The sequence below is a fragment of the Cricetulus griseus genome, chromosome 4, assembly GCF_003668045.3.
Source record: "Cricetulus griseus strain 17A/GY chromosome 4, alternate assembly CriGri-PICRH-1.0, whole genome shotgun sequence".
Taxonomy (NCBI): domain Eukaryota; kingdom Metazoa; phylum Chordata; class Mammalia; order Rodentia; family Cricetidae; genus Cricetulus; species Cricetulus griseus.
Window position 1 is genome coordinate 202,539,588 of NC_048597.1, and position 144,179 is coordinate 202,683,766.

The following is a 144,179-nucleotide window of genomic DNA, read 5'->3' on the forward strand; positions in this document are numbered from 1 at the left end:
CCAACCCCCTTGTGTTTAGGCTCAGGGAGTATCCCTCCATGTGGGATGGGATCCCAAAGTTTATTCCTATGCTAGGGATAAGTACTGATCACTACAAGAGGTCCTGTAGATTTCCAAGCTCTCCTCACTGACACCCACATTCAGGCAGTCTGGGTCAGTCCCATGCTGGTTTCCCAGCTATCAGTCGGAGGACCAAGAGCTCTCCCTTGTTCAGATCAGCTGTTTCTTTGGGTTTCACCAGCCTGGTGTGGACCCCTTTGCTCATCAGTTCTTCTCTGCAACTGGATTCCAGTTCAGTTCAAAGTTTTGCTGTGGTTGTCTGCTTTTACTTCCACCAGCTATTGGATGAAGGTTCTATGATGTCATATGAATTAGTCATCAATCTCATTATCAGGAGAGGGCATTCAAGGTAGCCACTCCTCTGTTGCTTAGATTGTTAGTTGGTGTCATCTTTGTAGCTATACAGATATTTCTCTTTAAACCTATAATGTCTCCCTCTATTATATTATCTCTTATCTTGCTCTCTTCTATTCTTCCCTCAACTCAACCTCTCTGCCCCATCATGTCTTCCTCACCCCTCCTCTTCACTCCTTCTCATTCTCCTAGTTCTCTCACCCTCTCTCCTCCCCCACCCCGGTTCTCCCAATTTTCTCAGGAGATCTTTCCCCTTTCCCCTTCTCCAGGGGACCATGTATGTCTCTCTTAGGGTCCTCCTTGTTTACTAGCTTCTCTGGAAGTGTGGATTGTCTTGATTTCATTGAATTCTAGGAAGTCTTTAATTTCTTTCTTTATTTCTTCCTTGACCCAGGAATGGTGCAATTGCGTGTTGTTCAATTTCCATGAGTTGGTAAGTTTTCTGCAATTTGTGTTGTTTTTGAATACTAACTTTAAGGCATGGTGGTCTGATGAGACACAGGGCCTTATTCCAATTTTTTGTACCTGTTGATGTTTCCTATGTTGCTGAGTATGTGATCGATTTTAGAGAAGATTCCAGGTGATGCTGAAAAGAAATTATATTATTTTGTGTTTGAATGGAAAGTTCTATAGATGTCTGTTAATTCCAATCAGGTCATAACTTCTGTTAGTTCCTTTGTCTCTTTGTTAAGTTTCTGTCTAGTGGTCCTGTCAAGTGGTGAGAGTGGGGTGTTGAAGTCTCCCATTATAACTTTGTGAGGTCTTATTTGTAATTTGAGTTTTAGTAATGTTTCTTTTACAAATGTTGGTACCTTTGTATTTGGGTATATATGTTTAGAATTGAGACTTCTTCCTGATGGATTTTTTCCTGTGATGAATATGAAATGACCTTCTTCATCTCTTTTGATTGATTTTAGTTTGAAGTCTAATTTATTAGATACTAGGATAGCTACCCCAGCTCGTTTCTTGGGTCCATTTGATTGGAATATCTTATCCCAACCCTTTACTCTAAGGTAATATCTGTCTTTGAATTTGAGGTGTGTTTCTTGTATGCAGCTGAAGGATAGTTTCTGTCTTGGTATCCACTGTGTTAGCCTGTGTCTTTTTATAGGCGAGTTAAGATCATTACTATTGAGGGAAATTCAGGACCATTGAGTGCTTATTCTTGTTTGATTTTGATTTGTTGTTGGTAGTGGTATTGCATGTGGATTTACCCTGTTTTTTCTTTTGGGTTTTCGTAAAGTGGGCTTATCTATTGCCTGTGTTTTTGTGAGTGTAGTTAATTTCCTTAGGTTGCAGTTTTCCTTCCAGTACTTTCTGTAGGGCTGGATTAGTGGTTACATATTGTTTACATCTGGTTTTGTTGTGGAATATCTTTTTTTCTCCATGTATAGTGATTTAAAGCTTTACTGGGTATAGTAGTCTGGGCTGGCATCCATGTTCTCTTAGATTTGGTAGAATATCTATCCAGGTCCTTCTGGCTTTCAGAGTTTCCATGGAGAAGTCCAGTGTGATTCTGACAGGTTTGCCTTTATATTTTAATTGGCCTTTTTGCCTTGCTGCTCTTAATATTCTTTCTTTATTCTGTACGTTTGGTGTTTTAATTATTATGTGACAAGGGGATTTTCTTTTGTGGTCTACTCTATTTGGTGTTCTCTAGGCTTCCTGTACTTTCATTGGCATCACTATCTTTATGTTGGGAAGTTTTCTTCTATTATTTTGTTGAATATGTTTTCTTCACCTTTGAGTTGGGTTTCTTCACCTTCTTCTATACCTATTATCCTTAGGTTTGGTGTTTCCACGGTACCCCATATTTCCTGGATATTTTGTGTTAAGAATTTTTTGGACTTATGATTTTCTTTGCTTGAAGAATATATTTCCTCTAGTTTATCTTTAGAATCTGAGATTCTGTCTTCCATCTCTTGTATTCTGTTGGTTATGCTTGCATCTATGGTTCCTGATTGTTTACTCAGCTTTTCTACTTCCAGAACTCCCTCAGTTTGTGTTTTCTTTATTGTCTCTAATTCAGTTTTCAGGTCCTAAACTGTTTCCTTCAGTTGTTTAATTTCATTTTCTTGGCTTTCCTTGATTTCTTGCATCTTTTGTTTTGTCTTTTCCTCCATTTCTCTGAAGGATTTTTCTGATTTCCTATCTTAGGGTCTCTATCATATGCATGAAGTTGTTTTTAAGGTTGCTCTCTTCTGCTTCATCTGTGTTGGTATGTTCAGGTCTTGCTGGTGTACAGTCACTAGACTCTGGTGGTGTCATATTGGTTTTCCTGTTGTTGGATGTGTTCTTATATTGTTGTCTTCCCATCTCTTTTTCCAGTGGGTGCAGGTGGTGTCTCTTATTTCCTGGTGTGTATGGGTCCAAGGTTCTCTTCTGGTGTATGCAATTGGCTCCAATACACTGATGGGTCTCAAGGTGGGTGCAGGCAGATCTGAGGCACTGGGTCTCCAGGTGGGTCAGAGCAGGACTAGAGCAGAGATGTCAGCAGACTCTGTGTTGTTTAGTCCTCAGGGACGGTGTTGACCTGCCTGCAGACCTCAGGGCAGTAGTTCCCAGAGCCGGCAGGCGGAAGTTGGAGCACTCTGCACTCTGCACTCTACACTCTGCACTGCGTGGGGGTGGGAATATCCCAGCGATCTTAGCAGAGTCTTGGTAGCTTGGTCCTCAGGGGCCCATCCAACCTGACTGCAGACCCCAGGGCAGGAGTTCCCAGAGTGGGCAGGCAGAAACTGGGCCCAAGTCAGGGGCCAAAACCTAGAGTATTATTTTAACTAGACGTGTTACATTTGTTTATGGTGCAGAACATTACTTTAACTAAGCAAACATGTGTTACTTTTGTTTATGCTGCATTTGTTTAATGATGTAAGGATGTGTGTTTAACTATGTAGAAATGTGATGTATCTGTTTCACTTTGCCTGCCCAAGGCTCTTGATTGGTCTAATGAAGAGCTGAATGTCCAGTACCTAGGCAGAGCAAGGATAGGCAGGGATGGCAGGTCGAGAGAATAAATAGGAGGAGAAATCTAGGCTCAAGAGATAAAAGAAGAACAAGAGAGGAAGGAGAGAAGAAGGGTCACACCAGGGGCAAGAAGCTGGGCAGATGCTAGCCAGCCAGACTTAGAGAATCCATCAAAATAAGATATATAGAAGTAAGAAAGGTAAAAAGCCCAGAGGCAAAAGGTAGACAAACAGGTTAACTTAAGTAAACTAGCTAGCCAGAAACTTTCCTAAGTAGGCTGAACATTCAAAAATACTAATAAGTTTCTGTGCCATGATTTGGGAGCTGGTTGGTAGCCAAGAAGAAAAAGTCTGGTTCAAGGGAGAAATAATATTTTTTTCAGGGATGAACTCACTAAATGATTATTCAATACAGAGGACAGACCCAAAACATATACATAGTAGCAATAGTAAGTGGACTCAGTGGGTTACTTTGTATATTTATTTGCATATACGTAAGTGTAACAATTACATGGATTTGTGATATGGTTATTTCTATTATCACTTATTACTGTATTTTAATATTGAAATCTTTAAAACAATGTGTCATTAATTTTCCTTTTATAACAACGTTCCAATTCAGTCTCTTCCCATGAGGTAACCATACACAATTTTCTCTATATACCCTATCAGAAAGTTTTAATGTGCCCATGACTACTCATGTCTCCTGTTTAGATTGTAAAGTCCATATCTTTAGTCCTCTAAGAAGGGTCTCGAAAGCCAGGCTCACATATTGAGTATGTTATACTCAATAATTTGCTCCCACATGTATTTAGAGGTGAACCTGTTATTATAGAACATTTCAACTTAAGGAATTGGCTTCCCCCAGTCTCTGAGTGAGATTTGCCATCTTATTAGAAAATTTGAAAGTTACTTCCATTTTGTCATTGTTCAAGCTTCTTCCCTTTGATGAATAATGATCACTCTATACTGTCCTGTTTTTAAAGTATGCTTTTTGTTTAATTACCAGGACCTGTATCTCAACTGATTAATTGGTCCCTAAGCTTTTTCTCATGTAGCACCTTTGTACCTTTATCAAGCTTAACAGTATCCTGCCCTTCTTAACTCTTGCCCTGTATGTAGTAGATGTAGTTCAGACATTAGACCGTCCAATGTGCCACACATTTTGTCAATATGAGGTCAATTTCCACACACTAAACTCTGTTGTACATACTGGAATTGTGATTTTATTACTCAGAATCCAGGAGAAAAAATATAATCAAAGACAAAATTCAATGATATAATCATGTTCCATTATGTGAGTCATATATTATGCTCCAATTCTAATTCTGTTCAGTTCAACAGATATGATAATTCTATGATATGATAATTCTAGATAATTCTAGATAGAACATGAAGTTTTTGAAGATGTTCAGAAAAAGTATGTGGAAGAAAAGGGTCATGAAATAGAAAATATATGAAACAGAGAGAAGAACGAATATTTCTCCATTGTATAATGGTGACATTGATTGTGTACTCTGATAAACTCTAAAGGACAAGGCAATGTGATATTTCATTTCAATTTAACCTCATGAATGTGGTACAAATCAAGGTATTCTTACATTTAAATGGCTTCTTTTAAAGAAAGTTGAAGATTTCAAGCAAGACTTTGCACATATATTTATTTATGCATGTAAATGCTTCTATAAAAACAGCCATATGGGTTCTCTATTATTATTATTAAAACACTATCACAGGGTAAGTTCCAAAAAACATGTTATTTAAGAAAATGGACCTGAACAAAACAGCAGATGGCCAAACTCCGAATAACACACTATAATAAAGTGATGGCATTGTGAAGCTCTTCACCATTGTCATGCCTTGCCTCGGGTTCTACTTGTGAGTCAGAGAAGACATGGTCACTGATGCCAAGTCCCACTCACAAGAAAGAATGAGGTTAAGTAGACAGCTGTGAGGTGAAAGCATATTGTATCTGGTCCTGTTTAACTAAAGAACCTTCCTAGACAGGATTATATGAGCAAATATACTCTGCAGAAAACTTGTTTAAGTCAGTATTGAAGCAGTTAGTAAGTACTGTGAAGACAGAAAAGTCATAAGAATGTCCCAGGCTAAGTAGAGCAAATGTAAGGGGCCTGAAACTAATTAAAAATAAAAGTGCTGTTGGTTTGCCCTCATGAAAACATTAGGGAGTGAAGATCTCTTTTGGCTCAAGGTTTCAGGAGTTCCAGGGAGGAATTTGGGGGGAGCAGAATATCTTTTTTCTTCAGATCAGGAAGCAGGGGTAAAGCTCACACCACTTGGCTTCCTCTTCCTTTCCTATTTAGTTCCATCCAGCCCCAACTTGCTAGATGGTACATCTTATATTGCTATCATGTTCTCTGTCTCAGTGTAGACATAACATTATTATCTCCCCAACCAACGCACCTAGAAGTAAGCATTCTGTTCTGTGGAGATATGTTAGCACAGTCCAATTTGTTATTAAAATAGAAACTTGAGGACAAGAGAGCAGCCAGGCAAGCAATGGTGGCATAGCAGGTGAGTGAAAGCTAGGAGAATATGCACTGATTACAAGGAGTACAGGCTTTTCCCTAGCAAGGAGAAAGTAGTAAGGTAACTGCAATAAGTCTGGCGAAGTATGCAATGCTGTCTGAAATGTGTTTTAAGAATAGGACATCAGTTACAACCTGAAGAACATGCAAGAAAAGATCTTGGGTAGACACCAAGAGACATGACCACAAGCTGTTGCCTTAATTAGGATTGGAAAAAAATAGTAACTCAATATCAGGGCATAATTAAAAAAAGAAGCAGTTAAATGTGTTTAGGAAATTCACTGAAGTTATAGATTTTTATAACTTGATGATGTAATAAGATGAGAAAGAGGAACATATATAGGCTGTGGACTTGGGTCCCCAGACTAAATGTGATAAAATCACCTCATCACTGGAAATGATAACATGTGAGTAACATTTGATTAGTGTCACGTTGTTGTTTTTGACGTATTTTATTTCATTTTATTTTTAAAGATCTTATTTAAACAAACACACACATATATTTGGAATAATATTTTCCAGGATATAATGCCAGCTTAGACAAGCCAACAAATTAATCAATCTTATTTATCCCAATTGAATATTCAGCATTATGGAAATAGATTCATGTGTTGGATTTTGAAAAAAACAATCTTGGTCAAAAATTTCCAGTAACTTTTCTTCTAAACTTACGGAACATAATTGATGAAAAATACTTGACATATTATTATTTACTAGTGTGGCTACAGGTAACAATAATGTACTGTATGATTGAAAATACAAAGAAAAAATTCCTAAAGTTTTCACTGTACGTAAATGATTTGAAGAGATGAAAAATATTTAACATGATTTAACTATTGCCTTCTATACACACATACAAAAACCATAAAATTTTATGCTAGTAATATACGTTTTATGTAAACTTTATATATCTATTTACTTAATATTTCAAATGAGACTTCAAGACTTTTCAGTATTAATTCAGCTGGCCTCCTGGGTTGAACTACAGCACATTAAAAATGCTCTGCCTTTTGTTTCATCTTTCTTTGACTTTGTTACCACTGAAGGAAGTTGACAATAAATGGGCAGATGCTGGAGACAGGACCTGACTCTTGAGATGTACTTGAATAGATGCTACTCCAAGGAACTTAGCAGAAAATACCCACACAGGTAACACTTACAGCTGTAGTTTAATCCTTTTACTTTTGTCTCTTCCAGATACACTGTTAACAGTTTGAGAGGTTTAGTCCATTTTCGTCATAGTGGGGCATGGCAGAGTGCAGGCAGACTTAGTGTTAGAGCTGAGAGTCCTACATCTTGATCATCAGGCAATAGGAAATGAACTGCCACATTGTTGCTTTTCAGAGTAACAAGTAATACTCCAAGTACTACTACTACTACTACTACTACTACTACTACTACTACTACAACTACTACTCACACAGGTTATCTCTGCATCAGTTTTGGATACAAAGTCATTCACTAAAATATTCCACATACCACCCTTTTGTGCAAATAATAGAGTTGAATTTTAAATTAGGAAAAAGTCAACACAATAAAGAAAATGACACATGTTCTTACACTGGGCAATTAATAACAATAAGCTTTATTTACTGGTATTTCCCTTGCCTTCTTCATTTATCTTACATATTTTTCTCCACTTATTAGACACCATATAGAAAGTTGTTAAATCAGTCCTTGAAGGAGAATAAGGTTTAGTGAAATGATCTCTTTGAACTAGGGAATCACCAGGTTCTTGAAGAATGTCAGTGTTTGCTGAAAAATACTTGAAAGCAATTCAGAAATCCCCTTATTAGAAGAATCAGGAGCTACACCAGTGGGAGCAGGCCCTATTTATTTAAAAGGACAAAAAAAAGAAACAAACAAAAAATGCCACTTGGTAAAAAGAAACAAAATGCTTGTTTGAATAATAGACGCCCTTCATTTCTTGCAGTCTCTTAGGCACCTCCCATCTGCCCATGTTTGGTAGCTGACCAGATTCCCACTGTTGTGAGCATTAGTGCAGACTACTGTTGGATCAACTATTGTCTCAGTATCACAGTAAGTTGATAACCAATACTCAGTGGAAATATTCACAAACTATGTGTAATTTTTAAACTCTAGAACAAATCTATGTTTACAGAATTTAAAGTTTGCTGAGTCAGCAAACTTCCAATTATATGCTGCAAAAATATTTTTATATAGAATTCCATATGATATAGCAAAAAAAAAACCTTGTGCATAGACAGTGTTGTTACCTGATGGGGTATTTTATATGTGTTTTAATACAGAATAATACCATTTATACAGAAATATCTGATATGATCACCTTTCCTAATTTAAGTTCCATAAAATTAGTATAAAGTGGCTTTTAGTATCTCTAGTTTGCTAATCAAGAATTTATGGCTTGGAGATGATAATGATTTGCTACTTTAACTCAGCTTAAAAAAAGAAAGTCAATGATGTAGCTTGTGAATAGTGAATATAAATTTATATCATTTGCATATGAAATATATGACTAAAATATATTCTTGCTCAATTTGTTCATCATAGGTATTTTTGGGTATTTCTGTGGATAATTGAAATGGCAAAAAATTTCCTACTCATCTTCTGTAGTTTCACATATAATGAAAAGATATTCATGTGTTTATTATCTTATAGTATTACATATATGTTATGAAAAAGGGCAACTTTAATAGCACGATACACTGAAATCAGTTCTTCCATAGTTTCTCATTCAAGTGGTACAGTTTCCCCCAATCATATTTAGAATCTGTATAGGTAGGTGTGTGTGTGTGTGTATAGAATGTATGATTAGCATTTAATAAGGAAGTGCATTTGTGATTACTACTAATTTGTTACTGATGATAATATATGCCACAAATATTCATTGTACACATCTTTATTACAAAAGGTCTCATGAAGCTGCTATTTCATTTCAACATAAAGTCAGTGTTTAATTAATATACTGGATCACAGGTCAGGATCAGAAAGATAAAAATAAATGTATGCCACTGAATGGGTTTTTCAAGACTAAAATATTAACATGATTTTACAATGTAGAAGAAGTTATTTTAAGAACAGAAGTAATAAGACTATGTTTTTTATAAAATGTATGAGGTTCATTTAACAGTTGAGATAAATCCATGTGACATTTTATTTAAAGCCATGAATCAACTCCCAATCAACATTCCAGCAGATTCTGTCAGTGAACACTGCTGAGTGTCACCTCTTCCTCACACAGATCAGCTCATTGCTCCCTGCGAAAAAGGAAGGCAAGTGTGAGGCCATAATGGATTTAGTTGAACTTCATGTAGTTCTTTCAGAGCCATGTTACAAATGTATCTATTTATACCTTGCCCAGTTTTATTCACCCCTAATTCTCTCACTTCCTTCATTACCACAAGTTTCCTAAAGGGCCAATGGAATTGCATGAATTCAAAGTGTGTCATAAATTTGCCGGGTGTTGGTGGTGCAAGCCTTTAATCCCAGCACTCGGGAGGCAGAAGCAGGCAGATCTCTGTGAGTTCGAGGCCAACCTGGTCTCCAGAGCGAGTGCCAGCACAGCCTCCAAATCCACAGAGAAACCCTGACTGGAAAAACCAAGAAAAAAAAAAGTGTGTCATAAGTTAAACAACAGCTAGAACATAAAATCTGAAGACCAAACCCCAAAAAAGCAGGTCCTAATGTAGACACTTCCCTGTGACCTTCAGCTCCAGTGTAAATTATTTTTACCTAACTTGTACTTGTCTTACACTACTGTGGCTGGTATTAATCACTACTGCAAGACAGTAAACACAAAACTTGTATCTGGATGTTTTTCACAGAGACAGGCTCTCACTATGTTGTTCTGGTTAGCCTATAATTCATTACAGAGACCAGGCTCTCTTCAACTCATACACACATTTACCTCTGCCTATAAAGTGCTTGAATTAAAATCTTGGTCCACTACACCTGGCCCATTAGTTTTTATTTTAATATAAAGTGTCAATTAGTGAATGGTGTTTTCTTATTTAAGAAAAGTTTTACTAATATGTTAATATTTCAGCAAAGTTATTGGAACAAGTTTAAAAGGCAGATAGACTAGTATAGGCTTTAAAGGAAAAAATGAGGTTTATACAATTAAATTATTACACAGATCTATGGGGGTTTACTGAATAACTACAAGGCACAGAAAACAAATTAAATATGAGAGATTAAATCCAGTATCTAGCACCTAGAATATCTCTAAAAGTTAAACTTTTAACTACTTTGTGCATTTATTAGATTTCTTATCTTTCTTCCAAATACAGTGCTTTCAAACTCCTAAAAGAAAGGACATAAGAAATTGCAATACTAAGAGTATAGAGATAAAGAGTTGGAAAAATTGACTTGAAATTGCAAGTTTAATGTGGAAGCCAGAACTTACTTGAGTCAATCAAAAGATTTCTGTGCCCTGAATACTGTATGTGAGGTGGCTATGAATCAGTTTATGAGTAGGTTACAAAATAGCAACATAGAGTATAATTGCTATCAACTTTTTCTCCTAAGTTATATTTGTAACAAAACTAGAGATAAATGTCACTTGCTTCTTAGGACATTTGCTGATTACACACTTGGGGCAGAGCAGGGACAAGCATATCTGAAGACTGAACATCTACTTATTGTGCTTACTTATTTGTGTAATGAACAAGCAACTCACACAGCATCTTCCCCACATTTCGAGGTAATGCACATTAACATGAATGCATTCAAAGAAATAACCTGAATTGCATTAAATACTGCTTTAATAATAACTGCAATACTAAAACAAATGACATATGTTATTCTCTCAGGGAGCTTCGGTTTCTGAAATTGAACAGCAGAAATCAATCTTGACATTAGAATCATGTCAAGTTTCCATGCATAAGAAGATGGTATATGCTGTTAGACAAGCCAAGTAGCCTTCAAGATATGACTCGCCACAAGCTTCTCTGCTTCTGCGTAAAGATTTAGAGTTTGAACTTTCTTCAAACGGCTGTCTATCAATCCTGTTCTCCAGCTCTGCCGGGAACTTGGTCTGGAACTGGCAGCGTGTGCCACTGCTGTAATCTCGCAGAATGAGCACCTCCCCCGACACTGGCGCCAGCCACATGGCAAGGACAGGACCCCTGCTCTGCAAGTTCGGGCAAGACATGGGTCAGATTCCCAGCCTGGAGCTGGTTCTAGGCCCTGCCAGTCCTTCAGAGCCACTCACTGCCCAAAGATGCCCACGGCTTACCCCTCTCTGTTTTCCTTTGCTCATGGCTGTAGCTGAGGACCTCCAGCTACCCAAGCCCAGGACTCGTACCCCCACCAATCCGGCTAGGCCCTGAAAACACCGGGAGATGTTCTTCTTTTTTTTTTTTTAAATCTAGACTTAATTTAGTTTCAAACAAACTAAGATACTCTTAACTAATCAGACTAGAATATGAATGTCTGTGGTGGTTTGCAGATTATTCTAAAGACGACACCATCTTTGAGGGTAAAAGAAAATACAGTTTTTAAAAAGTACTGGGAAAATGTCTCTGCAAATGGCTCTAGGTCAGTAAATATTAAAATTAAGTATAAATAGGTCATGCATAAGATGAATATTTGAAAAGGATTTCACCATAGATTCTGTGGTGACTCCACTCTATCTCCTTGTATGCTCAAATCCTGTGAAAGGTCCTCTCATTTCAATGGGTCAGGCCTGTGATATGTCACTTCAGTGATCCTGCTGTATAAGGTTTTAATGATTAGCTTGCCTTGCTTCCTTGTTCTAGTCTTACTTTCTCTAATGTGGGTAACCACTGAGGGGGAGGTGGTGACAGGATGTTGAGGGCTGCTCAGTGACCAGTGTTGTAATTTTAAAAAGTGTCTAGTGAAAAGATGCCATGTGAGCTTGTGTGAAGGGACTTTGTATTGGAGAAAAGTGAATGAGAAAAGGATGGAGGGGAGAGAGGAGACTAGACTCTGGGGACAGGAGAAGCAGAAGAAAAGGAAGAGAGAGAGAGAGAGAGAGAGAGAGAGAGAGAGAGAGAGAGAGAGAGAGAAAGAGAGAGAGAGACAGACAGACAGACAGACAGACAGACAGACAGACAGACAGACAGACAGACAGAGAAATGGGAGTTGAGCAGGCCCTTTTAAAAGATAACAGGTCGTGCTCTTAGTGGCTGCAGCTGAGGGCACATCCTGTCTGAACCCCAAGGGTAGGCCAGTTACAGATGACTGGATACTAACAACCAGCCCAAAGCTGAGATAGCCTCTGATTGACAGCCAGCAAGAACTGGGACATATCACTCCACAGAAACTGCATTGGGTAACCACCTCACAAGCTTGGAAAGGATTTCCTCCCAGGCTGAGCTTAGGAGCGACTGCAGCCATGACAGTCTTGAATGCTGCTTTCAGATGAGATCTGGAATTATAAGGACTTCATCTTTTAAATTTTGTTACAAATTTTTATATAATTAAATTAAAGTGTTTATCAAATAACTTGGATGGTCACATCAGCCTTTTTCCTAAGAAATTCTGGATATTTAGGATAAATGTTAGTGTATTACATTATGATTACATTTGCTATTATAGAAAATACATAGATCACTGAACTCAAGTAAGACATACTTTTTTTTCACAAAAACAAATCCTGACACTGAAAATTCAGGATGATTCTTTAGACTCTTTTGTTGATAGTCTCAGCTAAAATATCTTTCAGTGTTAGATGTGACTGTGCAAGTAGAAATGAATAGCAGAAAAAAAAGGTGAGAATGCAAAGCAAGACACTTATTCTTTGTAAGACAAAGCATAATTGCCATGAAGCATACTCACCCAAGTCTCTTTTAGAGACTCATTCATTTGAGTAATACTATAATTTCATTATTTGGGGAGAAATGGCATCTGAGATTCAGGAAGTCAGCATCTTCGCCACAAAACTTAGTTTCTAAAATTATTGAAATGGAATTAAATAAGGCATTACCAATTAAATATCAAAATAGGTTAAAAACACAATTACTTTTCTGCATTATTTGTAGGAATCTGAACTTAGAATAAGTGGATGAAACAAGATTAAGTAGTGAAATTTAATTTATGATAATTTTATTATAATAATTCATACCTGCACTCTAACGTCTCTTTTTAAATTGTCATATGGGCAAAAGCACCACACAATGTCAAATGAAATCAATATTAACAGCTGAAGATTTATGCATGGGCTTCAAATAGCTCAGTATGTGGAAAGGTATCAAATTACCAGTACAGACCTACTGTGTCACATTTCAGTAAATCACTAGTAACCATGTCTAGATGTTCACTTTACTTCCTGCTTTTGAGCTGATTGACCTTGGATAATCTCTGTACATTTAACTAAAGTAGAATATCAACAAAAACAGGGAGAATTTAAGGAATAATATCTGATAAAAATATAGTTAGACAGGACAGTTTTTCCAGGAAACCAAGTAAATTCATGTTATTGAATAAATGTCACAGGTTGAATATTATATTGATCCATGTGAGGCATTCTATCATGTTTATTGCCAGTTTAGCTATCAATGATTTCAGAGGCATGATTTTTTTTATGCAGCTGCTCTATTTCTAAAAATTTATTCTGGATATTAAAAGGTATGGTGTTTCCATTGTGGCAGAAGACATGGAGTATAAAAACATCAAGGAACTTGTTTGAATACAATTAAGTGATATGGTTAATAATACTATACGCACCTTTAAAGGTAAGGTAAAGGGGATGGAGAGACGGCTATGTTTAAGAGTTGTTACTGACCTTTCAAAAGGCCAGAGTTCAGTATCCAGCACCCACATGGCAATTCACAATCATTTTGTGAATGGCATTTCCATAGTATCCAATGCCTCTTCTTACTTCCATGGGCTCATGGACACATGTGGTTTTTATTAATATATTCAGTCCCATGCACACGTACACATTAAATTGAATAAATATGTATTTTAAAAGGTTATGTCAACCAATTTTTTATAATTTGTCATTAGTTTAACAAACAACTAGAAAGTACTCCTATTATAAAATGTATTTACGAAAATCCCCAATTACTGAATTTTAGATATGTGGTATCTAAATGTAAAGCTGGTGACTGGAAAAATACTTCTGTTTATTTTCTGGCACGTGTTGGTGTTGCTCTGATGTACATTCAAAATACTCTTTGAGGGATCAGTAATACTAATACAGAGGCCTCATTCCTGAAGCCTATTTTTCATAGTACCAGAGAACACTGTGAAAGTCATTAAGGAATGGAAGCAGTCAATAATTCAGTCCACCTATGATGCCTATGAACTATAACACTAACCCATGTGGCAAAATATCCCTAAAGATGCTGTAATGGCCTCCATGATTGGCAGTTACCAACAGTTGTCTAATTAGACTTAAAGCCCACTCAATAGAAAAAAATTATGCCTGATCCTGGAAAGTTATAAACTATCCATGCCTGGTAAGGTCATTTTCTTCAGTGGGATAGCCATTGCTCAGTTGCTCAGGCTCCAGTAAATAAACATGACTGGTGTTCCTAGAAGCAAGCCTAACCAAACACAGTTAGTCACTGAAACACACACACATACATACACAAACACACACACACACACACACACACACACACACACATAGAGAGAGAGAGAGAGAGAGAGAGAGAGAGAGAGAGAGAGAGAGAGAGAAAAGATCTGGAACTGGGAGCAGGAGAATAACAGGATAAATATTAGCATACTATATGGTAACTCAACATGGGATTTTTAAAGACCACAAAACATTGGGACTGATCCCAGCTCTGTGGTTCAAATGAGTAAAGGTATGCCAGCACAGAACCTTTTAAATATATATGTTATTTGCTTTTATTGTTGTAAATCTGTCCTTCCATTTACATGTAGAGGCTTGGAAGCCTATATTTTTAATACATTTGTGATGGCTTTTGTGAAGTTTTATGTAAAGTTTAGGGGAATAAGAGAAAGAAAGAAAGAAAGAAAGAAAGAAAGAAAGAAAGAAAGAGGAAAGAAAGAAAGAAAGAAAGAAAGAAAGAAAGAAAGAAAGAAAGAAAGAAAGAGGGAGAGAGAGAGAAAGAAAGAAAGGAAGAAAGAGAAGCTCTGAGTCTTGTGCTTCCTTCTAGGAATCTTGGTTTGAAAAGCCCTGAAGAGAACAATACAGCCTCATGAGATGATGAGGACACTATTAGGCCCCTGCAGCCGCTGTCATCTAATCACCATTGGGCTTCCTTGCTTTGCTGGCCTTGCTGAAGCTGCCGTGCAACTTTGGTTCATATTCCTCAACTCAGATATCTAGGGTTGTATTTAAAGTCCCCCTTTTTACTAACCTCTGGGTTAAGTCACCACAAAACATTGTTCTTTTTGGGCAAAATAAGGATGATAAATATTTTCAACCTACATCACAAATGTCTTTGTAGTCAATCTAGATCTTAAAATATGTTCATCTACAGTCTCTGAAAGAATGTCTAGTACTCCAGTTACTAAACTTTCTTAAATTCTATTAATAATATAAATCGCCAACACTAGTACTATACTTACTAATTAGAGACATCTGTGAAGCAATATTTATATAGAAAAGAAAATTCGAATTATATGATTTGAACAATTGACTTCATCACAATATTTAAATATACTCCATTCCAGACTTTTGATAGATAGTGAGAATGAATGATTTGTAAGGAAAGCGATATAAATAAAAAACAAGAAGAATAGCACTATAGGATAATTCTCAGTTGTAAATGCTTGTTACTCCTAGGGAGTAGTAAAATAATAATAATAATTACTTGTTGAGTAATGAGTAAAAAAATAATGGAAAGAAAAAATAGCATTTCTGTGGAGGGAAAATAGACAATATAGTTTCAGAAACATTTCTCAGACCTTAGACTCAGAAATTTACTTTATAATATTTTTTAATTTAGCAAAGAGAGGGAGGAGAAATTGAAATTTATCATAAAGAAACACATGAATGACTTATCAGTGAAATCCTTCTTTCCACACTGCTCAAATCATCAAGCACAGCATTACAAATGTCTCTGAAGCTTTTTAATCGACTTTTCCATCACAGTCCAGTCTCTGCTTTCAGACTAATGAACTGTTATGACAGCTCTGATGTCCAAAGTCACCTTGGATTTGCAGAATTTGCAGGGGATGCGTCCAAATTTCAAGTTTAGTTTTTCCTAACATTAAATTCTGTATTTTTATATTACATCTTCTTTATGTTCAGCAATTTGTTTGGCATGTCATGTTGTGTAACAGAATATGTGTAATATATTCTGCAAGTATATGGTATCTGCAAATAGGAGTCTTCAAATTGTTTGTTAACTGCATGGGGCTCACGCCAATGAATATTACTGAACATCTTCAGATTCTGCACTGTTTAGATTCAGTGGACAAAATGATAAAGGAAAATAAGGCAGGTAACTTTCCCCTCATCTTACATTATTTTACCTGGGTAAGAATAAACGATAACAGGAAAAGTAAATTTTCAAGTAGTTTCTCAAGTAAGTGAACATGATTGGGAAATAATAATAGTAAGTGGTAGGATGGGAAGACATTTTTTCATTTTCCCTGAGATAGAATAAGATCAGATGGCCAGCTAGCTGAGCAATGTGCAAGAGTAGCAACTGTAGGAGGCAACTGAGGAATAAATTCCAGCTGACCTTGCAAAGATAAAAACATAGAGGTGTCTCTGTGTTTAATTGTGCTATCATATAGCCACTCTGATACAATATTCATCTGTAGAAGATCATTCTTACTGTTGGGTATAGAAAAGTTACAGCAGAATGACAGTGGGGAGGAAGAATACTAATAATCTAGACATGGCATTATGTGGTTGGATTCAGAAGAATCTGGACTACAAGCTCAACTTTGAATGTACAGACATGAATTTATCTGATGGATTGTTAGGAATTAAAAATGCTTTGGAGGTTTTGGACAAGTGCAATTTTGCTAACTCTCAGAGCAACACCATCCATGAGAATCTTTGCAGCAGGTAACAGCTTTGATTTTTAAATTATTTGCTTTTTCCCAATTACATAACTCACAGAAGTTTTCTTACTTACCATCACTCTTACTCATACTGATGTTGGTTTGCTTAATTCACTTTGATTTTATAAGCAGTATAGATACTGCCCATCCTTCCATGTGTATGTTGCTTTAAGAGTGAGTTAGTGAGTATGCATCTATGTGCATGAGAAAAACAGAAAGGGAGAAAGACACAGAGAAAGAAGAGATACAAGAAGACCGTGTTTTGTAAAATAGTCTAGTTAGTCTAGAGACATCAAAGTGACTTCAGAGGTTGGGTTTTTTTGGGGCTAATTTTGAAATAGCCTTATTAGACATAGTTAGTTGTGTCTTTAATATTAGTATGGTTTGCAATTATTCGAAGGCATAATTTAGTTTAGGTCAGATTCCATTTTTAAGAATAATGGTGGGGGTTTAGAATCTAAACTGTAGGTTGATGAGATTTTCTATTTATAGAAAAATTGTAAAAACACACTAGAGGCAGAATTTTGAGATTATTTGAAAGTTTCTCAAGGTGTTGCCATTTCAAAAAGCAAAGCGAGGAACATGCTTAAGGACATCAACTCTGGGGGTAATCAAATTCCAAAGAATTATTAAAAAGGAAGTAAATGTAGAGGAAACCTGTAAGATTACTGATCAAGATTAGTTTGAGTAATATTCAGGACTCGTACAAATAGGAAGATTTGCCAGAGAGGAATTGAAAGAAATGCTTCTCAGGATAATACCTAGTAAACAGTTCAACTTGGTGTTGACACACACAAAGCCTAAGGCCAGTCTTGAACTCTTTACAAATGAGTAGATGAACTAACATGTTTTTCTCAAAGCAAGATGTTGAATTCATTTTCCTGTAAGAGAGCTGTAGCCTGGCAGGTTCTTACATTACTTGGCTCCCTCTTCACTTTCCTAACACATCAAAATTTTCGTTGTACTTCATGACCTAACATAGAAGCCTAGTTTCAGAATTCACATGAATTTCCCAAAAGCCCACCTACAAACGATCAAACAGACAAACAACAAAGCCATACAAAACCAGAAAACATAGGCTATTACAAAAAATAAAGTTCAGCATGAATTATGTTCAATTCCTTTTACCAGCTACTTCACTCTGGTTTCATTCTTTATGGAAACCAGCTAAAATAAAGAATTGCCCCCATTAGTTTTCTCTCCCCTAGTGCCTACAACAATCTCTTCCTTATGATACTGAAGGTAATGCCCATGTCTTTTCCTAAATCATATGTTCGCCCTGATGCTTTAGAAGGGTAGCTGTACCATGAGACGGGTTTCTGCATTAATGGGATTTGTGTTCTTCTCCGTCAGCCTTTAAATCAGAACTGAAGTGGGCTGAGGAAAAATCTGGGTGGGGCCACTCAGGTGAAAGTCAAATACAGCTATATACACAGCATGCTGTTATCTCCTCTGTATTTGTCAAACGATGTAAACCAAATGAAATGTTGGTTACCTGTTCATGATGCTACGGCACATAACAGAAGAGTATTTCATCCTCCAGGTGGCAGGAGACAATGACCACAGGGCCAGACTTCAGAAAGCAAAAGCAAAAACTATACATAGTTTGAAGAACCATTTCTTGATGCAAATGTAAAAGGTTAATTGCCTAAATATGGAACAGATGTTGTAGTTTAACATATAAATGTAGGGTATTTAAGTGGGATCCTGTAACGATAACTCTTTCCACCAGCTGCCTGAGTTCTGCCTCCATGTTAGGGCCCCCAAATAACACAGAGAGATTAATATTAGTTACAATGCTGCTGGCCAATGATTGGGATTTCTTACTTGATAGCTCTGTCTTAAGTATCAACCATTTCCATTAGTCTATATATTTTATAAAGACTTATCTTATCGAGGACACTGCCATCGGCATGTATCCTCTCTTCCCTGGGATCACCTGGCGACTCCCCTTTTCACTACATTTCCAAGAATCCTCCTTGACTCCTAGCCCCACCTATCTTGCCTCCCTATTGGCCAACAGTGCTTTATTTATCAACCAATAAGACAAACATATACACAGAAGTCTTCCCCCATCAGGATCCCACTTAAAATGCATGTGTGTGTGTGTATTCAGCAGAATGTTTCATGGAGTGATGGTGGCCCTCCTTAAATTATGAATTAATTAGTCTAGAGAGGTTCTGTTATAACACTGCCTTTTTGATTAATGCCTGCAAAAAGTGGTAACCTAAAGGAGACAATTTGGTGCTCAGTGACTTTGAAAGTGGGTCTCATCATTTAACTGAGACAACTAATCCTGGTTTAGTGAAAATATGGATGAGGCTTGTTAGACTTCTCAAAATATTTTGATTTCTTTTATTTATCTATAAGATGAGAACATGGGCATGCATCACATGTTGGAACACTACCTAATTATGAGACAGATATTTTAAATAATGAAACATTTTTAAAACACAATGGGCTATTTCGCATTAAATGGGTTGCCTAAATGGCAATTCTGAAGATGACCATCACAGACAGAAGGGGCAGTACAGGTGGGGGTCAGCAAATGGTCTTTACCCTGAAACTCCTCTCTGTTCATAAAGATTTCTCATTCATGAGAAATATCCCCTATCATTTCTCTTTTAGTCAGAGTATGTCAGTTTTATGGAGCCCCCCAAAAGCCCAGTTGTTTTATGATTTTTATTTTATACGACAGTGTTTCATTGAGGTGTAAACATGTGTGGGTAAAGTGGAGAGATATTTTGGATCTGCCTGTTTGTGCTTAAGATCGTTTACTATTGTGATGCTACAAAACATCTGCAGTAGTTGGCACAGTAATCAAAAAGGCTACATGTAGAATGCTAATCACCTCTGTGTGCTTTCCTTTTTCCACTACACTGTCCAGCATTAAAAAGTCAAGCTGGGACTTCATAGTTCTCTATCAAAAAAATATGCTAACTCACATACTAAGCAATCAGTGCTGGAAAATCTAGTATCTGCCAGGCACAGTCAAAATTAGAAAGAGCAGCAAGTTCTGTGTTGTGTTACTTCAGCTTTTAGAGCAAGAGCACCCTTTAAAATCTTGCTGCTCTTACCTTTCAGCTTTAGACATGTGCTTCCTTTGAGTGCGGAATGTCACCAGTGTTGATAAGGCCAGCTGCTGCTTCCAAAATAACTTCTTCTTCTGCACAAGAGAGCAACAGTGAATGTGGTTATCTCATCTAAACTATTCTATGAACACCGAGGTCATAAAAGTCATGGAACTTTTAATAGATTTTAAATATTCATATTGTGTAGGGATTTTTAAAATGTCTCTGTATAGGGAAAACTTAGTGCAGTGACATTTTATAAGTATCTAGAGGCTGAATTTACAATTTAAGAAAACTTCATTTTTGCTTCCTTCATTAATATTAAAGCACCCACAGTATGTCAAAATGCACTTAAACACTTAATGTTAGACTATGGAAATTAGTTGGCTCTTTGTGCTTCATTTTTTTCTAAAATACAAATCAATTAAAACACAAATGCACATATAGAACTATGATGTTATAATTTGGTCTCTTTTATATAAATTGAAATGATGTTTTTGGACCAATTTCTGAGTCTTAAGCCTGTTAAGCATGGGTATTGTGGGGTTATGCTGAAGTGAAAACAATCAGAGGACATGCAGATGTTGTTATGGCAGAGTCATTGCCACCACATGTGTTTGGCAGAGACTCCAGGCAGGTCAAGTACTTTGTGATGGACAGGGAGAATGTTGCTAGATGTTATGAACTGGGAAGAAGCTCAAATTTAATGTGGAATCAAGCCATCTATTTCATTAATTTGTAGAGCATAATCACCTTTCTATGTCTGGACCTGAGTTCAAATCTCACAAGTAAAATAAGAAAACTAGTTCTCACTGGCCATATGTGGACTGTGAAACCAATTTGTGGTGGAAATATTCAGGTTGTCGGGCCTGGTTGCCACTGTATTTGTATAACAAAGAGAATACATAGTCAGGAAATTGCTCAAACCTATAACCTATAATTATTGTGATTAAGAGACATATTTGTGCCAAGCATTGATGGCGCACGCCTTTAATCCCAGCACTTGGGAGGCCAGCTTGGTATCCAGAGCGAGTGCCAGGATAGGCTCCAAAGCTACACAGAGAAACCCTGTCTCAAAAAAAGGGAGAGAGAGACATATTTGCCTAATATGAACCATAAAAACAAATCTGCATAAAACACTAATTTAAAAAAAATTTATATTCATTCATTGAAAGTTTCATATAGCATACAATTTCACCTTGTCCCAAACTCTCCCTCCTAACTACTTGCATGAGCCCCTGTAACATATTCCTCTCAATTTCATGTCCTCTTTCATATTTATTTGTTTGTTTATCTTAACTCACTACATCCAGTCAGTGCTGTGAATGGGTTCATGCATGTTGACTTTTCACCCGTTGTGCACAACCTACCAGTGGCTACACACCTAAAGAAACTTGACTCTCCCTCTCCTAGTAGTAATCAACATCTCATATCTCCTCAGTTAGGGGTGGGGTCTTGGGAACTGGCCTTGAATAGATAACCAGAGGTGCTATGAGTTCATATATACAGCATGTTCAGAGACTGCACTTCATAGCAAACCCCATCCCATATTCTGAGTTCCATATCAAACAGGAATACCTTACATACCCTCTTAGGACAGAGGAGGCAAGAAGGCAGAAAGGACTTCATGTCTTTACTATAAGGAATAAAGGCCTTTTCTTTGACCTGGGAGTACCATGACTTCTGCCAACATCTTTGATTGTGGGCATGCAATTTGCTAGCATAAAAGTGGTTAAAAATCCTCAGATTCTTCAGCTTTCCACAATTAGTATTAAAATCTAAGAAATCAAATATATTTGATTTCATTTGATTTGATTCAAAAAAGTGCTTTCTTCCCCCAGATTTAGGAAAATAGCAGATTAGAAGAACAACACATAAAAGAGTTAAAGTCACCTTAGAAAATCATAAAGTAGTGCAGATTTCTTTTAATAAATGCAAAGAAATGGAGTGCTTAAAGACAGGCAGGACTAATAAAGCAAGGCTTCTGGGTACGTTTATCATGGTATAGTTACAAGCCACTTTCCCAGGTGTCAGATCTAAATGGTGCTAATCATCGAACCTGGGAAGAAAAAGGAATCACAGAAAATCCTCAGATTTAATTTATGTTTAATACCTATACTCCATATTTTTCCAAATCTCGGGAAAAAAAGTAATTGGAACACAGGTTGCAAACAACTGGATGATGACTGTCAGCACACCTGGCAGAACTAAATGATTTGCTAGCAAGCTGCCAATGTTTTTATCTCAATGAAAATCGAATAACTAGAAAAAATATTGTATGCTCTATAGGCATATATGAATAACTTCATGAATTGGGAAATGGGTTCTCATTTTCAAAATGCACTTAATGATATACAGTATCTTTTAAATCCACAGTATAACTCAGACACAATGGAACAGAGACCCATCACATTGCTCTTGGTCCTTCTGGAACATGCCTTAGCATATTTGTGAGAGGGTGCTTATATGTCTAGAGTTTTATTCTCTAAGAAATTTAAAACTAACTCCTGTCCTTTCATTTGTCCAATGATGACATGAAACACGGAAGAGCTTACTTTTGACAATCTGCCTCAGGTTTCAGGTGAGATGACACCACCTGAGTTTCTAATGTGCCAAGACACGGCAGAGTCCCAGAAAGTTCCAGAACTGCCACAGTACTACATTTCCCTGTTGAGAGGTGAGGCCATTACACCTTAAACCTCAAGACATGTTTCTTTTCAAATGAAAAACTATTGGGATAAGGAATGAACACATTACCTTAAAAGAAGCTACTGTTTGCCACTTTGCCTACTTTAGAGAGAGAAATAGTGATTTTAACACTTCTCCTGAGGAATTGGTGACAACTCCAGGCACTTATATCTTACTGCAAGAATAAGCAGCAATTACATTTCCTATGGGAAGGTTTTCAATTGGATTTGGATCTAGTGCAGACTTGTGGATCTATGCAGCAGATATGGATGGCACACTCAAATCCTATTCATATCCATAAGCAAATTCATGGTTTACAAATGGGGTAGCTATGTCATTTCTGGAGTAGTTTAAATGGACTCTAGAATGAAAAACTAAAAGATAAAGAAGTAAATTGAACCCTGATATGCTCAGAGGAAAATTATAGTGCCTGATCCCAAAATAACAAATTTCGTTATCCCTGAGCAACCACTCTCACTATGAATCAAGGCATCACCCTGAACCATAATGAGATGAAACTCTTTCAATAGACTCAGAATTCCATGTTTCCTCCTTATCATGGTACTCTTGGTGTGTATTTTGGTCTTTTGAGTGGCAGAAATGGAGCCCTCTATAACAGAATGGCCTACATTGAACCAGGTGAACTAAAATTGATGTCACAGAATCTGAAAACCTCTTCAATACTGCACATGTTTTCTCATCCCCAATGAGTGGGCAGCTTGGCGACCCACACAATTACTGCTGGGCAAATCGCTGGCTTCTCTTCCAGATCACACAGACTGGGTTCCCAGCACTCACAGACTGGGTTCCCAGCACTCACAGACTGGGTTCCCAGGACTCACATAACAAGCGTTTGTACCTCCAGTTCTGGAAGTCATTCTGATACCATTATCTGGGTTCTGTAGCTGTTTTGTTCACCTGGAGAACAGACAAAGGCAGACAAAGCCTTCATACAGAAATCTATCTTTAAAAAAAAAAAAAAAAAGTTGAAAAATAAACCTAACCAAAGCTGTGGGCTCTGAGCCATACTTAGCAGAAGATTGCTAGGAGTACACCCCAATAGAGATTTGTAAACCTACTTAAAACATTAGAGGAGGTCCTTATGAGAGCTTTGTTTTGTTTAGTAACCTGGTTGTGAGGTTATTAAAAGGGAAACTTGTAGATAACAGCGTTTTCTTGCAAAGGTAAAGGTTTCCTTGTCTTAGAACACAAAGTTAGCAGTATTTACCTCCACTCAAAATTGTGCTTTAATTATATATCAGTAAATAAGACAGGGGACTTTAAAAAAGCAATTTATCACAGCATAGATAAAAATTTTGCTGGTTCATTGTCCTCTCACGTCAATGCCAAGATTCCCCTGTACTATTTTCTGAATTTACTTCTAGGGTGTCTTAGAAAGGGGTCTCTCAGAGGCACCTCTCCTCAGATTCAGAATGCACCCTAGGAACCCGGGATTTTACTAAAGATTTTCATGAGTCACTTCAGAGAAACTTGGCACCGGCTACATTTGTTGCCCCAGCCACTCTTTGGTGGGGTTATTCCTGGTGTTCAGGTCCTTTTCTTTAGACTGAGGACTGCATCTTCTCTGTGGTAGAGCTCAAGCACTCAAATCAGCACTTGGAGGCAGAAACCCACTGAGTTTACACAAACAGGATACTGCACTGTTCTCCACTGTTAAAATTTTACAGGTCTGGAAGTGGGAGCTGCTGCATTCCCCCATGTAGAAGTTTTAGGTTGCTGGTGCTCTTGTTGGTGTTTCCTGATTGGTTGTTGCTTTTCTTTTGCCCTATCTGCAGTTTCCCCAACAACCCAGGACTTGATACGATGAGTTGAAAATAAGTTCAGTTCATAAACTCTGTCCTGTTGTGTTTAGATTTCTCAGGAAAATAATAATGAGTTCCAAAGCCTCCATGTTGTAAACTTCAAACCACAGAATGCACTAGACTAGACAATCCCCTATACTTGCTGGTCGGGCTTTTGAGTCCCTTAACTGACAGAAGCAGATGGCCTACTTCCGGACCACAGTGACCTTAAATTAATATAGTGCATTGAACTTGCTAAGCTACTAGCTAGGGGGACCAGAAGGGTGGTTTATAAATATACACACAGACTTCCTCAAGCCAAGCTACACACCACACATGAAAAAATTCAAACAGATTTGTTCCAGACCCACAGACTACTGTGCTCAGCATAAAAGAATCTAATAAGATTACTCACATGATATGCAGAAAGGAGGCAATAGAGGTCACTGGTGGCATCTTTTGGTTTTTTGAGTTATGTATTTTATTATTATGTGTTTCTACTCACTTTAGAATTATATTCTACATGAAGGAAAATATTGGCATTTTGGATAATAGTAGGCTTTACATAAACCCACTGATAGCCTTAGAGGAATAAAGTGAAATTTTAAGTTCACAGAAGCAAAAGATCCCCACCCGGGGTCTGAGTCCAAACTCAGCATGAAGGTAAAAGTGAACATATTTTAAGGCCATGAGGAAATGGAGCAGTAAAATACAACATGCATATTTGAAATCATGTGAAAATTGTATGCCAGTTGATCATTGGAAGTCAGTAATAAGAGAAGACTTAAATCACAATTTAAACATCACATTCCTACATTACATTCATTACTTAGTTTTGGCTCTTAGAAATGAAACAATTTTCCTTTGAATGTCTCCTGGAGAAAGAAAATCAAACTTAATCTTTGGAGTAATACTGCTAGGAAGGTAAGAGGAGAAAATAATTTAGTAACCTAAAATGCCACTTGTTTTGGGCTATATAGCTCTTCTAATAATGTACATGGCATCTGGACACCTCATCTATGAACTCGGCACACACTTCTCCAAACAATGGACCCAAGACTGTAAACACCCTAGCTGTCTCATCTGAGTAAAGGTGAACATACACTAATCTCTGAACAACGCTGTAAATTCTCCTCTCTTTAACAATCATCCATGCAGATAGATGGTACACAATCATTCTTCTGTTATATCTAGGTAGTAGGTGTTGTTTGGTTTGGGGGTGTACACACAATATGGCAATCTATTGGGAAAATCTGGTATTTACCATCTTATATATACATCCAAGTACTAGGATGTTGTTCTGGCTAGTTTTATATCAATTGGACATATGATAAGGTCATCTGAGAGTACAGAACCTCAACTGAGAAAATTCCGCATGGATCTGGACTATAGACAAGCCTGTGGGGGCATTTTCATAGCTAGAAATTCAAGTAGGATGGTATCATTCCTGTGTTTGTGGCCTTGGGAGCAAACTAAGAAAGCCATGAAGAGCAAGTCAGTAAGCAGCACTCATTCAGAGCCACTGTTTCTATTCCTGTATCTAGGTTCCTGCTGTTTGATTTTCTTCTATGACTTCCTGCCATGATAATCTGTGATGTGGAAGTATAAATTGAATTAACCCCTTCCTTCCCAAGTTACTTTTGGTTATTGTGTTTAATCACAGCAATAACAACCCTAACAAAGACATATGCAGAGTTAAAAACAGATTCGTACAGAAAGGAAGATGTTTTATAGATTACAAAAAGGTCTATATAATGTATTCTGTCAACAAGAAAAGAGAACAACTCTCATTGTGGTCCCTGGCAACCAAATTTCTCTCGAATGTACAAAAAGTCCCAAATACTAACATGGCCTTTGAATACCTTACAGCTGTGATGACTCATTTCAGCATATTTTTTCTACTGACCTATTGCTTCACTTCAACTGTTTTCTTACCACTTTGAAGATTCATATAGGTCTTTACTTCAAATCCTTGAATAAGAGGCCAAAGATGTGGAAACACTGGCTCAGATTCCCACCAATAGTAAGAATTAGCACAAAAATAATCTACTACAAATAATTCAAGAACAAGTTACAGCAGGTTTGAGACAAATATCTTATGATTTCAAAATATAAAATAACTATAAAATGTTAGCATAATTTTGCATCTCAATGTATTTTTTTATTTCTCAGCTTTGAAATCTAGTGTGCAAAGTAATGAGTTTCATTTTGGGATTTTCATACTTCCACAGCTCTTGCCCCACTCTCATCATCCGCCTTATGACAGTTCAACCCCCCAACATACCCTGGCCCATTCTGCTTGTCTCTTCTCCTCTCATAAGACACATCTAGTGTTATGTCTCAAGTGTTCTGTTGCTCTCTCCCTACTCTCCCTCCTCCTGCCTCTTGTCTCCTCTTTCTTCTTCCTCCAACTTCTCAACCTTTGTCCTCTCCCACAGTTCCCTGCTGGTTTCATGACATACATGCATACATACATAAGCACGTGTGTGTGTGTGTGTGTGTGTGTGTGTGTGTGTGTGTGTGTGTGTGTAAAATCTAAGTTTCAGATACAACAGAAAACCCACAGGGTTTAATCTTATGAATGAGTCTGGCCACCTCATTTAAGATACTTTCCTGGTATATCACTTTGTATGTAACTGTCACAATTCCACTTTGCTTCTTATCCCAAAAAATACTTGGCTATATGTCACTCTTTTTCATTACTAATTCATCTATTGATTTAAATTTATACTGATTCTATTTCTTTGCTATTATGAGTGGGACAGTAATGGAATGGACAGTCTCTTTGTGGTAGGATTTAAAGTCTTTTGGATATATGCCCAACAGTGGAATAGGCTGAGCCATATTGTAGTTCTAAGTTTTGTGAGGATTCATCATGCATATTTCCACAGTGGTTTCATCAATTTCCACGCTCATCAGCAAAATATAGAGGTTGCTCTTTTCCCACATTTATGTAATATTTATTGTTCTTCCTTTTCTTTAAATTAAGCATGTTGACTGGTATGAGAAAAAAAATCACAGGTTTGAATATTTGTTTACCATATGGCTAAGGGTGTGAAACATATTTAAGTGATTATTGGTCATTATCATTTCTTCTTTTGAAAATATTCAGTTCCCCAGCCCATTTATTTTTAGTGACTGGGACTGGGATAAAATCTTTGTTAGCTATATCTTTGAGGCTAATATTTAGAATGCATAAAGAACTGGGCTGAGCAGATAGCTCAGTGGGTATCTTGGAGGCAGATTTTTCTTTTGGATGCCAGCTCACAAATAATGACATGAATACTTATTATTAGTTATGAAAACAAGGCCTTAAGTAGACTTGTTCCTATCTACTTCATAGAACTTAAATTAACCCATATCTTTTAATCTATGTTCTTTTACATGGCTCAGTTACCTTTACTCTGTACTACCCATCCTTCTTCTTTTGTGTCTAGCTGGTGACTCCACCTTTCTTCTTCCCAGAGTCTTCTCTGCCTTTAGAAGTCCCAAGTAACCTCTTCCTGCCTAGTTATTAGTTATTTAGCTCTTTATTAAACAAATCAGATGGCTGATGGGGATGTTTTTCTATTTATATGTTTCTCTTATTGTTTGATGAATAAAATACTGTTTGGACAGGCAGGAATATAGGCAGGACAAAGAGATGAGGAAAATTCTGGGAAAAGTAGGCAGAGGAAGAACATGAGACAGTCACCATGTAGACCACAAAGGAATAACAGGATAAGGGCATTCTCTGGTAAGCCAAGACCACGTGGAAATACATAGATTTGTAGAAATGGGTTAATAATTAAGCAGAGCTAGCCAATAAGCCCTAGTCATCGGCCAACAATTTAATAACTAATATAAGTCATTGTGTTCTCATTTGGGGCTGAGAAGGGTGGCAGGACCTGGCAGAACAAGAGAAAATTCCGCAATGGACAGCACCTTAGCAAAGACACATATTTACATTGTAAACAAATATTCTGCAACATTTTCCCCCTTTTAATTAATAAAAAGGAAAGGGTTTAACTCTAACACAGTAACACTATATATAATAAGAATAATTACCAGTTAAGAATTACATTTTTTTATTGTCTCATTTAGGTTTGTATTGCTGTGAAGAGACACCATGATCGTTGCAATTCTTACAAATAAAACATCCAATTGAAGTGGTGCTGGCTTACAGTTTCAGAGGTTCAGTCCATTATCATCATGACTGGGAACATGGTGGTAATCAGGCAGACATAGTGCTGGCCACAATTTGACCAGAAGGCAGCAGGAAGTGCACTGAGTGTTACACTAAGTGAAGATTGAGAAAAGAGATTTCAAAGCTTGCCTCAACAATGACACACTTCCTCCAAAACGTCCACACCTACTCCAACAAGGCCACACCTCCTAATAGTGCCACTCCCTTTGGGGGCTATTTTCTTTCAAACAACATTCCATTCCCTGTCCCCCAAAATCTTATAACCACATCATAATTCAAAAAAATGCATTCAGTCCAACTTCAAAAGTCACCATAGTCTGTAACAGTCTCAAACTTGTTTCAAAGTCCAAAGTCTTTTCTGAGACACATGGCAATTTCTTAACTGCAATACCCCCCCTGTAAAAATCAAAATCAGAAAGCAGATTACATATTTCCAACATATAGTGACATAGGATATACATTACCATTCCACAACACAGGGAAGGGAGCATAGCAAGGAAACACTGAACAAAATCAAGACTGAAAATCAACTGGCCAAACTCCAAATGGTATCTTCATGACTGATGTCAAAACACTCTTCAGATCTCCAATTCTGTTCAGCTTTGTTGATTGCAAGACACTTCTTTCTCTTGGGACTTGTTGAGTCAAAAGTTTTGTACCTAATATACTGTCTTTCCTAACTTGTATTACCAACCCCAAACTATCACTTTAGAACTCAAAACATTTTCTTAAATAAATGTATGGTTTCATGTCTCTCAACCTTATGTACTTTACATCTATTTTGTGAGTTTCTTTTTTTTTTTAATTTGCTAACAAGGAAAACTGTAAAACCATAACTATCTCATGTTCAACCTCATCAAAAACCCGAGGAACTGGAGAAGAAACAACTTCTAAAACTGTAGAAATGACAGAGACACTTAGTTGCCTGAACAGTCACCCATGGGGGCATTTATCTTTGGCCTGCAGACCTAGAATATCTGACAGGCTTTCTGTGAATCGGGAAATCTGGAAGGACTGTCCTACAATGTGCAGAGGATGATGTTGAAACACTAAGACTTACATAATATGCCTTCAGTAAACCTTTCCCCTTTAAGGCTCATAGAACTCTATGGAAGAGGAGGCAGAATGATTATAAGAGCCAGTAGGGATGAGAAGCACAAAGAAAACAGTGCCCTCCAGACAAAAAAGTACTGATGCACATACAAACTCAGAGACTGTGGCAGCATATGTAGAGCCTGTACAGGTCCAAGTATGATGGGATCACAATGATAGGAAGGGAAGCAGAAACAAGTCCCTTAAACCCAGAAGCTCTCATCAATTGACAAGCATTTGCATTTCTATAATTAGGTACACAAACCATACTCAGGGAAGGCCCAATGCACAACTTATATCACTTCGTTTAGGCATTTCTACTTGTCTTATCCTTATCCATTATAAGTCCCAATTATGTGTTTTTATGGGTTTTATGTTTGTACATCTGTGTGTGTCTCTGCACTTGTATATGTTCCTCATGCTTTAACTTTTCTTTCTTTTTTTCTTTTCTCTGCTTATTTGTTTGATTTGTTTTATTCTGTTTTTTTTTAATGGGATGTTTGTTTTCTAAGAAAAGAGAGAAAAAAAGGCCTAGAGCTTGTTGGGAATTGGGAGGGTGTCATAGTTTGAAGGCAATTGGCCACCATAATCTCATAGGGAGTGGCACTTTTAGGAGGTGTGGCTTTGTTCGAGTAGGTACGGCCTTGTTGGAACGAGTGTGTTATTGTGAGACAGGCTTTGAAGTTTCCTATGTTTACGATACTGTCCAGTGTATCAGTCAGCTTCCTGTTGCCTGCAAGACGTAGAACTCTCAGCTACTCAAACACCAAATCTGTCTGCACAAAAGCCATGCTCACCACCTTGCTGATAATGGAGTAAACCTATAAAACTGTAAGAAAGTCCCCTCAATTAAGTATTTTCCATTACAAGAGTTGCCATGGTCATACTGTCACTTCACAGCAATAACCCTAAGACAGTAGGGAAGTGTGGACCACCTGGGAGAAGATGAGGAAGAAAAACCAAGATATGAATATACCATATCTAAAAATATTTCAACAAAAAATGTTCAGTGGCAAATTTCATATTGTAAGTTTTTCTCAATTGTCATATTAAAAATCCTCCCTTATATTCCCAACAATAACCTACAAAATTTAAATATACATGAAAATAAATATTTTGATCTGTAAATGGGCCAATGAGCCCAGTGTTGCTGCTTTTGAAAGCATACATTAATAGCTTTTCATTGTTATTGAAAGATCTGTCATTTTCATAGTTTTACAGTTGAAGATATGTCCTCCTAGTTTCAGAATGTACTTTTGTATAACCAGATCATAATGGTACACCAAGAGGTTACAATTAAAGAAGAGGTTCAGATAGTTCCCAAAGTTTATGTAAATTACACACCAAGTAAATACTGATCCTAGACAGAATTTACCTCGGATTTCTTTACTATAGCTAAAATCTGTTTTCTTTCTACAACAATGCACTGCTTCTCCTAAACATAACTTTCTGCTAAGGAATTCATTTATTGTGCATCAGTGAGAAGGGCAGAAATAACCTTGACACTTGGCTTGTCAGAAATTCTAACCTTCTTGTGAAATGAATCACTTGAAATGTTTCCTGAGGGACAAAACATCTGAAATTGCCCGGCGCATGTTACTAGCACATTATCCATTTGTGACTGTGAACTGTGAGTTATGGAAATAGAAAGTAGAGCATGAAAATATAAACATGATTTTTATCATTTATCATGAAAATGGTTTTTTGATTGATGAAAAGTTGCTTAGAATATTAAACTTCATACATAAAATAGTTTGATCTTGCACTACTGATTACGATAATTCCTTCTGATGGGCTGAGAGGAAATATAAATAAACAGGCAACATGGTGACACAGAGCACATCATAAAAGTTTAACTTAATTTTTACTTGATTTGGACAATATAAATTGTTTTCTCTCTGTATGTTCACACAAAGACCCTTCCAGAAAACTGACTATGAATGCTAGCAAGAGCTGAGGTTCTGCAAGGGATACAATTCACTGTTTAGAGAGATTAGTGATTGAGGCCCAGATAGCAAATGCTTATCTCCTCCTCTTTTCTTAGCAACAAATCTCAGTTTTTATTCTAGTAAGTAATTTACATGGCTACATGGCTATAATGCATGATCGTCATCCAGTAACAAAATAAGTAAAAGAAATAGAGAAGATTGTGAAAAATCCCACATGAAAGCAAACATAAAGTTTATATATATTGCTCTCTAATCCTCCTTCCTCTATGAAACAGACACTGTGATTGGAATCCTATTAGGCAGAGATTATCCTAAAGATGCAACTTATGCAAAGAATGTTAAAGTGAAAGACAGAAAGCACAGGTTCTTGATTAATGTAATTATGAAGCAGCAAAAATAACTCTGGATACATTATTCATAGTCTTCCTGTATGGAAGTAAACACCTACCATAGTTCAGATACCATTAATGTGCTCTTTGGTTTTCATAGCCAAATGAAATTCCAAGCTGATGCAATTCCCCATTTTTCCAGAGCTCATTGAAAAATATCATCTAAGAACTGGACTCCCTCACCTGGAAAACTCATTTTTTTTCCTTTTTTTTATTAAATTATTAATATTTTCACATGTACTTTCCCTCTCCCTCTCCCTCCCCCCACCCCCATTCCTTCTCCCCCACCTCCAACCTACCCCCCACCCCATCCACCCGCCACTCCCCAGGCAGGGTAGGGCCCCCAACCAGGGCTCCACCAAGTCCACCAAATCTTCCTGTGCTGGGCCTAGGCCCCTCCCCATGTGTTCAGAGACAGAGCGAATCCCTTCAAGTGGGATGGGCTCTCGAAGTCCCTCCCACCCACCAGGGCAAAACGCCAGTCCACCTCCAGAGGCTCCCAGGAGTGCAGGGGCCTCCCCATTGGCATCCATGATCAGGGGGCTGGATTAGTCCTGTACTGTCCTCCCAAAGAGCATCTGGGGTCGATATGCTTTCCCTTTTTCAGGCCAACTGTTTCTGTGGGTTTCTCCAACCAGGTACAGACCCCTTCGTTCTTCATTCCTCCCTCTCTTCAACTGAGTTCCAGATTTCAGCTCAGTGTATTTCTGTGGATGTCTGTCTCTGCTCTCATCAGCCACTGGATGAGGACTCTAGAATAGCATAGAGAGTATTCATCAATCTCATTCTAGGGGAAGGGTTTCTAGGCCAACTTCTCCTCCACTGCCCAGACTGTCAGATCGTGTCATCCTTATAGGTCTCTGGAGATCTTCCTAGTTCCAGATCTCTTCTCGGACCTATAGTGACTCCCTCTGATATGGTATCTCTCATCCTGCTCTCTCTCCTCTATTCTTCCCCCAACTCAATATATCTGCTCCTCCATTTCTTCTCCTCTACTCTTCATCTTGTGCTCTTATTGTGGCAGCACCCACTTCCCTACCCTCATGCTCTCAATTAGCTCGGGAGTTCATGCCATTTCCCATTCCTGGGGTCCATTTATCCCTTAGAGTCATTCATGATTTCTAGTTTCCTTGGGGTAGAGGATTATAGGCTGGTAAACCTTTGCTCTATGTCTAAAAATCATATATGAGTGAGTACATACCATGTTTGTCTTTTTGTGATTGGGTTACCTCACTCAGGATGGTTTCTTCTAGTTCCATCCATTTGCCTGCGAATTTCAAGATTCCATTGCTTTTTTCTGCTGAGTAGTACTCCATTGTATAAATGTACCACATTTTCTCTTTCCATTCTTCAGTTGAGGGGCATCTAGGTTGTTTCCAGGTTCTGGCTATTACAAACAATGCTGCTATGAACATGGTTGAACATATGTCCTTGTTGTATGGACAAGCAGTATTTGGGTATATACCCAAGAGAGGAATGGCTGGATCTTGAGGTAGATTGATTCCCATTTTTCTGAGCAACCGCCATACTGATTTCCAAAGTGGTCTTACAAGTTCACACTCCCACCAGCAATGGAGGAGTGTTCCTTCTTCTCCACAACCTCTCCAGCATAGGTTGTCATTGGTATTTTTGATTTTAGCCATTCTGACAGGTGTGAGGTGGTATCTCAGAGTTGTTTTGAGTTGCATTTCTCTGATGGCCAAGGATTTTGAGCACTTTCTTAAGTGTCTTTCAGCCATTTCAGATTCCTCTGTTGAAAAATCTCTGTTTAGTTCTGCACCCCACTTTTTAATTTCATTGTATGGTGTTTTGGTGGCTAGCTTCTTGAGCTCCTTGTATATTTTGGAAATCAGTCCTCTGTCAGATGTGGGGCTGGTGAAGATTTTTTCCCATTCTGTGGGTGGTCGTCTCTTTGTTCACATTATATATTATTTGAAGTTTTTATAATTTTTCCCTCATTAAACTAATACATTAGTGAGAAAAATTGAATATATGTGATATCAGCTGTCAGCAGGCTATAGTGGGAAAAGCTTACATTTTAGATTTGTTGGTTTACATTTGAAATTAAAACTCTGAAACTCATCATCCAAATGCCCCCTCTACACACAATTTGCTATTCCAATTAGTCAAATAGGAATATCAATGTCCACCTAACAAAGTATAGCAAAGTGTTATGAAGCATAAATACATTCAATAATAGTGAATAATATCTTATTATTTAATTACTGAAATTAATTTTATGCAAAACTTAATGAAAGATGATTATTGAGGCCTCAACTAAATTTTGTACCAATATCACTCTGACTAAACCATTATTCCTCTCACTTACGATGCTTACAGTCATTCATATTTCTACATATGATTGACTTTTGTAAATTCTTAACTATTTTCATTGCCTGAAACTCTTCAAAACAGTGCCTAGCCAAGAAAAAATTGAAATGACTTCCATAAATATATCTTGATGGGGGATGTCCTTCTATATACTACAAATATATGCTTCACTTATGGGTTGATGAAAAAAGCTGTTTTTGCCAATGGTCAGGCAGGATGTATGTAGCCAGGGAGGAAGTACAGGCAGGATTCCCACACAAAATAAGAAAATGCTGGGAAGAGGAATACAAAGGGTCAGTTGTGAGAAGACATCATGTAGCTGCCAAGGAAGCAGGAGATCCAGGCATCACCAGTAAGCCCAAGACCATGTGGAGACACACAGATTACTAGAAATGGGTTAATAATTAAGAGACAGCTAGCCACTAAGAAGCCTGGGCCATCAGCCAAACAGTTTATAATGAATATAAGCCTCTGTGTATTTATTTGAGACTAAATAGCTGAAGGACCAGGTGAGACAGAAACTTCCGCCCACATATATCCAGTTTCAAATATGGCAGAAAACATGTCAGAGAACTTAGCACCAGAATTCACGTTTCTATATGCCTGTCAGTGGACAAAGGATTGTTTTCCACAATGTATTTCATTTCAGTAGGCCTCAGTTATACATTATAAATTATTTCTATTTGAGCCCCATTGATATATATGTTCTGTGTTAAGTAATAGAGTGATTCAGCTAATATATGGTCAACTTATGCTCCACTCAGATAGACATCAGTGTTCAAAGATTGTTGTTGGCATCTTAGTAGAAAATGAAAAAATGCAATCCTATGCTTGCTCCTGCTACAAAATTAAATGTAAGTTGACCTTATCTACTAAATTTTAGAGTTTTCCATGACATTCCTGTTCAACAACATATGAAGATCTTCCTGTAAGCTATTTCTAGTTAGTGCCTTATATTTTTAGAATGATTTCAACATTTGATAAACAATTATCTAATTCTTATGCAACAATAACATTAAGCAATTAACCAAAAACACAGACTATCAAAAAACTCACTAAAATTAAAATACTTCATGAAACAGTGATTCATTCTATCATGCTGATAAGGAATATATGGAATTGCCATACTTGGTATGCATATGTGTATCATTTATATATTAGTTCATTATACTAATATATCTAGTAATTGTTTTTTGTTCACCTATATCTCATGTTTGAGAGTTTTGGGTATTATTGATATATACTACTTACCTCCAAAGTGCCATAGGCTAGGAATTGAGAATTATAATGCATGCAATGGATGGTGTGTGTGTGTGTATGTGTGTGTGTGTGTGTGTGTCTCCTTGTACATATTTAATCACACACACACAATGTGAAACACTTGAGAGTGTGTGCAAACTGATCAAAGGGTGTTATCTAGTAGACACACTGTAGAAAATGTTTTGAGGTGGGAATAGTCGACAAGGATGCACTTAGAGCATCAAGTGCAGACTGACTCTGTCAGCACTGGATTTGTCTTCTGTGCACCATTGGCTGTACAATTCGATAAACTATTCTTCATTGGGAACTTAAGCAAGTGTGCTGAAGGAGAGATGAAATCTGAACACAGGCTTTCCCAGTGTTCCCTATAGATTCATTCTTTCTTTACTCACTATGAACTGAAAGCTAAAGAAAGAACTAATTGGAAATCATAGCTAAACGAAGGAATCAGAATTATAGATAAAACACAGAGAATGATATACAGATGCTTTAAAATTTTTCTAGATAGAATATATATATATATAATATATATATATATATAATATATATATATATATAATTTTCTCTATCCTGGAAACTGTTCTGGTGGATCGAGGAAGTCAAGGCAATGGTTCATCAATAATTGCATATGGTTTATTTTGAAAAGTAAAGATGCAGAAAACTTACTATATTGAGTGCATTGTTTTTCATTATTGGTAAACAATTATCCACTAACAAACCCTTTGAATTATAAAATTGATACAGTAAAATGTACTCTACAGATAGGAGTACAATTCAATGCTTTAACATGTGTGCACTGTATAGTACTCAAATCAGATTATGCACATTTATATTCTAAAATCTCGATTTTGTTCTAAAACCTTTGACACTGATATTCTTAGAATTAAATAATATTTTCAATATGGTTAAGATATAGTCATATTTAAGGGATTCAATATTTATTGTATGACAAACCTAACATTTTAAATGTTATCAAGTATTTACTTTTTAAATTAAGAATTGAGCACATGGGACTCATTTATATAAATAGTTAGAAAATTTTCTTTCTTAAATATAATTTGACTACCTTAATCATTAATTTCAATTGACGACAAGATATGTCTGCTCTGAAATGCTGAATTTCTGTTATAAGCAATTTCTGTATGTGACAAAGAAATAAAACTTTTAAATGCTAGAAAATATTGTAAGTGAAATTAAATAATAAGAAATGACAGGTTAAAATCTCAAAAGTTAGTAAAGCTAAAATATATGTTTAATGTGAGAGTACCATTTTATATTTGTGCAAAAATTAACAATCAAATATTTAAAAATAAGTTTCAAGTACACAACACACCAAAAGTACCATTCACCCCTAATCATCTTGACTTCATCCAGTGATACAGGGATGGCTTAACATATTTAAATCAATGATTATAACTAATACACAAATTGTCTCAAAGTCAGAAATCAAAAGATCATGTCAAAATGTCAAAGTGACTTTTGGTAAAATGTTGCTGAAGGTTCTCTGTCCTGCCAGGTCCCGCGGCTGCTTCAGCTATATTAATTATGGATGCTATATTAATTATGAAACTGTTGGCCAATGGCTTGGGCTTCTTATTGGCTAGCTCTCTCTAAATTATTAAGCCATATCTGTTAATCTATATATTGCCATGAGGTTGTGGCTTACCTGTAATCCGGCATGTTACTCCTTTGGAAGCATAGCAGCTCTGCTGAGCCTCTCTCCAGCATTTTCCTGGTCTGGTGGCCCTGCCTATTCTTCCTGCCTGGCCACTAGCCAAACAGTGTCTTATTCATTAGCCAACAAAAGAAATATATATACAGAAGGACTTCCCCCATCAGTAAAACCATTACAGTAATCTATAATAATCTGTTGTATACTTTCCTCTAAAATTTTGAAGAAACAGAGCTTTATGTGTTTCATTATATCTCCATAATTTAAACTGAAACCTGTTATTCACAATGACAGAAGACATAACAGATACTTTCCTGTCAAAAAGGAGCAATAGACATCATTCTTCAAATTATGATAAAAATATTCTAATAACAACTCACATAGATGAAAGTCTACAGTTACTTCAGTGTCTGTTAACTCTCATAAGATATAAAACATTCAACAAATTTACCTAATTTATTTTATCAAGAGATCAATATGCATTTCCTGAATATATATAGAATTAGTAAAAAATAAGTTTTCTTTTAGAAACATCTTATGGTTTTCTATTAATGATAATCCTCTTCAAATGTCTTTCCTTCCATATTAGATTGTAGATGAAGCCGAGCTTAATTCATGAAAAATCATTCAATTCTAGAGCTTTCACACCTAGCAATTTGTAGTGCTAGTTTATCCTCACATATAAAAGATAAAATTATTTGTTCTTTTAAGAAGTAAAACTATTTGTATTATTGGATAAAATTTTGTTCTATGAACTGTTATTGGTTTTTTTTTTTTTTTTTTTTGAGACAGAGTTTCTCTGTATTGCTTTGGATCCTATCCTGTAATTTGCTCTGTAAACCAGGCAGGCCTCGAACTCAGAGATCCACCTGACTCTGCCTCCTGAGTTCTGGGATTAAAGACATGCACCATCACCACCCAGAAATATTTTTTATTATTTTTTATAACAGAAGGTTTTTCATAACAGTGCAACATATCTATTTTTGGCAGCACCAATCTACTTCAAAAAGGATGTTGGGCATTGAAGAATCTCCATATGGAGTTTGTTGTGGCAAAGTTAGACATTGGGCAAAGGAACTACCTTTGCTTTGACTGCTGACAGTATGCTGTCACAAAAGTAGGTCACACAAGAAAGTAACTTTAACTTTGCCAAGACAAGGTAGGACAGTCCTTTAAAATTCCTGTTTCACAGAAATGTCTTTTGGATATTCTAGGCCTGTAGGCCGAATATTGATGCCAGAACATTGCAGAGGAACCTTAGGTGCTGTCCAGGCAACCAGATGTTTCTGTGATTTCTATAGTTTTGGAAGTTGTTTGCTCTCTACTTCCTGTTTACTTGGGTAATATATTCTTCTGTGATCACTGATGGAGTTGAAGACAAGATAATGATAATTATAATTTTCCTTGTTATCAATTTCAAAAATGACACTCTTAAAGAAGGTATAAATTGTATAAGGTTGAGAGACATAAAAGATTAAAATATTTATCCAAGAAAATGTTTGGAGGTCTAAAAAGATAGTTTTGGGTTGGTAATTCAAGTTGTGATAAAAGAATACTTTAGGTATAAAACCTTGAACCATTAATATAAGATAGATAATAGAGTAATTTCTCCAAATTTGTCAAATACAGATGAACTAGATATTGTAAATGTAATTCTTATGTGATAATTGTTCTAATTGTGTATAGTTTTATAATGTTAGAGCTAAAACCCTTTCCTTTTTACTTAAACAAAACATGGAAAATATTGTGAGTTATTTGATTGCAATGTGTAAAGTTATGTCAGTGTGACTACTTTAATAAAATGCTAAATGGCCAAGAGCTAGTTAGGCGGTATAGACAGGACTTCTGGACAGAGAGAGTTCTGGGAAGAAAGGGGAATTTCAGCCAGACACAGAGGAAGCAGGATATGCAAGTAAAAGCCATGTGGCAGTACATAGATTAATAGAAATGGTTTAATTTAAGTTATAAGAGCTAGTTAGAAACAAGCCTCGGCTAAGGCCAACCTTTCATAGTTAATAAGTCTCTGTTTCATTATTTGGGAGCTGGCTGGTGGGACAGAGAAATACTCATTACAGGTTTGTCTCTCAGCACTCTTGTTATGTGGTTCACAACCACAGGCATGTCATGATGCACACTTTATTGGAGCGTGTGTGTGTGTGTGTGTGTGTGTGTGTGTGTGTGTGTGTGTGTGTGTGTGTGTGCCTGCTTCTATACATTCATTCACCTGGGCATATGGGCCTGTGCACATACATACCAAAGCCAGAGATCGAGGTTGGTTGTCTTCCTCTACCATCCTCATCTTATTTTCAGAAACAGTGTTTATTATTGAATCTGGAACTTGTTATTTCAGTTAGATTGGCCAGTGAGTTGGCCCCTAGGACCATCATTTCTTCTCACAGCCATATGTGGGGTTATAGATACACACCTCCACTCCTAGCCCTTAGCTGTGTACTGGGTATCTATACTCAGATTCTCATAGCTGTATGGTAAGCAGTTTACTCCCTAATCTATCTTCCGAAGCCCCAGCTTTCCAATTATTATTATTGTAGAAAAGGAGATTTTCTACATTTAGTATTCTAAAGGCATTCAGTATTCTCCAAGTTGTCAAATTATCATGTGTACATTTATCTACACTCTGCTTTAGACTTGAGTATCCTTGTAGGTAATAATTCTTAGTGAATGCAGAGAACTGGCAAGCTTTACACATTATTGTGCACTGGGAATTGCATAATTTATCTCATTTACTCATAAATGTTGAAGAAATTATACTTGTCATATTTAATATTGAAATATTAGGTAATCTTCCTTTATTATATCTTTGACATGAAACATTGTTGATTTATTAATATAGAAAATTTACATAAGTGAATAAAAGATTTTAAACATAGGGCAAATATTTTTATATTTATAGGTGTTTATAATAATATGAAATGGGCAAATGAAGTAGCTCACCTAACAATAATATTATCAGGCCTGATCACCTGTGTTCAGTCCTTGGATTCCTGTGGAGAACTGTCACCTACATTGTCCTCTAATGTCTATTTGTGCACTATGACAATAAACACACACCACACACACATACACACACATACACATGCACATGCATGTGCACATTAAAAATAAGTTATTAATTTATGAAATAACTCTGTAGTTAAGGAAGCATCTTTAAAACACTAAGATATCAATATTTGCCCATTGGACATCATTTCTTCATGATTATCACTTTGCCAAAAGGTGGAAATTAGATAACCTCTGTGACATTTTTGTCAAAACAATTTATTTCTGTTTTTCCCTTATCATGTCTTTTCTTACTTTCCTGGCATCCTTTTAATTTATGACCTCATACTGAAATGATTCTTCCTTGTTACTTCTTGTTCATCATGCTTAAAATATAACTTCATTTCAGCCCAGCATTTTGTAGAAAGGTTTTATTCACTTCTGGCATTGGTACTGTTCATTCTACCTGACAAGAAGCAACAAGATGTGCCCCGCGTGTCCTGCACCATAGTGGAAGCACATCCCTATTACACCAAATAGGTGTCATTTTCTCCTGTTCAGATGGAAACCGTAGTTAAAATTGTCTTTGCTCCTCTAGCATTACTGTATAGTACTGGAAGCTCATTTTTTAGAATTATGAAATTTCTTGGATCAGATTCCTCTGAAAAATGCTTCAAAGAGCAACAGGACAGGTAACTGTTTAAATTTCATGAAAAAATCAATGGGGATATACTGGGGATTACATCTGATAATTTTAACAAAATTACTTCAGTAATGCCTTATTAAATACAAAAGTGAAAACAAATATATTTATTATAATATTAATTGAAATTCATTGCTTTTCTAGTAAATAAATTTCTCAAATTATGGGCGAATTACAACTTATCATTAAATAATATATTCATGATAATGCTTTCTTTCTGAAACATTTAAGTGGTTATATTTCTAGCAAAACTGATAGAACTTATGATAAATTGGTTTCTTCAATTTTAACCAAGATCCTCATTTTCTAGGACTGTTAGGATAACAAAGAAAATATAATTTTGAAATTGTCTAATATAATGAGATAAATATGAATTCAATAATTCTAAAATTAAAATTAAAGAAACCCTAAGAATAGATATAATCTATTTGCCTCATATTATAGCTTGCTATTTGCTGTTTTGATAGACACCAGGACCAAAAACAACTTAGGGAAGAAAGGATGTATTTCATTTTATAGCCCAGCATCAAAAGAACCAAGGCATAAATTCAAGACAGAAACTTGGGAGCAGAAACTGAAGCAGGGACCGTGGAGGTTTGCTGCTTACTGTTTTGTTCTCACTGCTTTCTCATACAACTTGGGCCACACACCCTGTGGAGGCAACATCCCCAGTAGCCTGGGCTCTCCCACATAAGTCATTAATCAAGAAAGTGCTCCAGAAATATGCTAAAAGGCAATTCCACAAATGTTTCCTTCTTCCCAGGTGACTAGTTTTTGTCAAGTTGCTTTTTCCGTTGATTGACTTCAAGAGGTTAAAAGAAGTCACTATTGCTGAAGACACCATGAACTTTGGACAGAAGACCTGGTTTGAATGTCTCCTCTTTGAGGACTAGCTTTCTTTATTGTTTTTATTAATTAGATTCATTCTTAGACATGTTTTTATATGTACATAATGCATTCTGACCATTTAACTCCCTGATTCCTACTATCACACCTATCCTGGTTATTCACACAAATCTCTCTCATACATTTAGTCCTATACTTTTTTCATTCCTTACTGGGATTAATCAGAGCCATCTCTGTGACCACAGATTTGGAGCTGTTCCGTGTAGCCTGGTGGGTTTCAGTGGTTACATAACAAAAGGCAATGATTCTCCTCATGCAGAATCTGTCATTGGTCAATAATTCAGCAGTAAATAGTAGGGCCTTGAAGCCCTTCCTTCTCTCTGACTGTTGATAGGATCAGTCATGTGTGGGCCTGTTGAAGGTTGAAGGTAATTACAATTGCAAGCTAATGAATACAATGTCTCTATAGAATCAAGAGTAACATTTTGCTCCCCAACACCCTGTTTTCCCCATCTTATACACTTCCCACTCCCTTCTACCACATTTTTTCCTGAGCCTTAGAGGGGTGGTTTAAATACCTTGCTTGATTTGTTTTCCACAGGGAGTACACATCTAGACATTTTGTGGAAGTAGAAGCAGACACCCACAGCTAAACACTGAACTGAACTGGAACCCAGTTGCAGAGAGGGAGGAGTGATGGGCGAAGGGCTCAAGACCAGGCTGGAGAAACCCACAGAAACAGCTGACCTGAACAAGGGGGAGCTCATGGTCCACAGACTGATTCCTGGGAAACCAGCATAGGACTGATCTGGACCCCATGAAACTGGGTGTCAGTGAGGAGACCTTGGAAATCTATGAGGCATCTTGTAGTAGATCAGTACTTACCCTAGCATAGGAATGGATTTTGGGATCCCATTCCACATAGAGGGATACTCTCTCAGTCGAGACACAGGGGGAGGGCCTAGCCCCTATCCCAAAGGATATGGCAGACTCCGAAGATCCCCCATGGAAGGCATCACCCTCCCAGGGCAGCAGAAAGGGTATGGGATAGGTAGGGTGTTAGTGGAGGGCAGGGAGGAGGGGAGGGAGAGGGAACTGGGATTGACATGTAAAACAATCTTGTTTCTTATTCATTTTTTCGACATGATACTTCTATTTAATTGATTTTTTGTATATTTCTTTTAGTCCTCAGCTTATTAACTTTTCCACATATCTTTTCTTGTTCTATTTTTTTTTCATTTTTACTGTTTTTGAGATCACATTATCTTTGGTTTACAAAGACCTTGAGATACAAATTAAGTTATTTGAGAGTTTTAAAAATGGATTTTTACAGCTTACATTTTCCTGTTAGAACTCTCCCAGTGTTTCCCAAGTTCTCTGGTTAGTTACTTTCTTTTTCTTTTAACCTAAGAATTTTAAATTTCCTTTCTGATTTCTCTAATTTCTCTGATTTCTCTTTCTGTTCACTGAAGAGTGTATTGCTCAAGGCCGGTGTGTTTGGGTCGTTTCTACAGTTTTTATTCTCACTGCCTTACAGTTTTATTCCACTATGATCTGATTACATAAAACCAATTGTGTTGATTATCATTTGTTATGAACAACTCTGTGACCCAAAGAGTTTCATATTTTTAAATGTGTGGTGTATGTGCGTTTGTGTGTGTGTGTGTGTGTGTGTGTGTGTGTGTGTGTGTAATCCAAACCTCAGCTTTCTCCCTATCCTCTTCTCTCAGCCTCTCCTTCACCTTCCCTCTCCTCCCCCCAAATCCATTCATCTTCCATTTATATTCAGAAAAGAGTAGGTTTCCTTGGATACCAACAAAACATGGCTTATCAACTTGCAGTAAGACTAGCACTTCCCTTTGTATTAAGGCTGGGCAAGGCAACCCAGAATGAGGAAAAGGGTTCCAAAAGGCAACAAAACAGTCAGAGACAGAACCTGCTCCCATTGTTAGGAGTCCCACAAGAAAACCAAGCTACACAATTGTCACATAAATGCAGAGGACCTAGATCAGTCCTATTCAGGATCTTTGGTTGTCAGTTCAGTCTCTTTGAGCTTTTATGAACCCAGATAAGGTTTTTTTTTTTTTCCTGTGGGTTTTCTTGTGATATCCTTCACCCCTCTGTCAATGACAATCTTCCCCTGCCCTTTCATCAGGATTCTTGGAGCTTGACCTAACATTTGGCTGTGAGTCTCTGTCTCTGCATCTATTTCTGTCAGTTGCTGCATGAAGCCTCTCTGATGACATTTGGGCTAGGCACCAATCTATGAATATAGCAGGAAGCCATTATGGATCATTACATTTACATTTTTTCTCCAGTCTTGTTTGAGGAAACAGCAAGGTTTATAGAAGGATGTGTGTTCTTCAGCTGCTGGGTGTAATTTTATATACACGTGTATTAAGTTCATTTGAATTATGATTCAGTTTAACCCTTAAGTTTGTTTAATTTTGGTCTAGATATCCTTGTCAATGAGAATGTGATTTTAAAATTACACAGCACTATTACATCACCATTTATGTGTCCTTGTATGCCCACTAATGTTTGTTTTGTGAAATCCACAATGCTCAGTGTATATATATTTACAATTGCTGTGGTGGTCTTCTTAATCTCTTCTGGTTAATTTCTAGTTGAAATATACATTATCACATATAAGAGTGTCTATTCTGCTTTGCTTTCAGTTTCCAATTGATTAGTTTACCTGATCTCATTCCTTTGCCTTCAGTCTTAGCATCTTTCTAAGAGAGATTTCTTCCTTTGGATACAAAAACATGGTTGCACTTTGTTGTTTAGTACAGAGCCTGTTTTTCTCTTAACTTGATAATGAAGCTCATTAACATTAGGGTTAGAACTAAGATTGGTATGATTATTTCTGTAATAGTTTTGATTGTTGGAGTTTTCTTTGGTTTTTTCCTTCCCCCTTATTCACCTAGAGGATTGTTGCTTTAAGGGGGTGCATGTGGTGGCAAGACAAAGAGGTCAGAGGACAATTTGCAAGAGTGGAAAATTTGCTTCTACCATGTGGATTCTGGCACTCAAACTCCGGTTGTTGTGTTTGGAAGTAAGAACCTTTATCAACTGAGCCATCCTACCAACCTTCTCATTCTATTTTAAATAGCTGCCATTTTTATTTTTTATTTTTATGTGTATCAGTGTTTTCTCTCCATGCATGTCCGTGTACTACATGCATACAGTGACTGAGGGGCCAGAAAAGGCCACTGCATCCCATGAGACTGGTGGTGTTAAAGAGTGTTGTGAGCCACTTCGTAGCTGTTAGGAATCAAATGTGAGTCCTCTAGACAAGCACTCATTGCTTTGAGCCATTGTTCCAGAATCTTTTCTTTTCTTCCATTTTTAATGCTTTTTTACCGTTACTGTTTTGTACTTTGGGCATCTTGATTATAATGTGTTTTGGAGATGTTTTTCTTTGGTCATATCTATTTGTGGTTCTAAATTACTCTTGTCATTGGCTGTCTATAAATTTCCTTATATTTGAGGGAGATTTCTATATATTTCTGTATGTAACGATAAATCTTTCTGTCAGCCGCCTGCTCCCACCACCGCTAGGGCCCCAAGTAACATGCAGAGACTTATATTATGTACAATGCTGCTGGCCAATGAATAGGGTTTCTTAATCTATATACTTTATAAAGACTTATCTGGTAGAGGACGCCAGAAGCCTGCGTCCTCTCTAGTTGGGCTCACGTGATGGCTCCCAGAGAAGAGAGGAGGAAGAAGAGGAAGAAGAGAGCGATTTCCTGCTAGTCCTTGCTTATATTCTGAGTCTGCCTGATATGTCACTTCCTGCCTGGATCACAGACTATTCTTACTACATTTCCCAGAAACCTCCTTGACTCCTAGTCCTACCTATCTTGCTTCCCTATTGGTCAACAGTACTTTATTTAACAACCAATAAGATGAACATACAGAGAAGGACCTCCCCCATCATCTATATAATTTTATTGAATAATTTCTTTATGTGTTTCATTTTTAATCTCAGTTCCTTATTCTACTCTATGGGCAGATTTTTTCATTTGATTACTTACTAGAGTTCTTGAGCATTGTGATCACACTAATCTTTTTACTTTTTAAGATTTTTTTTATTTTTCACACACACACACACACACACACACACACACACACACACACACACACACACACCACAGCACATCAGTGCAGATCAGAGGACAACTGAAGAGAGTTGGTTATTTTTTCTATCATATGGATTTCAGGTCATCAGGCTGAGTAACAAGAACCTTTAGCTACCTAGAAAGCTTGCTGGCTCAGTTTGGCTTCTGTTGTTCTTGGTGATGGTGTTTTTGTTCTTGAATATTTCAGATATTTGGAAATGTCTGTTATACGTGATATATTTTCTCTTGCTCAATCAAGTCTTTTGATGATTCTTTCTTCCGCATTTTAAATTGATTGATTAAATATTTCACTTCCATTTATCTTCTCCTCACCCTTCCCTTTGTATCATTTCACCACTAAAATCTCACCTTCCTTTCTAAATGTTCATCTTCTAAGTTGTCTTTCTCTTCTGTGTTAAGGACTTTCTCTCTCAGACCTTGAATTGATTCCTTTGTTTTATTCACCATTTTCCCCCTTGATGAGCAAACTTTTGAACTCTTCATCAAGCATTTTATTTTGGTAGTTTTAGATTCCTTAATTGAAGAGTCATGGTGATTTAGAGGAGTCATTTTCTTCTTGCTTCGTGTTTCTTCTCTTTCTTTGCAGTTAGATGAATATTTTTGCAAGATTTACTTAAGTAGAGCTTCAGTGATCAAATTCAATCCCCAACATCATACAGGTCAGTGAAAATAAACCATGTAATAGACAACCGTGAACCGATCCAGACAGAAATACACTTAAAATAAGTCAGTACCTGTGACTACCCATCATAAACCACAGAGAAAAAAAAGATGGACAAAGTAATGAAGATAATGAAGTTTTGTTTTTTTAGAAAAAAAACTTAGGATATGAATGGGTACTTTGCTCAGCCTAGATACAGGGAGGAGGGCTTTGGTCATGCCCCGAATGGTGTGACAGACATTGATAATTCCCTATGGAAGGCCTCATTCTCTCTGAGGAACAGATGCCAGGAAGAGGATGGTGGGAGGAGTTGGAGGATGGGAGGGAGGGGGAACTGGGATTGGTATGTAAAATGAGATTGTTTAAAAGAGAATTTTGGATAAAAGTTGATGTAATTGAGTGAAATAAAGGATGAAGACAGGGAAGCAGGAATAAAAAGGAATCTGGGTGTAAAGGAACAATAAACATTCAGAAAACAGGGGAAAAGTGCTAAGAAAAGGAAAGAGAGGAGGCAGGAGGAACTCTAACAGAAACAAAGAAAAATCTGGGTCACTAGATACCCATAAGATAAATGTACAAATACGATGTTTTAAAAATAAAATATAAAAAAATTTTAAATGCACCTCCTATGTTGCCACAGTGCTTAAATAGCATGCACAAAGCTTTCTTCGAGCCCCAGCACCACACCTGCCCTGATGATGCTTCCGAATCATAGTGGTATAGGTGTCCAGGATGCTTTTACTATAGGACACATTAGCTAATACTAAGGGATTCCAGTGGCTTGAAAGGAAAAGAATTGAAAGTTAGGGAATATGGGGATACCCAATCAAAGTGCTAGGTGTAAAGTGGCTACAGGTGGTCATTGTGTATGGAGAGAGCTACAGGCAGAGGAAGTGAGAAGCACATGCTGACAGAAGCTTTGGCTGTGGAACATGTAGATGCTGGGGAAAGATGAGATGTAACATGAAAAAAATAAAAGACCCAGTGAATGATATTGGGGTTTAAAATCCAAGGTGAAAATCAGATCTACATAACTCTGATGGTTCTACTTGTCAAGTTTTCCAGTCAGATGACTTAAATCTAAAGTTTAGGTCCAGTGGACACTCTCTACAGCTGCTTTCTTTCCTAAGGATCAGATTAGAATGCAAACTCATGCCTCTGGGATCCATCTGCCTCACCAAAACCTGGAAGACTCATGAAATTTCCCTCAGAGATGTTATCTTGCCTGAGGTGTGTTTCTGGGGAATCCCTAGAATGAGAGAGAACATGAAAGACCCACAGGCTACCATGGTAATGTTATTCAATGATATCATCAAGAATACAAACAAGAAATGCCCCCCAACTCTATGCATGCCATGACTGTAGTGCTACTGTAGTGAGCATGGACCACTAATATTTCAATACCAATCATATCAGAAAGAAACAGAATTTCTTATTTGTACTGACCTCCCATCCTTCCTAGTAGGCTTAGATTTGTGATAATCCAGAAAGAAGTGGCTGTAAATTTTCCAAATGTGTCCAATTTTGTGCTTTCTACTCTCTCTTTCCCCATTTTAAGATAATTTAATTTGTTTCATTTTAATATATCTTTGTGTATATAAAATCATCTCTTATATCCAAGTGTAAACTCCCTTTGTAGTTGAGAATAAGGTTGACCTTCAATTTCTGATCCCCCAGCCTTCAACTGAAGGGTGAATTAACATCTGAAAGTGTGATTTTTTTTTTCATTTGGCTCTTATCCTACTTTCCAAATCTACTTTTGCCTGTGATATATCTGTTGAGGATAATTTATCATTGCAAATAGGCTTTCTTGGACCATCAAGACACAGAGACTTATTATCAATTATGAATGCTCAGTCTTATGCTTATCCCACTTGCTCTTGTAACTAAACTAACAACTTTCTTTTCATTTGTGTTTTGACTCAGGCATTTACCTTTCTTTCATTCTTCATGTCCTAGTCCATGTCTGTCTTTCTAGTGGCTACCAGGATGGCAGGTCCTGGGCATCCACTGATCTTTCCTTCTCATTCTCCCTGCTCTTTTCCTAGAGCCTAGATTCCCCCTGCTACTCATTCTCTCTGTCCAGCCCCACCTATCCTTCTACTGCCTACCTATTGGTCATTTACTTTTTATTAGACCAATCAGGTCCCTTAGGCAGGCAATATGAAACAGCAACACATCTTTACATCATGAAACAGATGTGGCAAAAACAAATATAACTCATATAACTCATCTTTACATAGTTAAACAAATGCAGCATAAACAAAGGCAACACAGCTTCACATAGTTAAAGTAATATCCTGCGACATAAACATGTGTAACACAAAATAATCCACACCATTGTTTAAAAGAGAAACCAGCAAGGCAGACAAATCTGAATAGTTGCTGGGATGAGGAAAATGGAAGAAAAGAGAAAGAAGAAACGTTCCTATTTTGGTGAATGGTGGTAGAGAGGAGGCTTCTGAGAGATATAAAAACATAGGGAATGTCAGGGCAAGCAGGTTGGGGGGGTTTCAGCTACTATTGGCTGAAAGATGCTGGGAAGGTGAAGAAGAAAAAAAGATCACATCTTAATCAGAGCTCAGAAAGTGGACAGCTTTAGTAGTAGGATCAGCAATGAAGTGCATTGAGAAAAGGATTTGGGGAGCTTAAGTGGGCACCTCACTAAAGGACCAGTTATTTCTCTCATGTTCTCATCATGCCCAGATGTGTTCTGTTTTCTACCTTTGGGCTTCAAAGCTGATCTACCTTGCAGAACAGGTATTTCCTCTTATTGTAGGTCATTGGCCTTGTAAAAGGAAAGGCATGATCTAGATCAAAAGTTTTTATCACTACTGGACAGGCCATTTGTCTCAGGAGACACTGACATTTGTTACAATAAATCTTTCTGCTGAAGGCCGCCTGAGCCCTACCGCCACGTGGGTGGTTTCCGCCAGCCGCCTAAGTTCTGCCCACCTCGTGGATGGACTAAATAATACAGAGACATATTAGGTACAATGCTGCTTGGCCAATGACTAGGATTTCTCATCTATAGCTCAGTCTTATTTATCATAAATCTATATATGTTATAAGACTTATCTTATCGGACGCCTTGATGGCATCCTCCCTTGCCGGTGGATCACATCCTGACCCTGGAGGAGGTGAAGGGAAAAAGGGGGACACTTCCTTTTTCTCCTTGTTCATATGAGTCTCCTTGCTATGTCACTTCCTGCCTGGATCACCACTTCTCTACTACATTTCCCAGAATCCTCTTTGACTCCTAGTCCTGTCTAACTTGCTGTCTCATTGGCCAAACAGTATTTTATTCAATAATCAATAAGATAAACATACAAAGAAGTACATGCCCCAACAGACATTGATATTTATTTGACCCAAACGTGGGGTCAAGTATGTGGGGTGCAGAGACAATGTTCACTCACTTTGGTCCTGCCTCGCATCCCCTATTATTATTATTCCCTCCAGCAAAAATGGTCCTTTATAATCTTTTTAGGATAGATGAAAGAAGAACACTCTTGTACTCTGGTATACTCTTCCTTCTGAATACAGTTGGACCCCATGTATAGGTCCAATATCCCTTGTTAACCAACAACAGTGATCTGTTGCAGTGGAATAAATGGCAGCCATTGCTTGATTCAGAGATCCAGCACCTGATATTGCTCCTCTGGTTATAGTTTCTGGAATCCTAAAGCAGTGTCATCTATAAGTGGATTTCCTAGATTCTACAATAGGCAAACTTTATTATTAGGTTAAGAATATAAGATATAACTATAAAAATAATACTATTTAGTGACTGGATGCCCAAGAGGAGGTAGTAACCAAGTAATATTATGAAGAATACTCTCAGTTTTGAACCAAATGTAGCTGAGTTTATAGCCATCCTAAGCTTATGGAGCCAGATAGCCTGGTTATAAACCTTCTGAAGAACCAGTCTCTAACATCCAGAATAACCAATGTAGATCCATAAAGGTTAGCTAACAATAGCATAGGCTCCATCCTATTCTTCAAGGAGGCTGTACTGGAACTAGCTCTTGTAGACAAGGCTGGTCTCAAACTGACAGAGATCCACCTCCCTCTGCCTCCTGAGTGCTGGGATTAAAGGCATGCACCGGGCAATTATTGGCTTTCTTCCACAACATGATGTTCACTAGTGGGTTGTTTGCTTTGGTTTTATTTTTCTTTATTAAGTTTCTGTCTTTTTACTTTTTTGTAAGTTCAGTGATGACTAGCAAAGTTAAATTATTTAAAATTTAGTGTTTTGTTTAATATTACTATTAATTATTCTATATTTTGTCAATATTTCCTGGTTAATATTTCAAGCAACATAGTTGGCTGAAGTTTCATGTTTTTCTTTTGTCTGTCCCCCTTTTTTCCCTGTGTGTCCTTCTGTTTCCTCTCTTGTTGTGGGATATTTTGATCTCACTCTGATACTCCCAGGACTGCCATTAAAGTTAAACATTAAATTAGAGGGAGAAGTGAACATTCAGCTCGCCAGAATTAATGACAGAGTTTTTGGTGGTGCCAGATTAGGATGGAGAGGCATACAGAGGAATAGGGAGGGGCTCAGAAAGATTTGAAGCCTTTTTCTATCTGGAAGTGTAAAGAGGCAGGGTCCGCTGATTCTTCCTCTGTCGCTCTTTGGATCTGTCATGTTTTATCTTAGTATCTGACTCCCCAGTTTTATTTGATAATAGAACAATATAAGTAATTGCTTCATCTGGCACTTAACTTGCTTTTTTCTATGAGAGGTACATCTATACAGTGTCTGGTATTGTTTCTCAGTCTATATGTTTTTATGTTGGATACCTCATACTCTATTGTTAAGGTTGACCTGAGACCACAAGCTTTAGAATCTTTGAAACAAAGGAATTTCATCATTAACTTTATTTGAGGCTGTGATCTAGGCTTTGCAGTCCTTGAATGACAAATACCTTGGAAAGGAAAGTGGTTCTTAGAGATACTCTCTGAACTAATAAACCGGATGCCACAAAACTAAAAGATATGGAATTAAACAGAAAATACATGTAACCCGACACATCTTAAAGCCCAAACTGAGAAATATAAATACAGTAATGTTTCCATAATCTCAGGGTGCATTGGTGAATCCTAAAGAGACTCTGCTATCCTAAAACTTCATTTAGATTTATGGATTTGGTGGATTTTGATGTTTTGTATTTCTGTTTTTATCTACTAGGTCATCTTTAAGTCTGGGGAGGAGGCTCGATAATTAAGAGATCTGGCTACTTTTTCAAAGGATCCAGATTCAGTTTGCATCACCTAAATTGGGCAGCTTACATATGCCTGCAACTCCAGTTCTGGAACTCCAACCAACATCATTTTCTATCCTCTGTAGACATCTGCATTCATGTGATGTACTTACATACTTATATACTCAGGTACAAACACATGAATATAAAATGAAGTAAATGAGGAAATCATTTTTTAAGGATAGCTTTAAAATTCTTTGGGAATTAATATTCATCCATGGTTTCTCAGGATAATGCTGCTTATTTTCCACATATTTGTGAATTTTTCTCTTTCTTGCAATTTATTTCCAGTTTTATACCATTGTTTGGAAAGTGTACTGGTCCAGTTTCAATCAACTGGAGTATGACCTCCCCCAATCTGTCTTACAGAATTTCATTATGGGCTTAAAAGGAATGTGCCCTGTTGCTGCTAAATGCAAAGTTTTGGTCATGCCAACTCAAAGCTGGATGACCTGTCTGCTGTTGTTGTTGATTATGAGGCATTGAAGTCCCATTATTTATTATCATCATCAGCAACAGCAGCAGCATCATTGTCATGTTTAGTCTAAGATGGATTTGTAAAGACAGTAAATGAATTGAATTACTTCATTCTGTTAAGTTTGTGTGAACAAAACGTTGTGGAAACTAAGAGATGGAAGAACGGATTTTGGATAACCTGATTCCATTTTTGTAGCTGAATGTATGGAACTAACTGGGTTAAGCCAAGATGCTTGAGGATTTCTCTGAAACAAATTGGACAGTGGAAACAATTTTAGTGAAAACCAATTATTAGGGATGTTTGGTTTCAATTCTATTTCAAATCTTATCTTCTATGAGAAAATAAAGTAATTAACAAGTTAAAAGCAGCTTTCAAAACTTCTACAGGATAAAATAATTTTGTTATGATAAATTATTGTGGTTACAATATAAATGTAGTGAAATAAAGAGAATGATATGGAAAAGAAAATCCTGAAATCTATCCATCAGAAAGAGGTAATACATTACAAAATATTATCAATATGTAGGGATGATGATGGTAGATTTTATAAAAATTGAATAATAACAGGAGTATTTCATGTGAATATTTTTCAAATTATGATTTTATATTTTATGTTACTTTCATATATAGCACCATCTGTTGATTTTTATGTAGATAAATAACAATGCCATGTGTCCTAGAGGAGGAATTATCTAAGTATAAAATTTTAGTGCTATTTTTAGAAAGTATATCTTCTGGGATTAAACTAATGGTATTTTAATATATAAAGCTAATTGTAATGGGCTTTGTTTCAGGAATATTCATATAATTCACTATTTATAAAATGAGCCTTAGTTAATAAAAAAATCATTTCAGCTGGTAAATAAAACCCCAATTTTAATGTCTTTCATCTATTCTCAGTAATGATTAATATTTTTAATTTGAATAGATTTTCTTTTGAATATCATGAGTTACTTATATCATGGTGTGACATATCAGATAAGATTTAAAACTTAGTTGCTATGGGGCTGTAAAAATGGATCAGCAGTTATAGCACTGGCTGCTCCTCCAGAAAATCTGGGTTCAGTTACCAGTACCTACATGATGGCTCACAAAGTTCTCTAAGTCCAGTTCCTGGGAATCCCTTTACTGGCCTCCATAGGCACCAGATATCCATGTGATACAGCCATGCAAAAACACCCATACAGATAGAATAAATATAAAATAAAATAAATTGTTGTTCTCTGGATACATTAGACATCAGCTATGTACTAGAAATTTTTTCAATAAACTTCTACTATATTGTCATAAAAATGTTTCTATTTCTATAGTTAAAAGTTTCAGGATGATTTTTACTAAAAAATATTTTGGACGCAAGCCACACAGACACCCAAACACCATTGTTAAAATTATTCCATACAATGGCCAGAGTAGGGATTATAACCTGTAACAAATTACTTGTAATTACTGTATAAGAAAAACATTGTTAATCAAGAAAATGCTAATCTTGGGAATTAATTTGTGAAGTGTTCATGTGTGAAATGGTGCATTTATGTATCTGTAAGTGTGTGTTTGTGAACATGAAGACTCTAAGTAGCCTGAATCACAGCTAGAACAACCTATTAACATCACACAAGTCTTTTTTATTCCAATTTACCTTCAATTGCTCTTTGTAATAATCTTCTACAAAGTTTTTTGATCAATTTTTAAAAGTTAGGTGAAAGAGGAATAGACAAGACTTCTGTGAAAACCCCTTCTCCTAACACTGCCTCATAAAAAATAAGGAAAGAAGAAGCCTAGACAGAAAAACACAAAAGAAACATTTTTTAAATTGTGCTAAGGATTCTGAGGTGTATCTCTCCACAACTGATGGCTTCTAGGGGGGTTGCAGGTATGGAATGACTCAGTTTTTTTAAGGGACTAGCTACTGGGTGTTTGACCATGCTCTGTTAAGTGTATGGGCAGCACAAATTGGACTTACATTTCTTCCTTTCTTCCGTCCTTCCTTTCTTGCTCTTCTTCTTGTTCTTCCTCCTCCTCCTCCTCCTCCTCCTCCTCCTCCTCCTCCTCCTTCTCCTTCCTTTTGGGTGAGGTCACAAGGTTGGGTGACAGATCTGGGAGGACTAGGAATTAAGTGTGATACAGATGCATGAAGTGAAATTTCCAAATAATCAAAAATAATCAAAAATATGTTGGAAAAAAGTAAGTTGAAGCATTATTACAGCATCTATATACCTTTTGACTTAAGTATTTATCTTAGCACTAAACACTAACTGTAGATAATTTAAACATTTATTTTGAAAATCTGTGAAACTTGTCTCTTGCTGTTTTCATTGGCTTGGTAGAACAAGAAAATGGACACTTGACTGGTTCAACAATCATACATAATTCTCTTTGAATTTTCAAAATAGGAAAACTAAAACTATGTGCAAAAATAAGCAAAGTATTCTGTGAGTTATATAAAGCACATAATCATATGTGTGTTTTGTACATAAGAAAGACATTTGTATATGTCATACTCTGGTAATTATTGTAGAACTGTTATTTACATTAAAAGGATATTAAAAATTGTATATGTTTTTGAAACTGACCCCTGGAAGCTAGTATGCCTTTTCTGTAATAACCTGAGCATTACACTTCAATATCCTCAAACATTATGAAATGTTTTAATATGAAACATATGCAATATGTAACCTACCTTTATAGCTTAATACAAGGCATTTTGAAATATAAGGAACTTAATATTATTTCTACTGCCTGATTTCCAGACACAAAATTGAAACTGTGAATTTAATATTTGCCTGTAACCACTGAGTTCAGAAAGACTTTTCTTTGATATGTAATTGGTACTATGGAATCTCTATGAATGCTCATACCATTTTATTAATATTCATTCACAACTCATATTATATTGTATGGTGTCCACCTTTATATCTCTGCATACCAATATTAGTCTAGCTTTGCTTTCTAGATACATAATCATGAGTCCTTTAACTGTATAATTTATTTTTGTCTTTTGTTTTTAAGTTCACCACATATTAAGAAAAGATTAAAAATCTAACAAGTAGGTAAGAATAACATTAAAAATATAAAGAACATTAGCCCTATCAAGGGTCTCCTAAAATATGATTATTCTAGTTTTCTTACTTTTCCTATAATAACAAGCACACTGACCAAAGGTGGCTTAGAGTAGTAATGTGTTTATCTGGTTTGTACCTTTTGGTCACAATACATCATTGAATGAACTCAAGGTGGGAACATATGCAGGGATATAGAAGAAACTTTGTTTTGGCTCATTCTGTGCCTCATAGGCAATCTCATGCTTAGGACAATCTCTCTAGGTGTGTGCTGCCCATACTGAGCAGGGTCCTCTTAATTCAGTGATCAATCCAGACAATGACTACAATCCAATCTTATCTAAGAAATTCTCAGTTGAAGTTTCTCCCATCAGATTACTCTAGGCTGTGTCAAGTTAATAAAGCTAAGCAGGTAAGAGTTGCATTGCTTTTATCCTGTATGAATAAACACCACAAATCTAGCAAGACCAATTACACATACCTTCCCATTCTCTAAAATTGTGAACTATAAAGTATTGGTTGTAACTGTAGATATTTTGAAATTAATTGTATTTCTGGAAATATAGTGGCTCTTAGTGAAGATTTGCTGGTAATGGTTATTTATTCAAATTGCTGATGATGAAATGTAAAGGCCAGTAAAGAGAGTAATTCTAGCAATTTGTATTAGTTTAATGAAAGCTCAAAAAACCAAACACTTAATGTTTTAAACACATACACATTTAATGTGGAATCATTGCCTTGATGGATAATCTTATGTCAAGTTGAGTGGATGAGAAGCATTGTAAGACATGCTCCAGGACATAGCTCTGAGGACCAGAAAGGATTAATTAAGTACCAAAGTCTCACTCTGAAAGTGGGCCAAAACATTCCACAGACAAAAATAAAAGGGGGTAAAAGGAGATAGCCTGGAATACAGGCATTATCTCTTTTGGTGCTTCCTTGTTGTTGCTGTGATATGAACCTCTCTCTGTCTCTCTGTCTCTCTGTCTCTCTGTCTCTCTCTCTCTCTCTGTGTCTCTGTCTCTGTCTCTCTCTCTCTCTGTCTCTCTGTGTGTGTCTCTCTCTCTCTCTCTCTCTCTCTCTCTCTCTCTCGTGTGTGTCTGTGTGTGTGTGTGTGTGTGTGTGTGTGTGTGTGTGTGTGTGTCTGACTGTCTGTCTTTCTCTGTGACATGGTGGACAGAAACCTATAAAAAGAAGAACTAAAATAAAAATTCCTTAACTTTGTTTTTCTTGAAGATTGGTAACAATTACAACAAAAGAACTATTTACCCAGTATAAAAAAGAAGTTATTACCACTGAGATGTTTGAAGAGTGGTTCTACATTCTTGTTCATTCAAACAAAAGGCACAGTTCAGTTTCTTAATGTATTACTGATGTCCTGTTTGTTTAATTGAATGAGGATCAGAACCAGACACAGCTTTCAGTGTCACTCCATTTGTGGGTTTGTGGCATCTTCTTCGTTTTCAAAGCAAGCAGGAAAGAGCTAACTCCTGTCACACACCACCGTTTGTCTTGTACCTGTTTCTCTAGAACATTCTTCTGACCCATTTGCTTATAAGAGGCATGATTTCAGAATGAATTCACTTGGATATTCCAGAAAACTCTCCCCATCCCAATGATTAACCTTATCACAATGTCCCTCTCAGCAAATAAGTTAACAAAGTTTCAGCTCCACAGATTAGCCAGTGACTCAACTTTGGATACCAGAATTATGGTTACCATAGCAATGATAACATGAAACATTAACACTATACAGTCACTTTACACACACTATATATGTGTACTAACTAAATCCTTGCAACAATTTTAAATAAACTATTAATATGACATAAAAGTTACCGATGACAAATTAGAACCTCTGCCAGCAGTTACTCAATCAGAAAGTCAAGTAACCTGCACATAATTAGGTATCCATGAACCTGATTCAAATCTAGGTATTGGACAGTCTCCTCTTTGCAATTATTTTTTCTAGCCTGCTTTATAAAGAATCTAGATATAGCTTTTAATGAAGTGACAGTTAAAATGGTCTACTTCTGTTTTTCATTCATCCCAGAATCATTCAAGAAATTAAAATAAAATTTAACAATCTCAGAAATCATTAACATGTTCCTTTCCCAAAATAAAAAAGAAGTATTGTTACTTTCAGTTTTCAAGTGGGTATGTGATTGCCATCGTGTCCCTTAAAAGCTTCCATGGAAATTTCAACAATTACTAGAAATCAGAATCATTGATCATGTAGGACCCAGGAAGGATGCTCAAATATGCTTTGAACAACTAAGTTCTTTTAAAATGGTAGTAATTTCCTAGAGAAATGGGGATTGGTTTTCATGGGACTAGAACCACAGAAAGCAAAAAAGGTAGAATAACTCACATATTCAAACTTCTGATGTCAGAACACATGTGCATTCATGTGTGGATATACATGTCTGTTTGTTAAACTATTGGCAAATTGTAAGAGAGCCAGATTTCACAGAAAGTAATAAATGTTTATTGTTAAAACAAGCAAAAGAGTTTGGTCCAATACATTATTTTATAAATCCATTTAAAAATATTTCATGAAATGATTCATAATGATATTCTGCTATACTCATATTTTGGGGCCTAGTCCAATTGTCATCAAAGAGGCTTCATCCAGCAACTGACAGAAACATGCAGAAAGAACTCAGAGCTAAACATTAGGTGGGAGTTTAGAGAATCCTGCAGAAAATAGGAAGGAAGGATTGTAGAAGCCTGAGTGTAGTCAAACTTTCTCTGAACTGCCAACCCCCAAATAATGACATGGAAACATCTTGTAAATTAGGAATTCTTGGCCTTAGCTTAGATTTGTTCCCAACTAGCTCGTTTAACTTAAATTAACCCATTTCTATCAATCTAGATTCTGCCACATGGCTCATTACCTCTTCTCCATTCTGTCCATCTGATTCCCCTCATGTCTGGCTGGAAAACTCCTCTCACCTCAGATTCTTCCAGAATTCCTCTCTCTCTGGAAGTTCTGCCTATTCTCTCGTGTGTAACTATTGGCCATTCAGCTCTTTATTAAACTAAATAAGGCACATTAGGCCGAGACACATCTTCACAATGTACAAAAAATAAATTATCCCACAACATCAGAGAGGTCAAGGACACCACAAGAAAACCCACAGAACCAACTAACCTGGGCATATAGGGCCTCACAGAGACAGAACTGAATCTCAGGGATCCTGCATGGGACTTATCTACGTCCTCTGCATATACGTTACAGTTGTGTAGCTTGGCCTTCTTATGGGACTCCTAACAGTGGGAGCAGGGGCTCCTTTAACTTCTTTAGAGACCTCATACTGGGTTGCCTTGCCTAGCCTTAATGCAAGGGGAGATGGCCTAGTCTTACTGTAACTTAGTATGCCATGTCTGGTTGATATCCATGGGCTGCTTGCCCTTTTCTGAGGAGAAAGAAGAGTGGGTTGAGAAGAAGGAAGGTGTCAGGGCAGGTGGGGAATGAGAGGAAAGGAGGGATGAGAAACTGTGGTTGGGATGTAAAAAATAAATAAAACCCTAAATTATGAATTCTCTGAGAATTTCATATAATGACCTTGATCATATTCACCCTTCCTTTAACCCCTCTAATATTCAGCCCCACCCCTCTAGCACACCCAACTTCATGTCTGTGTGTGTGTGTGTTTGTGTGTGTGTGTGTGTGTGTGTGTGTGTGTGTGTGTGTGCACGCATGTGTGTTTGTGTATGTATCTGTTATTTAAATAAGTCATGAATGCCATATAATTCTGGTGTGGGGTGGTCCTCTGGAGCGTGGTTAACCCACTTGCAATTACAAGCCCTTAAAGAAAATTGACTCTCTCTCTCCCAAAAGCTACCAATTTTCCTGAGTAGTTGTTGCTCCTCAGTTAGTCTGGGAGATCGTGAATTCCTTCAGACTCCATGCATGCATACATACATACACACACACACACACACACACACACACACATATTGCTGGAAAGCAGAGTGACTGGAAGTCCATGAGTGTATCCACGCTGTCATCTCCAGAAGACTGTTTTGTGTTTGTTCTCCACTATCTCTGACTCAAACAGTCTTTCTGCCTCGTTTTCTGCAATGGTCCCAGAGCCTTGTGGAGGAGGTTAAACATGGATGTGCCCTTAAAGGATTGTACTCCATAGTCACAGTCTCTGAACTTTGATAAGCTCTGAGATTCTAGATTAGCTACCTTACACACACACACACACACACACACACACACACCACACACACACCACACGACACGGGGAGAGATAGAGAGAGAGAGAGAGAGAGAGAGAGAGAGAGAGAGAGAGAGAGAGAGAGAAACAATCAAACCACAGCAAACCCTACTTGACGAATGGTTCTAACAGCTGCACCAGGTGAAGACTGTTCTACCATCTACCACCCAAGTCCACAGCAGTGCTGGAGCTTCCAGGAGATGTGCAAATCCCCAGTGCCAGCTGGCCTAACCCAGAGTCCTCTGTCATCCTTAAAAACCTCTTTAAATAAATCCTGAAATATAGTACTCCCAGAATTGTCTTATAGGTGTTATTAAATACTATAACCAAACAGGCATATTAAAATAATGGATGGTTAAAACACAGGAAATAAAATCCAATAGTTTCAAGGTTAATGGTGACACATCCCACATCTTAGCTTCTGTCACTACAGTATGAAAAACATGCCCGAAGGTATTCCAACTGTTTACCTATAAATTGCAATAAAAAGTCCATTACATAGACCAGAGTACACTCATGAAAATCAATGAAGTCAATACAACTTTAAAAATAATCTTGTTTACAAATCCACTTACATTGCAGTATATGAAGCCTATATTCTCACTGGTATATAACTAGATTTTAGTTATTAAGTTACCAGCTGAATAAACTAAATAGTTTGTAGATGAATACATTTGCAAGTGTAAAATCTTTCATTATTTTCTAAGTTGAAAGAATAGCTTTTACTTGAGGCCCCTCTCCTTTCTATTTATGAATAAAGAATATAGAAAAGAGGTTGGATTAAACTAAGGAGGAAAAAGAAACATGAATTAAATAGTTTGCATCTTGACTTAGCAATGCAGACTGCACAGCCTTACTCCCATATAATTTTCATTCTCCTAAACCTTTCTATTTTCTTGTATAAAGCCACTTCCAGTCAAGAAAGCACTTATTAAAAATCTGTATGCTTTAAACGATTATTTTTAACCCTTTAAAATATAGTCATCATTTGTTCAGAAAATTCTTTGTAGGTCTGCATATATACAAATAAAAAGAGTTTTCACTGGTGTTCAGACTACTACTGTGTGAGATTTCTTTAAGAAAGAGAAGGAGAATACCAAGAGACTTATGGTCTCTAATTAGGAATTGCAGCCACTTTACTCCTGAGCCATACTGTGAGAAAGACTAGCTAACTCATATTCAGAATAAAAGACAACCTTTTAAAACAGTCCTCCAAGTCCTGGGTGTTCTCAGATGCATCTCTTGTATTTAAGATAACAGAATTAAACCTATGTCTGTCACAGATCTGTGTGGCTATGGACACTTTTCTGCTATTGTGAGTCTCAATTTGTAGAAAGGCAGAGGTTTGGGTCACTGACTATTTCTAAATCTCACCTTCCCTTAGAGATCCAACCGGAACCCAGAGAGAGCGAAAGACAGAAAGAGAGAGAGAGCCTGTCTCTCTTCAGGCATATATCTCACATGCCCCATAGGCACCTGTGGCCATGCCAAAACGGGCGTGGTCAGCGCCACGGGTACCTAGTAAGATCTCTCTCTACAGATCGGGTTTTATTCTGTTTCAGGTTGTGTTTCCTATCTAGGTCTGCAGCTTTTCCTGTGAGCTATGGAATTTTCCATGCTTAAGGGTTTTCCCCAGAATCAGATCTTATACACAACCCGGTTCCTTGGCTACTGCTGAAGTCACTGGAAAATGTGACACTTCCCTAACATTTGTGTGCCTACCCTGGAGTTTACTTCAGTTCCCACCCTGAGTCCTCAGCTTTCTCTGAAGCCAGTGAAAGATACAGAACTTGGAACAACCAGAAGACCTTACCTTGGTTCAAGGATGAACCATTTCCCAAGTCTGTAGCAACAACTATCACTGCTAGGTAATGTCAAAACCTATTTTTAATATAATAAGGTGAGTGTAAAGAAAATCAGCCAAAACATGGGCCAATTAAAATAGACAAAGTTATAGAGTTGTAGCATGATAAATAAAAGGCTCAGAGACTGATATTGGGGCTCAAGCTTCAAGCTGAAGATAAGAAAAGCAAAATCAGCCAGCCACTAGCTCTTACCTCTACATCAGCTCAGACCAAAGGGGTGATCCTCAAACAGTTTCCAATTTCACTGCCCCTCAGATTCACTCAGACTCCTCTGCTCTCCTCAACTTGTCTAGAGACTAACTCTCAGACTGAACACCTCTACCTCTTATGCCTCTCAAACCCCAGGATTAAAGGCATAAGCTCTGATTCACTCCCCAGTAGCCTAAGGTGGTCTTAGACTCAGAGATTCATCTGCCTTTCTCCTGAGTCCTGGGATTAAAGGTGTGTACCACCACTGCCTGGATTATATAGCTAACTAGTGTGGCTGCTTTGCTGTTTTGATCTCTAGTGGCCCTAATAAATCATAAACAATATATCACCACATAGAGTAACTCATTTCAGGGTTCTAAACTATAGAGATTCTCAGGCACATGCATAGAGAAGGTCAGCTGAATTTATGGAGTCATTAATTTCCTATAGTTTATGCTCCTATTGTATCTGCTTTGGACAAGTATCCCAAGAACTGTGTTCTCTTTAGTATATTCTATTCTTTCTAGACCAGGGACTTCTACTGCTACACTTAATTTTGAGGCTTTTGAGTTAGTCAAACTCTTCGACAATTCCCAGAATCCCAAGATCAAATTATTGGGTGGCTAACACACTATCTTGTCTCCCATATGTGTCAGAACTAAGGAAACTTACCACAGTGTTGAGATTCATATAAAAGGAGGACCATTCTTTGGATTATCAAAGCTCATTAAGTGAGGCTGTTTGATTGTTTATGATTTCCACATAAGCATGAAGAACTATTTTTGGATATACTTGTAACCTTACTAGAGGTTGGGCAGACTGGGGCATTCTTGAAACCTGTAGGGAAATCAATCTGGATAGACTGATGACCTCCAGGCTCAGTGAAAGACTCTGTCTCCAAACAAGCAAAGAAATAAATAAGGGTAATGTTTTCAAGGAAGGTACTAAACAATGACCTCTAGCTTCCACATAAACACATCCACATAAAGCCACACATCTATACTTGCCCACTCAAACTCACATTTGAATATATGCATATATTTACACCATACTCATACAAAGAAAAACAAATACACAAAACACTAGTAAACCACTCGGAAGATGCAACTGTGAATTCAAGTAGCCCACTAGAGAATCAGAATTCTACTATACGGCAGCAAGTGGCTACAGGGACTGGTCTATCCACTGACCTCTGGCTCCACATACTGATCCCTCTTCTGACCTCAGGCTCAATGTTTCAGTTATTCTTAGGTGGTGAGCTCCTCCCCAGGTGTGGGACTGTCTTACTCACTGTGCTTCAGAGCCCCAGCTGAGCCCACTGTTGCCTCCACATTGTGACCTGTTGGCTTTAGGCATCTCTAAACTGTCTCATCTCAAGGCTGCAACAGATTAAAATTCGATTTCCCTACTTTCAATGTTTCTTTGTGTCAGGGTCCTAGTGAAGCTTAGTTTAAACAATGAGTTCCCTTACATGATGGCACCCACATGGAATGACAAGATGGAACAATGATTCTTCTACCTGAGGAATCATTGTTATGTTAGAGGCTTTGAGGGGTTTGGGATTTATCCTGAGGGCAAGGATGCCTAGCTGACCTCTAGACTGTGTTGTCTCCTTTCTTCTGCCCAGGAGCCACCCAGATGAAGCTATGTGCAGCTTGCTTCACTCATGCTTTTTTCCAGACATTTAAGTATCCGACGTCAGTGAAGCTCCAAAGCTCCTTGCCCTCCCTCTGGAATAGAGGTTGTTTATAATTAGCCCAGCATTCCCCATTCACCAAGCCACACAGACTTCTTGTCTACCATTTACCTGGACATAAATCTCAAAAGTCTTTCTTATCTCATAATTAATATACACCATTCACCTTGACTGTTTTGTTTGTAGTTTTCATCATTTTGTATTCAATTAAACTTAAATTAGGTGATTTGGGTATAGTTAATGTATCACTCATTTCAGGTCTAAGAATTCCATTTTCTTCTCTTTATCATATTGTCTGTTGAAATTGCTTGTCTGTTCCCTCGTTGTGAACTGTCATTCTTGTCTTTACTCTAAATAGAATAGTCTGTGCTTATTAAATGAAGTAATTATTCCTTCACTTTAGTGTAATTATATAGTGAGTTTTAAAACTCCTGTCTTATTATCTTTGAGTTGTCGTATTTATTCCTTCCTTTATGCTTTATTTTGGAATTTGATAACAGTCTTTTTTAATTTTTTACTTATTTATCTTTATATTCCTGGGTGTTTTGCCTGCATGCACCCTGTGTGGTTCCTGGTGCCCAGAGAGTCCAAAAAAAAAGGGGACCAGATTCCCATAGAATGGGAGTTCCAGAGGTTGTAAGCCCAATCTAGGTTCTGAGAATTGAACCCATGCCCTTTGGAAGAGCTGCCAGTGCTCTAAACCACTTGGACATCTCTTGTCCCTGCCTAATAGATTTTATGTGTTTAATGAAATTTCTCTTCTGGATTTTTGGACATATACTTAACGTTTCAAATAGTGTCTATAAGTTAGCATTTTACCCATAGTCAATCCTGCCTTTTAAACCTGGTCATATTTTTGTTGTTGTTGTTGTTAAGTGGTTATCATTAACAACAGTGCAACAATCTGAGCAAGAACTATGGCCTCTACTTTTTTTCCTTTGTTTTTAATTAAAAAGAAAATTATTTTACATGTCAATCCCAGGTCCCTCTCCTTCCCCTCCTCCCGTGCCACCAGCTAAAGCCCTACCTATCCCATACCCGTTCTGCTCCCCAGAGAGGGTGAGGCCTTCCATAGGGGGGGGGGTTAAAAGTCTGTCTTATTCTTTAAGATAGGGCATAGGCCAACCCCCTTATGTCTAGGCTCAGGGAGTATCCCTCCATGTGGAATGGGCTCCCACAGTACATTCCTATGGTAGCGATAAGTACTGATCCACTACAAGAGGCCCCATAGATTTCCAAGGTCTCCTTACCTACACCCACATTCAGGGGGTCTGGATCATTTTCATGCTGGTTTCCCAGCTATCAGTCTGGGGACTCTTTATATGCTAGGAATGTTTTTCCTTTTGTAATCACTCAAGCTGTTTGCATGTGTTATCAGATATCCCCATTTAAGAAACAATTACAACTTGTTTAGAATTAGTGCTCCAAGAATACTGTGCAACAGCAAGGAAAAGGTTAATTATGTACATAAGGACAATAGAGGATCTCTTCATTTAATAGTACATAGGAATCATACATCAATAAAACTATGTACTCAATATCAGATGTTATTGTGGCATTTGTGTTATAAATAATATGAGAATCAAACCATATAAAACTCTATTGTTTTTGCTCTAAATACACATTTTCTTTGAAACTTAAGTGACATTATCTCTCATGCTTGCCCACATATTTAGCACTTCTATTGCTGTACTTGTCTTCTTAAAAATACCAGCTTCATATGAGTGAGTATATACCATATTTGTCTTTTAGTGATTGGGTTGCCTTGCTCAGAATGGTTTCTTCTAGTTCCATCAGTTTTCCTGCAAATTTCAAGATTCCTTTGTTTTTTCCCACTGAGTAGTACTCCATTGTGTAAATGTACCATATTTTCTCTATCCATTCTTCAGTTTAGGGGCATCTAGGCAGCTTCCAGTTTCTGTCTATTACAAATAGTGCTGCTATGAACATCGTTAAACAGATGTCCTTGTTGTATGAATGTGCAACTTTTGGGTATATGCCCAAGAATGGAATTGCTGGTTCTTGTGGTTGACTGATTCCCATTCTCCTGAGGAATCTCCATACTGATTTCCAAAATGGCTGTACAAGTTGGCACTCCCACCAGCAGTGGAGAAGTGTTCCCCTTTCTCCACATCCTCTCCAGCATTTAGACATAAAGGATTACCAGCCCACAATCCACACTGCCAGACAAGCTAGTAAACAATGAGGACCCTAAAGAGATATACACGGTCCCCTAGAGAAGGGGAAAGGGTCAAGATCCCCTAAGCAAATTGGGGACAAGGGGGAAGGGAGTTAGGAAAATGAGAAGGGGAGAAGAGGAGGGATGCAGGGGACATGAGGGAGCAGAAAGATTGAGTCAGGGGAAGAATAGAAGATAACAAGAATGGAGATACCATAATAGAGGGAGATATTTTAGGTTTACAGAGAAATCAGACACTAGGGAAATGTCTGGAGATCTACAAAGATGACACCAGTTAACAATCTAAGCAACAAAGGAGAAGCTACCTTAAATGCCCTCCTCTGATAATGAGATTGATGACTGACTTATATGCCACCTGATAGCCCTCATCCAGGAGCTGGTGGAAGTAGAAGCAGACACCAACAACTAATCACTCAACTAAACTGGAATCCAGATGCAGATAAGGACGAGTGAAGAGAAAAGGGGTCCAGACCAGGCTGGTGAAAACCACAGAAACAGCTGACCTCTACATCGGGGAACTCTTGCTCCCCAGACTGATAACTGGATACCAGCATGGGACTGATACAGACCCCAGGAACATGGGTTTCAGTGAGGAAACCTCAGAAATCTACAGGACCTCCTGTAGTAGTTCAGTACTTATCCCTAGCATAGGTGTGGACTTTGGGAGCCCATTCCACATAGAGGAATACCCCCTGAGCCAAGACACACAGGGGTGGGCATAGGCCATATCCCAAAGGATATGATAGATTCTGATGACACCCTATGGAAGGCCTCACCATCCAAGGGGGGCAGAAAGGATATGTGATAGGTAGCGTTTTTGTTGGAGGGGTGGTAAAGGAGGATGGGAGGGAGAGGGATCTGGGATTGTCATGTAAAACAATCTTGTTTCTAATTCAAATAAAAAATCTACAAAAAAAATTTCCAGAACAACAACAAAAAAATACCAGCTTCAGTCTTGTGTCTTAAGAATTTTTAAGTGTTTTTTTTTATGCTACTAGTGCACTGATAACCATTTCTGTACATTTTAGATACAAGATGCCTTCCATGCATGCCAAGTCCAGCTAGGCTGTGAACTTTTGGGATTTATGGGCACTCCATTGCTTTCTACCATTCAAAACTAATAACAGGAAGTCAGTATTCAGCTGTAATCACCAAGTGGGCAAAGCATCTATTTTTCTTACTGTTTTCAATATTTATCTTATTCTTTACCTTTTAGCCAGTTACTCTCTCAAGACTTACCTGTTGTACTATTAAAGGGTTTTTGAGGGTGTGTTCTTTTCGCTAATACCAAAACATTTTTATCCATTAACTTTCCAAAAATTTTCTCCTTCTTTCTAGGCTTTCTCCCTTGGGCCTCCATTACAATTATGTCTGATTGATTGTTATAGTCTAACCAATCATCATGAATCTTTTATTTATTTTTCTTCTGGGCTTTCAATGCTTTCTTTCTCACTGATACTTAGGTGGGAAAGTTCTGTTACTCTACTTCATCTTTATAAGTTCTCTTCTTCAGTCCCATTGTTCATAAGGGTAGTTACTGAAACTCTCAGGTCTAGCAATCCTACTTTCTCCCTTTTTTTTCACTTTCACCATTTTTATGTTGGGATTATGAATCTCTCACTATGATTCTGTAAGTCACATCTTTGAGCATGTGCTTCAGTATTTCAAAATATTTGTTTGAGAACCAATACCATATTATCTTGATAACAGAGTACTATTTTTCCTTTGACTACAGATCATAAAGCAAATATGATTATATGCTGAATTGGGTTTACAATAATTATACGGATTCTGGATGCTGACACTTTCTCTGGAAGAATATTCATTTTATCCTGTAATGGTCTGAAAACTTTCCTGGACTTTTTGCTGCTAGTATGTTTTGTTGTATTCTTAGTTAAAACCTAGTTAGTTTGGTATTGAATTTCATCCTAGGATATGGAATGCATAGTAATGTCTGTTGCTCTTTCAGAGAATACTTCTGAATACAGAGTGCTCGTTGATACATTTTCATTTTAGTTGTAATGGAACTCGAGCATATCAATGCTGCCTGATTTCAGCAACAAGTTTCATCTTTTAAACTATTGATACTTTATTGTAACTGTCCTAACAGGATTGGAGATAATCTAACAGATGTTTGTGCCCCTGCCTTTGATTATTAGACACGTAAAACAAGAAATTTAATTTCTTCCAGTATTTTCATGCTGGGAGAAATAAAAACATAACCCTGGTATTAGCAAATGAGAAAGCTGGTCTTCCTAAAAGACACTTCACATCATTTTGAAAACTTGTTTGATTAACTCATAGAAGAGACTGGAGTCCAGACAATGAGGATCAATGATGGCTACCTTGATCATATCTTAAACAGAACTGCTTAATTAAACATGCCTCTAATGCTGTAGTTAAACTTAAGTCAAATGTCTAGACTCTATAAACATATTTGTTAATGAATATGTTCTTTGTTCCTCTTCTTTTATGTAGGGATACTAAATAAATCTCTTTTGCTCTTTACTATTTGCCTATATAGTTGGCCTATTGAGATGTGTGGCCAAACCTAGCTAGCAAAGCCCAGCTCTGAGTCTAATAATCTGCTAACACTATTAGGTTTCTTGGGTGGGCTAGCAAGATGACTCAGCAGTAAAATTACTTATACATAGACCTGATAACCTGAGTTCTATGTCCTGGTTCCACATTGGGGCAGGAGAACCTACTCCCAATAGTTGTTGACCTCCAAACAAGTTAGCTAGCACACATGCAGAATACAACATATATAAAAAGGTTTTAATAGATCTCTTGTGTGATACATAGAAAGCTCAGCTTGTGTTCAAAAGCTCATAGTGAACAGTCTTACAAAGTTTTTACAATAAATCTTCCTGCCAAAAGCCGCCTGAGTCCCACTGCTACGTGTGCGCTTTACGCCAGTCACCCACCTGAGTTAGGGCCCAAATGAATACACAGAAACTTGTATTAGGTACAATGCTGCTTGGCCAATGACTAGGATTCTCATCTGTTAGCTTAGTCTTAACTATCATAAACCTATATATTTTATAAGACTTATCTTATCTTATCAGATGCCTTATTGGCATCCCTCCTTGCCGGTGGATCCTTCGCTTAAATATGAGTCTCCTTGCTATGACACTTCCTGCCTGGATCAGCACTTCTCTACTACATTTCCCAGAATTCTCTTTGACTCCTAGTCCCGTCTAACTTGCTGTCTCATTGGCCAAACAGTATTTTATTTAACAATCAATAAGATAAACATACACAGTACATTCCCCATCACAAAGTTTGGGGAATCTCTTTTGAGAAACTACCTCTGCCTTATGATTATGCCGTTAAAAGCTCAAATTTTCTGGTTATTGTCCCTGAGTCTTTCTCTGGCCTACAAAAACACCATGGGATATTCAGACTTTATCTCTCTGTGCTATAGCAGAATGCTACCATCCTGCAGAGAATTGGATGATGTGAGGATACTTTGTGTGTATTTCCTAAATGTGTCATTTTTGACTAGTGAAGAATATTTGCCTCATATCTTAATCAGTCTTAAATTCATTTATAGCATGTGTGGCAATGGATAGACAAGTCAAACATTTTGTATCAATATTTTAAGCAAGATTTCATATCTTTGTTTTCTTAAGAGTGAATGTATTTGGCTAAGAAATGAACATAAATAATAAAAAAGTCACACATAGTAAAAATACAAGTTGTGTATTTTCTTTATAATTATTTTGAAATCTTATTTTATTTTTGTTATGCCCATATGTATATGCACCACATGTGTGCAGTACTTTTGAAGTCCAGAAGAGGGTATCAGATCCCCTGAGACAGGAGTTACAGGTGGTTAAACTGTTAGCCTCTCTTCAGATACAGGTAATTGTAACTGGGTCCTCTTGAAAATCAGCCAGTCTTCTTAACACTGAGCCACATCTCCAGCCCAAATCTTTCATTAAAAATATTGTCCATTACACTGATTTATTTTTGTGTCTGTATGTACATGTGTGTGTGCATGCACATGCCATAAAGCATGTGGACACTAGAGGACAACCTACCTATATTGGTTCTCTCCTTTCAACACTTAGGTCCAAAAGATTTAATTTTGATCCTCAGGCTCCGTGACATCCACTGGTACCAGGTGGGATATCTTGCCAGCCTCTGTAAACTGCCCATTTACAAATACTAATACTGGTAAATCATACTGGCTCACTTCATTTGTTTTGTCCGTGCTGAAAATCATTAACCATAATAAAAGAGAAGAGAAATCTGGTACAGACATGTTCATTAGCCATAATATGGTTGTTGACTGAGCACAACAGCTTAGGAAAAGAGACTGGTGCATAGTAATGTACATTGTGATGTCACATACCCTTTTATGTTAATGAAAAAAATTAAAATTTAAAAAACTCTAACTAAACTATGAATGATATTGATTACAATAGTGATTGTGATGAGAACATGACTAATATGTAAATTAGAACAATCTGGATGTGTGGATTAACTTCCAATAGCCTAGAACAGATTAGGATAACTATGGTGACAGATAATGCTTAATTGCATTATTTAAAAGTATCAAAATATCACATAGAAAAACTTAAACATTCCCAATAACTAGATCTCTCTCTCTCTGTGTGTGTGTGTGTGTGTGTGTGTGTGTGTGTGTGTGTGTGTGTGTGTGTATGCACGTAAACTTTTGAAGTGATTGAAAAGCCAGTTATTCTGATCTTGACATTGAAAATGTCATACACTTTAACCCACAAATAGATACAGTGGCATACCAATTAGCATATATACTGGTAATGTTGATGAGTAAGAAAATTCCAGTGTACTAAATGACAGACACTTATCTGCATTAACTAGACTGGCTTCTATTATGAATCTATGAAACAAATATGATCTTTACTCCTAAACTTATGAAGGATAAAGCAAGAACTTCAGAATATTAGAAACCATCTCAAACTTATAAACCTAGAATCATTGTGTACTCAGAATAGTCTTATTAGAGTAATAAACTCTTGCCAACTTCCTTTGTCTACTTATTTTCCAAGTTTGCTCTAAGAATTTGTGAACTCACTCCCTGACTGTTCTTTTGATTGTTTTTATAATTAACACCTTGTTAACTGTGGACAGGTGTTTCCCAATAGGGAACTAGTTTCCAACCAGGTGTTAATGAAAAGAAACAAGAAAGTTAGGTTAATAAGATACAGGAAAACTGTCATGTATCTGAAACAGGGCTGTAAATTGACTTGTTCTGTCAAGGGAGAAATATACTTTTGTTGAAAAACCATTCCCAGTTTCCTGGCAATTTTCAAGTGCATTTTGTAATTCTTTGAATTTGATTTTAGTAATTAACATAAAATTTGCTGAGCTAATTGATGTAAATATAGCTTTGATCATTGATTTTCTATGAAAACGAGTGCTTTATGAACTCTCTTGTGAATATTCATTGCTAAAAATTTACTTTGGAATCAAATGTTACAAAGGGAATGTAGGGTGGTATAGCATACATATCAAAAATATTTGTTTCAAAACTACTCTTTCAGAGACTAAGCATGTTTCATCAGTTCTTTATCTGTTTTAATTTATTTATTTTATATGTTGGACTCTTTTGAATGCATGAATGTCCATACCACATGTGTAAAGTGTCCTCTATAGCCAGAAGAGTGCACTGGATGCCCTGGAGTTGTGAGCCACCATGTGGGTGACAGGGATGGCACCAGGATCCTCTGCAAAGGTAACAAGTGCTCTTAACTACTGAGCCATCTTTCCAGCCCTTAATCATTTATTTTGTAGTAATCCATTTGTAGAGATGACCTGCAGTGAAATAAAGGAGTGAATGACATGTAAGATACTGTGAAGACTTTGTACTTCTATTTCTTTGATCTTTTCAAATACAGTTGTGTATATTAGAGGGAAATTGGAATGTACTTTTTCACAAAGACAGATGCAGAAGAATGTGTATTACTTTTGCTTAGCCAACCTGGCCTGAGTTTAGATATAGCAATTGTAGTATCTTACATAATTTTTGAATAATAAAGTATTATTTTATGCTTATAAAATTAGTACACCTAAATACATTTAACCCAAGAGAAGTTTTCTTACATTGAATTTATGTATGATATTTGGAGAGAAACGGCATTTTACATCTCAACAATTTGATACAGTTTTTCATTTAGTACAATTATCCAGGCTTTCTATGATCTCTCCACTTTTATTCCTATTTTGTGGTTTATTGTTGGCCTTTACACTGTTTTTTTAAATCCTTCTACCTCAGACTCACCCTACTGGTTAGGAGTGTGAACTGTCAGTCATACTGTTTTGCTAAGATGTTTCAATAATGCCACTAATTTTTTATTTTAGCCTTAATATTAATTATGTATATATGCATTTGTCTGTGTCGGTGTGGGTTTGAGGAAATACACAGATGCCTGTGGGGGGCAATAGGCATGCTTACACCCCTGAAGCTTGTACTACCTGTGGTTGTGAGCCTGAGAGTGTAAATGCCCAGGAACTGAATTTGGGGGTCTTGAGAAGAACAGTAAAAGTTTGCAACCAAGGAGCAAACCCTGTAGTTCCACCATTGCTTTCTTGCTTAGTCCAGCTTTATTAATTTCCTATTTATTTGTGTGTGTGTGTGTGTGTGCGCACGCGCACACACACATGCATGAGCATATACTTGTGGTTCAAGGTGGTCATGTCACTGTCAAAGGATTTACTGTTGATACAGTACCAGTGCTATAACCAGACATTTTCAGTAAATCTGTTATTATTTGTAATTAACCACCCAATAATTTTCTTTGATTGTCTGGAAAGTAATAATTATCACTACTAATCAATAAATCGTTTCCCTAATTATAAATTAGTTTTGGATTAACTAGAATCTCAATAGCTATGCTGTCATTCTGTACTGTCAAGGATATTTTTTTATTTCATTTACTTATCTCTTGGGAGATATGTTCTCACTATGAACCCAAGCTTGAGCCAAACCTGCCGAGTAACCCAGGCAATCCAGGAACTCTTAATCTGTCTGCCATGGTTTTCTAAATGCTTGGTTGACATGCATGTGACACATTGTGCCACAGTGTTTAATTCCTGTTCTTAATTTTTATGGTAATATCTTATGGTTGATAGTGAGATGGTCGCTGTATGTTTACAGTGAAAAGTATTACCAAATAAATCAAATTCCAATTCATTTAAATTTTGCTAAGATAATATGCCAAGGTGTGTGCAGAAGCATGTCATTTGTTTTTCCTACAACATTGTTTTCAACTATCATCTATCAATATTGTAAAATATATTAGCATATTTTAAGTGGAGAATCTTTTCTAGTTGGCTAAAATAGTTTTTCATGCAATGTTGTATAAATTTGGTAGTATTTTCAAAAACCATTTTGCTTAATATTCATAGTATTTATCCGGCATTAGAATATTAGAATCTATCTCTTTAAATAAATATGGTGGCTTTTAGCTTTATAGTAACTTGACAAAAATTGTTATGTGTTAAACATTTATTATCTTTAAAGTCACTAGAACTTGTGAATGAATTATCTGAGATTGATTACAAATATGGTTATATTCAAATGTGTGGTTATTGATGATTTCTGGTTCCATAGATTGGGGGATATTTTATAATAATTTAAATTTATTTTATCTATTTTGTACTTTTTTAGGTATTGTTTTAAACAATATTGGAAAGCTTAGAGGCAGGTAACATTCATGAAATCATCCTTAGAAATAAGTAGGCATATTGTTCTATAGCACTGGTGGGTACTTATTTCTCACTCTAATCTGTGATATATCTTATGAACTCTAAAACAGAGAAATTCCAGGCCCCAGGAAGAGAAATGATAAAGGGAAATGTTAATTATCCTACTTTGATCAATATTCAATGTGTTTATTTATTAAAATAACAAGTACTGACACAGTTTACATATACTTCTTATATATTGGTCAAAGTATGTTTATAAAAGCTTAAGGAGAGGGGAATGTTGACTGGCTTGGTGTAATTCTTAAATACTGTGAACCTGTATTAAACTTTATGTAATAAATATATACAATTACAATAATAATTTTAAAAGCTCATGTATTCCAATTAATCTTAGTTTCATAGTTTTGTCTAATGAAACTAATTCTTAATATTTATGCACTGCTTAATAGAACATTTTCCACTTTACTTTTTGCATTGTTTATGCTTGTTAAAATATTATGCAATTTTCTGACATGTTAATCTTTAAAAGAACCCTATTTAGATTATTCAACAGTTATTTTGTTCTTTTTAAAGAATAAGCATATCTAATGAATTACCTTTCTTCTCATTAGCAGAGAAATTCAGAGATAAGAAAGAAAATCTAGAGAGACTGAAGGTCACAATATTCCACGAGTTAAAAAAAAAAAAAAGAAAGAAAAACCAATCTGGAAAGTTTCAAGAGAGCTAGGGACCCCATTGCTTCTTCATCCTTGAATGGGGAGGAGTTGAAAGCTGTGATCTAGAGATCCTGTTTTGAACTTTCATTCAGCAGCTAGCACTGTCTCTTAACCAAGGTGCTCATTTGGCCACTCTCCAGCATTGTGCTTGCCAGCTGTCTTTCCAGAATGATCAAATGAAAAGGATTTGATAAACAATTTTATTATTGCCTCTGCTCTCAGAACTGAAGACTGAGGTATATGAACATTGTGTAACAAGTATAGAAATGGCATGCTTATATTGTCAAAATAAATGTTAAATTTGAGTATATGTGTATGTATGTATTATAATGTTCAGTTCCTCTAAACAGACTTATTAGAATGTCTTTAATGTTCTGCAGAAGAGTAAACTACTTGGCTCTAATTATCATATTGAAAATGCACTTGCAAAGTTTTAATTCCCTGTCATTTTCCTTCCATTTGCCTGAAGTTGCTATTTGGAATTTTAAATAATTCATTTACATAAAAATCATTTTCTTAGCTCCTGATAGTGTGAATATTTTCATGCACATTATGTACTCAGATCAAAACTCTAGGAAAGAAGGAAAACATATTCCCAGGAGCCCAAATCAGATTATAGATCTAATAAACTGCACTGAATTCATATGTGTGGTGATGCAGAGATGTGAAGATGTTATCGAGGGGAACATAATTTAGGTAAATGTTCAATTCTGTGTGCTTATTTTCTTTTCTATAGACAGCGAAAATGATTCATATATTTCTTCAAATTAATACACATTGCATAAATCTAAGTTTAGGCTGTGCAAAGATCACTGTATAAAAAGACAGATTAAAATATAGATTATGACCGGAAATGCAAAATGATTTCACTTTCCCCAATGTGCTCATGGTCACACGGAAGAAAATTCTAATGAATTTGGAAGCAAGAAACAGACTAATTCACTCCCTTTGAGCACTCTGAATTTTCTAATGAAGGGAATAGCTCTTGCTGAGCCTCTCAGAAAACCCAATAAAGCTTTTATTAAAATGTACAGAACCAGAAAAGGCAAGATTAAAGTAAATTTTCTTTATAGTTTAATAAGTCCCCTTTCTTCATAAAAAGTACTGAAGTCTTTCATTAAAAAAGTCAATAAGACATTCAGAGATGGAGTTTTGCAAAACATCTATTAATTAGGCTTTGAAGGATACTACATAGCTGGCAGAAACCACTAATGAAAAAGAGATGATATTTCAGAATAGCTTCTAAAAGAGTAACAGTTCAACTATGTAACTATAGGCAGTAAGATTTGGAACTGAATATTTGAAACCAACAGTCATGAGTAGCAATGTGTGAGCCCATCCTTGCCTAAGCCAGAGATTTGGTAGAAAGCCATTTTATCCATGAGTTAGGGGAGAGTTTTCCAGTTGGACCAACACAGCGTTAAGAGCAATCTTTGCAAGACATACACTCCAAGTATTAAATCAGAAGGTTCCTGTCTTCCACTGTTGAGATGAACTGTTCTAAAAACCCCATATAACACTATCCTAGAGGCAAAACTCAGCTTAAAATATGGCTCATGAGTAAGAACATTTGTTACTCATGCAGAGAATACAAGTTTGGCTTCAAGCACACACATGGAGACCCACAACCAAGTGTAACTTCAGTTCCCGGGGATCTAACACCCTATCCAGACTTCCATGGACTCCTACAGCATGTAATGTACATACGAACACTCAAGAACACATGCATAAAAATAATTTATAAGAGGTAAGAATCTAGGGATACTTTCATATCTGGACGGAGAAAAAGATAAGGAATATTGTACTCTGTAGCCCTGCACAAAGCCATTAGTGATTTCTGACTAAATAGATACTCATTGGACAATCTTTCTGGCAAGTATGTGTAGTTTACTTATTTTTCATGATTGAGATTGAAAAAAGGAGACCATCTGCGTTTTTAGATATTATAATATTAAACATGGATCTGCATTTCGTATGAATTGTAAGTATGCAAACATCTTAAAAACACACAAGCTGATATACCTGTGACTTTGTTAGGATAAATTTTTCTATCTGTATTGGACTGCAAGTTTTAAAAGCCTATCATATCACAGGTGAATTTTATTCTTGAGTCATCTGCAGTGGCTACATTCCCACATTTTCTGTTCCTGGATGTTTGCACGGAATGCTGTGATATAAACATTGCTGGGTCCATTGTTCATTCATTCAGCTGATGAGATGTTCCTGAGACCCCGTTTTGGCAGATCATCCTATAATGACCCTCTTTGAAATGTAAAGGAGATGCATAAAAACATTTGATGTGTAGTCACAGTCTTCAAAAGACACAGTGAAAATCAATGGCTTCTTCCTTTTTCTTAGGCATCATCAACTAGGTTGGCTTAAGCTCAGTGAGTCCAAGAAATGAACAATGCCAATGCATACCCTTGACTTTAAGGAGTGTCTACCCCAAGTCTGTCTCAGTTATTCTGATAGATGACCTAACTGTAGCAAAGAACCTCAAACATATTTCTCCAATTCTCCATTAAGACTTCTCCTAAAACTTCTCAAATTTCTTATTGCATAGGACACATGGCTCCCCTAGGAGCCACCTCTCTTTTTTTGCCCCAAAGGTATCAATATGAATTTCTTGCTTGGTTTATCATCCTTTGTTGCAACAATCCTGAAATATGATCAAATGACAAAGTATCTGGAAAATAAAGGGTAGCTTAATGCAGAGAGAAAATTTAGACACATCAACCCTGTCTATGAGTAAATCTGAAGTAGAATGGTTCACACCTTCTAAGACAGAAAGGGTATGGAATTCAGGTGTGAGTACAAACTGAGGTTTGTTTTTTTAAATACAGTATTGTTTTATGAAGAGAAAAAAATCAATGAAAACCTACTTAATACAATGTTGTGTTTCTGTAGCAATGAAAGAACATGTTTTGTTTGTTGTTAATTTACTGACAGACAGAAATCTTCTTTTGAGAATTTGGTGACTTGCTGGCAATATTACAAATGTTTTCCCACACCATTTTGAATCTTGATGCTTTTCCCAGTAAAGCATAAGAGCAAGGATCCAGGCTGCCAGTGAAACTGAAGCATATGGCAAACAATAATACATGCCAGAAAGCCACTAAGTCTGTGGCTTCAACAGGGTGGCTAACAAATCTCCAACAACTAAATTCAAAAAGAACAAAGTCCCACTCAAAAGTAGAAAACAAGTTCCACTCACAAATCATCAGCTTTAATAAATTTTAAAGAGTTTATGATGAAAAAGTATAATCCGAACTCATTTAAATGGATCAAGATGTAATTGCATCCACACAGAAATGAAAATGTGCATATTTTATAAGAATGCATTAGCAATACTATTAGCTTTATACAAAGCCAATAAGGGGACCAAAAAGATAATGAGGGAGGAATGACTATATTGTCTTTTCTACTCCAAATTCACCCTCGAGGCTATTCCATTCAACTTGTTTGGAAACAAGACAGCTTGGGGTAACTAGCTTAAAGCCTTGAGTTAGGGCATTCACGGTGATATTGTTGCCCATATAAGAGGAGTCACCTCTCACAAGAGCAGAGCTAGCTACTCACCCTCACTCTACATGGGTACTGAAGCTGCTCACATGTCAAGAAAAAGCTTCAGAGTGAAACCCACATTGTTAGCCCCTTGTTCATGGATTTCTAACACTCAGAATTGTGACAAATAAACTCTTATTGTTTAAGCCACCTAGTTCTGACATTGTGTGAGTAGTAGAGGTACTAGAGAGGATGCAAACAGTCCTTCATGTGTCTTCGTTGTGGCATTTCTATTCTTTGAAGTTAGTTGGTTTCTTGAACCATTGTAAAGGATCACAAATCTGGTATCTGGATGTCATGTGACAAGTCATTTAAAATATGACTGCCTCCCTAGCATTTAGTATCTATGTGACAAAATATATTGTAACATTCTTTATGGGTCCACTTGGCTGATAAATGAGATTTTTAGATGATAAAATATTCTTGTGTTCTATGTTGGGACTTGGGGCAGAGATTCTCCTTTTCTTGGGCAGACTGAGTGAAGAAGATCAATCTCACTAGTAAGATATGTAATCCTATGATTAGTGATGTCCTGGGCAGAATAAAAAAGGCAGAACAAAAGTATATTTTCTCCGTTCATAGCAGAACAGAGTCTCACTGTATAGCCCATTTTTAAATTGTCAAAATGTATCAGTGAATTTACTATGTGCATAGTATTGATTGATGTATACCTTTAATCCACAAAACTAATACTATGTTAAAGTTAGCGGTTCATATGCTTCCTTCCACTGACTTTAATAATTGTTAGTCAATGCCACTAAGCTAAATAAAGTTCATCTTATGAAAGTATGAGAATGAGTAACTATAACATGGGGATGATCTAATAAGATAAACATGGCACAATTAATAAAATACTTTAGATACTGCTTCTAAAAATAAGAAAAATCTAGAAAATTACTTTTTAAACAAATTGATGTTTCCTCTGTACTTCCTTGTCACTATATATGTTGCCCATATGTCACTGTTAAGCAAATGTCACTTAGAAATATGGTTGTGAGCTCTGGACTTCTTTGAGACAAGCAAGAGGTAAACAGGAAAAAATGCACTCAACATCAGTGCACCAAATAAAGGTAGAACTTGGGAAATAAAAATGCTACTGGGAAATGTAATATATGGAAATTAGTTTGCCCATCCCTTCTTCCTGAAAAAGACTGATGGCTCTTCTCCAGTTATCTGTTTGATATCATAAATTGCTTGTCTCAGCTGCAGGTCTAGAAACACTTTCCATGAAATGGATGGTGAATCACAGCTGAATCAAAGCTGCAACTATTTTAAAAGTAAAGCAGTGTCACATGTTTGTTGACCAATGAGGACACTCCACATAAATGCATATGTCTGTCTCTCCAGTAACATCTGAGTGAGGCTATTTTAAATTTGTGTAGTTGGGAGAAATTCTCCATTATTTTCTCCTCAAAGAGAAAAGTATACCTTATCATGCAATGTAAAGAATTGGCAATTACACTTTACATATATTAAAAGTGATCATTTTCTTCAAGAAAATGCATTGTGTTTTTATTGCTCTGTATCATTGAAATCACCTAAAGAAGGATAATGTCAGCACTATAAGAACCATAGATCTTGGAGGACAGTATCCAGTGTCTGCACCAGATAGGACCACTGCACTCACAAAGCATGGCAGTTCTGGTTGCACGCACATAGCATATGAAAGATCAAGCTAGTCAACATTCTAGCAGGAAGCAGAGAGGGCTTCATGAGTTTCCACCTCTAGCTGAAAAGTTGTTGGTAGTTGATGGGTTAGAGGGAGAGATTCAGTTGTCTTTAATAGTGTGTGGTCCCTAGTAATTCGACTGTGATCCAATAGAAGATCCATATTCAGAAATATTAATAAAATAAAAATTAGACTCAGTGGGTATCTAAAACACAAGCAAACAAACTAAGAAAAAATAAGAGGACATGAAGCTTGGAAAGGGTACAAAGGTGAGGGGTGGGTCTAGGAAAAGTTAAGAGCAAGAACAGGAGTGATTATAGTAAAAATGTGTACAGCTTTCTCAAGTATTAAAAAAAGGAAGTATTATTGTTATAAGAATGGCAACATGATTGTTTTTGTTTGTTTGGGTTTTATTGTTGTTTTCCTTGGTTTTTGGTTTTCCAAGACAAGTTTTTTTTCTGTTAACAGCCCTGGCTATTCTGGAGTTCACATTGTAGTCCAGGCTGGCATGGAACTCATAAAGATCCAACTGTCTCTGCCTCCCTCATGCTGGGATTGAAAGTATGAACTGCAAAGTATGGCTGTGGGAACAGCAAACCTTCAAACTACAAACTGTCCTGACTGCAAAACAAGCTATGGCAATGGTGGCAGTGAACTGGTATAATTATCCAACCCATGACTGGTCCCTCTTGAGTCCCGTAACACTAGAGGAAACCCATGCCTGATACTACCTGGATGGCCAGGAACCAGAGGTGAGATAGCCCAGAGATCCAGAATAGAACCAAACAGGACTGAGAAAAAAGTCAATGAAATAATCCTTAATGATATTCTGTTATATTGATAGATCAGCGCCTAACACAAGTGTCATCAGAGGAATGGGTGATATGCAGCAACTGTTGGGAATAGATGCAGGGACCCATATCCAATAAACATTGGGCAGAGCCAGGGGAATCCTGCAGAAGAAAGAGACACAGAGATCAAGTATACCACAAGAACACAGCCCATAAAATCAACTGCCCAGGGCTCATAGAAACTCACAGAGACTAAAGCAACAAACACAACCCTGTATAGGTCTAAGGTAGGTCCTCTGCATATACCTTATGGTTATGTAACTTAATGTTTTTATGGGACTCCCAACAGTGGGAATGGGGATGTCTCTGACTTTTTGTCTGCTCTTGGGACCCTCTTCCTCCTCCTAAGTTGGCACATTCAGCTGTGATATGAAGGTTTATGCCCAGTCTTACTATTTCTTGTTGGACCATGTTAGGTGTATATCCCTGGGAGGAAAGTTCTCCTACACTTCCCAAGGGAAACAGAGAAGGAGTTGATCCAGGGAAGAGGAGAGAGGAGACAGGGGAAGGGACTCGGAGAAGTGAAGGCAGGAAAAATTGCTATAAGGATGTAATATATAGGAAGACAATAAAAGTTAAAAAATTTAAAAATAGCATAGTGGAGTGGGTCCTTGTGAATTTTCATGATTAATCCTCAGGAATATTATTCTCCTCTACCAACTAGCTCACTTCAGGGTTAGCAACATTATTTTACAGAGATGCCACAGCCAAGTCCCACGGTATTGATGGCTTAAACAACAGAAGTGTACTATTTCATGGCTCTCGGGGCAAGAACTCCCAGCTTGCTGTGCAGTTGGGCTCTTGCATTTGTGAACTCAGAGGGAATAACTTTATGCCTTAGTCTTTGGCTCAATGTTGATGGTCCTTGGCATCCTTGATTTATCCATGCGTTATTGCAGCCTTTCTTTCTGTGTGTGTATCTCAAAATCAAATTGGTTTCTGCTTTCAAGATGATGATCCTAGGGAGTTTGAACATAAGACATAATTTAAATTATAAAATCCATACAAATCATACCTCCAAATCAGGTCATATCTGGAATACTAAGCATTAAACTCAAACATGTATTTTGGGAGGATGCATAATTCAACCCATGCTATCCTTTCCATTGTAAAACACAAAGCTTTATTTTGAGAAGGAAAAGAATCACAATCCTCATACCCTGGACTCACTGACCGGCTGGCAGGAAAAGAGGAGGGGGTGGGCAATACTACAACTCCTGAGTGAGAGGCAGCATTAATGTGGCAAACTCACAGAGCCAATGGAGAGGGAAGACAGAATTTAGAAGATGACATGCCCAAGACTGCATAATCAGAATGTCTCCAACCACTCTACCTACCGCAAGCCATAAGGCTACAAACAATGAGAACCACAGAACACTGCTGAAAGCGTGCCCGTATCAGAGCAAAAACATGTGCAGACACTCTGTGAGGTACAATGCAAGCAGAAGCTCTAAATCTCAGAATCAAAGAGACATTTCTCTGGCAGATTAGCCCTCACCCAGAGCATTAGGCTTTGGAACAGATTTGAAGTCTGATGTGCACTAAGGGTAACCATAGCAACCACAGCTATCAAACTGAGCCTAAATCTTAAATATATTAAATAAAAGACCACTCTAAAAGTGTAGCAGAAGAAAAAGCATACAAATACCAGACTTGAAAACTTTTCAGTCTCTGATGTCCTGTATACAATAGCTGACTTTCATCAAAAAAAAAAAAAAAAAACTATAAGCACTAAAAGACGAGAAGACAGAGACTCAAAAGAGACAGAATTACCATAAGAATGAGACTCGGATATTACACAAATTTCATAGGAATCTGACAAGAAATATCAAATAACTATGGTTAATAATGTATAAGGCTCCAGTGAAAATTGGGAGCAATGTACAATATTATTTAATATACAAAGGATTATAAAACATTGAGGCTATTTTTATGTTAGCATTGAAGCATTGGAATCCAAAATTGTTTTGAGAATCAACAGTGCTTGCAGTAACACCAAGAAAAAAGAAATAGGAAAGGGGAATGAAGGAGGAGAGGAACGAAAAAATACTGAATGGAGGGAAGAAATAATAGGTTAGGGATAGAATGATGAGTTACATCCACTCCAAATTTATATGTTAAAGCCTAACCTCTACTATGGCAGAATCTGACTATATCAGGATAGTGCCTTTAAACAGATAAAGTTAAAAATAAGGCACCACGTGAAAATTGTCAAGAACAAGTATCTGAAATTACAGATCTCAGGAGAAAGCAAAACTAACTCTCATTTTGGCCTTGAATCCCTGTTCTCCAAGACTTTAGAAAGTTGCTTTCTTGTATAATATTGTGATTCTGTGGCCTTATGAAAGGAAAAGAGAAAAGAAAGGAAACAGAATCCACTCAAATATAATTCAGAGTTACATAGCTAAATTAATGAATATATACTGCTGCTTGCTGACTGAACATTCCTTTTTTTTTTTTTTTTTTTTTGGTTTTTCGAGACAGGGTGTCTGTGTCTTTGTGTAGCTTTGGAGCCTGTCCTGGCACTCGTTCTGGAGACCAGGCTGGCCTCGAACTCACAGAGATCTGCCTGCCTCTGCCTCCCTAGTGCTGGGATTAAAGGCGTGTGCCACCAATGTCTGGCCTGACTGAAGTTCTTAACAAGAAATTAACTGCTACACAGTCCAAGCCATAGATCTGACATGTAAACTTTGGTATTCTGACCAAGCCACAAATACACCAAAGATCCAGTAGGCTGTTGGCCCTGACTCACTAGAACACCAATGTAACGATAAATCTTTCTGCCAGCCACCAAAGTTCCGCCAGCCACATGGTGGCCAAAATAATACTCAGAGATTTATATTAGGTACAAGGCTGGTGCCCAATGACTAGGATTTTTATCTGCTATCTCTGTCTTAAGCATCAACCATAAATATTAATCTATATAATTTTATAAACATATTTTATTGAAGACATCAGCAGCAAGCTTCCTGACTTCCCGGGCTCACATGGTGACTCTGACTCTACTACATTTCCAAGAATCCTCCTCTACTCCTAGTTCTACCTAACTTGCTCCCCTATTGGGTAACAGTGCTTTATTCAACAACCAATAAGATAAACACACACAGAAGAACTTCCCCCATCATCTCCCCTTTTCTGTCTAAATGAAAAGAAGGGTTTTACCATTAACACAGTAAAATATATAACAAAACAGTTATCAAGTAAGAACTACAATTACAATATTTAGTTTATTAATATTTAGCAAGATTAAAAGAAAATATTCTATCATCTATCCTATGTTTGTGAGTCAAAGGTCTTATATGTAACTTATCTTTTATAATAACTAAAGTAAACTATAGCCATAACTATCTGTCTTCAACTCCATCAAAGACCACAGAAGGATAATATATAAACTCTAGACCTGACAGAGACATCCCGCTACCTGGACAGTCACCCAAATTCCCTCTGTAATGTTGGGGCATCCATCTTTGGCCTATAGGTCACAGTGTGTCTGGCAGACTTCTCCATGAAGCAGGAACCCTTCAGGACTGTCCACCTTGTTTTGTAAGTTCAGCAGTCTCTTTCCTGTGGGTACTGCATGTCCAGTTTATACAGCAACAAACAGTCCAGGCAAGAGCAATTTCTTGCCCAAATAGCTAATCTTGCCATGTTGAAAGCAAACTCCATAACGAGTTTCTTCAATGCCCATCTTCCTATCAGATGTAATTGGTGTGCCAGGAGCAGTTGTGTCTCACTGCTATGAAAAACCATTTAAATGCCATATATTCTGTAGGTCTTTGAAAGGTTTGAAGAATATCTATCCATCTCAAATACATCTCTGTATATCTAGAAAACCTAACTAACCTAACTGTAGGCTTTGACTATTATAGGCGACTATATAATCTGTATTTAATTATGCATTATATTTTAAAAGATCTGTATAAACACAATAACTAAAGAAGAGGAGACAAATGCATATCACAAAATTGACCTTAAAGTTGTATCAATAAATGAAAATCCATACCAATATAAAGTATTCATACTTGGCTCAGAGTAAAGTACTCTCATAATTTTTGATGAAGAGTTTTAATTCACATGCATATATATATATGCATATATATTCATATATATATGATATATATATCATATATGTACACACAAACACACAAAAATATATATTCTCCAAATATGGTGGTACATTCCTGTAATCCTTGGTACTGGGAAAACAGAAAAATACTTTAGTTCAAGGAAACCATGAGCTATAATCTATAGTGAGACTCTATCTCCCCCAAACCAAAGTTTGGGATGTATCTGAGTGAATGATTGTCTAGCATATTGTACTCAAGGCCATGGGTTCAATACACAGCATCAGAAAACAAAAACAAAAAACAAAAACGATAAAGAGGTGTAAATGATTTTTACTGGAGTTGAAGAATTAGTATAGAGTCCTATGAATACAGAAGTCAAATTGTTTTAATTTGTCATTGCAGTCAATGTATACCTGTATATGATTTTCCTTTAATGTTTCCACTATGAAGCATTGCTAGAAACAGGGACACTCCATGTTTATTGAATAAACACTTCATATAATATGGATTTCTAAATGATAGAACCACAAAAGACACTCTTCTGTAGAGAACTCATCTACTTTAATGTTTGGGTAGCAATAAAATTAAACAAGAGCCTAGAGTATCTTCTATAGAGATATTGAGAAGGTGATGGTTTTGCTGTTTCAGCTTAATTTCTATATTTGGATATATTACTCCATGTTAGAATGAATGCTTGAAGCTCTGGGCTGAATCTCAAGCATACACAGAGAGAAAATGTGCCAACTTACAATGAAAAATAAATGAGAAATCCTGAATAAAATGATAAATAACTCAGATGTTTGATTACAAAACAGAACATAAAATGAGTGCCTGTGAGTCCTGCTGACATAACTGAGTAGATAAAGACGCACCAAAATGACTAACCAGTAGTCTCCAATAATATCAAAATCAATATGATGTAGACAAAATAACTGTTTTAGATTGTAGAAAGCTAAGGAAACAGGAAATCTCAATGCAATATGTCATCCTCATTTATAAGCTGGAAAAGATAAAGGACATAGTGGAAAAACTGAAGAAATCCAAATAAGTTCCATGCTGTACTTGATACATTAATAATTTCATAGTTAATAAAGCATTTTATAGATACAAGAGACACTGTCAAGAGAATTGACAACAGGCATATGGAGCTCCATGTAATAATGTTTAAACTTTCACTTGTTCTGTTCCTTTTCTTGGAGAGATGTTAAGAAAATGTTTTTTATTTTCCACCCAAGTTAAGGCAGGAATGGCACAACAAAGAAATGATTCAACCAAAGTCAAGCAGGTTGAGCCAGTAAATCCAGTGAAGATGCTTAGAGGGATAAAGGCAAGTCAGACAAGCACATAACCAAAAACCCATGCTGGCATGGGTGATGCCTCACAAAAGCTGCATTCCTGGATCTCTCATAGAACTCTATCACTGTTCTATGGACACAGTGTTCACCTCCTGGCTATTGCTTATGGCTATGGAACTTTGGGAGGAGCTTCACCAATCTTTTAATTTTTCTAGCTTTCCTTAGTCTCGTTGTCTTCCTGAGCCTTGTGAGGCCTTGTCCTCCCTTCTAGAAGGAATTCTCCAATTCAGATAAAAACACTCTTAAACGATCAATACAACAACAATAATAATAGATTGGTAAGATGGTCTTGCAGGCAAAACCACTTACTGCTCAACAGTGAATCCTTGAGATCTGAAACACATGAAAGTTACCCTCTGACCTCTGCATGCATGATGTGGCACACACACACACACACACACACACACACACACACACACACACACACACACCAAATAAAACTTAATTTAAAAGAATAACTGCAAGTAGTTCATTTTTGTTTCTTGTTTCATTCCTTTGTCCTCTTTTGGCATAGTTACAGGCAAAAACCAGAGCTCAACTAAGCCTGAGACCTGGTAAGATTAGGGAGAAAACTCTAATGGAAAGCAGTGGTAAAGCCAGAGATAAGCCTTCCTCTGTGTGCTAACAATGTGAGTAGTGTGGCAATATTCTTTATGGCAAAAGAATTTCCTGGTTTTCAGTCTCTGACTTGAGTTTTAGTAACCTGCCAAAAGTCATCAACTGTTGAAAATCTCCAAACAAAAGCTTTAAGTTTGGATTCATAGAATGTAATGATCTGATTTTTTTCTCCCCATTGGTTTTGAGACAACTTGAAAGATATATGAACCTCTAAATTATTCATTCCAATGCCCTAGCCCTTTTACTTTATATCCCTGGCTTTTGACTTCTAGTTTATTCAGGAGAGATATAGCCCTTAGACTGAAAGCCCCCACCACAGTAGCTAACAAGTAGTCATGGCAGCAAATGAAAATACTAAGATTTTCCAAGAGTCAAGCAAAGGAACTATGAGACTTATTAACAGCACTGGCAAGAACAGATGCAGGAGCTAGTTGCATAGCTCCAAGATTATTCATGCCACATGAATGAACACTCCAATAAGGTGCACTGGCACATGCTGGCAGTTCTATCTTCTCTAGAGTAAGTTGAATGCATCACTTAAATCTATCAATTTCTGACTATGCTGAGCAAAGTATATAGAGAGCATTTGAAGAAGCAGACCATGTGAAGTAGGCATTCTCAAGCTATGTTGGTTGGAAAATACTTAGGACTATAGTGCCTAGGTAGTTGAAGAATAGAGTTGGAAAGTACCTGCTGCCATAGATATTAGCGTGATCTTGCCACACAGATTGGATGTGGGTCAAGTTTGAGCATCACCAACTCTATATGAGCATTACTACAGAGTGAGCCTAATGGCATAGGGATGTTGAAGATATTGATAATTTCTGTAGGTGATATAATGTGCAAGCAAGAAACCAGAAAAACAAAACAAACCAAACAAAAACCAGATGCTTTTATTTGAGGCAGAGGAGGTGGTTCCCAGTGAAGGAAGAACACCAAAGGCATGTTTGGGAGGCATCTCTTGCCATAAGCCCAGTGGGTTTGATCCAAGCTCTAGAACATTTAACTAGAACAATTTTCCATATCTACTTCTTTTATGCTCTTACATCAACTGAATGATATGAAACCACAGTTAGCAACCTGAGGGAAAAGGGCAAAAGACACATTCTTTTGAAGGAATGAAAGAAGTCAAACAACATGGACAGCACAAACCTACGTTGCCAGCATTTTGGAGAAAGAGGCAGGGAGAAGAGATTTGACATTAACCTGTGCTCCATAGCAAGACTGTCTCAAGATAAAACTAAAAGAGGAAAGAGAAGCTAAACCTTTCCCCCTTCCTCTATTCCCAGCTCTCTGGCAGCAACAGTGCAGAATGATGGAAAAAATAAGACAATTTTAAACCTTGTATCAACTGAAACTGACCAGAAAACAGATGAGGCTGGGACCTGATTTTTATTAAAGGGACCAAGAAAATCTTGTTCACATAATGATTTCAATAATGTGGTAGAGATGAAAATGTTAAAGGGTGGGCAATGATCATTATTCCTGTGCAGTCAGTTCATTTATTTAATTATTTGTTCATTTCTATTATTTTTGCTGTGCTAGTCTTAAACCCAAGGCCATATACATGCTAGAAAGCCCTTTAGTGCCAAGCTATATACCTTGCCTGAAGTGCTCAATGAAAAAAACCACTGGCCTTTTAGAAGAAATCAGCTTAAAATAAACAGTAAGTATAAGGGGAATGAAGTAGTGGCATGTAGATTAGAAAGCAACCAACCAACCAAGCACAAACGCTTGCTAGATTCCCATGAGAGCAGAGAAGGAATATCAGTGAAGGTGGAGTAGCTGTCACATATTTTCAAGGTGATAAAATAAGAAGAAAAGCAAACTCTTTGTAAATAGAGATTGAAAAAATAGCTTTTGGTAGAAAAACATGGCTCAATAATGACCAAAGCAATAAAAATAACTGCCATTAGCAAAAACTTTTTGTGGCTCCTAAGGGAAAAGAGTAAGAAGTCCAATTTCAGGCAAAAGTCACAGGCAAGAGCAGAAAAGGCATGGAAGATTTAACCTGAAAATTCAGACAAAAAGGTTGAGTGGAAAACCCAATGTGAGAACATTAGGAGGTCACATTCAACCACAGGTAATTCCCAACAGAGCCTCTTACTTGGCAGTCCAAAGATCCCATGGAAGCTTAAAGAGAACATTCTATAGGTCTTAAGCCAATGAAAACCTGTTAGTTTAATTTTAATGCTAGTTCTAGCAATAACAATTCTGCTCCCTTGGATATCAGTTTTAAATCTAATTTGAAATAATATCTTAGCATTTTCACTCAAATGCAGAAGTAATTTTTTGAACATTCATTCTTTATAACTAGAGCAATTGAATACATGTCCAGGCCCGGTGGATGAATCCTGAAAACATTATCTTGTGGAATATTATTTGGAAAAACACATTTGATGAAAAGAAGATAAAATTGCATAAGACCCTTTTTATTACTTAAAAGATGGTTCCTTCTGGTGTTGGGGAGAAGGGTTAATTATAAAGTGCTTCTGATATAAGCACAAAGGCCTGAGTTCAGAATTCCACTGTCCATGGGAAATCCAGGCCCAGTGACACAGTGTCTGTAATCCCAACCCTTGGGAGGCAAGAAGGAAGAGACACATTCCACCTGCTCACTGGCCAACCAGTTTAGACAATTAGTGAATTCTATGTCCAAAGAAGAACACAGGAGTAATATAGAGACATTCATTCACTATTGATGGGAGTGCAAATTAATGCATCCAAGTAATATGCAGTGTGGTAGTTCTTTGTAAAGCTAGAAACAGGTCTATTATATAACCCACCTATACTACCCCTATACATACACCCAAAGGACTCTGTTTCCTACTACAGAGACACATATCTGTTCATGTTCATAGCTGCTCTATTAACAACAGCTAGGACACAAAAGCAACTCATATTTTTGTCAACTCTGAATGGATTAAGAAAATTCAGTATCTATATACCATCAATTTTTATTCAGCAATAAAGAAACATGAAACCTGTGAGTAAATAGACAGATTTAGGAAATACTATATTGAGTGAAGTACACTGACCCAGAAAGTCAAATGCTGTATGTCCTCACTTATATGTGGATCTTAGCATTGAATTTTTAGATCTGTTTATTTAATTTGGAATGCATATGGAATCTAAAAAAAAATTGAAATAGAACATTGGCTGGGAAGGGGGAAGGAAGACCTTGAAGGAGGTTAGATAGTAGAACAAAGGTGATATGAAGGGGGAAATGGGAGTAATGGGGAAGATGATTTATGTGACAAGTGGCATGAAAAGGAATAACAGAAAAAATTTAGGGGATGGATAGTTAACACTGAGGATGCCTGAAACATTCATATGGAAGCCTGTCATTTTATAAGTTTCATAGAAGTATGTGTCTATTATGTAATTTAGTTTAGGAGCCTACCCAGGAGACTATGCTTATTTTAGGATATGCCTAAAGTTGTCAAAAATAGCCCAGAGTCAGGTAGCAGATACTTGCCCTCCAGTTGTTGGTTAGAGGTGTCTGGGGAATGCTCAAAACATTATGGACATTTGCTATTGTTTTTAGCTACTCCAGAACATGATGTATTGTTGAAGTCACTCTATATATTAGTCACAGTATATAGAAAGATCAGATTGCTGCTGACCAGAAAGCTTCCTCCATGCTGGCCAGCCCTCATGTTACTAGAAATTTCTACAAGGCTGCTGGAGAGGAAAGTCGTCAACAGTCTTACACAGCTGTGAACCACAGGAAGTGCAATAAGAACTAAATGGGCAAAGGTATGCCTGTGAACACAGTAGGAACACAAAAGTTATATGGATTGAAAATATGGGGAGCTCACAGATTCCACAAGAGAAGGGACTACTAACATCTTGCCAAATGGACAGTGCCAAACTGTCCTCTGAATTAGCATCTCTCTGCTCTAGATTAATGAAGCTTTCAGATGTCATCAATGTTTCTTTCTGCAGTGAATGGTGGTCAACATAGAAACACTCAATTCATCCAAGTGAATATATGACTGTTGAGTGCTCTGTCACCAAGGGGACATCTATGTTACACCTCTGCCTCAAGGCTCAGGGATCATTGCAGAGAGATTGTAAAAATGAGAGGTCAGGTATGAATGAAGCAAAAGAGTGTGATCCACACAGGACAGGGCATTTGCTTTCATAAACTTACAGCATGTGGTTGCCTGTATGAGACACGTAAAGACCAAGTGAGTGAATACTCTAGCATGAAGGGTAAAGGGATCATAAGTTTCTAACTTCGAGAACTATAGACAGATGATGGCTTCCAGGAGAAGAAGAGTCTGTTTTCCCTATGGGTGTGGCTCCTGATGGGATAACCGTGCTCCAGCACAAAATGGAGTTGAAGGGTAATTTCAAAAACAAAATGTCCATGAAGCTGAGGGGGATGGAGATGTGGGTGAATCTGTGAAGAATTAAAGAGAAGAATTGGGGCGAATATAATTCAAGATATTATCAATTTATTTCAAAAAATTAACAAATTATTTGAGAAAAATTAAAATATTGTGGAGAACCATTGAGGAAGTGTTACGATAAATCTTTCTGCCAAAAGCCGCCTGAGCCCCACCGCCACGTGTGAGCTTTACGCCAGCTGCCCACCTGAGTTAGGGCCCAAATGAATACACAGAAACTTGTATTAGGTTCAAAGCTGCTTGGCCAGTGACTAGGATTCTTATCTGTCAGCTCAGTCTTAACTATCATAAACCTATATATTTTATAAGACTTATCTTTTTGGACACCTTATTGGCGTCCCTCCTTGCTGGTGGATCACATCGTGCCACTGGAGCAGGAATGGAGGGGCAAGAGGGCCCTTCCTGTTTCTCCTTCGCTTAAATATGAGTCTCCTTGCTATGTCACTTCTTGTCTGGCTTTGACTCCTAGTCCTGCCTAACTTGCCGTTTCATTGGCCAAACAGTATTTTATATAACAATCAATAAGATAAACATACACAGTAGTACATTCCCCATCAAGGAAGACACTGAACCTTAATCTGTCCCTGCACACACATGTGCAATTGTGTGTATGTATAAGCACTTGCATCACATGTGCTTGTACCCATGTGAACACATATACATGCGTAAAACACACATACATACACATACATTCAAGCAAAGAGAACTCTTTTAAGGTCAAGTTGGAACAGAAGTCATCTTTGCTTAATAAACAGAGGACAAAAAGATAAGGTTGACCATAAAATAATGGATACCGGGAATAATTTTTATTCAACGTCATAAATTTGATTTTCTAAACTGTGTCTATGTGATTATTATCATTTTGAAAGCACTGAAACAGTATATTATTTAGGAGTAATTCACAGTAATGAGACAGGAATAGTTTACACCATTCTGTATTAAGGATGTGATGCATCCTACTCAATTCATTTCGATAATAAATAGTCATTTTCCACGATGAACAGCTAACTCTAATTACCTATTATCTCTCTTTGTTTCTCTCATGGACGCCACATTTGTGATATTTAGCATATCAATTGCAAAGTGAATTTTAAAAATTAAGTAATAGAAAAAGCCAGGAATTTGGAGATCTCTTTAAACATGGAATAGCTTATTTTGGTACAATTAGTTTGGCATTTTCTGGTGTATTACTTTTTACATTAGATATCTTAAGTGAGGTTTCCTTTGAGAATTTCATATATGAGTGCTGTATTTACTTAATTTCCACCACTCCAGGCAATTTGAGCTACAGACATGGGTACTGGTAACTGAACTTGGGTCCTCTGCTGTAGTTATAAATGCTCTGAGTCACTGATCCATCTCTTCAGCTCCTAAAAATGTTTACAAATTATAAAAACCAATGGCTCTATAAGAACCATAGTGTCGCCCCCTGCTCCCATCACTGATGAACGTATTGATGGAGATTTCTAGCTACTTAAAAGTAGGACATAGGCTCATAGTTGTAGCTGACTAAGGCTTTCAATATAAAGTAAAATTACTTATGAACATTTCGAGTTCTTTGAAAGCAAGATTGAAACAGAATGTTAGTCTACTGAGTGTTATATGGCCAAAGACCTCCAACCAGCAGGGAAGCTCCTTAAGCTTAGAAAGTAAACAATCCAAAGGTTTCAGAGAGTCTGGAAAGCATCATACCAGCCTAACTGCAGACAGGACTCTCAGGCAAGTTGTGCAGCCCTGAAGTAGCCGAGACCAGCTGATCATCCTGTAAGAGGCTCATACCACCTGAGCTGCTTCAAGATGTTCCCCAACTGCCTGCAAATAGCACAGTGAGTTCCAGGTTCCCAGTTTTGTGAACTGTCACCAATGCAGAGGTGGAGTTTTAGGTACACAATGCCTTTGAGTCACTTCTGCTATAATTACCCCCTCATCCACACTCCTGTGAATAAACTCAATAAAACCCATTGATTCACCAAGTTGGATAGGACAGTTGCCATTCTTTGATATGTCATTTGTTCCTTATCTGGGATGTTAATGTCTACCTAGGAATAGTGACACCCAACAATGGGGTTTGGAATAATTGGGGAATATTGCTTCAAATACTAGTATAAAGGAAAGGATCTAAAAACATGCTTTGAAGTCTTATCTAAGCTGACAACTTACCCTGTGATATTTATATTCCTCAATGAAAAAATTAGATTCCCAAATGTGGATCTATATATCCCACTTGTTCTCTGGTTTTATCTATAAGCAACTTAAAATTATTGACGTAAGGCCCCAAAGTAAGAACTGTTATATAAACATGATCATTTTAACATTAGAACTAATATAACTCCAGACTTCAAAAGTTTGGGTTATCTTAAACATTTCAATATAAAACTTAATCAAAGTAGATATGCTTCAACATTGAACAAAGAGATTGGCAGGCAGTGAATCATCCTCACCTGCTGGAGAGAAGTTTTGTGGGTCTGAAAAAGCTCTGTTTGCACAACTCAATGATAGCATAAGTGCTAGGAACTTTCTCCATAATGTTTCCATGTTATTTAATAAAATGAAATAATAATACTTGTTTGATATGACATATAAGTCTTCCAAGGACCAAAATAAATTAACATTTGAATATAATTTTCAAAGTGTAAGCTATCACATAAGAATTAGTAAGTTTTATTATCCTAGCTTTTGTTTGAAATTCAGCATGTGGTTTGCCAAAATAAAATAAATCTACCTGATATTTCATAATTTCTAGCAAGATATAAGTATAAATAAGAGAGTTGGCAGAAACCCTATTTGAGTTAGACCTCAAATAAATAAAACAAGGAGAAAAATCCTTAGAAATAATTGTATTTAATTATTAATACTTGATTTTTCATGGTAAGATACAGTTGTCATTGTACTTTATAAAAATTGATGAGAAATAAATATTAAAAGAAGTAACCCATCATCTTCATTCTGTTTCAGGATATAATAAAACAGGAAGTGCATGCTACAGAACAATCATGGCCCCAGCCTTGCTTTTCAAAATATTGAGTTTGTGCCTGGGTTCACACAGGAGATAGACCTTGATTCTGATGTTACATCAAAAAATGGTGATGTTTTACTGACCCAAAAGTGTTAATAAAATGTTTTAATAAGTTGTTAACAAGTGATATGTGGTCATTTAACAAATTGATTCCATACATACAGCTATAAGAGTTTGTGATTTGTCTTGAAAACTCAGAAGGTCTGGAGTGGTCACATTAACAGGAATAAGAATAGAGGCCCAGAACTTCTGCTCTTACCCCTCACACACACACACACACACACACACACACACACACACACACACACACACACTAAGTGGCTTCCCTATTTTATTTATCCGGTCAGTTCAACTATTGCAAGTGAGTGATAACTGATTAAATTTGTTTGCACCTACTTTCATTCCAATTTTATCCTTGAAAGTTTACTACTATTTCAATTTGATTGAGATGTATTTTAAAATTCTCTGATCCATCTGTAGATTACTTTTTTGTAGAATTTATGTAGAACTGCAAAGTGATGTCACCACTATCAAAATATATGTGGAGAGTTTCAAAAACTAAAAATAAACCTATGACCACTTCTTGGAATATGCCAAAAGCACTCAACATCCAGAATACCAGGGCAAGAGATCTGCTGAGAGACATGCCCTTTATATTTGTCAGGGAAACGACATCCAAGAAATGTCAACAATACGTCTGCCTAAACAAGACCTAAATATGATGACATAACAATTAACAAATTAACATGCCAATGTGGATGTGAGAATTATCACAAGGTCCTATTACCAGAAAACCTACAGATAGTTACTGTCTACCGAGAGAGAGAGAAACAATTTTCCCAAGGGAAACTCCCCTTTAGTTGTGGATGTGTGTATGTGTGTAGGTGTGTTCTATATATGAAATGATTTGAGAGGAATGAGAGGAACATGGGAGAAATTAGAGCAGGGAGAAGGAGGAGAGAATGATATAAATACAACCTCACATATGAAATTCTCAGGTATTAAAAGGGCTTTAAGTCAGTGAACCTTCATTTTACTTTAGCTTTTGAGACAGGGTCTTGTTATATGGTATAGGCTGGCCTTGAATTTGTTGTGGCTCTAAGTGCTTGCTTTGTTCAGGTAATATTTGTAACTTTTTCCAATTACCAAGTGCTTAAATATTCAGTTATCTTATATTTATATTCTTGATAGTCTAAGAGCAGAATCTGTTCTTTTTCCAATGAAGAAAATACTAGACTTCTGCAAAGCACAAAATTTAAATTTTTCAGAGATCCTCTGTATGTTGAAATAAGTATTGCTTAAAATAGTTTATATTTGTAAATATATTGTTTCAAGAAAACAATTATATATTGATAATGTGTAATTAACCAATCTTCCACAACTCTGGTGTTTCATTGTTTAAGTCCCAGTAATAAAAGACGATTAGAAAACCCTATAATAACTAATTTTTTGAATTAATATCCTTAACAACTATTCACATCATGACCTGTATAAATGTAGAAACTATGTAGTCAGACTTAGAGCCCAATCTTATCATTCTGTGATTCTCACCTTGAAAGGTGTAACCCTGGTATTCTAACAGATTGGAAGGGTTGCTCTAAGTCAAACTTTTTAAACTCGTGCCACATGAGTCAGTGTTTCTGAAAATTTTTCTAACACTCATGTAAACTGTGTTAATTTTTGGATATCTGTAAGTCAGTGAGAATAATAAACAACTTAGATGGACTAACATTTTTTAAATGCCTCTTGAAAACTCCAAACTAGAAGTCCTATGTATTCTGTTGTTGTTACCTTTTCTCTTACTCATTTAGGACCTTCTGTTCCTGAAGATTAATAGCTATCTCAACCTGCTCTAGACAGCTCCTAATGAACCTATTAAAAAAACCCTTCATGCAAGAAGTGTCGAATAATTAGTACTCATTTCGCTTTTGACTTGTTTTTTCATAAGAGTGTTAAGGCTCTTAAAATGTTTTCCATTTAGCTTTTTGATGAATTTGAACACCAAAGTGCATACATCAAAGTGTATAATAAGTCTGCTGACCAGAAAACAATGCATACTTTCTGATAATGCCCATTTCAATTCATTTTAATTACTATTTTGACTTTGTTAGATAGCATATTCAATAGCATTTTTGCTGCTTTTTACTTTTCTTTCTCAAAAATCTCTCTTACACTGTGAGTGACCTGCCTGTGGAAACATAACACTCAAGGTGAACAAAACACTACAAAGGTTGGGGAAGCCATACAGTTGGAGTGGGGTGGCTACGTAGCAGGACTATGGTTCCTGTTGCTTTTCCTTTGGCACAGTGGCTGTGCCTTAATGAACTGCTATTTCAGCCAGCAATTTCGACTCAGCAGTTACTGGCCAGCTTCTCTGGCAGTGGCCTGGCTGCTCAGGCCATAGCCAGGCTGGAATTCTGTTCCACCAGGCACCATCTCTGTTGCTTCTGCTAAAGGTGGCTTTAACTAATTCTCTATGGTTCTGTTTATAAAAAATACTGGATAGGCTGGGGTGAAAGCCTGCTAACTCAGAGAGTTTAAGTAGCAACTAGCTACCCTTCTTTCCCTGTTGGCAACCCCAGCAGCCCGTGTGTGTGCGCGCGCGCGCGCGCGCACACACACACACACACACACACACAGGAGCGCGCGCGCACGCGAAGACACACACAAACCATCCTACTGCTCATTCTGTGCTGCCAAGAAAAAAATAAAAACATCCCACTCGAAATCCCCTCCTACCACTTCCAGTACATCTCTCCATCTCTTCCAGAAGCCCTCTGATGTTCTAGGATTACTTCCTGTCAACTAATTACTAACTCAGCCTTCTGACCCAAAGTTAATTTTATTTAATTAATGCAAATGCTAACTCAAGGTTCACAGTGTGATCAAATATCCCCCAAAAGATTCTAACAGCACTGAAAGGCCCTAAGGACAGCCTATGGGGTTTACTTGTTACCTTCAGTGAAAAATAAATCCCAAATTATAAAATCCTAGAAAAAACACTTTTATCTAGTTATAATGAAAAGCATTCATTATGAAGCTGAAGAAATGGCTCAGTGGTTAAGAAGACTTGCTGTACAATCACAAGGACCTGAATTCAAATCCTTGGCATCCACATAACGAGCTGGATCTGCCATTGTAAACACTTGCAACCCCAGTGTTGTAGAGGAAGGAGGGTTATAGTTCGGAGGACCACGGGAGCTTGCAGGCTACCAACTTACCCCACTCCCAAGAAAAATTGATTCCAGGCAAGCTACTTTGCAGAAATTGCAATTATAATTTCTGCTATTTTTTAGCCATTACTCTGAAAGTAAGAGAAAAGCACTCCATTAATGACCATTGCTTTAAAGGACTGTGTTCTACCCTGAAACACGAGCCCCCAGATTTAAACAGAGCTGAGACTAAGCATTTTCCTAGGACATACCAGTAGAAACTTCTACTCTTGCTGTGCTACCTGTTAGTAGTTTGTTGTCTTTGGAAGAATCTATCTGTGTCAGTCAACTTCAGCTTAAGCCCATATGTTAGACTAATGTGATCACACAAGAGGACGCTACTGGTGTGAAAAGACAGTGTTGAGATAACAAAGGTTCCTCGGTTTCTAAAATGGTCATCATATCTTGACTGCAACCCAGAGAAAGCCAAGCCCTTGATTTGTCATAGAAAAGCAACAGGATACATCATATGGCACATGATACTGATCAAGGCAACAAATACTAGTTTGCTGATAAATTAACTGCATTTCCTTTGTGAAGACAGAGGCACCTGAATCTGCAACAAGAAGACAGATATACTTATCTTTGCACATTGGTGTTGATGGAGTTGCCTAGCCAGTCTCAGTATAAACATACCTTATAAGATGTATTAGTTACACATTCCTACCAAAATCTAACAACTCAAGCAAACACTGAATTTTGCATCAAATTATATAACACACTCCATGACAGTAAATCATGAAAAAAGTGTGAAAAGCCTATGTCTGAAAAATAGATGTATAAAAATCTGGATTTGTAGTTTAAAACCCAATCATATCAGCAATTTAGTATTGGCAGAATATTCTTTAAACATCTTATAATTTTAAATATTAGAATAATATTGAGGAGAAACTGCTATAATTTATTATTGCTAAGAAATGCTTTGTTAATTAATAATAGATTTGCATAAACTATGGGGGATTCCATTATTAGACTTATTTCACAGTGTCCACTGACTTAACAATTCTGATCAGTCTGAATAGAACTACATCATTCTACATTTCAGATGCCAAAAGAGGACAATGGAAAATCTGTAGCAAAAAAAAAAAAGTGTAGTAAAGCTTTAACTTCAACATGTTGGAAAGATGTCAGATTAAATAGGCTAAAAATACTGCAGTTACATACAACCAGTTATCTTGATGCTCTGAACTGTGAACATCTCTCTGGGGAATCACTTTAAGCATCTACACTTCAAATGAAAGAAGAAATAAACAAGAATTAAACCATTATCATTAAACTGAACGATAAAGTAAAACCTTAATGTTTTATTTATGTCCACTTCCCTCTCCTTTCTCTGTCCTCCATAAAAGAAAAAAGCAAAGAACTACTTAACAGTGACTATTAAGAGTAGTATTTACTTCTTTGATATTTTAAGGGCACCACTGCTTCCCCATTCTTCCCCCAAATTCAAAGAATTTCAAATTGTCACCAGCTTGTGACAATATTTAAGTTTGCATTTGGCAGATTATTTCTTATGTTAAGTCATCCTGTCACAAAATTAGACTAGAACACTGGGAAAATTCAGTAGGGAATGTGTCTATCTGTTACTGAATACAAATCACCACCAATTCAGCAGATAATGGGGAAGTACAAATTAGCCAATTGCCATTTCAGCAGTCAATGTTCTTTGGAGAAAAGCAAGTTTCCATCTTGAGAAGCCAAATACTGCTAACAGCTTTCCAGCTAGTTCAAGATCCCCAACTCCTTCCATGCTGGAATTTTTAACCAGTTTGATCTTGTGTGGATAACCACAGCTGCTATGGGTTCATGTGTGTTGTAGCTATGTCATGTCCAAGAGGCAGCACGTCACAGCACCCCACCTATCCTCATGCTCTCACATTATTCCTGCCTCCTCTGAGATGTTTGGTACATCCCTGAGAGATATTTGGTACAGATGTGCCGTCTATGGTTGAGACTCACAGTCATTTATTCTTAGCACTTGGAACACTGGTATATTGTTCTGCTTTAGTGGATGATCCCATGCACATGTGGGCATCACATTTTTCCAGTTAGTAAGTAAATAATAACAAAATTACATGAACTTTGAGGTGGTGTGATGAGGGCTCCTGGGAAGAGCTGAAGTGGACAAGAGAGAAATGATCATAATATGTTGAATATATGTATAAAATTTCTGAGAAATGAGTAATATGTTTATATATATATATATATATATATATATATATATATATATATATATATAGAAGAGAAAGACAGACACACACGCAGAGAGAGAGAGAGAGAGAGAGAGAGAGAGAGAGAGAGAGAGAGATTCTTTTCAAGTATCTGAAATTCTTGGGCAAGGCTGGTGAAAGCTGTACTGGAGTGGCACTGAGATTGAGTTATACACACACATGACACAGAAAACAGAAGACATCCGATTACAATCTGCTTCACTTGGAAGAGTCAAGAAAGACTTTAGAGATGATCCCAAGAAGGCTTTGATTCTAACCATAAGTTAGAATTTTCCAAAGAAGCAATAGTGATCTCTAGTGACATGAGAACACAGTGTACATCTTGGAAAAGGTGAAGATTTTACTAGCAAAACAAGCACTCAATGTGACCTGTGGTGAGGCTGTCTTTGAAATCTTTTTCTCTATTTTCAGATGCTTTCAAATACCTTAAGTAAGACTGTCTTTTTCAGTCCACTTCACATGCCACATTTTGTATCTCTTGATTTGGTTCACCCTGTTTCTCTGACTTCAAGGCTTGCTGCTTCAGGTAGGTGTGTAAAACCAGCTGTTCTTTGATTTTCAAGATTCATTGTCAGAGTAACAATTCGGACACATCTCCTCTTTCTCCAACCTACAAGTCACACATGATTTAGTTTTATTTTTACTAAATCTTATCCTGATAGCCAGTATTCATTCAGATAATTTTTATCTATAAGTCACCCCTCAGTGAGTCATGACATATTTACCAAAGCAGGGTCACTCAAATTTACAAGGCTTAATATCAACAAAATCTGATGTAATCAATGGATGTAAGAGATTTTCAACTTGAAATAATAGTGGTAAGACTACATTAAGACTATTCTTGTGTCTTGAAAGCCATATGCTGGGAAAAAACAGGAGCATTTATGTCTTAGGGTTTCTATTTCTGTAAAAAAGGCACCATGACCATGGTAACTCTTACAAAGGAAAGCATTAATTGGGGTAGCTCATAGTTTCAGAAGTTTATTATCATCATGGTGGGACATGGTGGTATGCAGAGATATGATACTGGAGAAAGAGTTGAGAGTTCATCTTGATCCCAAGGCACTGTGGCAACTTTTTGTTCCACACTGGGCATAGCCTGAGCTTAGGAGATCTCAAAGCCCACCCCCAAACAGTGACACACTTCCTCTAACAAGGCCATACCTACTCCAACAAAGGCATGCCTCTTAATAGTGCTACTCCTTAAGGGAGTCAATTTTTTCCAAATCAGCACAATGTCTTATAGCAAGCTTAAGGTTATGGCTAAACCTTCTTTCATAAGAAACCATCTTCCATATGAATATAAATAAAAGAAATTAGACATGCCAATAAGTAAACTCAGAATAAATGAGATAAAGAGAAGAGCTCTGCAGAGAGAGGTCAGAAAGTCATGACAATTTTCCTAGGCAAATCTTCAGAAACAAGATCCGAGTCAGTATAAAGATATAAATAATCAAGGCAAAGCATTCAGCTTTGTAAACTTGAAATTTCATGGCCTGGACAGGGACAGAATTTCAGATCCTGGCATAGGAAAGTTTTTCCTAGCAGCATATTCTTAATTACTGTGAAAATGTCTGAGGCACACTACATACTCAGTGAATGTTTGTGACATAAATAAATGTTGACAAATTCTGTAAATGGTGATGGACATTAGGGAACAAGAGGGGAAATATAAAAATAGAAATTTCAGTGCGGTTCATATTAAGAAATGACACAGATTATGATTTTTAAATTTGAATTTTTAAAATAAATTTACAGGCAGATTGTGGAAAAGCAAGTTGTAAAAAGATTGACTAAATACATAAAGCAAGAAGAAGGCCAAAATTAAACAAGAAGGTAAAATTTTATGTTGGCTACCTAGCAAATGTTACTCAACACTAACAGAGATGGGCTGAATAGCAGAGTGATTCACTCATTTGTAAAATCCTCATGTTCTAAATAAATATCAAGAAAATTAAACAAACAAATAAACAAAAAATGAAGACAAAATGGCTAGTAATTAATAAGACTTTTAAAGAAAATGAATCTCCTTTCCTTTCTTCAATGCCATCAACCACTAGAGATTCATTTGATATTGATTTAAAGCTGTATTACATTGTGATTTGATCTGATACATAGAATTATTTCAATTTTATATTTTTAGGACTTTTTGTGTCTTGGAATGTAGTTGAGAATTTCCAGTGGGCTGCTAAGTAGAATGAATATTCTTCGGGGTTTGGGTGGATTTTCCCTGATATCTGTAAGGTCTTCTGATATGTGATGTTATTTAATTGTGATATTTCTATATTGCTAGTTTGCTCAGATGACTTACCTGTTGGAGAAAATGGAATATTGAAATTATCTACTGTTCATAAGGGTGGTTAGTCAGAAGCATGAAGTCCAGTAGTGTTTTATGAAAATAGATTCATCAGGGCTATAATGTCTTGTAAGTTAATTGTTCCCTAGTTAATAATAGTGTTCTTCTTTATTTCCTCTGAATAGTTTGCTTCCAAGTCTATATTTTCATCTGGTAGGATAGTTACAACTGCTTGTTTCCTTAGACTATTTTTTTTCTAAATGTTCATTCTAAGGAGATGCCTGTATTTGAATGTAGAATGAGTTTTCTTGTGGATAAAAATATGGATTTAGTTTCGCAATCAATTCAGCTAGCCCATGTCTTTTGATTGGGGATTTAATACCATCAATATTTAAAGTTATTATTGACAGATGTATATTGATTGCTGGCACTTCGTTGCTTTTTTGTCAGTTTTTTATTTTCCTGTCTGTGTCCTATTTTGTGTTTCTATAACTATGGCTTCATTGGCTTTCTTTCTGTAGCCTCTTTTGTCAACTTATTTCTCTCTTTAGGCTGTTATCTCGCTTCCAGTATTCTCTGAAGGGTTGGTTTCATGAAAATGGATTCTTCTAGCATGTATATAATGGAAAGTTTTTCTAAACTTCTGTTAACTTCAAGTGTTATAGGGTTTTTCTTTAAGGTTTTGTTATTAAATATTCCTTTTTATTTGCTAAATATGAACTTTAAATTTTATTAATTAATTTTTATTTATTTTACACCCCCTCCTTTCTTTCTGCCTTTCCAATTCCCATTAAACCCCCACTCTTCATTGGTGATTACCATAATAGTCTTTAGGGAGCATTCATTCTGTAACTGATACAAATAGATGCAGATTCCACAACCAAACAAAGGTTTTCTTTCTCTTTCAACTATAACAGGTAATTTTGCTGGATAAAATAATGGGGGTTGGTATGCATGCCCCATTAGTACTTGGAATATATTTCTCATCTTTCTTAGTGCACTTTATCAAACACAGTGTGACACAGATGCTAATGAAGACTGTAATTTTATAGTAAAAGTGGAAATCTTGCCAAAAGCAATCTACAGATTCAATGCAATCCCCATCAAAATACTAGCACAATTCTTCACAGACCTTGAAAGAACAATAGTCAAATTTATATGGAGAAACAAAAGACCCAGCATAGCAAAAACAACCCTGTACAATAAAGGAACTTTCAGAGGCATCACCATCCCTGACTTCAAGCTTTATTATAGGGCTATAGTCCTGAAAACAGCTTGGTATTGGCACAAAAATAAACAGGTAGACCAATGGAATTGAATTGAAAACCATGATATTAACCCAAATACCTAAGAACACCTGATTATTGACAAAGAAGCTAAAGATATACAATGGAATAAAGAAAACATCTTCAACAAATGGTGCTGGCATAACTGGATGCAGGTATGTAGAAGACTACAGATAGAACCAAGTTTATCTCCATGCACAAAACTTAAGTCCAAATTGATGAAAGACCCAAACATAAATCCAGCCACACTGAACCTCTTAGAATAGAAAGTGGCAATACCCTTGAACAAATTAATACAGGAGAAAGCTTCCTGAACATTACACCTGTAGCTCAGACACTGAAATCGACAATTAACGAATGGGATCTCCTAAAACTGAGAACATTCTGTAAGGCAAAGGACGAAGTTAGCAAGACAAGACAGCCCACAGAATGGGAAAAGATATTCACTAACCCTATATCAGACAGAGGGCTGATCTCCAAAATTTACAAAGAACTCAGAAACTAGTCACCAAAACACAAAATAATCCAATTAAAAAGTGGGGTACAGAACTAAATAGAGAATTCTCAATAAAGGAATCTAAAATGGCTGAAAGACACATATGAAAGTGCTCAACATCCTTAGTCATCAAGGAAATTCAAATCAAAACAACCATGAGATACCATCTTATTCCAGTCAGTATGACTAAAATGAAACACCAGTGATAACTTATGCTGGAGAGGATGTGGAGAAAGGGGAACACTCCTTCACTGCTGGTGGGAGTACAAACTTTGGAAATCAGTATGGTGATTCTTCAGGAAAATGGGAATCAGTCTACCACAAGATCCAGCAATTCCACTCTTACGCATATATCCAAAAGAAGCACATTCATAACAAAGACATCTTTCCCTCTTTTTAAAACAAAACAAAAAATGAAAATTAAAACAAACTAAACGGAAGAACCAATAAGAAAAAAGTCATCCAGCTTGGTCTCCAGAGTGAGTGCCAGGATAGGCTCCAAAGCTACACAGAGAAACCCTGTTTTGAAAAAAAAAAAAAAAAAAAGAGCACACACATAAAAATCACACACACCAATAAAAATGGAGTCCATTGTGTGGGAATGCCTTTTCTAGTCCTGTGATTGGTATTCTCAGTTCTTCTTTTGTCTGTGTGGGTATGTTGAAGATCTAGTCTTGAACTTAGATTCTTCTTGAAGAATGCCTATAATTCACACATTAAGATGTTCAGGCCTTTATCCATTGCCTCTGTGTATGCATGCCTTGCTCTGTGTGTGTGTGTGTGTGTGTGTGTGTGTGTGTGTGTGTGTGTGTGTGTGTGTGTGTGTATTAAGTTTGTCATTTCCTTTGGCTGAGTGATCCAATTACAATATTTTATCTTCAAATTCTAATATTTTTTCTTCTGCTTGATCTATTTTACCAATTGGTTTTCTATTTGAATTATTGCAATTTCTTCAGAATTTCTATTTCTTCATTGGACACTGTCTTTGAATCCTGAATTTCAGTTCCAGATTGATCATCATTTCATTCAGTCATGTATTTGCATTTTCTTGAACTTCTGTAGTTCATTCATAACCTTTTTAAGTTCATTGAGATATATGTGTCTTCTTTGATCTCCTTGAATTCAGGGATAATTATTTTTGACTGGCTTTTCTTAGTTGTGTGAGACTTACTTAGAGTTCATCTAGGTAAGTCTCTCTGAAGAACATCTCTAGTTTGTTTTAGGTTGATAAATACCATTCATATAAATGTATTTCTGTATTTAGTGACCAAGTAAAGCATATACACTTCTTTCATTGGTTGTATATCTAAAATGAGATTCTAGGCTGCCTCTTTAAAATGGTCATTTCTGCCTCTTTAAAATGGTCATTTCTGATACCAAAACACCTTGATGTCAGATCAGTAATGAAGAATCTGTAGGTCAGACATTAAGATACTCAATTTTGAATTTTGATTAAAGAAAGAAGGGAGATTCCAATTCAGTGAAAACAAAGAAATCTTGAGAATGAGATCTGACTGGTCTTTTCTGGGTTATTGTACAAGTCATGGTATCCAAAAAGACCTAGATCTGTGAGGATGTCATGGACAGGCTGAGATCTGAGGCACTGACTAACATAGAGTGGTATACAGGATGCATGTAAAGAGATAATCCCAGCTAATTCTGTATGGAGATCATGCAGGAGAGATGATATTGAGGTCACTGACCAGGGTGTTCTGATGCCCATGATGTATGACTCAAGTGAGGTATGGTAAGGTAGTAGGATGTTCTGAGTCAATCATGGCAGTGGGCTGATGTGGGTGGTGGTTAATTGAAACAAGTCCTGGGAGTGTGGGTATGACTTCAGTAATGGTTCTTTCTTTTGTATTTAAATTAAAAACAATCTTATTTTACATACCAATCTCCATTCCTCCCATGCCTCCCACCAACCCCCATCCCACCCAACCCTACCCAAGTAGGGTCCACTACCCAGAGAGGGTGAGGCCTCCCATGGGGGCTCATCAAAGTCTATCATGTCATTTGAGGCAGGACCTAGGCCCTCCTCTGTGTATTTAGGCTGAGAGAGTATTCCTCCTTAGGGATTGGGCTAGGGATAAATACTGGTTCCACTGCTAGAGGCCCTATAGACTGCCCTTCTAGCTGACACCCATATTTGGGGGGTCTGGTTCAGTCCTATGTTGGTTCCCCAGCTGTCATATTGGGGTCCATGAACTCCCACTTGCTTAGGTCAGCTGTTTCTGTGAGTTTCCCCAGCATGGTCTTGACCCCTTTGCTCATCATTCCTCCCTCTCTACAATTGGATTCCAGGAGTTCAGCTCAGTATTTAGCTGTGGATCTCTGCTTCTGCTTCCATCAGCTACTGGATGAATGTGCTAGGTATGATGGCATTTAAAGTAATCATCAATCTCATAATAAGGGAAGGGCATTTAAGATCCAGCAATTCCACTCCTAGGCATATACCCAAAGGATACACATGTCTACCACAAGCACATCTGTTCACCTATGCTCATAGCAGCATTATTTGTAATAGCCAGAACCTGGAAGCAACCTAGATGCTCCTCAACCGAAGAATGGATAAAGAAAATTTGGTACATTTATTTACACAATGGAGTACTATTGAGCAGAAAAAAAAAACAAAAAACAAAAACAAAAACAATGAAATCTTGAAATTTGATGGCAAATGGATGGAATTAGAGGAACACATCCTGAGTAAGGTAACCAAGATACAGAAATACAAACATGATATGTACTCATAAGTGGATATCAGACATAGAGCAAAGGATTACCAGCCTATATTTCACAACCCCAGAGAAGTTAGGAAACAAGGAGAATGCTAAGAGAGACATACATGGTCCCCCAGAGAAGGGGAAAGGGGAGGAGCAAATTGTGAGCAGGGGGCTGGGGGGATAGGGGTGGGAAGGAGAACGTGAGAGATCAGGAAGATCAACTCTAGGGAAGAATAGAGAAGGAAGGCAAGAAGAGAGATACCTTAACAGAGGAAGCCATTATTGGTTTAAAGAGAACTCTGGCACAAGGGAAATGTCCAGGGATCCATAAGGATGACCCCACCTAAGAATCCAAGCAATAGTGGAGAGGCTATTCTAAATGTTCTTCCCCCATAATGAGATTGGTAATGGTTCTTTGTAACTCACTAAGCTGAGCTAGTGCACAGGCTGCATGGTTGGAATAGGTCTAGAATGGTGGTGACAGATGATATAAGCAGAGGAGGCTGTGAGGCTTTTATTTAATGTTTAAAAAGTTGTTAGCTTAAGCTGGCATATAAAAGTATTTATTTACTTAAGGTACATAGCTCAATGAGTTTGGAAATTGTGAATCCATCACCACAATTTTTATCACAAAATACAATGGTAACCATCTTCCCCAAAATTCCCATTGTTATTATTATTATTATTGTTATTATTTAATTTGTGATAAGAATACTCAAATTAACACCAACTTTTAATTAGAAAATTTGATGTTTGTTAATTATAGATACTAAATTGCACAGGTTCCTATTCTTATAGAACTTACACAACTGCAAAATTCCTTTACTCTTTGCTTAATACTTCTGCTAGACCACTTTTGTCATTGTGTCAAAATGCCTGAGAAAAATCAATCTAAATGGCAAGAGATTTATTTGCATCAGAGATTCAAAGATTTCAACCCATGGTTGTCTGGTTTTCTTGCTGAAGCCCCAGGGCAAGATCCCTCATCATGGTGGAAAGTTTAGGAAAGCAGAGCTCTTTTCATAGTTTTCAAGAAGTGAGGGGGCCAGGAAAGGGACAGGAAAATTAAATCCTTCAAATGTATCCTCTTGGTGAACTGCTGCTTCCTACCAGGCCCCACTACTCAGTTTCCCCCATCCCCAATCATATCATTAAATTCTATCCTTTGATTCTGAAAGCCCTCAGGATCCAATACCTTTCAAAATGCCCATCAGCTAGCAATAAAGCTTTTGACACAGGAGTATTCAGAGGGCGTTGTGAATCAAACCAGAATGCCCCTTCACCTCCTACTGACTTGAGTATAGTCTTTATGTATATTGTTCTACTCTTTATGTAAGTTTCAAATATAACTGGAATCTTAGGCTGCTGATCTTGTGTCTAACATACATATTTAACATAATGTCCTCTAGGACTACTCACATTGTTGAGAAGTAAAAGGTATTTCTTCAATATATAATAATAAGAAAATTGAATGTCTACATATAAATGAATGAAGCATGCATGTACCTTACAGTATACTCCCAAAGTAAAATGTACTGAAGACCTAAAGAGAAACTTGAAACAATAAAACTAGAAGAACAATAAGAGCTGCAAAACAGGCAATGGAAATAAAGACGGACAGGTACAACTAAAAATTAAATCAATAGACTAGAAGGAAACTCTAAAGAATAAAGAAAATATTTTCAAACTGTACATCTAATTCCATTGAGGGTGCTATAATAAATTATCACCTACAACCTTCATTACTAATGAATAAGAGAAAACTTTCAGAGTTCTAAATATTGGGAAGTCTAAGTCCTGGTCATCAGGAAAATCATTTCCTCATTTAAAGACTGTTGATGTTTTTATTGTAACATCACCTGGCAGAGGGTCCAGATGTGTCTGCCAGAAGGTTTTTTAAATGCACTAATCCCACTTACAGGACATGCTTTGACCTAGTTACTTTAAGTGAGTTCTACCTACCCAAGCCATCACTTTCAGAGTTAGGTTTTCAGTATAGGAATCACAATTGCTATTTGAGACAGGGCCTTGTGTAGTCCAGGCGGGCCTCTCCTTACTGTGTGTCCAACATTGATCTTGAAACCCTAATATTCTTTCCTCCACCTCCCAAGCACTGGGATTATAGGTCTACAATATCATGCCCAAAGAACATGCAGCTTTTCAGGAGGTACAAACCTTTAGACTGTCACCATAGATTGGTTGAAGGATCAACATTCAAAATATTCAAGGAATTCTACAACTCCATAATAAAAATAAAAGTGAAACACAATTTCTCAAGAGACATACAAATACCCTATGAGTAAATGAAAGAGTGCTCAATATCACAAATTGTCAATGAAATTCAAATCTCACTGTAATGTAGTAAGATATCACACAACACCTTCTCAATTGAGTCTAGTGTTGATGAGACTGTGAAGCAAAGGGAAACATGTGTGGGCATGGGGTTGTAAACTATAAATAATAATCCAGGCTTAAAAGTGTATGCAATAGGTCATCTTGTAATATCAGTACTTAGAAGGCTTAGAAGGCTATGACAGTAGGTTAGTTAGGGCCAGATTGGGCTATACTGTAAAAATCTGTCTCAAAAAATTAGAATCTATTCCAGGTCACCATGTTGTCACATCCCAAATGGCCCTGGATAAATGTTGAAAACAATATGATAGATAATAAGTGCTATCTTTGTCATTGTTATGTAACAGAACTCATGATAATCAAATTCTCTATATATTTATTTATGTTCTGTTTTCTTATATATTTCAATGTAGACATTTTTGCTTACTGTCATTTTATTCAACAAGCTAAAATCTAGTATTATTATTCTCTATTTTAGTGACAAAACACAAACAAATTGCCCAATAGCACCCCCTATATTTTGATGTTTCCATGAATCTTTGGGAAATTATTTTCTTATATATAATGCCCCAGGTACTTCTTGCCACATCCCAGTACTAAGGTACCTTTCCACTGAATACTGGCTTGTGTCAGGGAAAACATTTAGAAGACTTGAACTACCTTCTTTTAATGTCCATCATCATGTGTTGTCCCTGATGCCAAGCTACGTTTTAAAAAGTAGGAGCACATTTATAAGAAAGCATAATGTAACCATGTATATTTATTTATTTTCATACATAAGCATTATACACCATATTTCATTTTTATATTTATCTTTCAGTAGTGATCACTTTGCTTACATCCTTACAGTTCAAGTACAACAAAACCGTATCATGTTAATTTACTTTTTTGCAGAGTCTATAACTCCCTTTTCTGATAAGAAAATTGGTTCTGGTTGCTCCTCACCACTGACTCATTTTCTATACCCATTGGAGCATCTCCCCTTTCTTTTTCATAAGGATGTCCTTCTCATTTAAAATGGCCAGTCCAAGGGACGTAACAATCCCCTGCACATACTATTCTGTCATCGAGCACCCACTCTAGGTTGGTCTCCATGCAGATACCACCTCTATGCTGCTCTTCTGACAGCCATATTGCATTACCCTTCTCAAAACAGATTCATTAGTCCTTTTGGACTTTATAGCACATATGTGTTCCCATTCATGTCCCACCTCACTAACAATGCTTGCTTCTCCAGCAGAGATGTCTCCATATTCACTTTAAGTTCTTAAACCTCATGCTGGCCTCATCCTAATCACAAACCCATAGAGAACTGGATTCACCTTGAATGATACTGATTTTATCCCTGAAAAAGTCAAGGTGGTGGGCCGGATATAGCAGGAGACAGAGGAAGATCACTGGTTTTTGTAAATATACTTGTGGTAAACAGAAGGAAAAAGTAATCAGACTTTGGAACATAAAGTCAAACATCTGACTTCAGCCATGCTCTCTCTTGTTGTGAGTTGGAGCCTTTGAGGGCTGAGCCAGCTTAATGTACTATGTTGTAAATTGTCAACTGATACTTACATTAACAGCCTAAACATCTGATTAAATATTAAGTGATTCATTTCTGCTGACTGAAATTTAAGTATGTATGATTGACTAACACTTCAAAGAGAAAAATCAACTGGAAGAAAGACTTGAGCACAAGAATTTCCTGTTAAAGGAGGTAATTTTGCAGACATTGCCAAATAAGATCAAAGCTTAGACATCATTTTATAATTTTGAAAGACAGATAATCTTACTCATCATATTAATGCATATATTAATTTGGTTAATACTTGTAAAGGTATAGGATATGTGTGTAAATCATTAAAGATGATAAAAAAACATTTTTCATGTACAGTTAAGCCTGGAAATGACCCGAGGATTCATTAATGCATGTGACAAAGTGATAAATAGGTTGAGAAGCTGGCTCTCCAGGAAGTCACATTCAACTCAGTGAAGCATAAGATACTTAGATTATCACAAAATACTGGATTTTGAAAACCTGACATTAAACAGTGAGTTGAGTAACAGAATCAGAGAGAAAGCTCATGAGCTTGGAAACAATGTTTCCAACCCTGAGAGAAATCTAAGAATCAGAAAACTGAAAGGACTTCCCATGGTCTGCAACATGCCCTGAGACCTTGAGTAACAAGCCCCATGCCTTGGTTCTCTTTCCTTTCTTTTCAGTATACGACAGAGAATTCAATAGTTCACATTTTCAAAATAGGAAATACCAATGGTTTTAGATGTTTTTTAATTGTAAATAATGGGAACTTCACAGCTAATTTCTTGAATTCTGTGTTTGGTAAATCATCCTACAATAATAGTTTTATTATTTTTATTGTGGCTCCAGTGAGCTATGTGGATGACTATAAAACACTTTGTAGACATTCGCATACATTCAGACATATACCCTGAGGACAAAACTGTAGCTTATAGGGAAGTATTTAATAATAAAGGGGCATAAATTCTGCATGTTCAGCTATCCCCATCTGAGATGTTAATGAGGTGGAAAATTAAAAGAAGTAACAGCTTTTGAGTCTAGCCATGTTTTTCAGCCCTTTTATTCTCTCAAACACTCCTTCTCCTATTCCTGTTGGATGAGGCTTATTATGCCACTGGTAAAACATTTGTCATTGTTCAAGTGACACAGCATGAATTCCAAATGGCTCCTTGTTTAATTTACATCTCTCTCAGAAGATTTATAGGAAGTGATTTTTCTTTCATAAGATTCTTTTGTCCAAGTCTTCAAATCAGTTTTTTAAGATATCCTAATAGCCTGTAAGTTTCAAATTAATTTTAATCAGCTGTGCCTGTAGTAAGGGCTCTACAACTTTTCAGCTCAGTGTCAACTAGATATGAGAAATTGTGTTGTTTAATGTAAACTAGATAAAGACACATGATGTACTGTTGAGAAGAAAGAAATTTGGATATAAGGTTCAGATTCTTAAATGTCTCCTGATAAACTCAGCCTTTCAATGATTTCTCTGTTATAATAATTTCTGACCTACTCCATAAGTGAATCATTATAAATATATTCTTCAATCTTCAAAGCTCACATATAAAAGTACTTGTTTTTGTTGAGAAGGGATCTCACCATGACTGGCCTAGAACTCATTGTGTAAACCAAGATTAATGTTCTCCAAAGTTCACCTTCATTATTCTTTGCACACATTTCCTCTACTATATATTCACACTCTTTGTAGCCTTCGTGTTTTATTTATTTACTTATTTTTAGTTTTTTTCTAAAACTTACAGTGCTGAGTCCATTAATGCTGTTACTGTGTATATAGTTCGAAATCTGACCACTCTGAGTTGGACAACCAATAAACAGCCTTTCCTCCTTGCTCCCTCCAGCTGGGAGGCACTGGAGGGAGGAAAAGATTGGGGGAAATGATGTATGCTATTGCAATCAAATACATACTTTTAAAGGTATTGCGCTGTATACTACATTTTCAGGTTAATGTTCATCATGAAAATGCAGGCACCTGGTGCTAAATCCAGCACCTCCAGAACTCTGCTCTCCATATGAGCTGTTGAAGCTCTCACCTCATCTATAAATTTAATACCCAGATTATAGAAATTCTCCAAAAGTTTATGTAGCTGAGTGAGCAAAAGGGGGTTGCTGCATGCATTTGGAATTAGGCCTAAGTTTACACCTACTGCACCTCTTTCAGAGGGTTGAGAACTCCAGTCTCACAGCCTGGAACTATGGAGTAGAGCAGATTAGGAGACAAGGAAGGGAGAACTTGTGTCACAAGCTGGGTCCCTAGAGAACTGTCACTCTTTAACTGATAGGCAGCACTGTGGGAAAACCCATTTACAATGTTGTTACCTGATTCAGAGCCTGCCTTCCCCACCCAGTTAAGAAGCACTATCCCCAGGGTATTAGCCAAAAGAAATCAGCATTAATCCTTAATAACTGTGGATTCTGAAGGAGTCACTCTCACTTAAGGCAAACAAAAGCTTCCATAGAAACTTAAACCAAAATATGGGGAATAAAACGACTAAGGATCTTAAAGCGCTGTAGTATATCCATGGAAGCAGTAGAGGTCCCATGAAAGAGCACAGCTGTCATGGGGCCTGGAGGGGTCTGAAACACCCTGCACTTTCATCTTTGTCTGTCTTTGAGGCTCTGCCAAAGCATTATCTAAGATCTAAACCGCCATAGCATGTTAAGAAGCACACACACACACACACACACACACACACACACACACACACACACCCTCACACCCTCAGCAGATGAGATTGAAAGCATTCTTTTTCTGACACATTCATGTAAGAAAACTTGTGTCTGATCTTTCCCTTTTCACTAATCAAACCAAAGAAACTAAAACAGTGACAAAAGGCAAAACTATAACATCTGATAACTTTCAAGAATGTTAAGACATCCATATATACTCTAAATAGAAACAAATAGAACAAACCTATCCTAGTTCAGAGAGCAAGGATAAACTCATGCTCTTTGCAATGTTTAGTTTTGATAAAAATATAAATATGAATACATATGAAAAATATGAATTTCCTTCCTGTCATAATAAAACATATACAATATTGGAGCCTTTGTTCTAGCTCTCACAATCCTTTTTGTTTATAATCAGTCACTCTGTGAGCTACTAAGTTTTTACCATCACTTTTTAGTACTTATTTATGTTCAAAATGCTAAAAAGTGGTTGGTGTTAGAGTTCTCAGAGATATTGGATTATCAAAATCTTCTGGTAGATGAGGCGTCTAGTATTCTCAAGGCAGTGAGAAATGGGAATTAGAACGAAAAGTAGTTCCAAATAAGGATGTAAATCATGTCGATAAAATTAGTCAATGGCTCTTCTTGATATTCAGAGGTCAGAATGCTAATTACTAAAAAGTCAGACTGCAACAACACTTCTCACGCACAGTTCCTTAAACACATAACACCCTGAAAAGCATAGGAAAGTTGGGGAATGATTTCCAATAATATTGATGCATTGTGGAAGTAGGCAAACTTCAGAATAGAGATGTAGCTCTTTCAAATGAAATTCGCAGGCCTTTAGATGGAGTGGGAAATTCCAGCAAAAAGGAGGTCCCCAAGGGCTCCCTAAGTCTAGTACATATTAAACAACTACTATTGCTCTTTGGTGTAACTCAACAATTGCCACGACCATAGATCTATTGAAGTCACTGATAGATTTTTGAACTGTCCTTAATGTAGCTTTTCCAAGGAGAAAAACAATCAGTGAATCACAAGGAAAAAAAGGAAAGTGTCCATTTTTAACAGTCAAAATTTGATACTTCTGTAAGAAAGTTGTTGCTTTTCGAGATCTCTCTTTAAGCAGCTGTTGTTACCTGAGGGATTTATGATTTCTACAAGTAAATTGAGTAGGGAAAATGATCCATAGAGGATAAAAATGTAGAAATTATTTTGTATTTAGAGCAATCATCTTGCAAGTATAAAAGCTAAAAACACTTGAGTGAAACTTCCTTGAGTAAAATATTAAAAGGGAAGTTCAACTTGAAAGTTGCATTTCAAACAGATTTACACAAGTGCCAGGCATGAAATACCGTGTTGCAAATGTACCTAGGACAGTGATTTTCATAGTCTCAGGACCATGTAATGACCAGCAGTGTTCAAAATGTGAAATAATTTCTTCAATAATCTTCCTAAGATTAGTGATCAGGCAGTCACCAGAATCCATAAGTTTCCTCTGGAGATTAATCTGTGTGGTGGGTGGAGATGGGTGGAGAGGATTGGGGGTGTGGCTGAAGACATACCATCAATGTTCAAGAAACTTCAATGCTTGCCTTATATTGTGGTATCTGATGACTTCTGTCATTGTCTACCACCGATTTCCACATCTTGAGTCCAACAAGAATGTCAAAGAGTTTAATAGACCTTCTGAAACTCTGTTTAATTAATGTTTGATTTTTTTCCTTCCTGAAATGACACATCCAGCTCAGCCTGTGGCTCTCTCCATTTGTTTGCTAGAGAATTTGTCCTTTTCAATGAAGGTGTTATTAGGAATGGGAGTTTGCCACTCATTCCAGGTGGATTCAGGTTCCTCAGCCCACCTATCAGCTGGTATTCTTGGTGTGCCCTGTAGGAGCAAAGGTGTTTAACCCTGAAGTATGGTAGAGGCTATACTTCTTGAGGGGGTTGTCCCTCTCAATAGTCACACATGGAATTTTGTAAAAGGGCTGATTTATAATCTTATTTCTCTTTTAGGGGGAAAGTTCATCAACTTATTAAATCTTCAATAGTCTCCACATGTTCTACCTGTAAGAAGTGGGGAATGTAATGTATGTAATTCTGCATAAAGAATCTATAACCTAAATACTAGTGATTCTAGGATAATTAAAGATCTCCCTGTATTGAACATCAAAATACTCATAATAACTTTTTTAAAAATTATGAATGATCACTTTATGGCAGACATCATTTTAAGGGAGATATTCATGGTGGGCATAGGCAACTGACAAAATTGAGAAAAGAAAACCATCTTTTATAAGGGTTGTGAAATGATGCAGTTTCCCTACAGTGCTACTGTGGGCTAGGAACCCTGAGACCTTGGTGATTCACATGGCTCTCAGACCACATCTCCCCAGCCAGATTCCTGTAGTGCTCAAAGTTGTGAAAGTGTGAAGTCTTACTCTCTGGGGAAGCTGATCTGCCTTCAGTCAACAGCCTATAGGTTCTTCCTGTCACCCTTCTCACAGAGCTGCCAGACGAACTGTAGAATAGCCTCACTATACACTAATACCTCCCTGTTAGCACTTTATCCTTGAGTTCTAATATTCAAGAAATAAACCAAGAAAGGGAGAGATGATTATGAGACTATTAAGCAAAAAAAAAAAGAATCTAAAACAAAGCCACCCATAAAATGTAATTGGGAACACACAGGCACACAACACTGTACCCAGAAAAAAAAATGTTAAGGTGATAATTACAATTAATAGACTTGGAGATTAAAAATGCATTGTATTTCTGTAACTGGAACAGAAAATCAAATTTAAAAAAGTACACACATACATGTATACACTCACACTTATACGTTCACTCTTTTCAGAAACTCAGAAGTTTGCTGAACAAAGCCAGCAATACAATAGCTTAGCTGGAAGAGAAAAACAAGACATAGCCATGTCAATAGAAAGAATGAATTAGGAGATGTAAAAGCATAGGCAACAAGAGAATCAACACAGTGCAACTGATAGCCAACTGTGAAAACTTTCAGAGAGCATGTGAATGACAAATATCATTATTATATGGGTGCTGATACACATCGAAGTAGTCAAGTGGCTTATGGAAGGGAGTCAAGGGCAAGGAAATACTGGAGTGAGAAGTATTTCCGCATTTTAGACATAATGGAATCGGATATAACTTAATAAGGAATGAGAGGAAGCAGGTTGAAGCTCCATATACAGGCACTGGTGGATCTATGGAAAGGAGGTGGGAATTACTGGCATTCCATGTGCTAAGGCTTCTCTAATGTTCCTCCTGAGTTGCTTCTGATGTTAGGTCCTTTCTCAAGGAGCTGTGCAGGCTGTGTGAACCTTTTCCAAGGCCAAGAGTAAGCTGAAAGGACAGTTAAAAGTAGGCAAAACATGGTTAAAGCTGACTCAATACTGCTCTGGTGACCCAGTTTTGTTATAGATTTCAGGACACCCCCATCTCTTTTTCCTCACACTGTGATATGTTTGGATGTTGTGTTGACCCAGGATACAATTGTGAAGACTCATCTCATTTGTCCCTTGGTTGGTACCTTAGAGATTTGTAACATAGTAACATATTTAGGTCTCTCTCCCTCCCTCTTCTCTCTCTCTCCTCTCTCTCTCTCTCTCCCCCTCCCTCGTGTGCATGTGTGTGCGTGTTTGTGTGTGTGTGTGTGTGTGTGTGTGTGTGTGTGTGTGTGTATGTGTGTGTGTGTGTGAATGTGTGTGTGTGTGTGAGTATTGTAATTATAAGGTAGTAGTCTCTACCACAATCTGCGGACACTATGATGTTCCTCCTGACAATGGGCTCAAAATCAACATAGGAAAGGCTTCTGACAAGAACCTTCTGAAACAATCATAATAAATCTAGGTTCCTTTGCTAATCTTAGTACATTTTCCTCAGAATTTTGTCACAGCAATACAAAAGTAACTAATTCTCATGCTTCTTTCCTTTTATTTTTGTTTTTCTTTGTGTTTTTTGTTTTCATATTACAAGATTATGGTACAAATTATTCCTCTGTTATTGTTTGTTTAAGAAATCAGTTTAAAGAATCAGGAACAGACCCCACATTTTTTGAACAATTGTTATCCTCTTATATTAGAAATCTGCTTGGCACAGGGAAACCCTGTCTCAAAAAAAAAAAAAAAAAAAAAGAAATCTACTTGGACACTCACAAAATGTAATACTTGTGTAGAAAAGGCACTGGGGTTCATAGAACATAAGTCAGTAATAAAACTTCCCATCACTGAGAACCAATTTAATAACATACATTTCTCACCATAGGTACTTTGATGGCTACCTTCCATTGACTGTCATCAAAGTAAAACTTGTAGAGAATGAGATATGAACTTCTACGACCAAAATGATCCATCTTACATGACACTGAGCAGACAAATGCCTTCATTGTCTAACTTTTATTAGTGAGCAAAAAAAGACTATAAATTCATAATGAAAGAAAAGGATAAAACAATAACTCAGATATTATAATGACAGATTATTGAATTCAAACTTTTCAAGGTGTATTCCTAAATTCAAAAAGTTTATATATGACAGAAATTTCTAGGCCCAGGTGGGAATGTGGAGGGATTCTCTATTGTGTAAGACAGTAGTGAAATTTTGTATTTTCTTTTCCTAGTATAAAATGATAGTTTTCAACATATCTTTCAATACATTACCTTCTACTTTTCGTTATTTGACAAAAATTTATTAAAATGGCTAAAGCAATTTTTCCCTCTTTGGTGTTCAAATTTCCCATCACAAGAACAACAAAGGAGGGATATTCTTTTTTGTTTGTTTGTTTTTGTTTTTTTAATTTTTTATTTAAATTAGAAACAAGTTTGTTTTACATGTCAATCCCATTTCCCTCTCAGTCTCCTCCTCCCCTGCCCCCACTAACATCCTACTTATCCAGTACCATTTCTGCTCCCCAGGGAAAGTGAGGCATTCCATGAGGAGGTCTTCAGAGTCTGCCATATCCTTTGGGATAGGGCCTAGGCCCTCCCCCTTGTGTCTAGGCTGAAGGAATATCCCTCTATGTGAAATGGGCTCCCAAAGTCCATTCCTACACTTGGGATAAGTACTGATCTACTACAAAAGGCCTCATAGATTCCCGAGGCCTCCTGACACCCACATTCCTGGGGTCTGGATAGTTCCATGCTGGTTTCCCAACTATCAGTCTGGAAGTCAAGAGCTCCCTCTTATTTAGGTCAGCTGTTTCTGTGGGTTTCACCAGCATGGTCTTTACCTCTATGCTCATCAGTCCTTCTCTGCAACTGAATTCCAATTCAGTTTAGTTTTTAGCTGTGGGTATGTATCTGCTTCTACTTCCATCCACTGCTAGATGAAGGCTCTAGGATGGTATATAAGTTAGTCATCAATCTCCTTAACAGGGGAGTGCATTTAAGGTAGCCTCTGTTGCTTAGATGGTCATCCTTGTAGATCTCTGGACATTCCCATAGTGCCTGATTTCCCTTTAAACCTACGCTGGCTCCCTCTTTGACGGTATCTCTTATTTTGCTCCAAAGGAGGGATATTTTTAACATGCTTCCCCATTAGTTTAAAGTCTGTCTGTTAAGAATAGGGGGTAGGACCTTTTAGAGTCAAAGAAAAAAATGTGCTGTCACATAGCCCTATGATCTAGGATGAAAATGGTTGGTTAATAATAAGCCTAAGAGGGCATTGCAATGTTGAGGTACAGGGTACAAAGCTTAAAATCTTGAGATATTTGTGTTGGGTCTGTCACTCATCTAAACCACTTGATTTAATAGTAGAGGGAGGTGATCCTCACAGAATGTAGTGACAAATAAAATAAATGTAAAAAAAGGTTTGCAACTCTATTTTTACTTTTATATGTGTATGTGTGTTCTGTCTGCATATATGCCTGTGTATGATGTACATAACTGGTATCCACAGAGCCTTGAAGATTGTAGGACACAAGATCCAGTCAAAGATGGTGCTGAGGGTAAGTCAAGAGGGTGAGTCCTGAGTTGTTTAGAAAAAAAGATGACTGGTTGCCTAGATAGAACCAGATGAGGTCACTGAATGCACAGCTCATGTTCACTAGGTGACAGGCTGACTTTAAAAACCATTGGCTGCCTGTTTTCCCTCCTCTGCATTTTTTTCCTTTAAAAGATGCTTACTGTGGAACAATAAATGAGTTCCTGCTTGACTAAACTCCCTGCTGTGCCTGATTGCCCTGGCAGTGTACTTACCCTTCCAGCTCAACCTTCTGTGGTTGGGCTAAGTCCCTGCAAAGATGGCATTGGATCTCCTGAAAATGGGGTTTATAAATTTTGAGCTGCCCTCTGGATGTGAGGAACCAAAGCCAAGCCCACCGGAAGATGAGCAAGTCCTCTTAAGAACTAAGCTAATTCTGCAGCCCACACCTCTGTTTTAAGTTCAACTGTAGCTCGTGATGACTGATGTCGGATATCAAATGAAATGCCCTTGCTCTGTCTTGCTTTGTTACTGTTATAGACAGGGTCTTTATATGCAAAATATGCTAACCAAGAACTCATTGGGAAGCCAGACTAGCCTCAAACTCATGACCCTCCTCTCTGTGCCACCATACTTGGCTCTTTCAATTTTTTTTCACATTGTGAACTGTGCAAGTATTGACAGCTGGGAAAGACCCAGCATAAAATATGCTCTTCCTGGCTTAGATCACAATCCCTGGAATCAAATAGCTTTTTGCTTTGATATCTGGATTTCCCCAGCTCTCCTTTTTGTAGGTTGAGGACAATAACCTTAAGCCAGGTGCAATGGCCCACATCTATTGTCTAATTACTTGAAACGCTGAGGAAGAGGATTGCTTGAATTCAAGGCCAGCCTGGGGAACAAAGACAAACCTCTAAAAATAAAAAGGAAAAAGGGAAAGACAGAAGTCTGTGGATCTTTGTCCTTTGTAGATGAAAGATTATTGCCTATAGATGTCATATGTAGGACCTCCAGGAAGAGGGCAGGCTGCTAGATGCTAAAAGATGACACTTTATATCAAGTGTCACACACTCCATTGAGGAAATAACATAAAAAGGCAGAAATAAAGCATTTGAGACAGAGTGGAAAAGGTTAAGTGGAAGACAGAATAATATAATGAATAGAAGATGCCAACATCAAGGGTGCCAAGCAGGGCAGAAGAATGGCTGAGCCTGGTAACCTTGTAGAGCCTAAGCACCAGTAGAGTCACAACCCCACCTTTCTTGTCTGTAACCCACAGCCTCATCCTGGAGGTACCAGGCCACTTCTAACTGGCAGGCTATAGTTGTTTCATCTATATTCATATTTTAGTTATGGTAGTTTTATATAAATATTCGGAGGTTTGTGCTCCTGTGGAAACCAAGGAATATCTGACCCTCTGAAAAATCTCCACCTGATGGCCAGCATCTGGGGGTCTCACAAAGATAATCACCATGGACAATGTTTGCTCTTTATTTGACAACAATCCCTACATCTCCACCTTAACATAAACAAGAAACACATTAAGGTAGGCACTCTGGACTGGAAAGAATAGGTATCACCAGGGAATTCAAGGGAGCTGACTGGGGGTGGTGGAATCTGCTCCTCTCTTAATCACATGTTTCTTGAGTTTCAACTCAACCCCACCCTGAGTCTGAAGGAAAGACTACAGAACACTCACCAGAATCTATGTGGGGATGAAAGTGAGTTTTATAAGAGCTGTAATTCTTTCCTGAGGGTCAGGAAGAAAATTTTTTTATTCAGCTCACTTAATTTTTACGTTTATAGAGTACGTTAGAAAAATAATTGGGGGAACTTGTAGTAATGCCTTAACTACCGTGAAATAAATACTACCTAGGACCTCCTTTCCACTGTTTTTGCCAAATTCAGCCCCCAACTCCCATTGATGAGTAGCGTGGCTTGGCCTTTTACTGTTTTTTGCTTTCCTCGCCAACTTGCTCTCCAAGCAGGGTGACAGCCAGATTCTCAGACTCCCTCCACTGTGTTGGCACAGTGGCCTAGGGTTTCATCTGAACTCACTTGGCCTTTGCTTCTGAGCCTTTCATCTAAAGATGCCATAAGTACTCTCAGAACTACTACTCCAATAAGCATCATACTTGAAACATTTGCACATTTTACATAGTTTTGCTGGTGTTTTAAAACCATGCATAGAAGTAACAGTAAAGCCTGTTTGCTAGGTCATAACACCCGAGACCACAGGGGATATGGGAAGTTATTGGGGATTAGGCTCTAAATTCATTCCTCTAAAATGTTTCCATGGTGATTTTAATATGAGGAGAGGGCTGACCCCACTGTCTTAAACTTGGGAAAAGCTGTTTTGTGTTTTTGTTTTGGTTGTTTTTTTTTTGTTTGTTTGTTTGTTTTGGGGTTTTTTTTCAAGACAGGGTTTCTATGTGTAGCTTTGTAGACCAGACTGGCCAAAAACTCACAGAGATCCGCCTGCCTTTGTTTCCTGATTGCTAGGGTTAAAGGTGTGTGCCACCACCACCAGACTATCTTTCTTTGTATAATGTCTACCATTATAAGACATTGTAACAAGGATGTGTAATAGAAAAACTAAAGAACAAAAGCCTGGTGTCAATCATCTGATGAATGAATACGAAGTGATCTCAAAATACAAAAGCATGAAAGAATATGTGGTCCATATATGCAATTGAAAACTTTTCAGTAGATCCAAAGGATAAAATCTGGGTATTTACGACAACATGGCTGGCAGTGGAGGACAATATATTAAGTTAAAATCAAGAATAGAAGACAAACTCCACGTGTTCTCATTCACCTGTGAACTCTAAAACAGTTGACCTCAGAAGATAAGAGTAGAATGGTAAGGGCAGAGTATAAGATGTTTGGGCAAGAGCAGATAGAGTGAAATGAGTTGAATTCTAATTGGTAAGTTATACTTTGATTTGGAAAAAAATAAGTTCTGTGATCCTATTCCACACTACAGTGACAATGGATAAAATCTTTCCAAATAAGGGGGAAAAAGGATTATTTTACGTTTCATCAGAAAAAGAAATAACGAATATTTGTACAGGTTTTTAGTCATAGCTAAGTTGGACATTACACAATACCTACATGTATCAAAAAATACTATTCCCAAGATAATTTTTCTATTTTCACTTACATATGAAGAGAAAGGATTTGGGTAACCCAATACTACCGACAGGCATAAAAACCATAGGAGGAGCTCTGTCTTTTCTCCAAGCCCTAGCCACTCCGCAGTTCTACCCACTGAATGACAATAATGTTAAGTCCTCATGAAATTTGAAATGGTTCAGTGTGTGTGTGTATGTGTGTGTTTGTGTGTGTGTGTGTGTGTGTGTGTGTGTGTGTGTGTGTGTGTGTGTGTAAGAATATGAGTATAGAATAACTTCTCTTGGACTCTTTCAGTGATGCTTTCAGACAAATTAAGTATCTTCTATTTTCATTTCTGAGTCACGATGATAAGAGTAACTGACTCAGACATGATTACAAGTTACCAAATGTGTTCTAAAGTTCCACCCCTGAAGTTCAAGTCACAATGTGATCATTTCTGGAAATATCCTTGCAGCTGAGTAGAAACTGTAGTCATCTCTCATTTCTCTCTCCTTTGTGGACCGGCAATTGGACTCACTCATTAACTATGTTCCTTCCCGCATTTTGTATGTTGAAACTCCAAATATGATGTGTTCACTGGTGACACTGAACATAACTACATCTTGCAGGTCAGGTCTTCATAACTAAATCCCCAATTAAGTCCTCCCTTGCTTGAGGATAGAGAGGCCAGAACGCTCTTTTCTCCACCACTTAAAATGTAACATGGCCATATGCAAACCAGGAAACAGACCCTCACCAGAATCCTCCCATGTTTTATTTAAGCCTGTCCCCAGTACCACACTGTGAGGAAGAGACTACTGTTGGTGAAACAATCCAGTCTGTGGTAGTTTTGTTACTATAGCTTTAACTAAAACAATTTGCTAACTAAAACTCATATTAATCTATCATATTAATCTCTCCATCTGCTAGCTATTGATTTTATTAGCTTTTTATCTACCGGGCTCCTGTCTCTAATTCACTGAGACCATTTCCTGCTGAAATTCTAATAAAATGTTCTCTCACATAGGAAAACTTCAGCTGAAAAGAAGAAAAAGGAAGGAGAAAACAAGAGGAAGACAGGAGAAGGATCAACAGGAAGAGACTACAAGAATTTGCAATGGCCTTGGTGCCTATGTCACTTTCTCCCCCATAGGACTCAACAGCCCTGAGTTGAGCTGAGTTGAAAGTACAAAGTATGATTAACACTTTCAGACAGCTTACAATTAGAACAGAAAGATCTATTGCCATGTCACTACTTATTCACAGAATTTGCTTTGTCTTAAAGATTTACTTATTTTTATGCATTGGTGTTTTGCCTACATGTATGTCTGTGTGTGCCAGATACCCTGAAACCAGAGTTAGACAGTTGTAAACTGCTATATGGGTGATGGAAAGTGAACCCAGGTCCTGTGGAAGAATATTAAGAGTTCATAACTGCTATACCATCTCTCCAGACCATAAAAATTGTAAAATGCATTAAAAAATGAGTGAGTTCTACAATTGAGTTAGAAAAATGTTTTCATAAATTGCCTTAACTACTATGGTCTTTTAGTAACCATTCCCCAAACTATCATTTATCACCTATGTTTTTAAAAGAACTTTATAAAAACCAACTCCTATTCTGACCCTGCAAGTTCAGAAGTGGTGCCAAGGTCTATAGATCTCTCTATGCCTTACTAAGCATGAACATCACTCAGTAAAATTACATAAAAATATTAATAGGGAAGTAAGAAAGTTTTTGTGGCCATACTCATAGATAAAGAACTACAAGCAACTAAGTAATGCTGAAGGCAGAAAAAAATAGCCTTTCCCAGGGATCATCTCCTTAATCCATTATCTAATACAAAGTGTTCAGCACTAAAATTATACACACAAGTAACACTAAATGGATTGATCGGTTTGTGTTTACATATTTGCACACACACACACACACACACACACACACACACACACACACACACACACACACACATTCAAATAAAATGAAGCCATGATTTTGACAGGGAGCAAAGGGAGGGTATGCGGGAGGTACTGTAGGGGGAAGGGGGAAATGGCATGCTTATATTCCAATTTGAAAGTAAATAGAACAAATCCTTATAGATGTTAATGTTGACAAGGGTCACACATACACTCTAGTTCAGTTGAGCTAAACTAGATATAGTAATTCAAATATTCAGACAGAAACAAACTGTACTCAGATTCATTTCTATGCTTGCTGTGAAGACTAAATCAATTATTTGATTGATTATAAAATTACCTGCCTTGACTTCATACATACCCCTGGAAAAATAATTTGGCCTTTCTTCACTTTACCTCGTCTGGTATTTAAAATCGGCATTGCATTCTTTACTAACACTACTAAGACATTTTCCATTTCGTTCAAGAAGTGTTTTATTATTCATAAACATGATCTGCGTTTGAACTTCATCTCTAACTACAATGAAATTATTCAGATAACTTATTGAATAAACTGGACTTTAAGATATCATCAGTAGGAATGAATGAAAAATATTCAGCAATATCTAAAGCATTCATAAGTAACACGTTCAGATAGAGAATAAAACACACTTTTGTTTATAAAACATGTTTTTTGGATACTTTATGTATTTTTGAGAATCATTATACATTGTGTGCTTGCTTCAATTTTTAAAATTTATTTTACTCATTTCCTTTTTTATTTTTGTGTGTGCTCATGTGTGTGTGTGTGTGTGTGTGTGTGTGTGTGTGTGTGTGTATTTGTGAATGTGTGTGCATGTGCTCATGTGTGTATATATGTGTGTGCATGTGTGTGTGCAGTCATTTGTATGCCATGGTACTTCGGTGGAGGGCCAAGAAAAACTCTCAGGAGTAACTTTTTGAATCTTAACTCTTGGGACCCAGGGAATGAACCCAGGTCTTCAGGCCTGTCTACCGGCACAATTACCAGTTGAGCCATTTCACAGGCCAAACTTTGTTCAATTTTCCATTTTTTTTAACAGCAAGCACTATTTTGACATAGTGAACTAAGTCACACATTAAGTGTATTGTATATATCTGAAAGGTTTAGCTGTGGACCAATTCCTTAAAACTCATTATGTCTTCCAGAAGTTCTTCTGAAAGACAAGTACAAATATTAATTTAGTTCCTGATTTGTCATCATTAAAATACCATGTTTCCTATGGTTTCAAGATTCATAGAGGAAACTTATATAAGGATTTTACTACACTGCATGTATTTGAAGCAAGATACTATTTGATAATTCCTGAATTTCTCAGTTACATGCAACCATGTTTAATATGTGTATATGCATTCAGATCCACATGGTTGAAACCATCCCAAACATCAGTACATAGAAATGATATAGAAATTTCTAAAATACAAATTGACATGAACCAAATAATCAGGCATTTTATTTAATAGATAGCAACCAAGTAAGAGGCAAGCATGCTCATAATTTTAAGGCAGGTCTTTTACGTGTCACAATCTAAGAGCTATAGATATGAATCAGTCAGTAGCTAAAATGATTGGCATAAACACAGTATTTCCGGAAGAGTGACTTAATGGTCAAGTATGTAAGAGTATTGTGTCATGATGGAGTTATATAGATTCCATTGCCTTTCTTACTCATATCTAAAAGTGATTAGTTAGTTAATCATTTAGTTAACCATGCACTCATATCTAAAATTGAGCATGATCTATCATATAGTCCTTATTAAAATATTCTTCTACAAATGACTCTTTCATAACATAACCCACGACTCTGGGGCTTCAACTCAATTTGTTCTCAAATCCCTCAGCACTTCTCACTGGTGCCACTCTCATTAACTCAAGCACAGAAATGTACCCTGTGATTTCCTCAGTAATAGTCTCAGAGGTCGTTTTTCAAAATATGCTTTCCATTTAGGTCAGTAGGGAAGGCCATTTACCTGTAGTGGGCTGGGACGCTCAACACTTGCTATGATTCCCTCCCAAGGTAAGATTGTCAACTACTCAGCTCAACGCTGCACCATTAGCAGTTCTTCTTATTCATCTCAAAACATTGGGAAACTGTAACTGGCTTTTTTCCAGTCTCCTGTTTAAACAAATACACATGATTAGACTGGAAAGCTCTCATTCTTTCACTGTTTCTTCTCAGCTTCAGGCTCTAGTTCCATTCTTTATCGTGCAATCCTCAAATCCTTATTCCATGCTGTTTGCTCAAACAGAAGCAGAAAATGCTCTTTCTGTAGTAAATCTACTTTTTAAAATACAATTTAATTAAATATAATCTCCTCCTTTCCCTTTGCCCCCACCAGCCCCCTTCTATGTCTCCTCCTTCACTCTCAAATTTATAGCCTTTTTCTATGATTGTGGTTGTTACTTATGCGCTTGCACAAATATGTGAATAAGACCTGATGATTCATTTTTGTTGTTTGTGTGTACATTGTTTCAAGGTTTATCACTTGGTTTTGCTAACCAATTAGGTTGCTAAGCCCTGGGCAGTCTAATTCTCCCTCTCAGTAATCATTAGTTGATTGTGGAACACCGTGCATTTCCCCTGCCCTACTCACTGCCCTAGAGTGTCTGTTGATATTGTCATTGTTTGAGTATTATTTATGGAGCCACTTCTAGGAGAGATAATTCTCATAGCAGACTTTCTGCTATTTCATCTTTTATAATCTTTGCATCTCCTCTTCCGCAAAGCACCCAGAGACTTAGATGCAAGAGTTATTCTGCAGATGCAGCCTCTAGGGCTGGGCTCCCCATAATCTTTGCTTTCTACATTATGTTCTCATTGTAGGCTTTAATACAATGTTTTTCATATGCTATAAGGGAAGTTTCTTTGATGACAGATGATATCTGTGGGGATAAAAGTATATTTAGAATACAGTAAGGAGTTATCCTGGTCTATCAATGTATTGGAAGTGGATTTTTTCCTTAGGTCCCTGACCTAACAAGCACTGGGAAGTTGGTAAGGTTTCTAGTGTCAGGCATTATTTTTCTTCTCTTAAGTAGGCTTTAAGTCTGCTTAGACAGCTGTTGGTTGCCACCAACGTGTGAGTGCCACTATTGCACCTTTAAAGACATTCTGCCATGCTGGTCATTGATGTGGTTCATATGTGTCAGAGCTGGGTAGGAATATTAATTGTTCTCTGCCTTGGTCACTTGCATAATTCTTTTGGCACCATGGAAGCAAAACTGCAGGATGGAGACTCCTAGGTTAGATACACCTTGAATCAGATGAATTCTCTATCCCCAAGTGGACAGTGTCTTTGACAATAGGAATTTATCATCAACCTCCCATGGGCAGCAGCCATAGTCAATAATGTTATGAAAGGTGGATTTGGACTACACTGACCAACCATTTAAAAAGAAGTTTGTCATACCTTGTGCAGAATTTTTGCTACTGTATACTCTTGTTGTCAGTCCAAGTAGTGTAACTATTTAAGGGGTGTGTGTGTGTTCACTTCAATGCATTGTATATAATTTTAGGTAAATGTAAAATAATGTGATTCCTTGAGGTTTTACCAAACACATCTGGTGTTATTTGTCCCTCCTCTCTCCCTCTCTTTCTGTATTGACCTCCTTCTCCCCTCTCCAGTTGGAATCCCTGTCCTTATTTTTCCACGGTAAGTCTTAAAGACCACAAACACATTTTATAATTTTCTACTAAATGTATCTTTAGAATTTTACTTACAAACACCAACCTATTCCTGTGGACAATCTTTAAATGTACTCATTTTATTATATTAAATTATATTTTTCCTAGCATTAATAACAGAAAACTCTCCTCTTGTCCTTTTAAAAAAATAGGATATGCCTGTAAGATTGGAAATAGGGATAAAAACAGAGCTTCTTGTACAGTATAAATGATATCCAGCACTTTTTAAAAATTAAATGACTCAAAACTAGACTGAAAATAAGGTCTTAGTTTGACATTGGTTCCAGTAGATAAAAAGAGACTAGGTGATGTCTATTGCAGGTTATATTTATTATGAACTTACTCATGATTTCTCAGATGATGATCAGGTTATTCATTATTAATCAAGGTTACAGTAGCTTTCCTTCTTTCTCTATTCATTACATTTCTATTTTACTAAAAGTGGCTTTAATAGCTAGTGTAAAATGTGGGTTAAAAATTGTGACTTTTCATAAAATAAAAATTTTATAAGAAGCTTTGAATTATGTGAGGGCACTTACTGTCTGCTTTATATCAATGTGTTCATTATGAAAGATCAGGGTTACATAAAAATTACAACCTTTCTGAAGATGACATTAACATAATATAAATCAGTTGTAAGATTGATAATATTTATTTATCAAACAGTTATATAATAAAATATAATCTTACAGGAAATAAATTGAATGGAAAAATGGTAACTTGTGCTTTTGGAAAAATCCTCATTTATAAGGAAGGTGGTGAAATCAGAAATATCTACCTGAAATTACTTTCCGTCAGTGAATGAAAGAAGTGCCAAAAGTGTTTCAATAATGTACAAAGTAGCCTGAAAAGGAGAAAGTAGATTGGAAAAGGACAGATGAAGGCCATGTGATGATTGCAGCCCAAGACATCATATCCTCAGTATTCAAAATTTATAATAAAATATTGTTACAATTGCTATTTCATAGTTGGTCTTTACTCATGAACTAACATAGCTTTACAGATTATTAAATTTGGAGAAAAATCCTTATTCATTGCAAATTTTAGAGATGAAAACTAGGTTTCACATGTTTTTCAGAGTATTGATCAGTTGACCAACTGAACAGTTGCCAGAATTTATAATCACACGAAGAATCAAAGCACAAACATGTAAGTAGGAGAGGGTGGTGCACACTAAAGCTAGTTTTGAAAAGTAACAATGACTTCACACAGGAGTTTTCCTCTGCAGAGGGATGATTATTTGCTGTACGTATCCCTGCTTAGCAACTTTGCCTATCAGACACGGGTTCTCCTTTCTGGACCATGGTTGCTTCTCAGCCTACTTGGAAACCCTAAAACACTACCCATTGTTGTGTCTTAAGAATATTAACATGCTGGGCATTGGTGGTATGTGCCTTTAATCCTAGCTCTCAGGAAGAAGAGGCAGGTGGATCTCCTTGAGTTGGAGGCCAGCCTGGTCTACAGAGTGAGTTCCAGGACAGCCACAGTAGGTACATAGAGAAACCATGTCTTGCAAACCTAAAAAATAGGGGGGGAGAATATTAACACAAAGAACATTGTATAATATATGAGCATTCTTGCTGTCATAAAATAATTCTTGTGAACATCTACCTACTATATTGAAACAGAGAAAAAAAAAACTACTGAGATGTAACATTAAAAATAAAAGACCCAGAGACAGATATTGAGATTCAAGCTTCAAGCTGAAGACCAGACAAGCAAAGCAGCAAAACTTACTTCTACCCAGCTAAAACGGCAATCCTCTCCACAAACCCTCAGAGGCAAAAGGCTCTCCATTCCTGTCTCTTCCTCATTATATTCCTTTCTCTGCCCAGCCATATCACTCCTGTCTCCATCTCCCTAGTGCTGAGACTAAAGGCATGTGAACCCAGGTGCTAAAATCACCTGTGTGTAAGCTGTTTCTTTTAGGACTGGATCAATTTCATGTAGTCACTGTGGCCTTGAACCAAGATCCATCTACCTCTTAATCCTGAATCCTGGGATTAAAGGTGTTTACCACTATTGCCTAGATCTAGATGCCTAGTGTGTCATCACTGCCTGACCTCTATAGAATGTGGCTGACTTTCTGAATCTTCAGGCAAGCTTTAATAAATCATAAATAACATAACAACACATTGAGATAATTAAAAATATTATTTAAATAATATATACCAAAAATGTTAATTATGTTATGGATTTCTATACCTAAAGTATTCTACTTCACACAGTAAATTACAGTAATCAGTTTTTCCAAGTATATTTTAAGACTCCTATGTATCCTAAAGACTGCTTCAAGATCTCTGTACTTGTCATCCACTATATGCTTATCCAACCCGTGATCCATTGGAGGTTTGTTAGTCTGACCTGTGATCCATGGTAGGTTTGTTAGTCTGACATGTAGTCTACTATAGGCTTGTTAGTATGATCTGTGGTCTACTGTAGGCTTGTTAGTCTGACCTGTGGTCAACTGCGGGTTTGTTAGTCTGACTTCTGGTCCACTGTAGGTATGTTGATTGGACCTATAATGTACTATAGATGCCCTGATTTGCAATTGCAAACCCCCAAACCTCTAGAAATTTCCCCAAATCTCATTTTGAAGCAAAATATGATGTGATATGGGGCTATGTGTGCCACTTAATATGATATTCTATAAAAATTATTTGGTTAGTTATGGTGTTCTGCCCAAGGCATATAGGAGAATGATACATAATGCATGGCATATAAAACAATCACCTTTCCAAATCATGAAATATTGTGAAATCTTAAGCCCAAAAGCTTTCCATGAGGGATTTGAAATCCTATATAGTGCTTGTAAGAAGTCTAGCCAAACTTGGGGCCATGGTTTTGTCTAGCAGATTAATGAGTATGTCAAGTCTCAAATCCTTAAAATGCCTATTTCAAGCCAATACACAAAATATTGTTCCTCACAGGAGATGAACATTCTGAAAGCTATTGATGATACATACAGAATATACATGTGATTTTCTCTTTCTATTAAACCTGTGCAGATGTTTGCCTCTGATTCTTTGTAAACAAGGCACTTCTAGGTGAGACCAGTCTATTCCAAGACTTCAAAAAAGAAACAAAGTGGTTTTGTAAATAAAGTTAACTTAACAAAAATCTGCCTAACTACTAACCTGTAATCACTCACATGTATGAAATATTTGTGACTTGAAGTAATAGGAATACCAAATTCTTGCTAATGAGTACTTACCTGTCAATTTCCTTCTAAACCTATAAACCTTATGGTGTTTACAGGGAAGCCCCTAGGAAATGTTCTGTTTCATCTCTTTCACTATTTGAATTCTGTGCACTCCATTTTTTTTTGTCTGGAGCTAAAATAGAAACTAAGTAGTAGTAGATTTAAGTAATTTTCAAACTTGAAAATTGAAAATACAATCTTGTACCTTTCAATTGCCCGGATAATATATTCTTTTCCTGAAAAAAAAGAAAGTGAACTCCAGAAATTGATCTATTGTGCCACCCCTGTTATTTTCTTTCTGCTGTGATTTATGTTTCCACCTGTGCATGAGAGCAGCTTGCTTTTCTCTGGCTCTTGGATGCTTCCATTGGCATATGTTCCATTTGCAATGTGAGTCCCTTTAAAATTTGCACATAGTCTGATTAAATCAACTTGCAAATTTTATACAAAATCTCAGAAATTTAATCTCAATTATAAAATCGGAATATTATATTAGAGATGGAAAAATCTTGGAGGTTCTGTATGAAGAAACTGTTTCTGAGATGGGGTCTAATTTGCCCTCACACTTGTTTGCTAGCAAGCCTAGAGTAGATTCCCAACCCCTAAACGAGAGTCCAATTCTCTCAGTATTCCATAATGTCATCCTTTACCTAGTCCTGCAAAAAAAATGCTCTCACTTCCTTCAGAATATTTATGTTTTGGTTGAAAAGATAGTATGTTTGCTAAAGTGCTTGCCATGCAGGCATGAGGGTCTTTGTTTGGATCTCCAGTACAAGAATTAATCAGATAGAATAAAAAACACCTGCAACCTCACCATTGACAAGTCAGATACAGAAACACTTGAGAGCTTGTTGAGAAGCCAGCACAACTGAATTACCAACTCTAAAACCTATCTCAAAAAATAAAGGATAAGATAAAAGTGGAAGGTATCTAATCCTGACCTGTGGCTTCCACATGCAATTGAATATATGTACACACAAACAATGTGCATTAACATGTAAGTATGCACACACTATACATACATAGTAATTATCATTATGCTTCAAATCATTTCTTTCAGCATTGTTCTCAATGATGTATTTTACTGTCAACACACAAAAATCAAAGATTTGAAAAATGATTCCAAGTCTGCAAGATGTAGCCATTGTTTTCTATATTAAAATCTTTTATTTTACCTTTATCCAAAATGTTTATTAATTAAAAAACACATAGACAGTAAGTTATAACAGCACAAAATAAATACTTCATGTGTTAACTCACTTGAGCATCCATAAAATACATTAAAATGAATAATTTTGATATATGTAAAATATACTAGGACATGCTTCATAACCAGATCTATTGTCCCATGATGACTGTAAGAAACTTAAAAGGCTGCTTTTTTCCATTTACTAACATAAGAAAACAATAATTTCTTCTCAGTCTAAGGCAATTAGCTCATTTTTACCTCAAAGGAAGTTCAAACTGGACTAAATGTTTCTGTATATGGATCGTAAGTTAAAACTTTACAGATACGTACAAGGCCAGAGTTGCAGATGTCTAACACAAAGTAACCTAATAACAAAATCATGTTAATTCTTTGGTTGTGAATTCTGACAGATACAAACCTATGTCTAGCAACTTGTGTCACTGGGCAGTGTGCCCCTAGTCTCTGGTCACAGTCTTACACCAGAAACCTTGAAACCTTGCATTGCCATGATAAATGGGCAAGTGGCTCAGCTACTTATTGTTTACCCAAGGAATGTGCTATGCATGACCAATGAGATATAACTCTTATATCTTAATTCTTTTTTCTTAAGCCTCCCGTTAAAAAAATGGTGAAGCAAGAGAGAATTGGAACAGAGAATTGAAACAAAGGAGAGCTAGAAAGAATTAAAAATCAGAAGTAAATTAGAGGAATAGATATTGAAATAGAAAAATAGAAGAATAAAGAACATGATTCAAACAGCATGTGTGTGAGTTTATTCCATAAGCATCAAATAAAAATCCCTTAAACTCAGTTCTTTATAGACTTCTTCCTCGAACCCTGGAGGTAGCTTTGACAAGAGCTAGATTTTTGGGCTACCATTAATGCATGTACAAAACAATGTCAAATTTCCCCTGGTCAGAAATGGAATTGAAACAGTGTAGCAATCAGGACTATGACTGTGGGGACCACGGACTCCTGCCCATGGGGTCAATCATTACAATAGCACATTACAGACAATGGGAAAACTGCCAGAATCTACACATAAAAGATGGATAAACAAGAAGTGAAACAGTAAGTAAAGAAATTTACAAGTGGACTACTAACATCAAACAATCCCACACAAATCGTAAGTCCTGTAGAGAAAATTAAGGCTAAGAATAATAAGTAAGCTGCCCATAGGATATTTCTTCCCAATTCAATGCTTCGTACGGAGTAAGGAATTATGGGGGCTATTTCATTTAAGTCCCTGTAAAATGTTCAAAGAACATTGAAAATAATGCTTTAACCTTGGAATCAAAATTAACAGAAATAAAATAAGAAATAGGTGGTGTGGGTAAAAACTAAACAGAAAACTTGGAAATGGAAATTGCTCTTATAAAATACATGCTGGAAAGAAGACACTTCTGAATTCACCACACAGTAGGTAATTCATGAGTGTTTGTCACATATCCTCAAACAGAAGCTGTAGGAAAAAAAATTAACTGAACGAATAGCTGTGTCTTCAGCACAAATGTGCACCACTATTACTGAGGCAGGAAGATGTTCCCATTGTTTGCAATAGTATCTACTCACCAAAATATGACACCCTATCAGACTGTTATTCAAGCATGAAGAAAGAACAATGACGGCTTAGAACACTGTAAGAAACAATACTTCCATATAAGAATTCTCAAAAAAATAATTTTAATTACATTTTCATCAAGATAAAATATGAAATGAGGAAGAATTATAGTAAAAAAGAATGTGAATTAACAAAACACATAGATAAGAACACATAACTGTGACCTAAAATAATTATATTTAAAGACGTTTCTAAATACCAAAACAAAACAATATGATGCTAGCATATAAAATAGGATGTGTAGAGAGAGACTATGGAGCAATAAACTCTAAGATGGAATGGTCATGCCCAATAAATTTGGATTTAATAGAAATCTTTATGACTTTTATGGGGGTAAAACAAATTGCAAAATACTAGACACATGGTCTATTGCTTCTGAGGCAGAAGACCAAAAGGTAAAAAAAAAATAGAAGACAAAAAAAAAATACTAAACAAACAGAAGAATCTGAAATCTAGTGGCTCTCATGAGATAGAAAGGGAGGCAAAGGGAGAAAATTAAAATGATGGAAACAAGTACACAACAATATGCATTTCTAAAAATAAGTTCAAATAGATTGACAACCTACTGGTCGATTGGATGGCATATATATTTGGACTTTTAAAATCAAGATGTGTTTTAGGAATCCCAAATATAAAATATGTGGGGATTGTCTTTATGGGTCTGGGTTACCTCAATCAGTATAATATTTCCTAATTCTGTCCAATTACATACAAATTTCATTTTTTCTTTACAGCTGAATAAATAGAATTCATTTATATATGTGGTTGCATCCCAAAATTTGAAGATAAGTCCCTATTTCTGAAGATGCCACATACTTTGAACACATACTTTGAAACAAACTGGAAATGACCTGGAAGTTTCCTTTCTGAGGACTAGCTTTCATAATACTAGAAGATATTATACAAGCAGCCAAGGCAGAAAACCTATCAGTAGTCCTACCAAGTTGGGATGCCTCTAATCCACAGCAAAGACAAGCATGCCAAGAAGTCCATAATGGTGCAACATTAACAAATATCTTAGCAGTAGTCAAGAGCTATCTAACTGGACTTATAGTAGGAAATTCATGTCTGGTCCTAAAGCCTAGCCAATTGTCGTGAGATTGTTGAAGCTGGAGGAACATCTACTACTGCCACTTTACTAAACCATCTTAATCCCTGATTGCCTTCAAAATAGTTATCCTTATCCCCATAGACAAGTGTGGTTCTCATTCCTCACCAAAGAAGCTCCATTTTGCAGAAGTCAGGGAACTGGTTGAAATACAGAGAACAAGTGACCATGGGATGTCCAGCACCAATTGATATACCTACAATACCATCCATACACCTAAAGCTCAGGGAACATCACAGAGGAGGAGGAATGAAGATTCTAAGAGCCAGAGAAAAGGGGCATTTACTTGAAGATTTTGCTTTCTGTGTTTTCAGCAAAGCTATACCCATGGTTGCCTAAACAAGTAGTGAATAATGACAGCACCAGTTGACATGCCAACATGGACTGGGGGAAATCGCATTGAATGCTGCCTATAGATGAAGATCTAAGGGCAATTCCTATTCAATGAAATAGGAAGAGTGAGTCTGTGCCAGGGATGAGCCTCCTGATTGGTTATCTAATACTGGTAGGCATCCCTAGAAGCATATACATAAAAGCAAGGGTAATTGGACTTTGAATTTTGCATTTATACATATGTGTAGCGATCTTTAAAAAAATATTAAAAATAAATGAAGAGGAACAATAAACAGGGGAATCAGCATATTATAACAGGCGCCAAAGATGATCAAAGCACATTATATAATTATAGGAAGCTTATTATTTTGTAGATTTAATAAAAACTAACTAAAACAGTGTTTGAGAGTTCGGACACTAAACAAAACAATAATATGTGCTGCTTTAAAAAGCATTTGAAACAAACCAAGATTCCAAAGAAAATGTAGCAGAAGCCCATTTCACACAAACCATGGTGGTGTGAATGTCAACTAAAAGACAATTGAGGAGAAAGCAGGGCATTATACAATTTCTAGCAATTCATCTCTCAAAACTGATAACACAGATAACTGATTGGTGTGCTCTTCCCTGGGGGAGATTATGTCTCCAGCTCTCAGCATTCCTTATTTGTCTGTGGTTATTTGTGTAGGGTTGAGGCCTCCTGGTCTTTTTCCTGTCCACATTGGCATGTCGACTATTGACCTTGTTCAGCTCATTTAGACAGCCATATTGGTGAAACTTAAAGGTGTAACTGCTTACATTCCTAGTAGATACAATCTCACAGCATACTCTCTGATTCTTTGGCTCTTAACAATTCTCTGTCTTCTCTTTCAAAATGAAGGTTTGAGGGGAAAAAGAGGAAGAAAGTAATGATGTAATTATGATCTAATCTCAAAAAAAAAAAGAAACAACAACAACAAATAACTAATGGCACAGGGTTGGAAAGATGGCTCAGAGGTTAAGAGCATTGACTGCTCTTCCAGAGAGCCTGGATTCAGTTTCCAGAAACCACATGGTGGCTCACAACAGTCTCACTCCTCTTCCATGAGATCCAACATTCTGTGATGAACTCTGTAGTTATCGACATGTGTGTGGCATACAGACATGCATAATTTAATTTAAATACATTAATTTAAATATTTTAGTATTTAAATTAATATCAGTATATGTTTGATGTAACAGCAAACTTAATAATCTCCAAAAATTGAAAGGAAACAGCATATTGATTCCATCCAGCGGTGGATATGAAGATAAACTAGGGCTAAAGATTATTGGAATGTTAATCAGAGATATTCAAACACTATACTATAAAAATGTCACAAACATAATGTGAAACAGGGACAAACTAAACATGGAAACTGTATAATTACCATATTTATAAACATATCTAAGAAAACACTGCTTGCAGAATGAAGAGCACTAGACAAAACTCTTAATAATATAGTTATGGGAAAATACAAACAACCCAGTAGAAAATGAATAGTAAATAAACCTGACAACTAATAGTGAAACATTTTAGTTTGCTGAGAGGAAAAGTTTCCCACAGGCCTTGGCCCAGGACAAGGAAATTGGCCCCAACCGGAGGACAGACAAACATTCCTTTTTGGGTCACACCTGGCTACAGACAATCGGGGACTTTCTAGGGTACATTCTATGTTTTTTTTTCCTTTGTAGAAAAGCATGTCACACCTGGATGACCACTCTAACATGAGATCATAATTTGTAATCAATCACTTTGTGCCCCTTGCCTGTATGTTGATCTGCATTTTTTCCTATATAAGGAGCTTACACCCCATGCTGGGGTGTGCAGCTTTCCTGATATTGCTGACACCCTAAACCCTCTTGCTTTTGCAGCTCTTGGTCCGGTTTCTGAGTCTCGGGGGCTCCTCAGGACCCTATGCCACTTAGGGTCTGGGTTCTTTCAATAGAATAACCAGTGACTAATACTATGTGAACAGTCATAATAGTCAGAAAGTAAAAAACAAATAATTCATGAGGTAGATTTGCATACTCATCAGTTTGTAAATTCTAATACCAAATGTTAGTAAGAAAGAAACTGGGAAATGTCCTACATGAACAGTGGAAGATCACGAAAGCACTCATTCTCAGCAACTTCGAGCATCTAATAAGTTTTTATGCTGCATCTTTGGATACTGAAATTCTAAAACTTCTTTGTATATCCTGAAAAGAAAGAAGTAGCTTTCACAGAGATGTTCATGATGCAGGATACACAGCAGTAAAAAGGGATCTAATCATGCTACAGTTAGAAGAAACAAAAGATTTCCTGAGTAATCAGAAATGGAATGCTGAATGGCCATTGGAATAAAGTATGGTATAAATGTGTGTGTGTGCGTGTGTGCACGTGAGTGCGTGCATATGTGTGTGTGTGTGTGTGTGTGCGTGTGTGTATATGTGTGTGTGTGTGCACGCCACATATGAGTTCTATATATTTATGACATTATTATCATTATGAACAAAATAAGCAAGACATAGCATCATACCCAGAAAGCCTGGTGATAATAAACCTAAGTGCTTATACCATATTCTGTGTGTAAGTACTATAGCAATAACAAAGAGTCATGTAGAAATAGCAAGTGGATGATATAACATTCATCACAAAAGTTTAATGGGAAGGGGAATTGAAACATTTCACACAGGACTTCAGTGACATTTTTAGTGAATAGTATTTTTTTTCTAAAAGAAACCCAAGAATGATACAGCCAAATGGAAGGCTTGATAAGGATGAATAATAGCTATGTTTACCTTGTAATATTTTTCTCTATTTTTTGTTTGAAATGTTTCAAAAACATGGGCATTCAGACAGCAGTATCTGAAAGATAGCATATGGGAGCACATTGGAAATAATGCCTTGCCACTATTAGAGAGTGAAGGGCTAATAAAATTGGACACCTTCATGAGTTCCAGTTCTTGCAAAGGGATTTCTCTCTGAAAAGCAGTTTTATTTTGCCCAGCATCACTGTTACACATTGTCTGAGCAGTAATTTCCAGATTGCACAGCACTCTGCTTTACTAGTCTTCTTTCTATTTGTTCACAGCTTTATAGATGCTTCATTATTTAATTTTCTGTAGGATCAAGACTTTTGCTGGTAAAACACAACGCAACTTAACACAACCTTTCCTTCCTTCCTTCCTTCCTTTCTTCCCTCCTCCTTCCTTCCTTCCTTCCTTCCTTCCTTCCTTCCTTTCTTCCTTCCTTCCTTCCATGAGAGTATTGCTACAAAGCACAAGGAAATGATGTCTATATTTTCACTCTTTAATTTATCAGAGGTCCGATCATCATCAAGATTTTTTGTTTGTTCATTTGTTTCGTCTTGCTTTATAAGCAAGAGGGGGAAAGCAGAAAAAGGAAATCAGGAAGGAAGAGAGGAAATGCATAGACAAAATTTATAATGCAGTGAGGAAGAAATGGCTTTACCCTGATTTCCTATGTGTGAATAGTTAGAGGCAGAAAGTACACTTGAGCAAGGGTTTAGTTCAGGAATATGATCTAGGCATGACATTCATTTTAGTTCAATCTTTTAACGAAATAGATATTCATAACACCTGGAAGAAATTTTAAGTATCACATTTTTCCCAAAAATTAGTTTGAAAAATTAATTTTGTACATAAAATTTCATTTTAGAAATTATCGCATTAATGGTTTGTCAAATTTCCAGTGTAGTTACTCATAGTAATGGGTCCCTGTGGAAGTAGAAAGAGTTGCTTCCATGAGTTATAGTTCTGTGACTGCACAGTGTAAGATAAAGCTGGCTTGTCAGTAAGTTACCATTTTAAGCCACTGTATGGTGTTCAGTGTATCGTGTTTGGTGTTTAGTGTAAAGTGTGTGTTGTGTAATATGCGGTATGTGGTATATGGTACCTTGTGTACAGTTTACTCTCTATAAGGATTACCTCTTTTGGTGCACATAACCTTGAGGGGAAAAAAGGTATAATTTTTTTTCCTTTGGAAAACACAAAAGAAATGAAATAGAAGTTGTTAACTAGTTTTTCTGATGAGAAATCATGCATCGAACATTTGCAAACAGGGGTCATACTCTGGAGAAAGCATTTCTCAATGTATACACTATTGTTACCAATAAAAGATTTCAAAGTTGTATAATTAACTCATATGTGATATATCTTTACAAATTTAATTACCACAAAATCATTGTGTCACTGCTTCATATTTCCTAGGATATTCCAGACATTATTAGCAGACTAACCCTACATTCTGTGAGCTCTCCTCCAAGTAAGTAGGAAAAATATTTAACAAATTTAAAGAGTAGCTCAACTAACCAATATGAAAAAAAGTAATTTGTTTTAAAAATATAGTCGTCCCTTAAGTATGAATTGGAATTTATCTTTATTGTAATAGTCCTGGAACCACAAAGTCATTAATTATTATTTACTTCAAGGTAAGAGGATAGTACTTGAAGAAAATCAGTCATGAACTAATACATCCCATCTCTCCATCTCTCGTGGGGACTACCTTCCTCTCTAGTTCATTCATGCATTAATTAGTGAATTTATGTGATGGGGGAAGTGCTTCGGTGTATGTGTTTGTCTTACTGGATGATAAATAATATACTCTTTGGCCAATGAGGCAGCAAGTTAGGCAGGACTAGGAGTCAAAGAGATTCTGGGAAATGTAGTAGAAAACTGGTGATCCAGGCAGGAAGTGACATAGAAAGGAGATTCGTATTTAAGCAAGGAGAAACAGGAAGGGTCCCTGTTCCCTCCACTTTTCCTCCAGTGGCACAATGTGACCCACCAGCAAGGATGGACACCAATGGAAGGTGTCCGATAAGATAAGTCTTATAAAATATATAGATTTATGATAATTAAGACTGAGCTAACAGATGAGAGTCTTAGTCATTGGCCAAGCAGCAGTTGACCCTAATACAAGTTTCTGTGTATTAATTTGGGTCCTAACTTGGACGGGGGGCTGGCGTAAAGTTCACACGTGGTGGTATGCCTCGGCAGCTTTTGGCAGAAAGATTTATCATAACATTTTTGTAATATGTAATGGGTACATTTTTAAAGATAGAGTTTCTAATGTAGCTCTGACTGTACTCATCTTCTTTTGTAGACAGGGCAGACTTCAAACTCACAAAGCTTTGCCTACATTTGCTTCTCAAGTGCTACTTGTGGAAGAATAGCAATGAACAATTTCTTCTTCCTACCATTCTCCCTCTACTCTGTTCTCTCTCTCTCTCTCTCTCTCTCCTCTCTCTCTCTCTCTCTCTCTGTGTGTGTGTGTGTGTGTGTGTGTTTGTGTGTGTGTGTGTGTGTGTGAAAATGAGAGGTTCTATGTAAATCATTGCATTTGTATACTTACACATAGATTTCACATGGTTGTCAGAGGACGGTCTCAGTCAGGCAGAGTTAAAGAACAACACAGCATAGAGTTTCTCAATAATGTAGATTCCAGAATGGTGGGGAAAAAAAGGAGAAATCCATATGGTGTTCGTTAAACTTGTCATGCTGAAATTTTTCATTAATTTGTGATTTGTGAACATTGTTATTCTTTTCCACTATGGTGAAAATTGTACTATATTCATTGTTAAAACAGTGGCATTCTCACGAAAGTGTTCACATTAGCATAACTTGATGAGCCTGGTGGACTTATTCCTTTTCTCTTTCCTGTTGTCTCCAGAGGCTTCAGTACATGTCTCTGTTTATATATTAATCTGTCCTGCACTCTCTTTGTAATTGCATCCTTTTCTCATACCTTTTCATCTTCAGCTATTTATATATCTTGCTTTCAATATATATATATATATATCTTACTTAAACAAGTGATTATGGTTTTGCAGATCACCTATAAACTATTGTGTTTACACGCCATTTCAAATCTTCTATATCCTTTAGGGTCAATTGAAGTTCAGAGCATAGCTACCTCCTTGGGAGGGCCTATTGGCCATAACAATCAGTTGATGAATCAATACAGGACAGGCTACCCAAGTCCATAAGAGCACCAATCCTGAGACTGTTGTGTACCACTAAACACTCCCCTTGCTCTACCCAATATATTCTGTGCCTCATAGTTCCCCTGGGTCCTTCTCCAGCCACCTACCACAGTGAATGGATGGAGGGTGGAAGCTAATAGGTTTAGCTCATTAAACAATAAAAGACTCTTTGCTTTTGCATTGGAACATCTCTCTTGGTAATTTTAGGGGTTCATAATTTGGCCACAACATTCATTATACATGTGAACTTTTAAATTAGTACAGTCCAAATTATGTATCTATTGGTCATATAATATTATTTTTCATAGATTATATATTTTCCTCATTCATTGACTCATTTATGAAATTGTTTGATGCTAAAATAACAAAGAACAATAGAAATCTGAAGTTAAACAAGATTAATGGCCAAAGGACTAGCAAAATAACATTATTTGTGAACTGGTTTATTTAATATACAAATAAAAATAGGTTTATATATCAGCTTTGTCCTCTGTAGTCTTTACATTTCTATGAATAATTGCTATTTGTGTATGCCTTATAGCAAATAAATGTAAACCTACACTAATTTACATAACACAAGACAAATACTTTCTCTCCCTAAGGTCTCTGCCTACAGGTTGGCTTTTACATCTCTTCAGGAGGACACTGCAAGAATGAGTTCCCCGTTTCTTGATGGTGATTTGCCCTATCATGTTAAAGCCCAGACATGCTGAGCAACAATGCCTCTTTAGCCAGCTCATTCTACTCAAACCAGGAAAAACTATAAATTCCTCCCAGGGGCCTATAAATTTACCACGACATGGGGAAATATGACTCAAACTTTTGCACAAGTCAGACCATTCTAGAAAGGTGCACTTGCAGACTGTCTCAAGAAGCTCCTAGAAATTCCATACTTTTGAAATTTAGTACATGATATCTGATGCAAACAATTCTCAACTATATCTTAAGAAATTAATCATGTAAAGAATAAAATCAAATTGTAAAGTACATACTGAGTAAATTAAGCAGTCATAGCTAGGACATTCTATTAGTCTATGATCAGGGGGGAGCCAAACATGAGATCAAATCCACTCTGTTGGGAAGAATAGGTAATTTGAAAATATTACACACACTGATTGAACAGGCAATGACCACAAGGACTTAAACATTTTAAGGCCCAGCGCAGCTTGGCTACAGTGCTGCCATGACAGGCTGAATAGAAACCAGCCAGAAAGTAGATCCAAGTTTCTGTTTTCCCTAAGGCAACACCTGACTCCAGGAAAGACCACAAACTGAGATGACCCACGCACCACCCAGGCATGGACCAATCAGTACCCAAGGAGAAAATACCTAACCTTTCAAAGGAAATACCTGGCATTCCAATCATTGTAGACAGGATAGCCAGATGTCCCTTAGCCTAGTTTATACCTGCCCCCTTTTACCAAGACACCCCTAGAGAAATGTCAGCCAATCAGGTGCCCTGAACTTTAGAAATCCCCTCACTCCAACCTCTGCTATGATAAAAACCCCAACCCAACTGAGCTTGACACTCTCTAATCTTGAGCACATAGAGGGTTCAAGCTGGAGCTTGAATGAGGGCTCTTTGCTTTTGCATACAGATTCGGACTCCTGGCTGGTCTATGGGGGACTCCTCGATGTGGACACAATACCACCGGAAAGGAGCTGACCATAGACACAAACAAAGTGAATGAAAATATACTCAGGCAAATCTTTGAGATGCAAAACAACCTGAGTCCCTTGTAAGTTGGTAGTATCCATCCCCAAGTACAGATGTGGCTCCCTCAGGGTCTTGGTCCCTGCAATTCACCTGGGAAAAGTGCAATGCTCCAGTACAAATTGTCCTTCTTCCTTGGGACCATTGGTTGCTGATCCATGACTGGGTATGGTAGGGGGAAGTCAAAGTGCAGAGCAGGGTTTGAAGGGCTGTGGATATGATGGCCATAGCCCTCCAGGATATGACTTCAGTGAATCAGCTCAACTTTATTCCACAGTGTAGGAAATATATAGGAGTGGGAATCCTGGGGACAAACCTTAATTTGCATTAAGTGGCATACTCCTATCTTAAGCCTTCCTGTGTGGCAGCAGGGTCCTATAGCAAAGCTCCTAGTACAAGTCTTAGTTACCATATGTGCAGCAGGTGGAAGGCTTCTAGGAAGGAATTGTTTCAATGGTCACACCAGAGATAAACCAGTCATCCTGACTTAGAGACAACTTTCAGATAAGGTCAGTCCTCAGGGCCTGCAGACATTCTCCAGATAAGGGCAGGTAGAGAGCAGGAATTCTCACTGGGGAGGGAATCCCTTATGTTTCTGAGCTTTGGAGAGCGCTGCCAGGCCATCATAGACTACTCTGACCAAAAGGCCTCACAATGCAAAAGAAGACAGTAACAGGCAGAGTTGGCCTTGTTCTACAGGAGATCCCAAGTTGAACGTTGAGAGAATCTAGCTTGTCAGGAAGCTGCAACATGAAATTCTAGCTCAGGAACTCAACTAAGTAATGAAGACTGGTAGAAAGCAGACTGTATGTAGCCCATTCTGGTTTAACATGCTAAAACTCCAAATTTCAGCGGCTGCTACTCCAGGTTCAGAGTTGGCTATAAGAGGAACACCTGGAAGAACTTACACACTTCCCACCAGGAAGACAAGGGGACTGATGATGTGTTCTTAATTGTTTCACTTTAGGTCTCATCTTTCTTGATTTGATATTGTGGTTATTTTGTCTTTGTGAACTACTATTTCAACTGTGTTGTCTATATTCCTTCTCTCACCTATAATCCATACACTTTCCCCCTCATTACTATTTGATTTTCTTTTCTTTCATTTATTCTTTCCTCTTCCTACTTCTAATTCAAGAGTCATCTTTACCTTTAATAACGCTTAAACTCCTTTATCCTAACAACATTCTAGCTTTTATGTTTTGTGGGCCTATTATGAATAGCTGAAGCATCCAATTATCTTTTACTACATTTTAATAATGAGTTTGCTGTAAAATCTGTGTTCCTATTACTGCTATTTTCCTTGCCCCTCTAAATAGTAACAGGGACATAAGTCCAAATGAATGTTACATAGTAAGAATGTTCCAATAAATTACAACAAACAAAAAGAATGGTAAAGGAAAAAAATAGTTGAAAGACACATCTACTCTAAAAGCTGTGCAAATCATTACATACAAGCAAAAATTACAGGAAAACAAGCCTATATGTCTCCAAAGAGATAATGAAATTACTGGAATTCCGCCAAAAGTGTTTAGAATCCTACTTTTGCAAATGGTTAATAACATCTAAGAGTCAAAACAAGCAATAAAATAAGGCATTCATTTAGACACCTAGATAAAGTCATCAATGTGTAAGAAAAAAATGAAGAAATGGTTGAATAATTAGACTATAGTGAAAACATTCAGTAAGGAGGATTAGATTCTGAAAATGGGACAAACAAATAAGAGATTTGTCAATCATCAAATAATAATTAAAGAGGAAAGCATCACTAATGGGCTCACTGAAGTAGAATAAACAATATTTAAATGGAAGAAAATATTGAAGAAATATTACATTTAGAATATAATAAAGAGAAACACAACTAAGCATTGCCACAACATCCAAGGGGTCTCTGACATTCTGAAGAAATTAATCTT